General features: G+C 41.6%; 3 protein-coding genes across 3 annotated transcripts; 2 read left to right on the forward strand and 1 right to left on the reverse strand.

The window, feature by feature from the left end:
- The first annotated feature begins 26358 nt into the window (after positions 1-26358).
- LOC119655278 lies at positions 26359-27427 on the forward strand. The gene has a single exon (XM_038061097.1). It carries the CDS (start codon positions 26577-26579, stop codon positions 27108-27110), a length of 534 nt encoding a protein of 177 aa, XP_037917025.1. The 5' UTR covers positions 26359-26576; the 3' UTR covers positions 27111-27427.
- A 7374-nt stretch (positions 27428-34801) lies between these two features.
- On the forward strand, positions 34802-67208 carry LOC119654586 (ubiquitin-conjugating enzyme E2 R2). The gene is made up of 5 exons (XM_038060049.1): positions 34802-35583; positions 51656-51742; positions 51840-52072; positions 52160-52274; positions 65685-67208. Exons 1-5 carry the CDS (start codon positions 35410-35412, stop codon positions 65799-65801), a joined length of 726 nt encoding a protein of 241 aa, XP_037915977.1. The 5' UTR covers positions 34802-35409; the 3' UTR covers positions 65802-67208.
- Positions 67209-72154: 4946 nt separating this feature from the next.
- On the reverse strand, positions 72155-111313 carry LOC119646802 (flocculation protein FLO11-like). Its single transcript, XM_038047394.1, has 4 exons — positions 110877-111313; positions 76283-76350; positions 75734-76218; positions 72155-75558 (listed from the first exon to the last, which is right to left on the reverse strand). Exons 1-4 carry the CDS (start codon positions 110902-110904, stop codon positions 72387-72389), a joined length of 3753 nt encoding a protein of 1250 aa, XP_037903322.1. The 5' UTR covers positions 110905-111313; the 3' UTR covers positions 72155-72386.
- Positions 111314-127565: the final 16252 nt, after the last annotated feature.

Below are 127565 nucleotides of genomic sequence, written 5' to 3' on the forward strand. Positions count from 1 at the left end.
TCTTGACCACAAGTTCCAAGCACTTCGGCGATGCATAACGCCCAGTTGAACACTCTCTTTGCCATGTCTGGCCTGCTATCGACAAACAAGTAAGAAATTGCAAAAGTTGAGTGTACCTCCGAGCGTACCGGCTTATTTAGAAATGAATTTGTGTAAACACTGCACCAATGGGTCATTATTCATTTCTATTCTTGGACACTGATTAAGCACGCCTGGCTATGACAGTAGAGATAATGCACGCCAATATTACTGAGATATCGCGGCTACAATTTATTGCGAGCCATTTCTTATAAATCGGCTAAATTTGAAGATTACGACAAGTTAGTGTGGAATGACCTTTATACACATTGTGATGTCAACATGGTCTCCTTTTAACATTAAACGCATTGTTATGAGCCCCATTTTATACATTGTTTATTGTTTATTATCGAACACGGTGGAATCGGATGGTTTGCATTTAAATGATGAATATGCAGTTGGAATTCGCAGCGGTGAAGGCACACAGCGTGTTTTCAAGAGAATGTTATGTAACTCCTAGGAAAGGTTCCACGTATTAGGTGTACAGATGCTCACAAAATTGAAGGCACAAGTGGTCATTTATTGGCTTGGATCAAACTAAATTAAAACTTTTCGGCAAATCAAATAGTTTTTAGTTTTTCCAAAAGCAATATATTTCCTCTTAGTAACATAATATCATATAATAACAAGTCGGGAAACCGGAAGCTGGGCGCTTCAGGTATGAAAGGTTTTGTTTGCTTCTTGTGTGAGTATATTTGGGTGTGGAACTATCCCGTTTGTACGCAGCCCGTTAAGAATATGTATTTAGCATATCAGATTTAGTACTTCGGGTTGTAAATTTACACGGTAAAGACAACTTTGAGCTACTGTAACTTTGTTAGTAATAGTACGATTTTGATCAAACTTGGAGATAATATGCTTCATATTATATCTTATACTACTACCAACTTTTATAACTCTGAGGTAAACTTAAGGGGGGTTTTACTCAATTTTCCCAAAAATATTGTAATATACTATTATTAACTTAATTTGAACAGATATCGATATAAAGAGTATTTTGAGGCCTGGGCACCATATAGGGGCAGCTTCATGATTTTTTTCAGATTTTTTCGGTTGGGTAGTTTCTGAGAATGGGTCCGTTAAAGAAATCATCAATTTGCACCCCTTCCACTCCCCGCCTTTTCAGCAAATCTCAAAACTAAGACCGGCTGCGAAAAGTACTAATTGAGACCTTTCATTTAATACCCCACATGACTATATTTGGTGGAAAAAAAGTTTACACCCCCCTTTAACATGTATGGGGACCCCCCTTAATCTCAACGTAGAAGGACATCACTGACTGCATGTCTGGGGGTCCACAGTTCCCACCTTCCCACCAAATTTCGTGTCAATCGGTACAGCCGCTTCTGAGAAAGTGCCTGTGACAGACAGACAGACAGACTGGCAGACATTGAACCGATTTTAATAAGGTTTTGTTTTGCAAACAAAACCTTAAAAAACATCCATTTCATTTATATATACATATCTGTATATGATATAAGGACTAACAACAAAAAAAGGCAAAATATACAACACAAAATTGAAGGCACAAAGAAATTAAATCTGTAATATTTCAGTCTTGTTGTCCTTTTAGTACCTGGTTGGGTATCATCAAGCATCTATCACTGCTCGCAATCATCTGGGCATACTTTCGATTAACTTCTTAGTAGATATTTTGCCATCCTTGAAGGATTACGTTTTTTAACATATTTTTGTTAGTGATGGATACTCTGCGGATGACTTTTTTCAAAAATGACCATAAATGTTCAATTGGATTAAGATCCACTGAACCTGGGGAAGTTTTGAGTTGTTTCGGAGTGTCGTACACCAACGAGGGCTTAACGTTGTGCGCCGCACGCTTAGGATCGTTGTCTTGTTGGTACTAATATACGTCCTCAATTTAGATAGATTCAATTTGGCAGCATTAATGTTCAAATTGCCTTTTAATATATCTAAGTATTTACACTGGCGCATAATTCTATCGATAATTTCTAAATTTTCGACTCCATTAGCAGATATACACCCCCAAACGATAATTCCGCTGGCACTATGCTCTACTATTGCTGATAAATTTTCCCTGTTCAGGGCTGTATTTGCTTTTCTCTAAACTAAACTACATTTCCTTCCAAAATCGGGACTGTGGTTAACGGATTTTTTAGCAAATTCGAGTCTTTTCTTCCTATTAACTTTGGAAATGAATGGCTTTCTACGAGAAATACTTCCATTAAAGTCGTGATTCTGGAATGTTCTTCGTATCATCATCATCATCAACGGCGCAACAATCGGTATCCGGTCTAGGCCTGCCTTAATTAGAAACTCCAGACATCCCGGTTTTGCGCCGAGGTCCATCAATTCGATATCCCTAAAAGCTGTCTGGCGTCCTGACCTACGCCATCGCTCCATCTCAGGCAGGGTCTGCCTCGTCTTCTTTTTCTACCATAGATATTGCCCTTATAGACTTTCCAGGTGGGATCATCCTCATCCATACGGCTTGAATGACCCGCCCACCGCAACCTGTTGACCCGGATTTTATCCACAACCAGACGGTCCTAGTATCGCTCATAGATTTCGTCGTTATGTACGCTACGGAATCGTCCATCCTCATGTAGAAGGCCAAAAATTCTTCTGAGAATTCTTCTCTCGATCGCGGCCACGAGTTCGCAGTTTTTTTTTGGAGGAGATAGGAGAAATTTTCAACGGTCTCAAAGTTGTATTCTCCTATCTTTATTGTTTTCGTTTGAGCAGTGCGATCCGATGTTGTTCGTTCTTTCGGTTTTGGCGCTGATGTTGCCACCATGTAATGCGTCTTGCTTTCATTAATGTGCCCCCCACAATTTCGTGCCACTTGCTCGATCTGGATTAAGGCATTTTGTACATCTCAATATCGTTAGCGTAGGCCAGTAGTTAGGTGGACTTGAAGGGGATGGTGTATCTCGCATTTACGTCTGCATCGCAAATCACTTTCTCCAGGGCCAGGTTGAAGAGATCGCATGGTTGACCACCCCCTTGTCGTAGACCGTTGTTGATATTGAATGGTCTCGAGAGTGACCTGGCCTAGCACACTTCTCAGGGTCAACCTAGTCAGTCTTATCAATTTTTTGGGATACGAATTCTCTCATGGCCATGTACAGTTTCACCCTGACTATGCTGTCATAGGCCACTTTAAATTCGATGAAAAGATTGGTGATGCCATCAAAGAAGTCGCTCACCATTATGTTAGTTGATTGCACAATTCATTCCTTCACTACATATGCACCGCAGACACGATCTGATTCTGTCTCATAACATGAAGATTTTTGAACGCATTCTTGACAACCGTATTCGCGACATCGTTCAAATAACTGTGAATCAAGCGGGTTTTGTCAACAACTGTGGAATTATTGACGCAATACATGCTACACGGTTACTCCTGGAGAAACACCCTCTTTACATTGCATTTCTGGGTCTAAAAAAGGAGTTGGACCGTGTGCCACACGAACTCATCTGGTATGCTCTACGACAACTCCTAGTGCCATTCGTACGCTGGGTTAATTGCTTTGTTGTCGTGACTAGATATCGCATACCAGTCGAATCAGGTGTGAATAACTACCTGAGTGAAATCGGGATTAACATCTCGGACGAGCGCAATGCTGGCCACATTGCCTCCTGCAATGTACTGTAGTGTACTGTTACGGTCTTGAATGAAGTGATTTAATACACTTCGAGGCCATTATCCAATTGGATTGCTGTGCCAACAATTATTATATTAACGCTATCTGCCAATGGAGAACTGCGTTAGGGAATTGCTTCACGCGTTAGCGCAAGCTAGATGAACTGGTGTTCTACAATTAATGTTTTTGTGATCGACGTATCTACGAACGTCTCAAACTAAAATTTATCACAGTGTCGTTCGCCCTGTCGCCCTATATGGTTCCCAATGTCGGTCGACTATAAAAGACAATGACCGCGTCCCGCTGTAATGGAGACGAAGATGTGCAATTGCACTACTCTGCTCCCTATCACGTCCAAGTCCAAGCTTCTCTGCGCAACAGAAATCAGGGGTGCAGAGATTTCTGTTTTAATTTGGTGTATTCCGTGTTGATGCTGATTCTATTGTGTGGGTGATAGATTAGTCCGCTTAACGATTTCCGGAGTACGGAGGAGCACGGAGTAATCACAAATTGCAAATGACGTCGTTATGAATTAAAACTTTTATTCAAACAATCGAAAAAAATTCAAGAAAAGAAAGAATAACGGAAACACTTTTTGAACAACGCAAGCGATCCGTCGTCGTTTAAGGCTGGAGGAAGAAGAGAACGATCTGTCTCCATGTGGTTCTTTCTGCCCCCAACTCATGGCACACATTTCACCGCTAGTCCTCCACTCCCGTGGCGAGCTCTAAAAACTGGAGAGTTCCGCGCCATCTATTTGTTCGAATGCCGCGAATCCTGCCGCGCCACAAAGATGTTGGACTAGTGGCATAACACGCCTTGATCACATGCGAAACGAGGATATCCGCAATCGATTTGGGATTGCACGGATCATGAAAAAACTTCGAAAGAGGCGTTTTCGATGGTATGGTCATGCAATTCGCGCTAGCGTGAATTCATTCGCCAAGATTGGTGTGAACATCGAAGTCATTGGGAAAAGACCAAAGGCCTGATACGCTGGATAGTAATTTTAAAGCCTCGCGACTGCATCCAGATCAAGCAGATGACAGCACAAAATGGCGTAACCGATCGGGACGAGCCAATCCCGCTTGTGAATAAGGCAAAGGCTAAAGGAAAAGAAGCAATGATAAATCAATATTTTTGAAGGATATAAACCAATCCAAAGGATTGCCGTAAGTCTTAAGTGCAAATTTTTTTTCTGAATTAAGTAGTGCAGTAGAATTCTCAGTAAATATTCTTCATTCGGCACTAAACTGAACATGCTTGACATTATCAAAAAAAAGCTGTTTCTACTTCAGCGCCCTGACATGCACTAAATATCAGATTGGCTAGCAGAATTTCTTTATGGTGTTTTATCATTTTAAACTTTTTAAACATTTTAAACTACAGGCATTGTTCTGGTAAAGCCATCTCTTGGAAAACAGCGGGAACTCATTTGATTATTTCAATGTCTGGCTTTTTTGAAAGCTTGTATCTTTTGAATTATTGAATTATCTCCCACTGCTCGTTATATTTCAAGTTTCGAATCAGAGAATCAGCTCTTCCAATTTCTAATCACAGAAATGACTCAATAGAATAATATCAATGCAATTTCAGCTCCATTTTCTTAAACATTTTTTTACGAATAATTTTAGGAACTTGATAAGAAATATACAATTTGTTTTTATTTCATCATTAATTAATCAAACAAATGTTCGCTAAATGAAATTTCTTGTATTATGGGCCTACATATATATATGAGAAATAATTCAATAGCCTTCACCCTTGTTTTCACTTCAATTACTAATCTTCTATATTTTAAGATTACGCGAAAAGTAAATATACAACGAACTTAGATTGAGGTCTCGTTGAAAAGAGATAAGAAGTTTTGATTGCAGCTTGAATATGTATGCACATATGTTTGTTACATTACCACTGAATAAATAACATAAATACCTTGAAAATTCTTAACATTCTGATTAGCTTGAAAAAAAGCCCGATCTTTTTGCATGAAGAATGATTATTCCAGTAGATGAGAAATTCAGTGATCCACAATAATACTCTACGAGCCATATTCGTACTTGTATCATAGATGAAATTTATTTGAAACTGGCCAATAATGCATACGTTTCGAAAAGGTTTGAATTTACCAAAGCAGTTGTTGCCCCTGTTGACAGAAGCAATTTCAGTTCCCTTGCTAAAGGCTCTTTCAGTTATTTGAATGGTTTAAGTGCGCTATGGTGTGCTACTTCGATGGGACAACTGCCAAGACTGTTGCAGTTCTTAAGGGACAATGGAAGTAAAATTCACAAGTGTCTGTTTTAAGTTCCCTTGTCGGATTTCGCTGCTGTAGGAATGAATTTTTCACGGTTTACCACTGGTAGTAAATCTAGGCTGTCTAAAATTGGCAGTCGATAAGTAATATATCTACTCTTCGCAGTCACAAGAGGGGTATAGGTTGTACCCATTAAAGTCCATCTAGAATTGAACCTCGCCTGACTAGTTCGTTAATCTATTCATTCTGCTCCGTATTTCTTTGTCCAGAAACCCAGGGAAAAACCTTTGAGCGAACCGCCCAGACAGTTAAGTTTGCTCAGCACCGAATTGCCATCGATTCGAAGGTGTCAATGGCCGCTTAATTATGAAGGGAAATAGCTATGTTTCGCTTGTCATACGTCAACCGCCTAAAATACTCTGCATTCTAGCAGACGCCACGATTCCTATATTTCGTATGTTTCCGAGGAAAAATCCTGCTCCATTTTAGACCCATTTTTGAAACATACGGTGTCAAAACTGGTCTTCTCGCCCAAAGTCGCCTTAGTAGCAGGTCTAAATGTTGTTATGATTGTAATGTTTAGACGCCCATTATTCTGTCTGTATTTGTATGAAGGTGATTATAGGGGTGATTATAGGGGCTATGGCTATACGAATGCATAGCACTCAAAGATACTTAACATTGGATGGTCTTTGACCGTATCTCCTCGAACCATCTGAGGAGGACTCAAAATATGGGAGGTATTCGGTGACCATTTGCAATAGCTTCACCTTCACAATCTTCTAAACGTTCGGCAAGAATTTGCAACTAGCGAAATTAAGCCACCAGCTATACCAGCAAGTAACTTTTGGTCTGTAAAATTCCTTCTCCTGAAATCCATTACACTTGGTTGAAGTAGATTGTGTTTCCAACTGGTTTTTCAGGGATTTGCCTAACACGTAGCCTCGTACTTTTCACAAATTTGTTAAATTGTGTTCGCTCGCATTTCAGGTGAAATACCTACCTTTGACCAGTTCAAAGGTTTTCCAATTAGAAACTAATTCGAAGAATTTCTCCCAAAAACGCTTCCATTGAAAGTCAATTGTGTGTTCCCTATGTAGTTTACATAATTCGTTCGTTAAATGGAAAGTAAAAACATTGGATAACAATACTGTTAGGGGAAGGCGTACTGCATCTCAGAAGAACTTTTGTACTCCTTTTATTGGTTATAATATACCTATTTTTTTTTTTTATGGATGGAGGTGGAAATCTTAGAAAGACGCTGCTGCGCCAGGTTGCAGCAGTGTGTGGGATTCACACCCACTAAAACCACCCCCACTCTTCCGCCCCTCCCCGCGGGACCACCGTGAAGTATTACTTCGTGGGGGAGGCTCTGGTTCGCTATACCAGCTCGCCCATGACGCGTCTCCGTCGCGCCGCCTTCCGAGCTCGATCCAACTCCAGGAGTTTTGTCTGCACCACGGCTACTGCCTCATTTACCGCCATCCAGTTTTCCTTCGACTTCAACATCTCTTCCACCAGGTTGGAGGGCTCGATGTCCGCCCCTAAAATGCTGTTCAACCTCCTTTTCTGCTGCAGAAATCTGGGACAATGGAACATAACGTGCTCCGGGTCCTCGAGTGTAGCACCGCATTCAGGACAGTTGGGAGACTCGTCCAACTCGAGGCGATGCAAGTACTTCCTATAGCCACCGTGTCCCGTAAGGAACTGTGTCAGGTGGTAATTCAATTCTCCGTGCTTTCGGTTGACCCATTTCTCGATACACGGGATCAATGTATGGGTCCACCTGCCCTTGTCGGAGTTATCCCATCGTTGTTGCCACTTGCCACACAACTCTCTCCTGATGGCTTTTCGGAAATCCGCATTCATCTCGGCTGGATTTGCCTTCCATTTTTCGTAGAGCCAGTGTGCCTCGCTCGCTAGAAGATCTATAGGGATCATTCCTGCGATAACACACACTGCCTCCGTCGACGCCGTCCTAAATGCGCTGCACACCCTTAGCGCAATTGGCCGGTATGCCGAACATATCTTCCTCCGGTTGACAGCGTGGTTCAACGCTACCGCCCAGACAGGGGCCGCGTATAGCAGGATCGACCTCACCACTCCCGCGATGAGTAGCCTGCGACTATACTTCGGCCCTCCCACGTTAGGCATCATCCTTGCAAGGGATGAGCTGGCATTTGCTGCCTTCTCTCGCGCATAATCCAAGTGTCCCTTGAAACTCAACTTGGCATCGATCATCACCCCCAGGTATTTGACAACTGATTTTGAGACGACCTCACGATTACCAACCTGGATGGTAACCGTGTTGCTCTTCCTACGGTTGGTAATGAGGACCGCCTCCGTCTTTTCGTCCGCCAGGTCTAGCTTGACCATTCGTAACCATGACTTGATGGTATGAATGGCTTCATTTGCATAAAGCTCCACGTCCTCGGGATGCTCTGCAATTGCAACTACCGCCAAGTCGTCCGCAAAACCAATCAGCGTTGTCTCCTCCGGCACGCGAAGGCCAAGCACTCCGTCGTACATTATGTTCCACAGCAGCGGTCCCAATACAGAACCTTGAGGCACACCTGCTGTCACAATGTACTCCTTCGGCCGTCGTCCGTCTCGTACCAGAGAAGTCTGTCCGAAAAGTAACTCTCGATGAGCCGAGCCAAGTAGCTAGGAACACCCAGTTTGGCCAAAGCGCCCTTAATCCAGCCCCAGTTGGCTGAGTTAAAAACATTTTTGACGTCCAGCGTCACCAGAGCACAGCATTTGCCCATGGCCATTGCATTTCGAGCCAATTCCACGACCTTTGTAACTGCATCGACCGTAGAACGAGCTCGCCGAAACCCATATTGCCGCTCCGAAAGACCACCCGCAAGCTCGATGAACGGGAGCAGCCTGTTGTATATCACCCTCTCCAACATTTTCCCCATGGTGTCTAAGAGACAAATATGAAGAGGGCACGCCGGGTGGTTTTCGGGGCTTCGGTAGCAACACCAGCTTCTGCCTCTTCCACTGGGCGGGAAATACTCCTTCCGCCATGCACGATTCGAATGTGCTTGCGAACCACCTTGGTCTGGCCTTGACCGCCACCTTCAGAGCCCTGTTCGGAATTCCGTCCAATCCCGGGACCTTGCTGTCCCCAATACGTCTGCAGATTTCCCAAAGTTCCTCTTCGGTAACATCAGGGATCGAGAAGACGTCCTGCTGAGCTGCCAGCTGAGGTTCTCTTTCGTCCTGCTCCTGCTGCGGGAAAAGAGTTGTAATTATTTGCAACAAGAGCCGTGGGCATGTCACCTGAGGTGATTTTCGCCCGCGGATCTTCTTCATTACAACTTGGTAGGCTGTACCCCACGGATTCGTAGTAGCCTCCATGCAGAGCTTCTGGTAGCATTCCCGCTTGCTTCTCCGAATGGCCTTCTTAAGGTTGCTTCGCAGATCCCTGTATTCCTCCTCACGCTCCTGGTGCTCCGGCCTTCCCCTTGTCCTGTGGGAAAGTCTCCTCGCTCGGAGACAAGAAGATCTCAAGGCAGCGATCTCCGTGTTCCACCAGTAGTTTGGCCTCTTGCTGTGGTGCAAACGTTGTCGTGGCATCGTAGCGTCGCATGCTTCGGTTACACGCTGAGACAACTGTGTGACCCTTTCCACCGCTGTTCCATCCGGATCATGGGCTCCCTCCAATGCGGCCAGGAATGTCTCCTCGTCGGAACCGCCTTAGCCTTTCCACCTCCAGAGCGTCGTTGACTGCTTCCCCGGTTCCCAATGCGGAGGAAGATGGCCTGGTGGTCACTGTGGGTGTAGTGCTCACTCACTTGCCAAGCCATCTCCCTCACCAGTGAAGTGCTAAGAAATGTCAGGTCAACGATCGAACCCGACCCTCGTCCTCGAAAGGTGGGCACGCATCCAACGTTGGCCAGCACGATGTCCAGCTCCGCAAATGACTCCAACAGAATTTGACCTCTGGTGTTCGTCGATCGGCTTCCCCACTCCAGGGCCCACGCGTTGAAATCGCCCGCAATGATTTTAGGGCTGCGGTCTCTAGCGTCCAACACCAGACTGTCTAACATCTCCTCATATTGTGCTAAGGTTGCACTAGGAGGAGCGTAGCAGCTGTAAATATGGACACCGTTGACCTTCGTCCTTATAAAACCGGCTGCCGGGGGGCCATGACTTCCTGAATGGCCTGTCTTCCGCACGCCCAGATTGCGGCGTTGCCAGACGCATCCATCGCCCAAGTCGCACCGCCGTAGTTTCTGTACGGCTCGCAAATAACCGCGACATCGACATTCGACTCTCGAATGGTTTGCGAGAGCAGGTCCTGAGCTGCCTCACAGTGATTGAGATTGATTTGTATCAATCTCATTTGCCTGTGCGGTTCAGCTCCCTCCTATATACCGGACATCTGCTGCTTCCCGCAATATGCCGGCCGTCCACGCCCTCTTTCCCACTACATAACATACACCGTGGATCTCCGGTGCAATTTTTGATGAGGTGGCCCTCTTCCCCACACTTCCTGCAACTCCTCGACCTATCATGCTGGCTAGTGCATGCCGTCGCAAAATGGCCGAAATCGAGGCATCTGAAGCATCTCTTTAGAGATATTTGCTCCCTGAGCCTGCACACGACCCAACCTACTCTTACTTTGCCGCGGTAATCAACTTAATAGCTGATTCCGCCGGCAAACTAATAATAGCGGTCTGTGTGCCACCATATGCCTTCTTCATCTTTTTTATGGCACTCTGGTCTATATCGCCAAGGTTGAACTGCTGCTTTAGCGCAGTACAGATGTCCTCCCGTGAGGTGACTTTATCTAGGTCCTTGCATTCAACCACTATCTCCTGTTTCCGAGCTCTTACCTCAGCTTCCTCTCCAAGTACACTTTCCACCTTCCCGCGGAAGTTATCGGCCGACTTGTCGGCGGATTTACTTAACTCCAGCATCAGATCCCCTCTCTGTGTTCGCCTGATACGGCTCACACTATCCCCCAAATCCTTCAATTCCGGGTCTGACTTCACCTTTCGCCGGCTCCGCCTTCTTTGGTGAAGAGGCTTTTTTCTTCTTCGGGACTTGCTGTGGTCCAAGAGGCTCGCTGGTACCGTCTCTAGCCCGTTTTCCTGTCTTCCCGCCTGCTTTATCACGGGGGGGCGTCACCTGCGTTTCCCTTGTGACCTTGCCAACTGACGCTTGGGAATTCTTTTCTTCGAGTGCCTTGATATAAGACAATTTATTGCCTCTTATCAAGGCTCGAATATTTTGGTGGATATTCCGCCTCTCCTTGATGAACTCGCACAGTTCATTTATTCGTTCCCCGAGTGTAACGAACGTCATTCCGGTATGTTCCCGTTTGCTTTCGCGCCTTGCGGCACAAGGAATGATCTCGATTAAGGAACTATTCGTATTTCTTTCAGAGTCCCGCGACGAATCTCGACTACCAAAAAGAACCATTGTTCTCGGTGGTGATCTCCCAAGCTTCGAACTCCTCCTAAAAGGATCCGGTGTGGACCTAATTTCCACTCCACCATTATCTCTTGTAGCATTAGATGCCACAGTAGCCAAGTTTCCCACTACTGAGGCACTGCGGTCGTTGGATATCGACGGCCGGGAGCCCGCTTGCTCACTCCCAAAAACCGCCGGCACTGGGTTTCCGAAGCCCTGCACCGTAAAAAAACTACTTTTCTTCTCTTCCATATTTGGTTTAATTTCTGGGTGTCCTTCCCTTAGCCAATTTTTATCCACGGGTGGGCGTTTACTTCCCACCTACCCGGCCTGCGCATAAGCATGCCCATACATGCACATCTCCGGATGCGTGCATGTGCATGCCCATGTCACATTCGCCGAGCATTCCCTTATCCGCACGAAGGGACGCGCCTGATGGGAGATTTGGCAACTCCGCACAGGATAATATACAAATTAACTATATTGTTTGACATACAAGCCTTTAGTTAGTACATATATTCCTTATTGCAACTTAGCATCTAGTATTAAGTATTCTCCCAGGTGAATCAACCTATTTTGCACAAATGCCAGAGACTGTCCGAGAACATGCATGGAGGTTTCTTCACTCTCCGCACTGAATCTACACTAGACTATTCTATTCCTAGGTAGGTTCGCGCAGTATAGTTCCTCTTCATTTGTCTGGTCCATATAGCGACATCACTGCTCCTTTCCTGGCCAACTCGTCCACTGCTTTATTGCTTTCTAATCCATCTGGCCTAGAACCCAGAGTGTCCAGGCTTTATTGAACGAGCCGTGTTGAGTCTCTCAGGGAGTATGGGACATAAATGATTTAATAGCCGCTTGGCTGTCTGTTGGAATAGCAATGTTCTGCCCCTATAATTCCTTTCGAGGTTGAATGAGGCACATCTGTCTGTGGCGTATATTTCCGCCTGAAAGATGTTGGTGTGCTTCGTTTCATTGGACTAATGACCCCGGCGCCTGCTCACTCTGCTGTAAGGGATCCATCAGTGCACCAAGAAATCAGTTGCTGGTTTAGGCCATATGTCAATGCCACGCTCTTCTAGTTTGCCCTGTTGCTCCAACATGTTTCAAACTTTTTATCGCAGTGAAAACTTGTTATCATGTTATCCCTTGGAATCAGGAAGTCCGGATGCCGCCTGGAAAGGATATCAATTTTCCTTCGATTTAAACAGTTCCCCGTCTCACTGGTACTCCTGGACTTTCCGTGCAATTGACCTGCAAGTCATCATTACCTTTATGGCTTTCCGACATATATTTTCAGCATGTGCCTTCTAGACAAGTTTTTGATCTAGTGTCATCCCCAAATATTTGACTCTGGTTACTCGTTTCACCTCCACCCCATGTAATCTAATGGCTCTCAGATCAAGTTTGCACTAGTGAATGGTACTATATTGGCTTTGGCTGGATTGATGCGCACCTCGTTTTTCTTGCACCAGTTACTAGCGATTTGCAATTCGGTTTGGATTCTGCCGCATAGGGTATCATCATATTTGCACCTACAGATTAAGACAATATCATCAGCGTAACCCTGGACCTGTATTCCAGTGTTTGTTAGCTCTTCTAGGAGTTGATCAACTACCATGCTCTTCATTCATGGTGATAATACCCACCTAATAGAATTTATATCTGTCGGTACTTCCTACTCCCTAATATTCCGCCTAGACGAGGGTGTTTCCCACTCCCTTGCGAATTAGGGAATCTCTGTATGCGATGTGTTATCACACGTTCCTTCGATGTCCAAAAACGCACACGGTGCTATTTCCTATGTTTGTACGGTATCACCTACTACATTCATCAACTGATATAGGGTTATTTCGTTCGACTGACCAGGCCGGTAAGCGTGCTGACATGAATGTAGGAGATGGCACGTTAGAACGTTAGTTCGAATTTCATGCATTACCTGAATACAGGGCCTCTTCGCATTTAGTTGTTAAAATTTTCTAGTATAATCTTGATGTCATACCCGGGGTCAGTCTTCAATTGTCCGTTCCATTTCTTCGCACACGGAGTCTTCCGACTCTGTCTGTCTGTCACACACTTTTCTCCAAAACGGCTAAACCGATCCGAACGAAATTTGGTGGACAGATGGGAACTATGAAATCCCACGCATGCAGAGAGTGACACAAATTTAGCTGGAGTTTAAAGGGGGGCTCCCCATATATGCAAAGGGGGGGATTTAAAAGATTTTTTCACCGGAGATAATCGTGTAGAGTATCAAATGAAAGGCCTCAATTAGTTTTTCGCATTTAGCTACAGGAAGCCGTTAATGGAGGAATAACCTCGTAACGGAGCCAGCAATTTACGTGACAAACGCACGAAATTATGAACGGTCTGGAAAAAGCCGGCTTTGACTTTGGCAGCTACTATAAAATTGAAAATCAAATCAAGAAGTCAATCAGAAATCGCTCCTTTTCGGTAAAATACTTCGTCAATGAAAATATTGTGGATTTAAAGTTCAAATAAAAGTAATATTTATCTCAATAGCATTATTTGAGTTGTGCTTTCAACGCTTCATTTATTATGCGGCAAGATATTAATAAATAGTGATGTGCAAACTCGCGCCTTAGTGGCGTCATGCTCCCTGTATTTGAATCGTACCAACACGGAAGGCATACTCACGAGTTAGCTGACTTGGCCTGTGGTGGTTAACAGTTTGCCAAATTGATGAAAAATTATCAAAGAGCTGCAAAATTTCTTGTTGAATTGACCTCGCTGCGGGCTTTATCTGTAACTCTGAATGAAATTACCAAAACTACCAGTCGGAAAGTGAATGCCATCGAGAACGAGAACTGCTCCTACAAGACGCTGATGAAGCAGTTCATTAAGCACCCGTTAGTGAGTGCAACCCCTAAATTTAATCACTTACTGACAGACAATGCATCGCATGCCTGAAGTGAAAATTACAAAACATGTAAAGAAAGAGGTAGACATCTTCTCTAGAGTCACCAAGCGCTTCCAAACAATCCATCCTGATTTTAGGTATTGCCTCACAATCATCTATAATGTCAGACATTGTTCTGAGGCGATACATCTGAAAGATAGTAGTTATAATCACCAGCCAGGAAATGCAGTTCGAATCTTCCCTTTTTCGGAGTTAGGCAAACTGCTCGGCTTCAAACGCCACCGGGCAACCGCGTACCATCCGTAGTCCAATGAAATGTTTGAAATATGGCACAGAACGCTAAAGCCCGTTATAATGACAAAGATTACCATAAGTGGTCGTGCGGCCTGCCAATCGTTCTACTTGGCCTCCGGACAGCCAATCGCGAAGAATTTGCTGCAAGTACCGCGGAGTTGGTATACAATAGGTCGGACTTTAAGACCGCTTTTTTGGCCGACACGCCCAAGGATCTCAACTCCGGTACGCATGTCTCAACTAGGACGGACGCATCTCAGATGCCTCTGTAGCCCACTTATGAGGGCCCTTCGAGGTTCTCGAGCGATCGAGTTTATATCAGTAAAATTATTTTAGTTGTACCTTCTACGCTTATTCTATTATGGCGCTAAAAATTACAAGCTCTAACAATCCTGGGTTCACATCCGCCTCTGCATAGAGTTCCTGAAAGCATTCTTCTCTGTAATTGGTGCGCCACATGGAGAATTTTCTCCATGGGGGAGAGATCCCCTTACATATAAAAGTAGGTTAAATATTCTTTTCCCCAGATATAGCAGTGTGGGATAATGAAAAGTGTCGATTAGTACCTTTCAAAACAGTTGTAAAACAGGGGAAAGGGGTAGTTCGAAGGTGGTACCTGAAATTAAAAGCTCATTCTCAGAAATCACCCACCCGAAAAAAATCATAGTGGTGTTTTCATATGATATCTAGGCTTTATCGTCCACTCAAATATTCTTACTTAAAAAAAAGCCAAAAAGTCCTTCTTACTCGGAGGTTGGAACTTCCGGTTGCCAACTTGTTTTGCTTTTAGGGGCATATCATTTGCACATATCCAATTGATATCAACTAAAAAGTTACAAAGATGGTCAAAGGGTAGTATAGGTCCCAGGGCGAAACGTGGATTGGTGTCCACGATGGAGCATAAAACCTGGGAAACGCCTGCTGAAATAACACCAACAGCTCTACTACCAAACCCTACCTCCACCTCCACGTGGTGACCGCTGGGAGTTCTTTCTTAACGAAAAGCTGCAGACGGAGAAGGATAAAGGCGAGTCTCCCGCGCCTAAAAACGGGACAAATTGTACCAACTGGTCCTCCAGGTTGGGGGTAGGGTAGAGCTGACAACCCTAGACGGAAGACCGAAGTTACGAAACCACAACAAAAGCCTCGGGCTGGACGGATAACACAACAACGGACCCGGCAACGACAACGGAATAACGATTTGCGCATTTTCTCATGGCACGTGCGCTCCCTAACAGAGATGAAGCTGCTGAGCAGCTAGCCGATACCCTGTCCCAATATAGGGCTGATGTAACAGCGTTGCAAGAGATGCGATGGACAGGGACCGGTTTCCTGGAGAAGAGCCACTACACCATATATTATAGCCAGTAAACCATGTGCTCGGAGTAGGTTTCTTAGTCAGCCAAAAAATGAAACCTGCTGTTATCGGCTTTGAAAGCATAAGCGAACGGCTATGCACTCTGCGCTTGCGAGGCAAGTTTAGAAATATAAGCCTCATAAACGTTCACGCCCCTACAGAGGAGACTGCAGAGTCGGAGAAGGATACATTTTACGAGGCAGTAGAAAGAAACCTCGAAGCCTGTTCCAGATATGATATGAAAATCATGCTTGGGGATTTTAACAGCCAATTAGGGACGGAGCCCATATTCAGGCGATACGTTGTCTCCCATAGCTTACACGAAAATACAAATGATAACGGACTGCGGATTATTCAATTAGCAGTATCACACGAAATAGTTGTTGGAAGTACCTAGTTTGCGCGGAAAGCGGTCATACGTGGGCCTCTCGAGACGGGCCCACTTTGTTGTTGTTGATCGAACGCCGCCACCTTTCAACCTTGATGAATATCAGAATATATAGGGAATATAGACTCGGATCATTATCTCGTTGGCATGGTGCTCCGAGCTCGAATAACAACACCACCCAGAATCCCCTCTGACAATCAGGTGAGAGTTAACACTGAAGCCATCCACAACACAGCCCTCCGCAACACCTATAAGAGGGAAATGAATGCCGCAATAACTGCAGTGAACAGAGATCCTGGAGATGAAGCATCAACAAGTGATCTCCACAATTACCTGAAGAACGTTATCGTAAATACGGCCACAAACGGCCCAGCCGCAAAAAGAGTCGCATACCGAGTAATGTTGCATTCTCAAAGAACGTGAGCACGCGCGGAGACTTATCACGAACTTCGGTGAGCGGAGAAGCGACTTCACAGACGGAAAAAGGAAGCCTGGGAGGACCCACAGGTCTGTCAACTCGAAAAGGGAACAACCGCAGCAGGCGCGGAAGTTTTATCGCCAAGCCAGCAGGATGAAGCCTTACACACCTCGATGTTCATCCTGCCGAGACAAAGAGGGAAATCTGATCTCCGACAGAATGGGCATATTGGAGCGCTGGGCTGAGTATTTTGATGAGCTACTAAACAACTAGAATATCGACGAGGTTTAGGTCCCGCCAATCGAAGGCGACGGACAAATGCTGCCACAACCAACTAGAGAAGAAACAGTCCGTTCAATTCATCGGCTTGAAAACTAGAAGTCGCCAGGAGCCGATTGAATTACAGCCAAATTGGTTAAATATGGAGGCGACCATTACACCAAGTGGTTCATCAACTTGTGCTCAAGGTGTGGGACATCGAATCAATGCCAGACGACTGGCAAAGAGGCATTATCTGTTTCATATATAAAAAGTACATATCACACACTGCAACAATTATAGAGATATCACGTTGCTGAGTACCATCTATAAGATATTCTCCTCTAACTTGCCAGGCTGGATAGCCCCATACGCCCTGAACATCATTGGCCCATACCAAAGAGGCTTCACTCCAGACAAATCAGCAACAGATCAGATTTTCTCTCTACGGCAAGCGATGGAAAAACTGTTGGAATATGGACATCAGTTGTACCATCTCTTCATCGACTTTAAAGCCGCCTATGATAGCATATTGGTGGACTTCGGCGCACCGGGATGTCTGGAGTTCCTTATTAAGGCAGGCCTAGATCGCATACTGGTTGTTGCGCCGTTGATGATGATATGATAGCATAGCCAGGGTAAAACTGCACACGGCCATGAGAGAATTCGGTATCTCGACGAAATTGGTTAGACTGACTAGGCTGACTCTGACCAATGTGCGAGGCAGCAGGATCACTCTCAAGACCACTCGACATCAACAACGGTCTACGACGAGGGGATGCCCTATCATGCATTGTCTTTAACCTGGCACTCAAGAAAGTGATCCGAGGTGCTGAGGTAAATGCAAGAGGTGCGATCCTTGGCCGCGTTCGAGAGAAGAATCCTCGTAGGAATTTTTGCCCCCCTAAATGAGGATGGACGATTCAATAGCCCACATAACGACGAAATGAGCGATAGCATCACCGTCAAGTTGTGTATAAAATCCGACTCAATAGGTTACGGTGGGCGGGTCACTTAATCCGTGTGGATGAGGATGATTCAGCCCGGAATGTCTATAAGGGCTATATCTATGATAGATAAATAAGATGAGCCAGACCCTACTTAAGATGTAGTGATGGCGTAGATCAGGACGCCAGACAGCTTTTAGGGATATTGAATTGATAGACCTCGGCGCAAAACCGGGATGTCTGGAGTTCTGTATTATTGGATGATGATAATGAGTAGAATTGAAAGAGTCACAAAATAAAAGAAAAAAGATAAAAATTGAGACTTGGCAAAGTACTCCAAATGAAAATCAGAAGCGAACTACATAGAACTATTCATCAATAATTGGAGCCAAATTTGAATACAAAACAATATAAAATGTAATGACTAAATTGTTGCTGGAAATCTCTTGGAATATTTACTTGTTATTTATTATAACCCGAACTATATAAATGCCTAAAATGCCTAATAAGGGAGTCAATCAGTTTTTACTTTTACTGCCGGTAAGCGATTATGAATGTTTCTTCGTCGATTTCACCTTTTCATACAAATTTTACGTCATTTCTCCCTTGTCAGGGAAAACATTTGCAACGAGTTACGAAACAGCGAGAATCTGTTTTAAACTCTGAAAAGGTATTTTATTTTTAGACTATGTCTACTCAGCCCGAGCCCAGCTACGACGTGCCTACGTATAATGCATACACGTCACGTAACCACCTCATGCATATTACATTGAATTGGAATGGAAACAACTAGCCCAAAAAGGAAGTGCTCACTTTTACAGATCATAATAAACATGTCGATTAAAGCGCTACTATACGAGTAAGGTCAGGCTTTGAAATGTCGATCGCGAATGTACAGAAAAAATAAAAGAGTTTCCAGATTTTCCATTTTTCCGGCAAAATGGAAGAATGACGAAAGAGTTCAATTGACCAAAATGCCAGTTTTCTCAGACACCGCCAAATATGGGTCCTATTCATTGAGGTCATGACAATCTTACTTCCAGAATGGAAGAATAAAATGATCTCCATGATCTCGAACATGATCGCGAAAATTCAATAAGTTGGCGGATCACCACCTCTTTCTATTTGCCACAAGTCGATATTGGTTCTCTAGTTTATGTGTTCTGTTCTCATCAAGAACTTTGCTTGAGGTGGACACTTTATTATTTTTATTCCTTGAGAAAGAACGGATAAAGGAAGCTGCCCACAGCCACAGTGAACGTTGTCAATGCACCTTTGTAGAAGATAGTCTAAGGAACGGTTGAATCGGGAGAAGGAAGAGTGTTCAACAATTATACTTTTACAATAAAAACTTTTAAAAGTTAAATATTTTATTAAAAAAATTAAATTCATGAGACAAAAGCGAAATTGGTAATAACCACAGCTGTCAAAAGGAATTGCTTCATGCACCTTTCGGATAGGGACGAGGTAAGTGATATTGGTTTGTTGTTGTGTCCTTGTCGCCTATATGATTTTCGTGTGTGTGTATCTTCATCTTGTACCACCAGGAACCGAATGCATCGAAAAGATTGATCTTGGATGCATCTACTTAACATATTTCCTCCTCGCTTTCTAGGAGAATAAACATGGATCAATTGTCGAGAATGTTGCGCGCGACTGCTTCCACCCTGCTTCCCATAGAAGAAATTTGAAGTATCATTCACTCACTAACTTTATTACCATTAATCCGAATCCACTCTATGTTGTTATGACGGACGCTGCCACGTGCTCGCAAAAACTCGCAGCCATGTGCTCGTAACCACGTGAGCGTATACCCATGCACACCAGCTCTTATCCGCGAAATTTTGCTCGCGCAACTCCCGTCGCGGCCGAATGTGTGCAAGGCTTTTCCATCTCCATAAAATTTCTAAAAATGTGCTGGAAGTTGAATCTTCTGTGTATAGTATTCTCGATACCAATGCATTCGAATTGAATTGAAGTTTATTACTATATATAGGCTGCCAACCGGAAAATCGCCTAGAAGCTGGTTCGACAAAACTATAAACATTCAAATGCAAAAATCAAAGAAAGCTTTAATCGCAATTTGGGGAAAGTTGCAAAATTTGTGATGGTGGCGTTATGTTGATGTTCTTACCCATGCGACTACCGAGCAGCGAAAAAAAGAAGTGCCTCTATAACAAGTTTCTCGAAAATTAAACGCTGGTTAATTTTAAAGGTTATTAGGATGCCAGTCAATCGCTGTTATCCGAGCAGCCCACTACGACAATCTTTACAATAAACTGGACACTCGGGACCTGTACCGACATGTCAAAAGTCCAAGAAATTGGACATCCACTACTTCCGTAAGCATTACTCACAGAACAAATCCGCCTGTCAGCATAGAAGTCATACGAAACAGGGTAGCACATAGAGTTGATATGCCTTAGATGGCCTAGGAAGGCCATGTGCTCTCAGCCTGGTTATCAGCGGTTGACCTGCTATTAGGAGTTTCGTTAGCATTGTGGTTACATCCAAGCGGACATAGACCTTCGTGCCTCAAGCGTGGAGCTGCGTTTACAACTCGTATGGATGCTGAGCCACGCACTCATTGGTAACGTTGTTGGTTGTCATAGTCTGACTTTGATTGTGGTCACAAAGTTCATCTGTGTCTTAAGAAGCCCGTGGAGTTAGGCTGACATGCGAGTACTCGTTAGCACTAAAGTTGAACAGGTAATCAAGCGAATGAAACCGGGCATCTGATGACATTCTGGCGAAAGCGAGTTTAATCGCGTTATTGCATTGTCAAAGTCAGCAAAATGTTTAAATTATCATCCGATTTGGTTTTCAGCCCATCATACCATGCAAATTTTTAAACACATTTTGACAACCGCAATTCTTTACATCGCCATTACCGCAATTCTTTACATTGCACATTACCATTAACCAGACCAGATTCGTCAAAAACTCAAAAACGGAACTTATGGAGAAACACCGTGAAAGCATCGCCCTCCATTCATTGCATTCCCGAATCTAGAGAAGGCATTTGTCCATTATCTGATATGCCTTGCTACGATATTCAATGCCAGAGGAACCCATGTTTTGGGTTTATTACTTTACTGTTATCCAAAGAGTAAGGTTCGTGTACCAAACTCACTCCGTGTCTACGTCAGTCTTCATCAAAGAAACGCTCTCTCGTCACACTTTTTTGGCGTTACTATGGTCAATGCTTTTCTAGCGTATTAAAGCACAAACGGATCTAGTGCTGTTAATAGTCAGATAATATCCACTTCAGTACCACATCAGAAGAAACCACACTTCCTAGATATATAAATTGATCAAAGATTTCGATAATCTGCTCATTAATGCAGATAGGGAGAGTGCAATGACCCGTTAGACTGAGAGCCTCGGTTTTGTTGGTGTTGATTTTCAGTCCAACTCTACCCGCCCCTCTTTCCAAATCTCGAGTCATTTGGCCAAGATCCATGAGCCGGTGAGGGAGCAAACAGATGTCATCAGCGTAGTCAAAGTGTTTGCGGAAAGATGTCAATTCAATGAACTCCTCTACGTTCTCCGGACCATGCAGCATGAAGACTGTCATCGATAACAAAAAGAAATAATATTGGTAATGAAATGCGACCCTGCCGGAATCCCCCCTTTTACCTCAAAATCCTCTGAGATTTTACCTCGGTGCAGAGCGGAAATCAGTCTGCTCTCTGTTTTTTTAGATGTTCTTTGATGCATTCCTGGATTCTAGCTATTATCTTTGCGGCGGCTAAGAGCAAGCAGAAACCCCGAATTTCGTGATACTCAAAACAGATGCCCCTTCTTAGAATCTTAACAATCTCTGGAAAAGCTCCTAGATTTCCTAGATTTCCGTACGAGTAAACGCAGCAGATCTGCGGTAACTGCAGAGGTAGCGATTAATAACCATACATCCAATGCAGTGGTTTGTACCATGTGCTGGTGACCATCCGCACGAAGATCTTAATGCAAAGGATATGAAGATCTGAATCATACTACCGCGCAGGATCTTCTAAATAAATGGAGGCGCTTGGGAGCCAAACTACTAAGGCTGGTGCTCAATACTCAAGAAGGCATCATAATCTGCATATCCTGGGCTTCATTGCTATTTTATAGGATTACTCCAAGTCCACCATTTTTGCATAGCGGAGTTGATAATGCAAGCCTGTTCAAGACAGATGTTAAAAGTGCGTTTCACGAATACGCTGAAACGATATGTCTGCGTATTTTTCTTGCATGCTGACGGAGGCCGATCTCTTCGAATTGGTTAATGATTTACCAACCAAAGCTTTTCTGGTCGCTTTTAAAGGGAAGAGAGAGTTTTTCTCAAAAATGTATATGATAACGAAAATAACTTTCTGGAAGTGTAGAACCAGAAGGATTGGGAGATGCAACAGGCGATAACCATTTACACAAAAGATGGTGTTACCTAGCCATTTGTTTCCGTTGAAGCTCCACTATTTGGAGGATTATGGGAAGCTGTTGTGAAATCGACTAAACGACAACTAAAGCCCATGTTTGCTGAAGTGAAAATAAACCCGATGTTCCAAAAATTAACAACAATGTAGTGCCAGACTGAAGCACGTTTGAATTCGAGGCCTCTGGTTCCATTTCCAGTAATTCTGAGGATATTGAATCATTGACACCGGGGCACTTTTGATGCTGCAATCATTAATTGAATTACTGGAACTCAATAGATCACAGCAGAACTTTTACGAACGGTGGCAGCAACTCAAGGCGCTTTTCTGACATTCTAGAATAAGTAGTATCAGGAATATCTATACCACCTAAAATCCAGTGCCAGTGCATCAACGAAGCCTTAACCTTAAATTGGCATTTGGAACTTATTCGAGAAAGTGATACATCAGAAAAATGATGTCACTGTACGGTATCACAGGGCACAAAGGAAGTAATTCGGAATCATCAGTTTATGTTTCTTGCTGATCAAGTTTACGGATGAAACCAAAGGGCTACTTCCATCGAGAAAGTTGAGGCGCGCGGACCGAAAAAAGCGTAGTGTGAATATTTCCACCTCTATAGAAAATCACAGAGTGTTAAAAACATTTGTCCTAATGATTACAATGCTGAATGCGATGACCGAATAAAGTGTTTTACTCAACGAAAGCTACATATATTCGATTACATCTTACAAGTTAGGAGAATTCTCCAAAAAGTGAGCGAAGTATTGCACAAAGTGAGTTATTTGTCCTGGGAACCCTGAATTGCGGAAAGACAGGCCTGACGAATGGAACCTCGGCACCAAATTTTGTCTCTTCTTGTCCCGAGATGATTACCCTGACTCAGATACTCATTCACAGCTGAACCGACGTAAGAAAGATAAGGGAGTCTCACTAAGGCGATTTTACCCAGTGACTTAATCAAACAGAAGAATTCACATTTTTATGTTTCGTTAATTGAGAGGATTAACAATCAAGTATTTAGCCACCGTCGACGACTGGCTGCACCGATGCTAATTTCAGGGGCATGGTTTGAATTTATATGGCTGTTATTTACCCGTATAGCGGGGGTATAGCGCGTTAACTACACCTATATTACGTGCCATTACGTGCAGGTACCTGAAATGCACTTCAGCTCCCCTCACAACTTCCCCACCACTTCTTCAATTGTAATCGTATCAGGCCAGCGTACACCGATGATACGTCAGACACAGGTGGTTATGAACAGACATAGGTGAATTCAGTGACAATGGAGGAAATTTTCCTTGTGCCACTCCCATATAGCAGCAATAAAAGAGCGCTAGCATAGATCAGCCTCAATTTGATCCTGGCGCAATAACTGCATTTCTAAGTTTTAGACAAGGCAGCGCTGTTAATGTGCGGGGCAACATCCAGATATATAATGCGGATTTTCGATGATGTGCCCAATAATGCAGATAGAAAGGGGATGATGACGTCATACTGAAAACCTTGGTCTCGTTGGTGTTTATCCTCAGTCTGATACTACCTATCTCTCTTTGCAAATCTAGAGCCATTTCGCCAAGGTCTATGATCCGGAGAGAGAGAGCAAACAGATTTCATCGGCGTAGTCAGGATGTTCTCACATCAAAGATAGTAGTGAAGTAGTGACAAAATTCAACCCCGACGAACTTCGCTTTGAAATTAACTTCACCGGATATAATAACGTTAAGAAGCTGTTCAGCAGCTTGTCATCGTAGATGAAACGTCAACCGTTAATGTCCTTCAAAGGACCATCGAAAGTTTACAAGCACATGCAAGTTCTTTCGTTCATCGATCAGCTTCTACAACACCTCAGACAGCCAAACCTTATCCCGCCCTTCGGGACTTCGCCCTCGACCTACGTAGTACCCGATAAAAGAGCATTTCTGATGGCAGCCCAATGCTCATCGTTATTAACTTCGTGACCGCATATTGTCATCAAAGGGTGATGATGAGAACTTGAAAGTGGCGGTGGATAAATCACACATTAAAGAACAATTTCATTGCTGGCTACACTTGTAGTGTAATACACTATCCCAACGTGGCAAACAAGTGGGTGCCGACATGAGTTCATAGCGGGTTACTCAGTGTATTTCTTGTCCGATCAGCAATAACTCTTCCACTATCGAGCGACAACTGGATCATATAAGTTCATCATCATCATCATCATCATCAACGGCGCAACAAACGGTATCCTCTCTAGGCCTATTTGAATAAGGAACTCCAGACATCCCGGTTTTGCGCCAAGGTCCACCAATTCGACATCTCTAAAAGCTGTATGGCGTCCTGACCTACGCCATCGCTTCATCGTAGGCAGGGTCTGCCTCGTCTTCATCATAAGTTGTCGGTATTAAATTTGGGAGGTCCCAACCCTCCAACCCCTATTACATGTCTGACCAAGGTGTAGTCAGAGCCCACCTTGACATTCAGACCACCCATCACAACCAATGTCAACTTTAGAAACTCTTGAACTGCGTGCAATTGGTCGTAGAAAGCAACAAGCTTCCCATAAGGACACGTGGCAGAGCCTAAATACTGCTAAACATACCAAACTTTTCCTGTACGAACCTAACATGCATACTGCAAAGTTTACCCTGTCGGAAACCAGAAAGGTTGGCAGCAGTATTGAAGGCATTCTAACTAGTCATACACTATAGCTATACATAAGTTCCAAGTAGAAATTGTACAATATGATAGGTTTCGCTCCTGTAATGAGGAAGCGGAATCCGCGAAGCATTTTCTATGTCAATGCCTGCTTATTCACGCATCAGACATCAGATCTTTGATGCTGAATTTCCAGTTGCAACTGGTAGCATTAAATCCACTAACGGAAATACATAAATGAGTCCGCTAGATGGGGGAGTCGAGTAAAATGGGCCACCGCGGTCTGAGTGGGAACATCATTCAAAAAATCGACGAATGCCCTATGAAGAAGAGAAGCAAAAGAGAAAGGAACGTCACGGTTCAATACTCACTGGTGGCACATCGGGACTGGATGTCAGATAATATTCAAATCCACTGTGAATGAGAACCTGCGTCAAATAAGGGTTATAATCACCGGCAAGTGTAGTGCTGAGCAAATTGCCTCCTACAGTGTACCGTAGTCCTGCAGTGTATTATTACCGTCTAGAATGAAGTTGACTTGGTTTCCACATGCTCATGTTACTGCCTTACCGGTTTGATCCTTGGCACCGGCTTCGCTGCTATACTTGAAGATGCCCAGGGTCCTTAATACATATTGGTGTCAGCTCGCTCCTTCCATATAAACTAGATTGCCTAGATCCTACGCAACGCAACGTAATGGAATAGCGAAGATGGCCTTTCCATTAGTGAAAAGCAGATTCCCCTGTAACATTTTCCAAACCTCGAAATTTTCTTGGCTATCACAACAAGTTTTCAACATTCAAATGAGATAAGTATGACATTCAAATGTTGAGATTAGAAGAACGAGCATTGTCGACGCAATTGAAGCAGCTCCAGATTTAGTCTCCAATATTATTGGAAACCTGGAATAGCAGATGAAAAAGGAAATATGGGGTCATTTCAACACTTCAACTCAAAGCCGAGATGTCTTTTCAGATTAAAACTATACAATTCTTATATTCAGATCAGCCCAGGAGAGAACACTACAATCTCTTCTCATTTGAACGCTATAAATGTTAAATTAATTTGTCTATTTGCCAATAATGGATATGAAATTTCGAATCGAAAACCGAACGATGGTATATGAATCTCGCCCACTGCTAACTGGTATTGACTACATACAAAGAGGTAGCATCTGTTCATGCCTTGTCTCACTATATGGAAGTTGGTACTCGGCGAAAATTGGAGTTTGAGTCACCAAGCGTTCATTTGCTCGCCCGTCGTCATCATGTACTTTTGAGGTAAACTGGAGACGTAATGTAGGTGTTGTTTTCACGACCAAGATAGCCTCCTACTCGCTTTATCGAGCATTATAAATTTTTCTACTGTCTTATGATATGTTACAAAGAAGCCGACCCTATTCGTTTTCGATTTAGTTCTTTTGAAACTTTTGAATAGTCCAGTCATCGGAAATTTGTTTTGACTTCCGTTCTAAACATTGCTATTGCTTGTAGCTGGTTCCAAGTCGCGAATAGACTCTGAATTATTTGTTGATTATTTGTGAATCCTTTAAGTGAAATAACTCGCGTTATCCTTTCGGAAATGCCACGACGCAGCCGTGATGACGAGTACATCCCAATCAAAATCGAAGGATGGAATGGAAAGTTCGTGTACGATTCAACCCCCACAATGGCAACTAAGGCTCATCCCCGCAATCAGCAAGCCAGCAACACGAATGACTTCTACGGTTTCAACACTGAACCCATCGTCCTGCCACCAAAATGGGACGGCACATTCGTCCCCAATACTGGAGGAGGATCTCGCTATCGAACAGAGGATAGAAATCGATCGAACGACTCTCAGTTTTACGCATACAACACCGAACCTGAAGTTCTGCCACCAACATGGTCAGGAAAATTCGTCCAGGATCCAAATGACGTGAGAATCAAACCTGAAAGAAACCAGTCAGATGGTCAACACTATCACGGATATTCGAATGAACCAGAAGTTCTTCCTCCAGAATGGAACGGAAGATTCGAAGTTCACCCTAACGATATCCGCATCAAAGCTGAAAGGAACTTTTCTGATGCCCGCGATTACGCTGAGGCTAGTCGATTCAGACTTCGGGAGAATTAGATAATTGCTGGATTGGAATCTTAACTAAGTGAATTAAATTATTTATTACTAAATAGCAATCCTAAACCGCAATAGAATCTTGTTTATGACGTGGCTGTGTTTCTGTATGCGCAGTTAGAATAGTAAAAGTTGCTAAGTCATTAGCATCAAAAAATAGTAAAGCTGTTTATCTGGTTTTACACAGTTCTGCCTAATTGGGCGTTGAAATTACCATAAAATATGCTGAACATGCCACGTCAGTAGATCAGTTTGTACCTTAATCTGTTTTTGTTATTTTTGTAATTTATTCGAATAAAGAGAATTTTTGAATTCCTGAACGGTTGTTGCTCTATATGCGATATACTTTTTGGAGAGGTTTTACTATTTTTAGGTTTCATGCTGTGAATGCATTTCGGAGGATAATATCTATGAAGAAACAATTTCGTTGAGTTATAGACATACATGTTGAAAAATCTGTGTGCTTTCTCCCATTGGCCTGTTTTTCACGCATTCCGTCTCGATTTTCTGCTTAACCTTTAGAGTCCTTTTTCGACCCCGTTGAGAAAGCGATCTCATTATGTAGCACCACCAGTAAAAATAAAGAAGACTAACTGTGATCCTGACGACATGCTTTCCTGCCTGAAAATTCACTTTTTCGTTGAAAAATATATTGGAGCTCACGATTCGTGATCAAGAGTTGGTGAAAGTGAGTCGCTTATGAAGGTCACTTTCTAAGAAAGCACTCCGTTATAGCAACATAGAGTAAACATTACTGCTAATCGCTTACACTCGTTTGAGCGAATTAGGTGAATTTTTCAAATATTTCGAATGGAACTTCAGAAGCACACATTTGTATGTTGTTTCTTCCGACGCTATCGGTTAAGCTTAGATATCACAAACGTTGCTGCTTTAAGGCAACGCCTTACACCATAGCTTATTTGCAACCTCCTACTCCTTGTCCGGATGCACTGCAGACTTCAGAAATCAAGATTTTAATCTATATAACTCCTTCTTGATAATTTTTATAGTTTTGCGATCGAAATATAATTGTTTGCGACATTCCGTCAATACTTACAAGAGACCTATGATATGTAGACATGATCTTCAACTTCAGTTTCATTAGTTCCGTATATATCAGTTCAAAAAGCGGCAAGAGTATGAATTATATTGGTCTATTGGGCCAGATTTGTGACCTATCTATCCTCAAGCAACTTCCTCAAATACCTAGGCTCAAACCAGCTAAGGTTACCAACCTGATGGTTTCTATCAATATAACTCGTACCCTTGTCGGAGGGCAGAGGCGCGAGGCATCGTCTGGTAAAATTCCCTACCATCGAAACCGTCGGCTAACATAGGATTTTTCGAAGTATTGAGTATTCGCGTAAAGAAAAGGGCTGGCGCTTCCACTATAATACGGACTGTTCTGATTATGCTTTAGATTAAGTTTCGCAAGTATTCACTTGACCTCGTCGCGGTGGCCGCTAGAAGTCATCTTTGGATGGGCCAAGAGTGTGTACGGCCAGGTGGGGAGTAAGTTCATCCAACTGACGAGGATCTGTTTGCCTGCTTGTCATGTGTTAGGAGCAAGCGGATCTGGCGGAGGGATGAACCGAAGCAACAGCCCGATGATCGCCCTCTCTGAGTGAGGGAATAGCATATGTCGAGGGTCACGTGCTTGATCTTTGGTATGTGGGCCCTGAATACCTTGGGTCCCTTCAGTTTCAAGTCAGTCCCTTACTTTGGTGGCCCGGCTAATTACATGCAAGGATCTATTCTCCAGGGAGTTTCTTGGTTCGCATGTCTCTAAGACGCCTAGGAGAGCGTAAAGCTCAAGGTCATCTCATACGACGAGGTTAACAGGAGGTTAACGGTCGATCGCATCCAGTTGCCGAAGACCCGCACGAATAAAAAGAGGCTTGTTCAATCCTGCCTTCAAAACCCCAGGATTCCCTTACACGACCGAGCGGTTATTAAGGAGGCGGAACCACAGGTACACAGGATAATTTTTCTACTCCGCATAAACGAAGAGTGCCTGGAAAAGGCGGATTATAGATTGCAATTTGGAGTCAGGAACGCAAAGGAGAAGGTTTTCCATTCCCCAAAACCAGAAGATCCAGTCGACGCTGCCAACAAGCTGTTAGAGGAGATGAAGATCGACGTTGACGGAATTTTAAGATTCCTTTACGGTGAAAAAGATAAATTTGCAGAACTCAAAGTGCGCCTCAGCTAATTCCTGCAAAGAAGGTCAATTTGTTGATTGGCTGTGACAACAATGCAAAGTATACGCTTTGGGGCAACTCGGACATTAACCCAAGAGGTGATTCTCTTTAAAAAGGGGCAATAGCTCCCATTTCCCCCGCTACTAACTGACAATGGGATTTTTAGGGAAATCCTTCTCGGATCACAGTCAGATACTTTTCAGCCTAGATTTCAATGTAGAGAGAGGTCTCAGAGACCTCAGGAAGACTGGAGGAAATTTGATCAAGTTATCCAGAACTAACTCTCCGGTGCGCAAATTTGTAACATTGGCACGATAGATGAACTGAGGTCAAAGGTCGACACTCTGTCCAAGGAACATTGAAACTCGTCCTTTCTTAAAAACTCGAAGGTTCCTGGACAAAATCTTCTAGTGAAACCGATGCGCTGCTACTTCAAACGCACTTCCCCATCAGCGAGGACGGAGCCGATAAAATTGATTGGGCTATAAACAGCTTCCCCGAATATAAATCTCCGGGCCCAACTGTCATAATGCCCCAGTCATTCTAAAGAAAGAGCAGGAAAGGGTTCTGAGTGTAATTATGCGGTGTTTCTAGCGATTAATTATTTGAAATAATAAAACTTGTTTTTTATTATTCGCTAGTGTTGATATTTTTATTTTTGCAAATACATATATTTCGGGAACCACTTGTTCCCGTCATCAGTGCTAACAAGTCAGGAAAGGGTTGTGCCGTAGGTTGTTGAGATTTGCCGGAGCTACATCTCTTTCAGAATGCATGCGCGTGGTCTTCGTACCTAAAGCGGGCAGGCGCGACTATGAGTTCACGAAGGACTTGCGACCAATCAGCCTCACCACAGAAGAGGAGCAACTGGACGTCCTTGACCTAGACCTTCTAAGGTTCAAGCTGAAAAGCGAAACGCAAGGATGTGTCATGTCGGAGGAGGAGAACAATACTCCGGTATTGAAAACGCTGCATCTGCAGTAATTGTAAGAATAAGTTCCAAGGGTAACATTGGAATAGCGCTGGCTCAAGAGGAGGAGGAGGAAGCATGCAGGTAATTTGGGATTCCTCTTATGAAAAACCACGAGTTGGCATCATTCTCAAACACAACTTAATACATTTGTCTTTCAGAGACTCTAACTGGATACCTCGTGCCTGTCTAAATCTCACTGGAAGCCGGGAAAGAACTCGGAAGGCAGTCGTGGCATAAGGATGTTTTCAAGGAGGCGGCACCCGCATACCACGGGAATTATTCGTGAGACTGGTGAACTTCTGCGGTGGTCAAGGGACCAATCAGCTTTCTAAGAAAAGAAAAAGGACATAAAAAACATTATGCGAAGTTAAGTTGTAATTAAATTTGGAATGGATTTGTTAACTTCAGGTATCGGTTATACCTCAACTTTTGTTTCTGAGAAATTGAAATTATAAGTTTAATCATTGCATTGCATTGACCTAAGTTGATTGCGCTCTAACCTCCCCAGGAAAGTGTCAGTCCTTCCGTTTAAACTGGGTCTCCCCCTCCCCATTATGTTTAAAGCAGCAGGGGGTAAACAATTAGGTTGGGGTGAGCCGCCGCAGAGCCACTATGTAAACTGTAATCTGCCTCGAAACTTCACGTCTCTATTAGTTTATTCCGAATGGGTTTAGTTTTGTTGAGTCAAGGCACGTGATAAAATCTCTGTGTCCTGGCAGGGAGATAATATTTGAGAACCAAGAACCTCGGCCTTCATCTCGCGAACTGCTAGCATTCGGGTTTGCTCCAGAAGGTGCTGTCCGGTTCGCGCAGTTGGTGTTCACAACTGGCGAACTGGTTAGAGAAAAGAAAAATTTTCCGGTTTCACTATAGATTTATTATGGTTGTTTAAACCCAGGATAACCACAATAAATCTATAGTAAAACTGAAAACTTTTTCTTTCAAAAGTTTTACTCAAAACGAACTTTTCTTTTTTTTCAGCCGTTGTCCCGTTGACAAGCAGGGTCGGCTCGTCGTGATCGATTTCACCATTTAGCTCTATCGAATGCTTGATCTGGGTGCAATCTCGAGGCTTTCAAATCCCCATCCAGCGTATCAAGCCACCGTTGCTTAGGTCTGCCCTTTGGTCGTATACCATCGACGACGATGTTCAGACCAATCTTGGCAAGTGAATTCTCGTTTGCACGAATTGTGTGACCATACCATCGAAGATGCCTCTCTCGCAACTTTTCCACGATCGGTACAAACCCATAACGATCGCGGATATCCTCATTTCGGATGTGATCAAAACGTGTCACGCCACTAGTCCAACGTAACATCTTCGTCTCCATTACCGTAAGACGCCGTTCATTGTCTTTTATAATCGGCCAACACTCAGAACCATAGAGAGCGACAGGACGGACGCCATTGCGCTAAATTTTAGATTTGAGATGTTCGTTTATACGTCGATCACAAAGAACACCAGTTGTGGAACACCACTTCGTCCAGGTTATGTTAATATGTGAAGCAATTTCATAACTTAGTTCTCCATTGGCAGATAGCGTTGACCCGAGATATTCAAATCGCTCGGTTCTGAGCGGATCACTGCCGCTGACAGGGATTGTGTCTGTTTCATGGGGATCGGTCGTCAAAAATTCAATTTTGTTTAGATTCAATCTGAAACCGTGTTGCATGAGGGGATCATTCCATTTTTGGACAAGTTGCTCGAGATCATTTCTGCTTTTGGATGCTAGGAAAACATGATCTGCATAAAGCAGTGTGTAGGGCGCTGGACGTTGGATATCCCGTGTGACGGTGTCCATAACAAGAATAAAGGGAGGTGGTGAGAGGGGCTTCCTTGATGAACACCAACAAAGACACGAAGCGGTTTTGATACACCCGCCATACTTCGGACTTTACTTTTTGAATTGTGGTAGAGCAATTGAACTCAGCGCACGAGTTCTTCTAGCATTAAGTTTTGTCGTAAAACATACTAGATGAGTTCGTATGGCACCCGGTCAAACGCTTTTTCTAGATCCAGAAATGCAATGTAAAGGGGGCGACGTTTCTCACGGTGTTTCTCCATGAGTAACCACGCAGCGTGTATTACGTCAGTAGTGCCGCAGTTTTTGACAAATCCAGCTTGATTCACGGTTATTTTAGCGATTTTGCGAATACGGTTGTCAAGAATGCGCTTAAAAATCTTCATGGTATGGGAAAGTAACAGGATCGGACGGTAATTTGAACATTCTGCTGGACCACCTTTCTTTTTCCATATTGGAACAGTGGTACTTTCTTGCCAGTCAGATGGTGTTCTTCCTTCCTAAATAACCCGATTAAAGAAAAGCCACAGTGTACAACCACAGCTCTTCGCTTCCCAAAGCTCAGCTGCAATTTCCTCAGTTCCTGTGGCTTTCCCCGATTGCATTCCTTTTATTTATTTATTTATTTATTTATTTATTTATTTATTTATTTATTTAATGAGGACAATACACAGAAAGCAAATTTCTTATTACATATTGTCCTCAGAGGGAGGAGCAAGTAAATGGCATATTTTGCGCTTAAAGCTAGAGAGGGACATAGAGTCAAATGAACCAAGCTGTAGGGCATTGTAGGACCGGCAAAACCTCGGGATCGGAGAGTGAAAGTAAATCTCGAGCTAGGCGAAGGGCACATGAAAAATGTCCGCATTACGTGTGTCATGAGACGAGGCGATACGGAGAGTAATATCCGAGTTGGCAGAGCAGTCCATCAGACCTTTGCAGAGTTTGAAAAGAGTACACATATCAAGGAAAATACGGCGTTGCTGTAGGGAGGGGAGATTGAGGGTGCGGAGTCGTGACGTATAATCAACCCGTGGAAGGTTCTTTTTGTAAAAGAGGGTCCGGGTGAATTTGCGTTGTACAGCTTCAAGAGCGCGGCCGTCACGGATGCGGTAGGGGGACCAGACTACAGAGCAGTATTCAAGGATGTTTTTGACAAGGGAATTGAAGAGTGTTAAGGAGGGCTGGATTGAGGTAAAGTCGGACGATGAACGTAGGATAAAACCAGACATTTTGGAAGCTCTATTGATGATGTCAACGAAGTGGGAATTGAAACGAAGTTTATCGTCGAATATTACACCCAGGTCTTTTCATCGAGAAGTTGCCAGAAGGCTGCTTTCTCGGCAGAAATGGATAGCGCGATCAGCTGATATAATAGTGAGCTTCATCAGCCGATCATCAAATCGTTCGACTTCTTTAATGGCATCACGGAGACCCTCCGAGATGACAATGCCAACACCATATTCAATGCGTGGGTTACCAAAACAGAGAAGTTTGTAGCCATTTTTACCGCGTTTTGGCACCAGACCATCAGGTTTCTTGCAGAGCGCAGATATCAATGCGCCTTTTCCGAAAGGCTCTTGCGAGTTCCTCGGTCTTTCCAGTTACGGTACCAACAATTCGCATGCAGACACGTATTTGTTTTGTTCGTTGTGTTCGAACTAACTTGCTTACGTCCTGATGCCCTCCATGCGTCAAAAACCCTTGCCTATTTCTCGACAGGACGGACCGATCGACTGAGGTGGACGTCCTAGCATTTCTCCGAGGCTTGTGACTCAATCCGATCACCATATTTGTAACGACATTGTATGCATTTTCTTGGTCGGCCTGTCGCGGGGCCTGTCACCAAGAGAGATCGGGTAGGATTTAGTATAGTAGACTAACTGCAACTATACTCTATTTATCTCTTTCCCTGATCTCAGCATTTTATTTTTGTTTTGCTGAGGATAGTACAGAGTATGTTGCCTCAAACCCTCCTCCTTTACCTGGGCTCAGGACCAACATATTATGTTAATAGCATGGCGGAGTTTTGTTTTTTCTCCTCATTTATCTGCGCAATTTAAGTAAAGCTTACAAGGGTCGTGCTACCTTCCTCTGTGGGTAATCTGAAGCACCACAAAGTTCTTGCATTTTCCTCACCCATCCTCTGATACGCTGCGATGCCTCTCTACCATTTAAATTCATACTATCGATCCATTCTCTTTACCTAATCGGGCTTGGGACCTGCTACGGCAGATTATTACTATTATTGCTTGCTACCCGCCTTATGTTGGCCTTCCCATCCTATTCACTAATTAGAAAACAGACTACTCACTAGTTTTAAAGCTCAGTTTGTAGATGGATTGGCAACGAAAAGTACACAGGATTGTCTAATCCTCGTGTAGAAAAACACCAATAAGAACCCTTGTTTCGAACTATTCACTAAACTCGTTTATTAAATCTGACACTAAATAAAATTAGCTTCAAATAATTGGCAATCACATAATACAATTCGATTTTACGTCTCCATTCGTCGGTTTTTATTCGTATTTGAAGTGATTTCACTTTTGTCTTTCAAATAATTTAGTGGCTCCATCTTTTCCGTTTCCGGGCTGTACGTCAATTCCCAATTTAAACAATCGAACGCAGCCAACTGAGTTCCTCTTGTTGGACAACACGAATTGGTTTTTGCAAGGAGTTGGCAACACGGCATGCTCCACTTGACTGCTCCGAAGCTTTCAAAAACACAAAGAGCGAAGTCCGAACAGCTGTTTCATGGCGACTGCCAGTGTTTTGTGATGGTTGTCAACAATTTTCTTTCGAAAAAGGAAAAAAATTCGCTGCGCACTCAGAACTGCTTTTAGTATCATTCAAAATCGGCTCGATTTGTGTGTCGCTCGTTTCGCCCGTTGTTCATTGGATCCGGTCTGTGAAAATTCGTTCGTAATTTGAGCCTTGTGGGAAACAGTGAGAGAAAAAAAAACCAAAGTTTCGCCTTGTTATGAACAACGTCGAGTCGTCGCCGTCATCGTTGTCGTTGAGGTTTCTTGAACGCTCCGCCATTTTTGTGGCATTGTCAGTTTCGAACGAGTTTTGAGTCGTTGTCGTCGCAGTGGCCCCGTGAGTGAAAAATTTCTGAATTTTCCCCCGTGCCGCGAAACGTAGTGCAAGGAAAGAAAAAGGTGGAAGGTATCGCGTCCGTCCCTCGTTCCCAACGTTTGCTCGCCCGATTTCAGGTGAATTCTGTGCCAACGTCGTACGGTCCGTGCATAATATTCTCCTGTGGGACGTGCGTGCTGTATTTTGTGGTTCCGTAGTTCGAAGAAGTTGTGTTCGCCCGCGGGGAGATGTCAGCGCCCACCAGCTCAGCCGTGAGGGCTCTGGCCCTCGAGTACAAGAGCCTGCAGGAGGAGCCCGTCGAAGGATTTCGCGTGAAATTGCTCAACGAGGACAACTTGTTCGAATGGGAAGTGGCAATTTTCGGACCCCCCGACACGCTCTACCAAGGCGGATACTTCAAGGTAAGCGAGGCTGCACTGAGCAGACTCCGACTGGGACTCGGGGAAAGTCCGTTGTTTGTTTGGTTTGTAACGTTCAAGTCTGCCGTCCCGCGGCGAATACATGACGTCGTCACTGCAAGGCAGTGAAGGGTTGTGTGTCCTTCCGCGCGAGGACTTGCTCAGTTGTCCCCTGCCGTCGACCGCCACAGGTGCACGAGTGTCTGTCTCGTTGCAATGGCGAATGTCTCGCTATCTTGGCGCATCGAAAGGCCAAATTGGGGCGTTATGCGTTGCACGATCTCCCCCACGAGCTTCAAGCGCTGCGAAACTGCGTTTCGTCAGAGGCCATTCATTCGTTTTGCATAATTCAATGCCTTCTGGCCAATTTGGACGGCTGTCGTCGAATTCAGGTCACTTCGGCGCCGTGGTGTAGATTAGCAAAGGTTTACCACCGAAAATTCAAATTGCGAACAAACTGCATCGTTGTAGCGTTTTTGCTGCTCCAATGTCAAGTGTGGTGTCGAGTAGTTTGCAGACGTAGTTCCTTTTGTTTCGGGCTTTGTGTCGCATAAGCCCAGACCCTGAAACACATTGCGCTTCGCCTAAAGTAGAAGTGCAGGAAGTCGAGGAGTTTTTTTCATTGTTGATCTCACTGTGAGGTTACCGCGCTATCTTTGAATTCCAGTGTCGTTGCAGCCGAGGTGATAATTCGAAAGATTCGCAAATTATTCTGTGTATGTCAGAATTCACTTAGAACTCGAGGTCGTTGACTTGTTTCTGCTGCGAATTTACTTAGTCACAGTCGATGTTCAATTGTCTTTGACTTTGAGGCCCCCATTGACCGGAACAGGTGGGAAAAAACATTCACTGCCTGTGTTTGTTGATTCACCGCATTGCATCGCCTCTTGTCCCGCCCTCCGTGACGACGACTGACCGCCAATTGAAATTCAAGAACAATCTCTGAATGTTTTCCTACTATTTTTAACTTATCACGGGCACTGCTCTTGAGTGAGTCACGCGCCGCGCGGGGAATATCTTTATCTCGGACTTGATGAATTATAAAAAAGTGGAAACGTTTCCGTCAGTTTACCGAGAATTATCAGGTTTTCCACTGAAATGGGTTGAATAGGACTGGCCAAGGGGAGCAACTGGAAACGTGAAATGTTACGAAAATAATAATAGCAGACACAGACGTTGCCATTTGTGGCGTCTTCTGTAAATGCTTGAATCAAAGGAAGTTTCAAGTACTCATTCCAATCGTGAGAAGTTTCCTACTGGATGCTAACTTTTTTCGCTTATTTAGTATTAGAATCGCTGGTAATTTGCTCTTTCACTCCCTTTAAATTCCGGAATAATATTGGGCTGGCGCGACCTGCTCCTTGGCCGAGACAGCGGTGGTATCCACTCAATGGTCTCATAAAGTAGCACGGGTTAGTCCGAAATTGGGAAAACATAGTTCACAGGTAGAAAAGGCAAATTAGTAGATCTGTGAAATTGGGAAAGGCAGGGAGAAACTACCAGACGCCGAAATTTTACCCTCATCCTTATACCATGTCACCGCCAAACTGGAGAAAACGGTCCGCGCTATTCATTGACTAACAACACAAAGCAATTCATCAATTTTTCTCAAGGTTTGCGACAGCGAATCAATGCCTGATGACTGGCAGCGCGGCATTATTGTCGCTATATACAAATAAGTCGGGAAACAGGAAGCTAGACACTTCAGGCATAAAAGGGATGCTCTGATCACGTACTTTTTTGAGCCTGAACATTTAGAGCTGTACAAGACATTGATCTTGGCAATTCTCATGTATTCCTCGGGAACTTGGGTTCTTGTTAACTTTTAGCCGCGTTAGGGAAGAGAATTTTTCAAAGAGTAGCCTATATAAAGAAGAAATTTATGAGTGCCACGACGATCATTTGGTAGTAGATAAAATATGGGTGAGAATGATCCAACCCGGAAGAGGTATGGGGGCAATATCTATGAGAAAAAAAACCTTGGCGGATCCAATTGGACTATCACATCAACAATTATTATTGTTATTGCGATTAAGTAACCGAAATCGACGAATTGATCGGCTCTGCACTCACCTTGCCCGCCAGTCGTGACACCCCGATTACCACTTCTTCCAAAATTTGGAGGATTTCTTGCCAGGGAACATTCAATTCCGCAGAGGCTGTTAAAACGGTTCTTGAGTATTTCATCGATTCCATTAGGAAAGTAGAAACGTGTTGATGGTATTGATGATTACTTTCGCTAAAAATAAATATGACAAAAATTGATTGAATTCTAACTTTTTATTTATTTGTTTATTGCAAATGACCCTATATTTCTTGCTCAACGCCATTACACAATAGAACCTTACGTTAGGATGGGCCGACCTAGGACTGTGTACATCTAAAGGACCATAATCCGCAGAAGCTCTATTTCCTTGGGCGGTTCTTCTTGCTGGTGTGAAACATACATTTGAGGAAAGTTCCAATCTTTGTCCATTTAACCGCGGGAAGTGGAATTCGGATACCCTTCTTCCCCTTCGGCGAATTTTCCAACATTATCAACCACTCGCAATGTTGAATGCTTCCTCTATATTCAGGAAGATAGCTAAGGTCTGTAGCGTGTATTATAGCTGCGGTTCCTGTGAATTTGCCTACCTTATGTTGAGAGTTCGAGAATTGCGGTTGTACTTAAGTGACGGAGTTATTGCCGATCGCGGTTACGATATGAAAACCACGCGCGCAGGTTTCCTGGAGTCATGTATCGCCGGATGAAAAGCAGGTCCGATAAATCTCTACAAGCCACGTCACAAGCGTTTCTTGCTGTTTCTGGACCAGGTTCCCGAGATTTATATACAGAGAAATGATTTTTATCTCAGCTGATTTTATCCTCCTCTTTTACAGATTCGATATTTTTAAATAGCTGGGGCAACATAACCTCCAAGCAGGGTTGTGGCTTACAACTAGAGAGGAGCCCCGTCCGGACTAGCACCTCCAGGGTTGCACTAGACGATTTTGTTCGACTTTTTAAGGACTCGGTAAATTTATGGCTATAGGAGTGTGTTATTTACTCAGCAAATCTTAAAGATCGGGTGATTATTGTTATGAAGGAATCAGTCACTTGACCATAAAAATTCCGGTCTTTTCCTCCCACATACTCTCGCAGACGTCTTCCATCCAAATAAAAATGCTGATTAGCAGTCTGAGCAGGGGAATTAATTCTTGGTGCACAAATTCACAAACATGAAGTTCGGTCGAAATTAATCGATTATTTTTTGATCCTGGTTGAGAAGGCGTAGAACACATCTTTGTCTATCTCTTCTGAAATTCTGTCAATCGTGAAACGTTGATTTCTTGTTGTTTTTTTCATTATTTCTGTTGTTTCGTGATGATGAAAGGCGCCTATCAGTATGAGTATGCTCTTCAACACCCATCTGGCCACGTTTAAAGTGCCCAAACCGCTCGAGAACTTTTGTGCGGCTCAAAGCATCCTCGTTGCAAATCTTTTGAAGCATTTGGTAAGCTTCTGCTGCCGATTTTTTCAAGCAGGAGACAAAATTTCAAATACAGTGTTTTTGTATTTCGCATGATGAACACACACCACTGCGATCCAATGATAACCTTCAAACTGGTGCCGCGTCAGCAATTGTTTCGTGGAGGGTGTCTCCTTACTCTATCTAGCGACAGAACTTTCTACTGTATCTCGAATGACAGTGCGCTCTCAGTGCGTTTACTTTTGGATTCGCCTCGTAGGATGTTCGAACTATAAGCCCTCTTCTTCCTCCTATTAATCTCCTTCTGTATTTTAGTAAGACTAAGTACTGAGTATGAATCTGGTGTCATTGGACACCGATAAATTCAAAAAAGGAGATCTAGGAAACCTGTAACCAGAATTTTGATTGTGAGATTTAGCCTAAAGAGCATCTTGATAATTCAGTGCTTCGCATGTGGAGACACTGCAGATAAAGAGGGACGTTCTGTGAGGCTTTTTTCCTTCATTGGCGTGAAGTCACAAAACAAGTGAAAGTGGCATCAAAAGGAGGTGCCTGTGTCCTTTCGGGATCGGGATATAAGACATGTCTCGAGCCGCTGTAGGGATTTAATAATCATTCTTCTTCGCAAAAAAGTTCTTACATTGAAGAATGGATCAAATTGCTGCCAGAATATAATGGGAAAGTCTAACTTTTTTTTATTTAAAAAATTGATTAACAAACATGTTGCGTAGGTAGCCCTAGAGTACATCGTTTGATAGTCAGCCATCATTCTCCGATTAAAGTAGCTATACCCTGGTATGCCATCGCCGCAGTGACGAAAGCAAGTTTACTTAACGATTTGTAGTTTCTACGGAATATTCTTCCAGGCTAAGATGTTGCTAAAAATTTCCAGGACACATTAACTTCGCTTTGCTCTTGGAATATTTGAGTGTCCCTCTGGGGAATTTATTTTTGACATAGGTGATGACATAGATAGTTAATCAAAATAGCTTCCGAGTTTTTTTAAAATAATCCAGCTCGATAGTCCTTTCTCTCGGCCTTGTGTTTAGTAATATTTAGGTCTTGTTGTTGAGCTGTTCAAGGACCACAATGTTATTCCATTCCTCATCTAGGCAGCTGCCGCTGTTCTTTTTAAGACCAACCGCATATCCTCTCACAGGGAGAAACAGTACTGGCAGACTCTTTTTCGTGTTTCTGTTAGCAGGGCTTAATCGTAATATTTTATTACACAGTCTTACCATAGGTTCTGTCCCGCTACTAATTTATAGAAATCTTTAATAAACGTCAGGAAATTTTTATGATTTTTTGTGTCATTACTTACTAATCCAAAAATAAGAGAATTGTCCAAAATGTCCACCGTTTGCGTTTACATAATCCCTTAAAATTTCGGGTCTATCGTCAGCACGCTCTACTTCTAACAGGCTGCTGTCTCTACCGAATCGGCTTTTAATCCTTCGATATTCCGGTGATGTTCAGAGAAGGCATCCGTTCTAAAATATTCCACAATCCGTAGTCTAACGGATTAAGATTAGGACTACCTGAAGGCCAATCTTCAGTAGCGATAACGTTAGATAAATCGACTTTTAGGGATATCGAATTGGTGGACCTCGGCACAAAACCGGGATGTCTGGAGTTCTTTATTAAGGCAGGCCGAAACCGGATATCGGTTGTTGCGCCGTTGATGATGAAGTCGGCTTCCAGCCGCTTTATGTATTCCTGCCGAATCTTACTAAAATATCCACTGTTTTCATTCGAAAAAAAAATGTTATTTAATGGTTTTCTTTGTCGAAAACATCACTTCGGAAATTAGAAGCTCGACTTTTGATCACATGTCCACAAAAGTGCCACTGAGTCTTCACTCACACGACACTCCCCACCAAACCATCATGGAAATCGGAAGATGTCCTCGTTCCACTTTGGAATTTTATTCTTTAGCTTCCCAAGAGCTGTGTGCATATACACCCTATTATTTTAATGGTTAAATTTCTCTTCTACGATGAAAAGTTTTTCATTTGTGAAGAGAAATTGGTGGTAACTGCCATCCGTGTGTCGATGAAGTAACTGCTTTGCTTGGTAGTACAGTATTTCTTCGGTAAGCTCCGAGCTTAAGGTCATCTTTTATGATGCGCTTTATGGTTCGGTAAATATTTTTTTCGGTAAAAAAATGTTAGGCGATGATGGCTTTACGGTTTCTTACCAGGGCAGAGGCAAATTGTCAGACGTTGCCTTGGTCCGGTCCGGTATCAAGTTGATGCGGATTTAGGACCCCACAATTCTAGTCTAGTTAGAATTAGAAGTCTAGTTTAAATATGATTTGTGTTGAATAGTGTAGGATGGTAAGGAATTAATTCAGTAAGGAAAACACAGCGCATAAGTGCCACTCATAAACATTTTCTACACAATTGAAAAGTAGAAGCAGAGCTTATGACATCTCCACAGTTATACGGAGGATTCGTTGTACTTGTAACTCGTACAAATTTGCCGGTCCCTAGAGTTATTTTCTTTATTTTGCCCTCCTGATAACAGGTAAGCCTGATATTTCGTACCAAACCGTCAGTCCCTTGACCCCACGAAGATATATTGAGAAATGCCTATAGAAAGTGGGTTGAGGATTGAAAACACGCTGGTATATATATGTTACATTTAGGGGACTTTTATGAAAGTGGTAAAAATAAATCTTGCTGAATAAATGATTCACTTTCCGGTTTTTTTTTGACGAAATGTACAAGTTGTGGCAAAAGTAACCACTCGGTGTTCTTTTGCTGTAATTTATTTTAATGAACTTGTTTGCACTGATGAAGGGAACAAGTGGTTCCCGAAATATCGGGATTTGCAAGAATAAATACCCACATCAACGAAAAAGAAACAACAAGTTTTTATTACTTCGAAAATCTTTGGTTCTGCTTGTGAAATTTGTTTATTTAATCATTAGCTTTATTTCATTATGCCGAGAAAATGATATGAGCCAAGTGGCCGTCACCAGAGTTTTATGGCAGCCGTTAAATCGGGTGATCTGGCCGGTCAGTGCAAATGACCAAAACGAGAGATTAAGCGACCCGGAAATGCTTCCTTGAGAAGATTGGTCGTGGCTCGAGCAGAGTGCGCCGTTGCACCGTCTTGTTCGAACCACATGTTCTCCACTCTCAATTCATTCAGTTGAGGAAGAAAAATTCGGTAATCATGGCTTTGTAGCGCGCTGTCCACAGTCGTCGTTTGGCCCGCGGTGTTCTCAAAGAAAGATTACCTGACTTCTCCAGTGGGTATAATGGTTCTTCGTGGGTGAAACACGGTTTTTTTGTGCCCCAGAAACGATTATCTTGTTTATTCACGTAACCGTTAAGATGGAAATGAGCCTAATCGCTCATGATAATTTTCGATGAAAAATTGTCCTCCTCCTCGTTGAGATGGCTTGAACCTAGGTTAAACGCGTTTGGTGGTCAATAGCTAACAGCTGATGCACTGTCTGCACTTTGTGAGGGAATATCTTCAAATCTTCCACCAATATTCTGCTTAGGTACCGGCGGCTAATGCCCAATTGCGTGGCACGTCATCTGATCGATGCTCCGGGCCCCACTTCGACATCTTAGACAACAGCAGGATATTCTCTGCAGAACTGCTGCTCTGGGGCCGGCCAACTTTGAGAACATCTCGTGTTGGCCCAGTCTTTTCAAGGTGAGTGGCTAAACACCGCAGTGTTTGTCTAGTTGGTGTCGGACGGCTAGAAAATCTACGGCAAAATTCACGCTGCAAAAAAATGGAAACGATTATTCCGCGTCCTTGCGGAGTAAACCGATTCATGGTTTGTCGATTTGTATTCTACGTTTATTTACTTTACAAATGTCAAAACCGAATTGACATTTAGCGCCATTTGCAAAAACTATAGCGTTTTCTAACAGTGATTACTTTTCCCCCCTCCTTGAGAAGAAGAGTCGACAACAAAAAACTGAAGTTCATTCCAGCGTTGTGAGGTTTTTGTGAATTTCTTATGTAAGAATATTTGGGAAAATCAACGAAGGTAGGTCAGATCAAAAGTTAAGACATCGAGAACTTAGATAAATCAGTGACATTTCATCATTCGCCACAAGAAATTGGTAGTTTGGCCTATGCTCAATGAACCAATATGATGATAGGCGGGGTTTCAGCGACTGAAGTCTCAAAATCAATTATCCCTAAATCAATAGTGTGTTGGGCTTTTTAAAGACGCCTATATCTGTTGTCTTTTTGGTTGCTACAGTGTGTTTCCTATTCACCCCTTTATGGAGGACAGGGCTTACACACTGTTTATTAGTTGTTATTATTTTTTTCAATATTCTATTTTCAATGAGCTGCGCTTCAGTTGTTCCATCACCGTCATACGTAATGCTGTGCAAGTGATAAGCTTACATCAGTGGAAACGAACACAACACATCCATGGCGACCGGGATTCGAACCCGGAGCAACGAAATCGAGGGACTAAAGCTCTACCCCCTCAACCATCGCGCCTTCACGGTGGTTGATTGGGTGTTGCTACAGGCGGTCCATATTTAATTTTAATAACACTGTACAATGGCTTAATTTTCTACGCAGGTTTAATTGTGACCGATTATTCGAAGGCGTGACCAAAGTCACTGACATTCAAGATAAGGAAATAAGCGTCATCAAAATATCGAAGCAAAAACAGCCAACATTTTATGCCAAACACTTGAGTAAAGAAGCGCCACGAGAATTAAAAGAATACGCGCATAAGATTTGATCGAGCAAACACAATTATTGAATGAAATTAGGTTTATTTCTATTTGGATGGAGCTCGTTGTTTATGTTATTGTTGCCCCCACGTTTTAACGGCAATGATAGATGCTAGCAGCACATTTGAGTGTTTGTATGTACAACTTGGCCCCCAGCCGCTTGGAATACTTAATCTTCAGCTTTGTTTAATTACCAAGATTAAATGTGTCAATGATTCGTTTGAGATATCGGAAACCAAGGCCTAATTTGTAAATCGAGAATATATTCCATTCTTTAATTTTTAGATTTAAAGTTGAAGTACTTCCTGTAAGTGGATGGAATGGGGGCTAACAAATGCCAACTAATCTTCAGCTCAGCAAGCTTCATCAAGCTCATTGGATTCTATTGTGTTGCACTTTACTCCGACTGTACTTCCCCGAAAATGTTAATGCGGAAAATACGAGCGACGCAAAACACTTCGAAAATTTGTATCGCCACACGGCGCACGATATCTTTTGTATTATCAATGGACTATGCAATTATTGCCTTATTCATACTAAAAATGATCTCCGGGAATCTGGAAAGATTTATTTAATTTCCATTGAGGTAATATTCTGGGAAGAAAAAAAAAATATTGTGAGGAAAAAAAAAGCGCTTGATAAGTAGCTCCAGACAGTAAATTTAATTGTGGCGCGGAATTTGGTCCCAGTGCAACCAACAAAAAACAAGTGAAATTAAAATGTCACGAACTTTTTCGGTTTACTTTGTCGATGGGGAAAGTGGTGCATTTGAGAACATATGGCGAATTCTCCGACCCACTTTTATCTTTATGGCGAGGCAGAAGTGAATGCAAATTTGCTTCCTACAAATTATCATACGTAGAAATTTGAGATGTTGAAGTATTGTTTTGAGCTAGCTTATCTGCATTCATTTTTTTATGGCCAGAACAAACATTGGACCATTTGAAATGCAAGTAATGACTGCATTATATTACCGTCTTTGCATTTTTTTTAGACTGGTGATGATTGGGATGATATTGTAATATGTATGTATTATATCTGTCCCTTGCTGCTTAAATAGGATTGGTCAATGTTCACATGTCCTTTCCTTCACGTCACCAGCAAAGATGTCACGTGTCTTTTAATCCATTGCCTTGGACCGTTCCAGAGTCTGAAATTCAAAAAAAAATATCGCGCTACATCGAAACCTAAACACATGTAAAACTGAAAATGGGAAAAAAAATCTGGTCCAATCGTACAAGTGAAGCCGAAAAACTCGAGACCCGATTGCCGATTGCCGCGATCGATAGGGAAGATCTCAGAAGGGTCCTCAGTCGATGTCTCTTGCTTCAGATTTTCAGTGGGTGCCACCTGGAAGATGCCCTTTGTTGTTAATATGAGTTCTCTTAACATTTTCTCTATTTCATCCAAATAATCATCAAAATTTCTGCACCTTGAAATATATTAGCATATCCGCCGATTTTAAAAAAAGGTGTGACGCCACTGTTGAAACTGTCTTTTGAATTCAGGCGTGTAGTGGGCAATTCCCATAAACAATTTTAACCTCATTAAAATTCTTACTTGCATTTTTTCCCGTTACAGCGAGGTATCGGATAACAGCGCGGATATCACACTTGGTGGGAGATTGGCCGGGAATTTTTCGCAAGAGATGATTCTGGGTCAAGAGTTTCCAAGATAAACATACTAACCTCGAATAGATCTTGTTTTGACTACGAGCAATCGATTGTCGAAAAAACATATCCTGTGGCCGTGAGAGCCCCAGTACACTTTTTTCTAGACGTGTCTTGTACCAGTTCGGTTGAAAAGTTCATAGGCTGACGCATAGATGGCGCTGCTAGTATTAAATTCATATGATTTTTAGTTATCCCTACCTTTCAAGGGACACATGTATAAATTTGACAGCTGTCGGACTATTATTTTGTGCGATAGAGTATTTTGAGTGAAGTAACTTTTGTTAGATTGAAGAAAATGGACAAACCGAAATGGATAAAACCCATTTCAAAGCATGCAAAGACGCAATAGTCAGCTAACAAGACTATGGCATCAGTATTTTGTGACGCGTATAGTATAACATTCATCGTCTATCTTGACAAGGGAAAAATCATCAACAGGGACTATTACATAGCGTTCTTGCACCTTTTGAAAAATAATTGAAAAATCGTGTCACAAATCAGTGAAAGCCTTTGCATGAATTAGGTTTGGAATTCCGTATTCACCATTTTGTCCAGATCTGGCCACTAGCGACTTTTTGCTGTTCTCAGACTTCTAGAGAATGCTCACTGGAAAGAATTTTTGCGCCGCAATCGTCGAAACTGAGGCATATTTTGAGGCTAAAGACAAATCGTACTGTAAAAGCAGCAACTTTATCCTGAAGACTGGCTTGCATCGTGCAAGGAGTTTAGGCGTCATAGAAGGACTTATGTGCTTCCATGGGTACCTATGCTTTGCTCAAGGACAGTTAGATAAGGGGAAGTCTCTATTGGAACGAGCCTTGCTGAACGAAGAGCACCGTTGATAGATGGCAACTTAGCATTCTAATCCCTTTAATCAGATCCGATATATACACGTTTCGCAGCTAACAATGATTGATTTACTCTCCGCGGCATTTGCTTATGGGGGTTCAATGCGGTGTAAATATGTTAAATTCCATAAGGGGCGGGAAGTTCGTTGAAAATTGTCCCCCATCATAGATGCTTTTAATATTCCATCAACACGTTTACGGTAAACGGTTTATCGGCTCTACCAATGAAAACTATCAGATTAATATTCAAGCGTTGAAATATTCGGTCGGAGATAAGCATTTTATTCATTGGAGACCGAATTATTTTTTTTGGTGGGAAGTTTTGACGCCTTGTATGGTCCACCCCAACGGATGTTGTCCACACTAACCTGGAACCACAGCCGCAGTCTACTCAAGGTCTAACCAACCCTCCATGTGCATTTAAAAATTAAGCATGGTACGGACGATAATTTATGTTGTCAGCTCCTCTAGAATCCAAAGCTTCGAAGCCCGTTGTTCTTGCAACTCATCCCCTGAAGCATGTTTGGTTCCATTAGATACCAATCCATCGTAAACCGGTAGATAAGAGAGTTTGTTTAATTACTTATTAATGCGCTCAATTAATTGTAAATATTCCGCGGATCAAAAATGTAGCCAAGCGAGATCCACATCTGTGATATTCTAATTTCTCTTCAAAGAATCTCCTCTGGTCAAGATATGGGAAACAGAGGATGTGGTACAAGATGCTATGAAGCTTCAAAGATGATTCATTAAAGCTCAACATATTAAAGTATACTTTGTTTGCATGTTCTAATTAAAAATATCAATCTATTCATTCTGGTTACTGTAAAGCTCGAAATTAATTGATTCCTGCCACTATGCTTTACGATTGCATGTATATCGCGGGTCTTAAGCTGTTTTCTATCAAATTCAAAAAGGACTGCCAGTTTTCGCGGTGAATCCTTGCACATTATGTCCAATTTAGTGGGCTAATTTATATGTTTTATGAGGCGGTGCAAACCATTACTTTGCTTCTGCGATTTTATCGAAATTTTGGCTTATTCCCGAAGCTGACATAGTTAAATTTTTCGGTTACTCTGTCATTCAACAAAATATGGTATTGCCAAATATTAACTTTGTTTCGGTTTCTAATGAAAAGCTCTGAAAAGTATCTATTTAACTAAAAAAGTATTCAAAAAGGAAAAAAGTACTGAGATACTGATAAACTTCAAAAAGTACTAAATTTAGTACTTTAATCTTTGGTACTATAAAGAACTGCCGCATTGCGTCTTAAAGAAGTATTTCTTCTGGCGTCTTAAAGAAATACTTCTTTAAGACGCAATGCGTTATGTTATGTTATTGGTTATCGTATACTTACAAACTGTAGTATTTCTTTGTAGCCTATAACCGACGGAAACTTTATTATGTACCCTACTTCCAAAGGTTTCTACCGCGCATTTGGTATTAAGTATTCTCCCAGGTACCCCATCCTACTTTGTATAAGTATGATCTGGAGGCTCTTCGTGACAATATTTACAGAAAATTTTTAGCGCTTGGTTTAATATGAACACATAAGCTCCCTGGATTGTTCCATTCTTGTTAATTTCGCCCAATAGTTTCCTCAGCCGTTCAACTTCGTTGTTTAGCGTAGTTTTCATGCACCGACTTTACAGAATGCTTTATCGTAAGGAATCCGTCAGTGTACCAAGTAATCAGTTGCTCGTTTAAGCTGCACCATATGTCAATACCACGCTCTCCGAGTTTGCTCTTCTTATCGAAGAAACCTCGTTGATAATTTAAATCCCTTGATATCAGCAATTCGGGATGCCCCCAGAAAGAATGTCAATCTTCCTTAGATTTAGGCAGCTCCTCGCCTCACTGGTGCACCCGGACATTTGAAGATCGTCCGCCTTGCTTGCATTTGTATATGTAGATGTAGTAGAGTAAATCCCAGAAAGACCTCTAGGGATGTCATTGGGTATATTCTCACTGTCCCACTGATTCAAACGCAAGCCAGACTTGGAAGTTTGTGCGATTCCCTGGCTGTTGTGCTAAGTTCCGTTCTGTTTGCCGACATTACCGCCCCATAGGTAATCATTGGCCTTACTATTGTAGTGTATGTGCTGGATACAGCATTTTCGGGATGCATCCTCATTTTTCCCTTGCTATGAATCAGCAAGTTATCAGAACCCTTGAACGTTCCGTTCGAGCGATATCAGGCAAGAAAGATTTCGGGCGAATAGAATCTTTCTACGCCTATGGTATGTATCCCAAGGCTATGCTACCCCTTGTTATTCTTAGGAAAGGCCTTGAGATTCTGTCTTGGTATCTCTGTAGTAGCACTGGGAAAATGCCAACGGCTCGGGGTGATTTCAACGGTTTAAAATTTCCCCCTGCCGATCTTACTCTAGCTTCCGAGCATATCTCTTTCGCTAGTTTTCAATTCAGTTTTTCGCTCCTTTTATCCGTTGTTGGGATGTCAGGCAATATGCTATTGTTTTCCTCCTTGGGGTAGAACCCCAGGATATGAGTTCTGAGAAGCAAATGTGCCCTTTTCTCCTCATTTTCGGTATCTTCGGACAGACAGAAGACATTACCTTCTCTTTAGCTATAGGGTTGCATAACCCAGATGCTTCTGTGGTTCTATCTCTTCATAGAATTTCCTGAAATTGTTTCATCTTGCTTTTCTGATTTCGATGCTATATGCCATCAGTACCAGATGTACTTCTAATTAATTTCCGGTTTTTTTGTGAATAAAACATAATTCCAAGGGAACCGTAATAGTTATTACCACACCAGTAGAATTGACTGTCTTTGGAGGTGAACCACTCAATGAGCCATTTCCGCAAATTTTCGTAGGAGTCGAAGCACTTCTCAGAAAGTGCGTGGTGGTATGAGTGTTGAGAGGTGGTAATCCGATGGGACCAGGTCTGGTGAGTAAGCGGCATGGCTAAGCACCTCCCGCTTGAGTTTTCCCAGCGTGTCGCGAACGACTTTCGACTTATGCGATGGTGCGTTATCGTGGAGCAAAATCACCTTCTGTCTTTCTTGATATTCTGATTGGTTCTCCGCAATCGCTCGGCTCAAATCTTTCATTTGTTGTTTGTGGCGAACGGCGTTCACAGTTTCAACAGGTTTCAGCAGTTCAAAGTAGATCCGACCATAACGATTTGGTGGTGCCGTCGATGCTTCACCTGGACACCCACGATTTGTTGCGTTTAGGGTCCTTCAAGGAAATTCGTCACCCGTAACAATACGATGGAGAAAAGACTTTCTTTTGCACAGTTGATTCAGTGAAATACACGTCACTTTTCGGTTCTCCATTTGTCTCTCGATCAGTTCATGCGGCACCCACTTTCCACACTTCTGAATCTTTCCCATGGCTCGCAGACGTTTCGAAATTGCTTGCTGTTGAACTCCCAACGTACCTGCAAGCTGTCTTTGCGTTTGCGTGTTGTCTTCATCCAATAATGCTTGCAATTCGGCGTTATCAAACGATTTTCGCTTGCCGGAGCGTGCGGCGTCGTTCAGGTCGAAATCTCCATTTTTGAATTGTCGAAACCACGTTTCACATGTTCGAAGTGTGTATGCACGATCGCCATAAACTTCCACAAGTGGACAGTGGCTCTCGGACACTTTTTTGCCTTGATTGAACATGAAAAGTAATGCATGGCGCATATGCTTGAAATTCGGTACGTACGCCGACATTTTTGACGCGCAATAAAAATTTTGCTGGAGGAACTTTTTGGGGGAATATCAACACAGTTTAGAAACTCGACAAAAACTAAACAAAATGAGAGGTATGTGCGATCAACAGCGACACAAAACATAGAAAGCCATCTATCGAAAAAAACGGAAATTAATTAGAAGTACACCTGGTACCCTTTTGTATTTTCGACAATTCCCGGTTTGTTTCACCCGGTTCAAGTTCAAGTTTTCGTATCTGCTTTCTCGTACGTTCCTTGTTGACTTAACTGTCATAGCCGGACAGTCGGCCTCATATGCGTCAATGATGACGCTATTGAGATTTGCCACCACTCTTTTCAGCTCTATTTTGCTCCTGATGTCACTGTTTGCCTGTAGATGAGCAATGTTGTCAGGTGTCTTGTGTAGGAATCTCAGTCTGTTCTCCTGGGATTCCTTATTCTATCTACTTCCGAGTTGTCCTCAATGTCAAATTTGATCATCATAGAAGAAGGTTCATTTCACATCCTAAAATTTCGCGACCAGAGTGTTCCCAAGAGTTATGCCTATTACCACTTGCTTGATGTTGGTCATAAATGTTGACGTGTTCCCTACATTATACATTTCAAACTTATTACTAAGGATGGATTCTAGAAGGTGCTCACCTCTTCGATTGATGACGTTGCTTCCCCAGATCTCATGGCGGGTGTTGTACGTCATTCAATGGTGAAAAACTGTCAATGATGGCACCGATGATGTATCGACAACCGGGGGTGTAAATAAGTCTTGTGCGAATTCGAACTTCCGCAAAAAATCATCACTAATTTACAAATTTCTTGATAACGACGCGATGAATAGGAAGGTCGTCGATTTTGTCCGACACAGTGACAACCCCGTGGGCTGTCCCGAGGTCGACGGATAATCTATCCTGTTTGTATCGACCGTTGTTAATTATTCTTCGCTCAAACTCCGAAGCCTTCTCTGGCCGACTAGTATTACTGCGGCTTCAAAAAGAAAGTGTCCGTTTCCTATCAACTATAAGTGATAGGTTTAAATCTTGATCAAGCAAAGTTGAAGGATCGGATCGCTTTAATCCGGTAATTTGGGGAGTTGCTGTGGAAGACGCAACGTTCACTCAGTCACGTAAGACCGATAGAGAAATGATTGCAAGTGAGTTCTAGAACGTGTCATTCGGGGCATAGAGGCTTTGGAGTGTTCAGAAGCCTGAAACTGTAGCAGAGGGCTCGTGGATCCCCCAAACTGTATCGGCTATTCCATCAGACCAAATCATTTTGTTTGTGGGCTATTTTGTTTAGACCGAGTCAACGTCGTAAATGCGCAATAATCTTTAACGCTCCCGTTAACAAATATTAAGGAAGATATATCGAGCTCTAAAGTGTTTAATTTCTATGTTATTTATTCTGTTGTCAGAAGGATGGAACTTAATTTATATTTTTAAATCCTGAAAAGCAAAAGACTTAAATTCCTTCGTTTTGAATTACGTTAGGTCAAGTTCTGGGTTTTTGGCAGCGATTTTTACATGTTTTGCGTCTTATTCCATATTTTCTCTTTGTTTAACATACTCTTCGTTATTATGAGGTTAATTACCCTCCATTTGAGTAATAATAGAATTTTCATTTTCAGTTTTCAAGTTCCTCAGCAACCGGATACTAATTATGTTTTCTGTTTACTTTCAGGCCCATATGAAATTCCCTCCAGACTACCCATACTCACCTCCTTCGATTCGATTTTTGACAAAAGTGTGGCATCCAAATGTTTATGAGGTAAACAAATTTTATAAATATTTTATTATGAAACCGATTTAGACATGAGAAATCATCAGAAATAACTTTCCAACAAATCCATCCGATTTTAAAATAGAATGGCGATCTATGCATTTCAATACTTCATCCGCCGGTTGACGATCCGCAAAGCGGTGAATTGCCGTGTGAACGTTGGAATCCTACACAAAATGTTCGAACAATTTTGTTGTCTGTCATATCTTTGCTAAACGAACCAAACACATTTTCGCCAGCAAACGTTGATGCCTCCGTCATGTATAGAAGATGGAGAGATTCTCACGGCAAAGATAATGAATATCCAAATATTATTAGGTGAGTTAAATTGTTGTCTGGCAGATTGGATGCCATGGATTTTTGCGGTCTTTTGGTGGTTTTTTACTTAAATTTTACCGATTACAGGAAACAAGCATTGGCGGCAAAAGCAGAAGCCGAAAAAGAAGGAATCGTAGTACCCACAACGTTAGAAGACTATTGTATTAAGCCAAGTTTAAAATCGGCGAATCAAGAGCCACAGGTGAGTCTTTTCTTTCGGAGACTTTTCATTTTTTTTCAATTTAAAATTAAATGTTAATACCTCGAATTCATTATTTAATCGTACAAATTTTTATGAATTCAGTGTACTGTAAGATGTGCGGCTGCTCAGACATTGCGTATATATTAGCATACTAATGGCTCCGACTAAAGCGTTGAAGAAAGTTTTGCTTGGAAATTTGTATGTAAAAAAGTATTACATATTTGCAGGGCTCGTGTATGGGGAGTTTGAGTGAAAGTTTCTGAAGGAAGACATCAACATAGTTTAGATTTCCTATTGGTTATTTAGTGTTTATATATAACTACAATAGTACATACTATACTCTGTGATTTGATAAAATTCTCCGGAAGTTATAAAGAAATCAAGCTCTCAGTTGGAAACTATAGGAGACCTTTCGTATCAGCAATTCTCCCCTAATTTGACTGAATGAAACATTTCTGACTATATTTTCTTATGATTATGTTGGCTGGATGATAGTCTTTTCGCTATATAAGCAAAAATTAGTGATACACAATTGGTGGTGGTAGATTTCCTCAGTCATATACATTTGCATATGATTTCATTATCTCTCCGGTCAAATTGCTTAGTTATTCACAGAGTGCTTTGACTCATTAATGTATTTCCAATGGACTGAGTAATTGAGGCTATATTAAAGGTCAATGGTGATGATTTTATGAATAGCAGTCCATGGAGCAGTGCATATTGGCTCTCCACAATGGAATTGGAACCGTTGTGTTTGGCTTTTAATATAATTGGAATGTTTTACGTGGATAATAGAACAAGCACCCATAAAAATTAATTATTCTGACGACATGGCCTAGTCCAACAAAATTACAGAACACTGAATATTATTCCAGCTTTGCTGGATCTATAAAGTTTTTGGTCTTTTAATTTCAATGGGTGGATAGATACCTCTTAGATGTATTAGAATCCAGTAATTCTAGGATTTCTGATTACATTAGGAATTTATTATGTTCATTTTTAGAATGACATTTCAATCTCAATCAATAAAGGTAAACCATTTAGTGTACATGAAACCTATTAAAAGTTAAAATCGTTTGGGAGGATATAAGAAGGAGAAAGAAAGTTCATTAAATTACACAATATCTTTTTAACTAACGGGTGAATGCCTTAACAGATTTTTAACTATGAGCTTCATAAACTTTCACGACTCTAAAGAAGAAACTGCAGAGTAGGAGAATAATTCTTCCGATTCAGTGGAGCCAATCTCCTGCGCCAGATACGATATCCAAGCCAATATCGAGCCTGAATTCAGACGATACGCCCTCTCCAGGCGGGAACACTTTCAGTTAAATTGACCTAGTGCTAATCGAACGCCACCACTTCTCACCCTTCGTGAATATCACAACATATAAGGGGGTCAATAAAGACTGGGACAATTATCTCGTTGGTGGTGCTTGAGGCTCGAATAACAACAACCCCCAATCAGGTGAGAGTAATCACTGAAGTCATCGATAAGTCCTTCACAACATCTATAAAAGGGAAATGGATGCCGAATAACCGGAGTTAACAACAACATAAAATATCGACAAATAATCTTCACAACCACTTGAAGAACGTTATTCTTGGCACGCCTACAAACATATTTGGCATGATTAATAGAGCAGACTGGTTTGATGGAGATTGTAAACTAGTAGTCTCAAAGAACACGAGCACACGCGGAGGTTTATCATAAATTCCGTTGAGCGGAAAAATGACTTCACAGATAAAAAAAGGGAGCCTGGAAGAACCAACAGGTTTGTGCACTCGATAAGGACCAGGGGCAATCACACCAACCGTGGAAGTTTTACCAACAATTGAGCAAGATGAAGCCATATACCCCTAATATTTATCCTGGCGAGTCAAAGAGGGGAATCTGATTGTCGGCTGTATGGGCATATTGTAGCGATGCGTTGAGTACTTTGATGAATTGGTCAAACTGTTGGAATATAGCAATCAGTTTCGCCAGCTTTTCACAACTTCAAGGCCGCCTTTGTCAGCATAGTCAGAATAAAATTGTAGACGGCCGACATGAGAGAATTTGGAATTCAAACCAAATTGATAAAACGCTATGCTGACCATGACTAATCTGCGAGGCCAGATAAAAACAGTAAGATCACTCTCGACATTTTTCATCATCAACAGCAGTCGAACACAAAAGGATACTCTACCATACATCCTATGGAATTTGACCCTGGAAAAGTGATTCGTGATGCTGAAGTAAATGAAAGATACACCACCCTTTTCAAGCCCACTCAACTGCTGACCTATGCTGAGTTGCTGTAAAGATGGGAGAAAACCACTTTGAAACCGTTGATAATTTCTTCGATCTGGAGTCAAAAATCACATCCGATAACAGTTAAGACGATGAACGTTATTTGCAGTCAACTGAGCCTTTCTCAGCTCCCAAAGCTGTTCCGCTCGAAGCGTCTCATAATAGGCTCAAAGCTCTTACTATACAACGCAACGATCTTGGCAGTCTTCATGTTTTCTTCGGAAACTTGAGTTCTAAACAGGAAAAATTGCGAACTCTGGGTTGCGTTCGAGAGAAGAATCTTCCAAAGAATTGTTGACCCCTTATAAAAGAGTGGACAATGCCGTAGCCTATATGACGAAATTTATTAGCGGTTATGGCTAAAATCCGGCTCAATACGTTGCGGTGGGTGGGGTACTTAATACATAAGTCTATAAGGCAGCATATATGGTAGAAAAAGTAGACGTGACAGATCCTGCCTGAAATGGAGCGATAGTGTAGGTCCGGACATCAGACATACTAACGCAGGCCTAACCAAATATTTGTTGTTGCACCGTTGATGATGATAATAAAACATTATAACCTGATCTAACTTTTTAATATTTTGTTGGGTCTCCTTTTGCTACTATAATGGATGGATGGATGATTTTTTTCCAAAAATTGTGCTTTGCTTGTAGGGGACAACTTTGGACACTGCCTCTTTATCAGCTTCGAAACGTTCTCGATTAGGTTCATGTCAAGACTATTGCTTGATCAATCCCACAAAGGGGCATCTTCTTCATGGAAATATGCATTTCAAGACCGTGGTGTATGTCAAGGAGATCCATTTTGCATAGACAAGAATAGTTCAAAATTCGGAAATCTTCCTTTTAACTGTGGCAATCAATTTTGCAGGACTTCTTTGTGTTAGTCTTGTCTTGTTGTGCCTTTTATAATGTAGAGGCGTCCAATGCCTTTAATACTGATGACTGAACACATCATTATTTTGTTGGGGTATTTTGCGGCCTGGATAACACAGTCGGGACTAAGTTACTCCCTTTGGCGACGACGCGCAAATTTAGTTATTTTTGCTATTGGTATTGATGACATGGTGGTATAGCGCGTCAACCACAACTACACGCTATCGTACTCGGTCCACTGAAATAGGCTTCAATTCCTCCAAAGACAGCTCGGGACGCCCGCACTTCTGTCCTGCGTCCAAGTGCTCTTGGGAGGCCCACTCGTCGGCCATCTTGGGAGAAAGGGTTCCACTGCAGAGTGTAGTCAGCAATGGAATTGTTGCTCCTCCTTAATGTATGATCTATCTACTGCTACTTTCGATCACATCGCCCAAAGGTGACTGGTCTGTGCGCAAACCAAGTTCTTTTTTTTTTGAAATGTTATCAGGCCAACATATTCCGATGATATATCGAAGATAGGTGTCCACGAAGGCTTGAAGCTTTCGAGTGAAAGTTGGGATCATTTTCCATAGGATACTGCCATATAACAACACAGAAAGAACACTAGCACATGACAGTGTTAACTTAATCTTGGTGTTGAGGTGACTGTATTTCCAGATTCTAGACAAGGCTAACACTGCCAACGGGTCCAGTTTGGTGCCACCATCGGTAGAAAAGACGTTTCCTAGATGTACAAATTTGTCAAAGCCTTCGATGTTCTCCCCATAATACAGATAGGGAGAATGGGAGATTGGGGCTGCCTTCAGTTTGAACCTACTTACCTTTCTTTACAAATCTAGAGTCGTTTGGGCAACGTTCATGATTCAATGATCGAGCAAACAAGCCAGCTTGAAGAACATTTCCGATAACAAGAAGGAATAGTATCGGCTACAGAGTACAACCTTGCCGGATTCCGCTTGGAACTTCAAATGCCTTAGAGATTTTACCTCGATCCAGCACGTGAACCGGAAGCCTGACGCTTCAGGTGTATTTCTTCTATAGACATTTGAGTGGGCATTTATCCTATTAGTATATAGCACGTAAGAAATGCGTATATTATGTGAGAATATCCACATTCAGGTGATTTTGACATTCAAAGTCCTGAATTTTCAAAGAAGCGACAATTTTGACATATTATAACTTTGTTAGTAATAGTGCGATTTCGACCAAGCTTGGTAGGATCGTGCTCTATATTATACTCTGCATTGTTGTGTGATGTTAGAATGAACTTAAGGGGGGTTTTACCGCCAATTACTGAAAATGGTAGTAATAATTTAATTTGAACAGATACCGGTATGGACGGTATTTTGGAGCCTAGGCAACATATAGTGACAGCCTCCTGATTTGTGGTGAATTTGAGGTAATTTAGTCAGGGGGAGGAAAGAGAGAAAAAGTACATGAATTTAATTTTACTGCCTAACAATCATTCGTCTAAAATGGCAAAGTATTCCAAAGTCGTCATTCTGCCCGTAATCCTCTTGCACTGACCAATACCATTTCATTTCATTCATTCGCAATGCATCTGAGAGCGGCCGCCAAATTTTACAGTAGATGTAATATATCGAGCACTCAGTTGTTCACCCTTCTGTCTTCATGTCTACTGCTTTCTGTCAGAAATGAATCTATTAACTTTCGTTTTTTCCGACCCCATAACTTCTAATCCTCAATAGCATAATATAAGTCTCACTGTAAGAAGTGGCTTCTTCATCTTTGGATGACCTTTGAATCCGCTTTCTCTTGGAACATTTTACACTGTTATAGTAATAATAATCATTGGCACAACAATCCATATTGGATAAGAGCCTTGAAGCGTGTTAGAGCACTTCATGCAAGACCGTGATGGAACACTACAGTAGTACATTGCAGGGGGCATTATTACTATGATTTAACTCAGGTACTGATTCACTCGACTAGTATCCGACGTTAAATCACGATACAAATTCCACTGCCACCAGTGAGATTTAAACCGCAACCTTCGTACGACAGCCTTGTGCTCTAATCACTCAGCTATTCGGACACTTTGCAATGTTATAGTTGATAAAATTACTTTATCGTCGTTTTGCGAGCTTCTATTGACGGCTTTAGCATTATTTTGGACTCCAAGTGTTATTTGTCGGACGATTCGTCGTTTTATCGTCTTCAAAGACACGCTTTTTTGCTTGCTGAATTCTTCACTGTCAACTCTTCGCACTGCTGGCGGTATTTACTACCGTTACAATATTTTCAAGTTATTATGGGAAAACTGAAAGAATTGGTCGAGATACATCTGACAATGTGATCCAATAGAAATAACGTATGGCAGCAAAACAAAAGAAAAAATTGCAGTTGTATTAAAAGCTTAGAGAATAGACAAACATGTTTCGTTAGAATGCAAGCATGTCCATGCATGATTTCAGTAATCAAAATTGCGATCTATTGTTTGGGTCATTGTACTTTCGGTCCTCTGCTCGCCTTTTTTTCAGGTCCAGAGCAAGCAGCATAGTGAATGTATTTGAGGGAAGATGGCATGGTCCATTGAACTCCTCCATGTCCTTTATCTGAGGTAGGACGAAGAACATCGCCGATAATGATAAGAAGAGAATCGAGGGCAAGGTGTAATCCTACCAGACTCTGCTTGGGACTTCAAATTCCTCTGAAGTTTTACTTCGAAGCAGTAGATGCTAACTGAAGCTTCACGTATTTATTCCTAGCGTAACACGTGATGCTCTGAACTAACGTTCCCGCTAAGTTGTGCAAGCATAACGAAATTGAATCTTATAAAAGTAGTTCCTTTGTTTACTATAGTTCTTTTTAAATAAAACTATTAAAAAGGAAAAGTTTCCAGTTTAACTATAGATTTTGTTTAAGGATAGCAGACACGTGTTTCGGACACAACATGTGTCTGCTATTCTTAAATAAAATCTATAGTTAAACTGGAAACTTTTCCTTTTAATAATTTTACTTGAAAAAGCAATCAGCTTTCTTAAACTTAATGAAACACGGATCATGTCTGCTAACATATTCGGTATGGGGAGCCCTCAAACGTGCGCTAACTTTGGATTGAAAGCAAAGCCTTGAGGGTACACGAGGGGAATGTAAGATGGGACTAATATGGAAAACCTTTGATTGAATCTATGATTTACTTTTTGATTCTCGACTCTTGTAAAAACGTTGCAAGATTGCGCCAGATAGTTGAGCCTTGATTTTTATTTATTTTAGATGAAAACTGCTAATTTATCAGGTTTTTGTTACTCTTAAGAAAAAACATTCAGCTCAATCAGCAAACACATTTAGGATTGGTTTCCAAGCATAGGTGAACCCATTATTGACAATGTTAACTGGGTTTGATTTGTAAAGCTAAACAGAATACAATTGTGTAATGTACCCTATATGAAAAGGGGTGTTTTCCAAAATCTCTCACTGTTGATTAGTAGTGAACATTCTCAGGAGCCGTACAAAAAATAATTTTTTCTTATCCAATTGTTGCATTCTACACCCAGAAAATTTCAAAATTTGTAAGTTACTGGCTTATAATTTCCCATCTCATACTTTGAGTTCGACCAGAAGAAAAAATATACAGACAAATACAAACGCTCATGAACAAATCAGGTCGCGAATTCGAGGCACGGCCTATCATGTCGAATGGAAGATTGGCAATACTACGACTTCAATTCGAAATTCACAAACTGCATTATTATTTTTATTGTCAGCAAAAGAAATCTCTTCAAATATCTAAAACTGGAATGTCAATGAATCAGCTAAGATTAGGTAAATTTAATCCTAAGTAAACACTTCAACATAAAAGTATTATAACGAAAATCTCGTCATCCCGAAAGTCACTGACCTAAAATAAGGAGTTTCCAAAACCGTATCGAGGAGGAGCACAATTTTTAATTTTTGTTGTTACCATCTTCAGGAATCTCTCAAACGATTAGTAACGAATTTCAACCCGTATCACTATCGTTTAGTTTTCTTTCTTGTCATTCAAATCGGGGCCTCGGAGAGTAGTTTTGATTCTACTAGAAATCGTAAAAGCTACGAATATGTTCATATGATATTAAAATCTTACTAAATTAATTACCTGAGAACGGGCAAGCTTACACGTTAACCAATTCATTAAATATAGATAGTGACATTCTTTTGAGTTTTATATTGATTTGTACTGTGAAACCTTTTTCAATGGGTTGAATTAATATTTTCCTACCTGCTATAATGTGTCTTTACGAGTTAATTGGATTGGAATAATTCGTATTTAAGTCAATATTTGTATTCACAGATGGGTTGTCGTCATCATTCAGACAATTTAATGAAATCATTCCGTAATCGATATGGATTCATTTGAATAGGTGATGTTGTTTGTGTTTCTATGAAGGACTCAAATTATAGTTATTTTTGTGCAAAGGGATGGTCTTCACATTGGAGAGATAATAAATTATATTAAATACCCTATTTTGAGCTGATGGTTCCTTTGTAGTTTTCGAATTGAATATCCTGTGGAGAAGTGTTCCTTTTTCTATGTTTATTCATATTTTCTAGTTCAGTAGTTTTATATATCTGCACTTTAGTGGAATGAAGAATATACATTGTAACTAACTTAAGGCAAGCAAAACACATAATCTAATGTCTGAACTCCGAAAAATTTGAACTGACTCTTTGACCGAATCTCACGTTTTATAGTTGGCTTTTGATCATTTCCAACAATTGCCTCTATATATCAATTGACCTTTGAACGTATGTCTTTCCATTCTGAATGGTTCTGAGTGCTAGCCGACTACCAATGACAATAAACGTCAGTTACATCATTGGAATATCAACACCAAAAAAATGTAAGATTTGAAACTCTGCGGGGAAGTTTATAGCATCCATTTTCTGGGATGTACATTGAATCATCATGGTAGACAAAATCAAATTAATGGGGGCTGATTATAGACCAAGGCAAGAGGGTAAAATAGGCTCGTGATACACACATCAGATCAGAACACTGTGGGAAACCTTAATGTTTTGTAAAAAGCGTTACAAACTGTATTCTTAGTTCCAAACGCCAATCGAGAGTTGGACTGCTCGAACATCCACCTCATTTTCTAGATCTAGCCAGGATGGGGGAAAAGTATACCCTCTAAGCATTCAGACCGCAGTAGTCCATTGCTCTCAACGCGTCCGTCCATTGGAATTCGCTTATGTATCACAGGGTTTTCATTGGCGGATGTGATACGTCTCACTAGAGCTGGAGTATATTAGCACCAAAAATTGAATGCCTGTATCCATAGGCACCGTAGTAACTCACATAGGAAATGTTCTGTGAATTATTCAGAAAAATGAAAAATGAAAACGTATCATCTTGTAGAACATATACCCAGCTAGTGAATTGTGGCCAGTCAGAATATTCAAAATACTTCTGCTTGTCTTCCTGCTTTTCGACTCATAAACCCTGCAGTCTATTCGTTTGGTTCTAAGAGAAAAAGCTGTTTTAAGCTTTGTAGTTTGGTTATCGCTTGACTCATCACTGGTGCTGCTCTTCGGATCGCATATACTTCAGCCTGAAAGACCGTTGTATATTGTTTGGAGGGAGAAATTCCAGACTCTCGTTATTATCCGAAAGGTTGACCCTACTCAAGGAACCCCCCAGAACATCCTCCCACACATTCTTCTGAGTCTCCCCAGTTTTCACTACATTTGGGGGTAATTTTATACTTTCTTACCAAACAGATGTATGGGAATTCGAGAATCAGAAGACATTACAAGAACTGGATTCGTTTCCTCTAATATCTCTTCATATGTTCTTTTCCCGTCATCTGCTGTTTGTCCAAAGACCCAAACTAACCAGTCTATGAACTGGTCTCATTGCAGTGTTCTGAAAAGCTACATTGACTCAGAAAATCAATCACTTTTTTCGCTGTTTGTTACGGAAAACATAAAAATATTTCGATATTTGCTTAAAATGTTTAATTTATTCGAACTAAAAAGGTATAAATGCTAAACTTTTTCAGTACAAAGAAACAAAACCTTATTTAATTATCCAAAGTGATCAATTGTATTACCTATCCTTGCATCTAGTTCGACTTTTATTCTCCTCGGCATGCTAAAAACTAGGTTTTCACAGATTGCCGATGGTATTGCCTTCTGCATCCCCGACTTGCCTACGACCGACCATTTTAAAACAGTTCAGAGGAGAGGGGGGGGGGGGATTTGCTAAAAACCCATACCTGAGGCTATCAATCAAAGTTTTAGGGGGCGCACATATTCAAAATCTCCTTTAATGCCCATTAATACCGCATATTGATAGTTCAGAGCTGTATTCCCATCTTAGAAATGAAGGAATAAAGAGCACATTCACAAGACTTTCCACGCGCATGTTGACTTTCATTGAGCTGGTACAATCTTAACGCCTTCTCGTGTAGGTCACGTTTCACTGGGTTTATATGGTCTTCCTTAGATGATCCAGTTCGTCACAAAATACATATTTTTGCGGCCATTTGTAACATAACTGTATGTGAAGTATGTGTAATTACAAAATTAATGAAAGTTGTTCAATGTATGCACTTTAAGATGGTGATGACGTATACGAGTCGTACAGTCTGCAAGGATTCGCCAGTACATACCAGGTGAAAGTACAGCGACATAATCCGCTGAAAGTCGTCTCTGCTCTTGGCAGCTCTTCGGGGGCACAGCCTGTGTCTCGCTGGCGAATGTTAAGTGTGGAATTTACTCACACTACTTAGCAGTCGTGGACCTCAGATGGCGCAGGCGCCTATAACAAGACCCGATCGCAAGAGCTCCTTTGCCAGACGCGTGCAAATGTATATAAGCTTACGGCTGTTTACATGAGGTACTACTTCCCCATAAACATATTGACTGTTCGCATAATAATCTATTAAGAGTGCAAGGCCACTTGAGTTTTATTAAAGGCTACCCCGTCACGACAAAATAATTTCCAAGGAAAGCCCATAATATATAAATAATGAATGACATTTTTTTTAAAAGTAATATATACTATTTGAATGATCCTTTTAGATAAACGTGGAACATCTGCAAATTTCTGTTTTTCTAATTTAATTCAAGCTTGTGTTGGTCTGAAGATTTTCGAGCTATAATGCGCGAAATTTGGTTAGCTGCACACATAAATTTCAAAAAAGTAACGATAAAACGCCGGCAGCCAAAACCCGTCACAAATTATGTCGAAATTGCAACTTTTAACTAGAAAGCATCGAGTGCAGCAGATTTCGAGCGTGAATAGAACCATAAAATGGAAAGAACCTCTTCTCTTCTCACAAAGCTTTCAGATTGGCTAAGATGGAAAAGTGGTATAATATTATTTCAAAAGAGAAAAGAATTAATCTAGACAAAATCCGACCGACGTACCTGCTCTTGGGAGGATTTGCGTGCAAATGACTCCACAAGACTCAATCGTGTGTCGATCATGATATGGGGAGTAAACTCTTATTATGGAAAACTGTAGTTGCGTTTTATTATCATCATCAACCGAGCGGTCTAGGCCTTTTCTTAGTAAGGAGCTCCAGACACCCCGGTTTTGCGCTGAGGTCCACCAATTCGATATTCCTAAAAGCTGTCTGGCGTCCTGACTTATGCCATCGCTTCATCTCAGGCAGGATCTGCCTCGTCTTCTTTTTCTATCATAGATAGGCTTTCCGGGCCTCCTCCACACGAATTAGATGACCCGCCCACCGTAACCTGTTAAGCCGGATTTTATCCACAACGAGACGGTCCCATGACCTGTATTGATCGGTATCGCTCATAGATTTCGTCGTTATCTAGGCAACGAAATCGTCCATCCTCATGTAGGGAGCCAAAAATTCTTCAGACATAACCAAGAGTTCGCAATTTTTCTTGCTAAGAACTCAGATGTTCGAGGAATACGTAAGGACTGACAAGATTATATATAGTCTTGCACAGTAAGAGCTTTGGCTCTATGGTGAGACGTTTCGAGCGAAACAGTTTTTGTAAGCTGAAATAGGCTCTGTTGGCAGCCAAGAACCGTGCGCAGATTTCATCGCCATAGCTGTTATCGGTTGTGATTTTCGACCCTAGATAGGAAAAATTTTCAACGTTTTCAAAGTTGTAGTCTCCTATCTTTATTATTTTCGTTTGACCAGGAGCTGACGTTGCGACCATGTACTTCGTCTTGCCTTCATTAATGTGCGACCCGAGCTCTCGCATAGCCTGCTTGATCTAAATGAAGGTAGACTGTACATTTCGGGTTGTTATTCCCATAATATCAATATCGTCAGCCCAGGCCAGTAGCTGGGTGGACTTGAAAAGAATGGTGCCTCTTGCATTGACATTCGACTGTAATTCCATCTGCTCTTGGCGACGTTTGATTTTTAAACCGATGAATTGCACGAACTATTTCTTCTATACTTAGTGGTGGCAGTCCGTCGTCTTCAGTTGGCGGGACCTTCAAGTCGCTGATGGTCTACTCGGTAGTAGTTCATCACAGTACTCAACCCATCACTCCAATATGCCCGTTCTATCAGAAATCAGATTTCCCTCTTTGTCTTGGCAGGATGAGCATCGAGGTGTGTAAGGCTTCATCCTGCTGACTTGTTTTTAAAACTTGTGCGGCTGGTGCGGTTGCTCCTTGTATTTTTCGAGTTCACAGACCTGTTGGTTCTCTCAGTATTCCTTTTCCGTCTGTGAAGTCGCTTCTCCGTTCGCCTGAGTTTGTGGTAAGTCTCCGCGCGTCCCCGAGTCCTTTGAGAATGTAACAGTACTCGGTATGCGGCATTCTTTCGTTCTGTAGCTAGATAACATTCATCGTCGAACCAGCCATTGGGACTTTTTTGCGACTGGGGCGAAGTATGTCTGTGTCTTCAGGTGATTGTGATGATCATTTGTTGATGCTTCATCTCCAGGACATCTGTTAGCTGCGATTATTGCGGCATCCATTTCCCCCTTATAGGTGTTACGGAGGGCTGTGCTCTGGATGGCTTCAGGTGGGTGCGTTCAACACGTGTTGAATTTCGTTGAAAGTGGTCCCGTTTGGAGAGGCTCACGTTTGTTTTTGCACCGCATTCCACGCAAACCAGGTACTTCCAGCAACCATTTCCTGTAACACTTCTAATTGAATAATTAGATAATTAGATGTTATCATTGGTATCCTTATGTAAGGTATGGAGGGCCAACGTGTCGTGTGAATACGGGCTCCGTCCCTACTTATCTGTTAAAATCCCCAAGTATGATTTTGATATCATATCTGGACAGACTTGGAGGATCCGCTCAACTGCCTCGTAGAAGATATCCTTTTCCGATTCTGCAGTCTCCTCTGTAGTGGCATGAACGTTAATAAGCCTTATATTTTTAGATTTGCCTCCCAAACGTAGAGTGTAAACCTTTCGCTTATGTTTTCAAAGCCGATAATAGCAGGTTTCATTTTTTGGCTGATTAAGAAACCTACTCTGAGTACATGATTTACTATGGCCACTATAATATATGATGTAGTAGCTTTTCTCCAGAAAACTCCCTGTCCAACGCATCTTTTTCAACGCTGTTATATCAGCCCTATATTGGCACAGGGCAGCGGCTAGCTGATTGGCAGCTCGTTCTCTGTGCAGGGAGCGCACGTACCATGAGTAAATGCGCAAATCGTTGTTCCGTTTATGGCTTCGTAAGGTAGGGTTGTCAGCCCTCCCCAACCCCCAACCTAGAGGACCAGTTGGTACAATTTGTCCCGTTTTTAGGCGCGGGAGACTCGCCTTCATCCTTCTCAGTCTGCAGCTTTTGGTTAAGAAAGAGTTCTCACGTGGGGTGGAGGTAGAGTTTGGTAGTAGAGCTGTTGGTGTTGGTTCAGCAGGCGTTTCTCACATTTTATGCTCCCTCGTGGGTACCAATCCACGTTTCACCCTGGGACCTATAACATCCTTTGATCACGTGTTACTTCATACTAACGAAAAATTGGGTGCGTCTAAGCAAATTTCGCTCACTGTATAGGCTGTTATTCAAGTATAATGAATTCACTAAAATGTTTTGTGTTTTGCATTATTTTCTCCGTCATAAAGACTCTGTTTTCACAGTGCCGATCCTTTAGCAGGTGGTTACCATTAGTATATTATTCAGACCACAAAAATATTCAGCAGCTGCCAAAATATCTACCCAAAGTGCTATTTATTTTATTTTCAAATTTTGAACATCTGCTGAATTTTATTTGACAATGCAATGCACCCCAACATCTCAGATTTCTAAAATTGCATTTTCTTTTAATTACAGCTCGATATGACTGACTTTTATGATGATGATTACGATCTAGAAACAGAAGATGACGATCAGCAATCAGATGACTCGGATTATGTTGACGGCGACGATAGCGGAAACGGAGAAACGTGATGAACTGAAATGAACAAAGTAAAAGTAATATTATTGTATGAAAGATTTTTTTCTATTTATTACAAAAAGAATAAAACGCTAGATTTAAAAGAAAGAAAATTTAAGAAGTGATAAATCTAAGAACCTTTTAAATGTTTTGCGGTAGGTTTTCCTGATTATATTTTATAAAAAAAAATCTCCATAGAAAAGAAAATGAACCAAAAAAATACTTAAAATCCGTAAAATTTCCAAAAAAAATATTGAAAGAAATAATTTTTTCGTCGACCATTTCTCACGATATACGCAAATTACTGGTAAATTATTTTCACATTTATCATGAACATGAATTACAGCTGAAATGTTAATTATGAATAGAATTAATTAGAATATATTGAAGAAAACCGATCAATAAAGAGCAAAAAACGCATTGCACTTTATAAAAAACAAGCATAGGCCTCTTGAAAATTATGACGTGAGCTGGGTGTCGTTTCAAATTTACCACAATTCGGTATTAGTCCCAACGTGTTACGTCATTGGTTTAGTTTCGAACCATGCAAAAAAGAACAATTGTCGCAGTCAAACATTTTAACATACGAAGTGAATATATTATATTTTACTTAGAGTTACAGAGTCGTCAAAGATACGAGTCCATAGAGTTGATTGTCAACGCTCTTCTACATATGCAAGTTCGCTTTTGCATCGGGAAGAAGGTGATACGGATAATAGATCCCAACAAGATTCGGGAACAATGTGCTGGGACTCATATCTTTTACGGCGCTCCGGGTAAGCACTTTAAACCACAATGTAAATAAAGTACTTTTAATGTAATATAAATGACATGAGGAGGAGTTGAAGATATCACACATATGATAAAATGCAGCATAAACATTACCTACAATATCTTAGCGTTAGCTTTACTAGATTTATCGATCCACTGGATATATCGATTTGTGGCAAAATAGAAATTAAACAAAAAAGTGAGAGAAGAACTAAAATCCAAGAAGGAAAAACCGCTGTTAATACTGAAAATGAATCTTTCCAATAATTTTGCTCCTAATTTAAATCTTAACGAAAATCATTTGGTGCATGTTGTATTAGAAATCCATAATGAAATCATCATGTTAAGTAAGGAGATGTGTAACGAAATCCACGAACAGCCACTACTACGTATGACATTCGACTGTACATAAATTGTTTTGCTACAGCCGAAGTTTACTGCCAATATATTATTGTATCCGCTTTATAAGGAATATAGCAATAGAGTCTTGGTGAAGTACAGAATATAACACGAAACATTTGTGCAGTCACATTTGAGAAATTTTTCATTTGCTAAAGTAAATAGTTTGAATATGTAGTCCTAAGTTACTTTAGTCTCGATTGTCATCTTTATTTTGTTTAATATAATTAAGAGCGCTAATATTAGACAAATTTGGTGTATTATTTCAAATTTTTAAAATCCGTTTAGGAATTGAAGGTGTCCTAAGTCCACCTTCCGCTTAGTGGTGAACCAGACCAATTGCGTTGTTTTCAGTCCTTCTATGTGGAGCTAGACGGTTTGTAGTTTCACGGCAGTGAGACAAACAGCAACTCCGCTCGGAGCAGAAGGGAGGGAGCATCTGACGAGCTGAATCTGGCCTAGACAAAGAAGCAAGTCAGCCATTGGATTTTTTTGTGTAATGTGGATGTATGATTAACAAGTCGGGAAACCGAAAGCTTGACGCTTCAGGTATAAAAGGTCTTGTGTTTCCCTTTGTGAGGAGCATATCCCAGTTCTCCATTGACTGATAGCGTTGACTCGAGATATTTAAATTACTCAGTGCTGTCAGCTGCAGAACTGCGTAATGAAATTGTTTCACGCGTTAATGCGACCCGGATGAAGTGGCAGTCCACAACTGGTGCTCTTTGTGATCGACGTATCAGCGAACGTCTCAAATTGACCGCAATGTCGTCCGCCTGTCGCTCTCTATAGTTCTGAGTGTTGGCCGACTATAAAAGGCAATGAACGGCGTCTTGTGGTAATGGAGATGAAAATGTTGCATTGGACAGGTGGCGTGACACGTTTTGATTACACCCGAAATGAGGATATCCGCGATCGATATGGGGTTGCACTGATTGTGGAGAAATTCCGAAGAAGACTTCTTCGATGGTATGGTCACGTAATTCGCGTTAACGAGAATTCACTTACCAAGATTGCTCTGAACATCGAAGTCAATGGTTAGCGACCAAAAGGCCGGCCGAATCAACGATGGCTTGGTACGCTGGATGGGAATTTAAAAGCCTCGAAACTGCATCCAGATCAGGCATCTGATAAAATAAAATGACGAAACCGATCACGATGAGCTGACCCCGCTTGTGAACGGCACAAAGGTTGAAGAAAAAGAAGATGTGAGGAGCGACGAGTGCATGGCAGCTCGTGTCACATAGTCAAATAAATCAGTTTATGGAAAGCTCTGTATTGATAATAGTCAACCTCATACGCTTCAGACTCTGAATTTAATATTATTAGCAAACGCTAAGAATTTAACCTACAGCAGATAAAAACAAGTCGGGAAACCGGAAGCTAGACGCTTCAGGTATGAAAAGTTTTATGTATTTCTTTTATAAACAGATTTGAGTGCGCATTTGCCCCATTAGCATGTAGCACGTAAAATATGCATATATTACGGGAAAATAGCCACTTTCAAGTGATACTGACATTCATAGTCTTGAATTTGCAGATTAACGACAGTTTTGACCTAGTATAACTTTGTTAGTAATAGTGCGATTTTCACCAAATTTGGCAGGATGCTCTATACTGTAGCCTACATTGCTGCAAAATTCTGTAATTCTAGGGTAAACTAAAGGGGGGTTTTCCTGTCAATTACTGAAAATTATAGTAATGTACTATTATTAACTTTATTTGAACAGCTATCGGTATGGAGGGTATTTCGGAGCCTAGGCACCATATAGTGGCAGCCCCCTGATTTTTTTCAGATTTTTCGGTTGGGTAGTTTCTAAGAATGGGTTCGTTAAAACAATGACCACTTTCAATCCCCCACACTCCCCACATTTTCAACAAAAGTCAAAACTACAACCGGCTTCGAAAAGTACTAACCGAGACTTTTAATTTGATACCCCACATGATTATATTTGATGAAAAAAAAATTTACACCCCCCTTTTGGATGTATGGGGACCCCCCCTTAAATTCGTCGCAAAAGGATGTAACTCACTATATGCGTGAGCATTCACAGTTCCCACGCTTCTACCAAATTTGGTGTCAATCGCTATAACCGTCTCCGAGAAAAATGCGTGTGATGGACAGACAGACAGTAAACCGATGTTAATAAGGTTTTGTGTTTACACATTAGATTCTTCATGAATGGAATTTTAATATTTTATTCGAATGTCAATTATTCTCGTTAATTATGACGTCAGCATCCTATTTGCGGTAAATTTGCAGGAAATTGATAAGTTTGACACTAATAGTGGGATTTCCATAAAACTTGGCATGTGTATGCGAAATACGGTCCTCTATGCTGGTGCGAAATTGGTAGGCTTGGTGAATTTAAGGCGTCTTTTTCAGGAAATTTCTAAAAGTTGGTAATATACTATTAGTAAGTTTTTTAGAGCAGATATCGAAATGGGACGTATTTTAAGCCCTAGATTCCATCTAATCGCACAATTCTGATTTTTTTCGGATTTTTGGGTTGGATAGTTTCCGAAAATGAGTCCTGTCTCACTTTAAGTGCGTACATTTCGACTTTTTGCTCGCGCACTTTGAATTCACACCAAAACTAATGTCAGTTTCGGAAAGTGCTAATCGAGACCTTTCATTTGATATCCTACACGACTATATCCGGTGAATTTTTTTTAAAATCCCCCCTTTCCATGTACGGGGGGAACCTCCCTTTAAACTCCATCTGAATTTATGTCACTCGCTGTATGCGTGGGATTTCATAGTTCCCATCTATCCACCAAATTTCGTTCGGATCGGTTTAGCCGTTTTGGGGAAAAGTGTGTGTGATAGACAGTGAATCGATTTTAATAAGGTTTTGTTTTACATAAAACCTTTAAAAGGGTAGACTTAGTGGTAATGAAATGTACTCCTCACAAAATACGAAAGATCATTGTAATTGATACAAAAAGATGTGAACTTAGATTAAAAAGAAAAAAATTGTTCTAAGAGAAACATTTAAGTCCTTCCATTCCAACCAATTCTTCCGACGTTTCACTGAGTTGCCTGGGTATCATCAGGGAAAATGGGTAAAAAATGCAGGAATCTTTTGAAAAAAATGAAGCGCTGGCATTTCCAAAAATTTCAAAACAAAAAAAGGAATTCGTAAATACTAAATGAGAAAGGGACATGAACAATGTGATAGTGCTAGGAGCTGGAATAATTGCCGAAAAATGAATTAATCCTTTGAAAAGCATCTAACGTTAATATTGTGAATTACGAGAAAAGAGGCGCATTTCGTGATCTCTAATTTAGAAGAGAAAAGACCTGAAAATGGTATATAAGTAAAACGACTGGCGGTTTCGTCCAGGGCAGAGGCAACTCATCAGACGTTACCTCACCTGCCTGGGAGCGTAACTACAGGTGGTAGTCGCTTGTTTATATAATCTTAAACAACCGCTTTCGTTCAGACAAACTTTGATGTGAAATTTTTGTTTTTATTGAACAAGCATCTACTCAATGACAGACGGGACCAATTGGAAAGAAATTTTCTCCTACTTTTGTCAACTTTGGACCTATTTTTCTGGGCTAAACATCAAGTTTTCGGTTTCGACAAAAGTCGCCGAAAGGTGGAGGAACGTTTCGAAGATTTTGAACGGCGATATCTTTGTAAACTTTGAGCATTTGGAACAAAGAAGGGAAATACGCGATCACTAGTTTAGAGGAGAAAGAGACATGGAAAATGGTATATATATTGGAGGTCTAGAAGCTGGGAAAATCGTCCGAACATGGAGTAATCATTTGAAAAGCATTTAACGCTTCCTTAAATATTGAGAATTTGGAGAATCATAATCATCTAGAGTCTAGAATGTTTTCAAAAACTCTAAATGTCAACACTGCGTACATTTTGAGAATTCGGAGAATAATCGTATATGAGCTCGTAGGTCTAGAAGCTGCGAAAATCGCCCGACGATGGAGTCTTTTTTTTAAAACGTCGATATCTCCGTTAATATTAAGAATTTCGACGAAATGGGTGAAATTCACGATTAGTTGTTTAGACTGAAAAAAATGGAAATTAGCGTACATGCTGGGGGTCTAAGAGATGGAAAAGTTGCCGAAAGATGGAAAAATCTTTTGAAAAACCTGGCATGTCAATATCTCTAAGTTGAAATTAACGTCCATGTTTTTTTTACAGTTGGTATATAAGTTAAGAAAAAACTAGGTGTTTTTCCCCATCCTGTAAATATTTTTATTTTTCCCCCGCATACAATTGTTTCGGAGACCACGTGCCTCCTTCCTCAGTGCTAGTACCTAATCTAATTAGATTAGGTACTAGCACTGGAGAATTGTTGGGTCAAGTTGCAGACTAAGTACTTATCCGACCACCTTCATGTCTTGAAAAACTGCACCTTCTGTTTGTTCTACTATGGAGCTATGTTTAAATCAAGGGTGCCACATGAGGGAGTAGAAACAGAGCTTCATAGGCATGCTAAGAAGAAAGTAGGTATATTCCTTAGATGAATGAGGTGTTTTCCACATTATAAATCCCGACATTGTAAGCCCTCTGCGAGACTCGCACGGCTACAAGTATTGCATCACGATCATCGAATGGCGATTGATTGATTGGATTACGCGGTGGCCTGAGACCACCCCTCTGAAGGACATTGCAGCACAGTCATGTGCTGAGGCCCTGTCAAGGGTGGATTCCGCGTTTTCTTGCTCCAGTTGTAATAATCACAGACCATGGAATGTAGTTCGAATTTACTCTCATCTTTAAACTCGGAAATCTCCTATGTACCCTCGGATGCTGGAACGTTGGTATCGATTGCTAAAAGCGGCTATTATGGCATGCGACGACCGGTCCTGGTTCCAGGTCTTACCTTTCGTTTTGGCTGGCCTCCGTTCAGTTGCCGCAGAGAAACGGGACGGTCCTGGAGAAACTGGATTTCTGCGCTTGTTACGAGAAGCCGTTGTCAAATTGAAGTTGCCTAGGGACCTTGTAGTCTGGACTCACTTGTATCAGTTAAGCCTGGTAGGGAGGAAAACGATCGCTGAACCTAAGTATGCCTAGTTATTCTTGCGTGTGTAAAGAAGCCAGAGTATGGACTGCTGCTCTAAACAACAGTAAATACTGGAAATTCTGTTAAATTCCCCCTGGATCAAGCTACCAAAAATACTATGACATTACCTCTCGTTTCAAACAAATAAAGAAAATATAAATTACGTCTCTTACTAACTTTATTACAATACACATACAGTACATATATACAACAGTGTTTAGCCACACTTACTCCCTAAATACTCTGTTTTACTCATGCGTAAAAATAAATATTTTAAACCTATAAATAACGGAAATCTAACTAAACTCTCTACAGCTCATTTGGTATTAATTTTTTTCAACTATCAACAGGTGAACAATGACCTCTGCTTGTATTTTTACAGAGGCAACTTTCTACCTGGTTCGATTCGAGTTGGGTTTCACGTTTGGAAAGAAGGCCTCAATTGGAAGAATAGGGTCTTCGGTAGCCAAAGTAAAGTAGCCAGGTATCCTCCGCGAAATGCTAGCTTTATTGGGATTGTTGAACTTGAAAGAGCTACCAGACAGCGTCAACTGAGCAACACGCTCCGATTGCTCCGATGGAGACTGATTCAAGTCTGTTTTCTCACCTGAAGCAGGAGCAGATTGGTCTTCGTCCACTACTTCCGCTGATTGTCTGTTCCCATGATCAGTTTTACTGATTTTCATGATAGCACTTTCTGGCTTCGCTTCCGCTGTACTAGACACAGGGACAGGGTCAACTGCGATGTTATTTAGATCTTCAGGATTCATGTTTATTTGTTGCAACTCTGTAAGACTCTCTGTAGAAGAGGGTGGCACTCGAGATCTTTGGGTGTAACGATCACGGGACCATTGTCGGGCAGGTGGTCTTCGTTCTACTTCTTCTTCGGTTTCAGGAGATTCAGTAGTGGAGGTTGATTGTCGGAAGCGATTGTTGCCTGCGCGTCTGTAATTGCTCCCTCTTCGAGATGGTCGTGCAGTTGTTGTTGACGTACTTGATGCAGATGGAACCTCTGAATGTATACTTGGCTGTTGTTCATTGTCTCTGGTGTTGTCATCTACCTGGGAATCGTTCTCAGTGTCCGATGCTTGCTTTTCTGTCGTAGATCTCATTCGCAAAGAAGGAAGCAATCGTTTTCTGGTAGGGAACCTGAGCCTTGATCTTTGACTTGGCGTCGAAGATGAGACCGATGGTGATTCAGTAGTTGTTGTAGTCGTCGTTGAATGAGTCTTAATTCTATGCCTGTAGTCTTTCACACTGAACCTTGGTCGATCTTGTGAGCGGAATTTATTCACAGGTCGTAATCTGGTCACAGTTCTTGTACTTTCGGTTTCTGGCGTCGGAGCCAATGAAGAAGAAGCTTCAACCTCTACTGGTTCTTGACTAGGTGCTGTTTCTTGGTTCAATGTAGCTTCAGGTGTTGGTTTGACTTTGTACCTGTACCTTTGCCTGTGACTCAAATGTGGGTCTATATTTTCTGCGGGGATTGTAGTTTCAACAATCGGCTGTTTAGGCGTTTGATTCAAAATTACTTTTTCAGTAGTTAACTCTTGGATTTGAGGTACGGGAGACGAAACTGAGCTTAATTCTGTTGAAAGTTTAGTAGCTTCAGCAACGATTGGAACCACATTAATTTCTGGGACTGTGGTCTCTTCTGAAGGACTGAGGACCAGATTTGTAGTGTCTGGAATCTGTACCGTTGGATTGGTTTTGTCGTCGTTCGATAAAGCTGTGGTACTAGGGAATACATCCTGTTCCGGTGTGTCAATATCCTCTACTGTAGGCTGTGTGGTCTTTAATGACGGAGGATGGTATTCCAAGGACGTTGTGGTGTACAATTCCGTTGGCTGCCTATTGTGCATATTCGCTGAAATTGCATTGAATCTTGATTTCAGTGAATTCCTCTGAATAACACGCAAGGTGGGATCGGCAGGTGGTAAAGTACTACTAAGTTTTGCTGGAGTTCTTATTCGTGATCCTTGTCGGATTCGATTGAAGGGTCGATCGGTTGTTGAAACGGGTGCTGATGGTCTCTCACGCACTGTGTCCTGCTCAAGAGCTTGAATAGCTTCTTGCTCCTCTAGGTATTGTTCAGGTTTCTTAGATGTAGTGGGTCTAGTGGGTCTTCTCCTACGATTCTTACCCCTAGACCTAGTTCTAGATGGAAAAGGTTCTGCTGGTGACGCGGACGATGTCGATTCTGTTGATGCTGGTGAAACTGGGGGAAGAGGAATTGGTGTCGTCGTAGTTTTGTATTCTCCCATTTGCATTATCGTTCTCGGCGGATTTGTGGTGAACGCGTTCGGTTCTTCATTTATTATAACTTCGGGATTTTCTTGAATTTGCACTGAGCTTTGGAATCTGCTGGGGGGAGGAGTAGACTGTACTGGATTCTGGTGCAGTGGTCTTCCTGTTATAGCATCACTAATCGTAAAGTAAGTATGTTCTGAGCCAACCACATTTTTCTGTGGAATTGGTGGTGAATGCTCATTGGGTACTTGCCCAAAGTTTTGTATGTTATTTTTGACATCAAAGGAGTTTTGATGATGGAACTTGGTATTCGGGAAAGAATGTGTAGACGGCACGACTCCTGTTGGCTCAACTGTTAATGGCGTCTGTTCTGGAGCATTTGTTGGAAAAGCGACAATACTTGACACAGAAAAATTCAATGGAATAATTGTCGGTTTTCTCGGGATACTTTCATATTTGAATTTGTTTGCGTCTTGAAGGGGAGATATCACTGGAATGTTGTACTTGTTTAGAATATTGAGTGCATTGGCTTGCTCTTGCAACGAAATAGGCCGCTTGGTCGGAGCAAATGGTGTAGTTCTAAATGTAGAACTTTCCAGATGTATGTATGGTGGAGGCACCAAATTTTTGGAGTATTCGTCCTTCACAAAATGTTCTTTTTGTGGTGGTATGACATTATTGTAATTTAGCTTTTGTTGCTGTTGTACTTGTTGGAAGAATGGTGTAAGCACACTGGCTGGGATTGGTGGTAGAGTCTGAACTCTGAACTGGTTATGGTTATTTGTTTGGACAAAATTGCCTGAACTTGAAGTAGTGGAGCTCGCTGGACTGGGCGTCGAAGGAGCAGGCGTGCTTGAGGGCAAGGGACTTGATGTTGAAGATATAAACTCCTTTCCATCTGGCGTCCTACTAAATGTCAATTCGTAGCTCTGGCTTGGTGAAATTTTCACAGATGTTGATCCGAAGAAACTGGGGGTGCTACTCTCGAATCGTAGTGGTTGGTAAGGTTGGAAAGTTTGAATTTGTTGTGCAGGCTGTGAAATGATGGGACGTCCACTCTGACCGAATTGTTGAACGTTGCGGATATTGCTTCCAATTTCTGATGGTAAGAAAAGCGTTGGTTGTGGTTTTGGTTGCGACGGTTTCCCTCGTATCAAATGTGATGCCGGTCCGAAGTATGTTAGAGAGCCTACATTATCGCCAGGAAATGAGAATGATCCGACCGGTTTGTCCTTCATAGGTGCTGGTTGTTTATAGGCTAGTAGTGGTGAATGGCTGTGGAACTGAGGTGGTGGTGGTGTAAGAATAAGATCCCTGGAAAAAAAGTTAAAGTAGCAATTGACGAAATTATTCATAAAGAAATGCCTATGAGACTTCGCCAACTTTCAATCGGTTCTTAGGGCAATATTTTTTTTGGCTTATTTGGAACCATTTTCAAAATGAACTATGGAGTTGGCAAAAATCATGGCATAACATTGAGTTCAGATACTTGTATGACGGAGCTTCATGGAACAAAGTCACCATTGCGTCCTTCACCATCGTTGGCATCTGTTTAAATGCCGGAACTTGAGGATTCTTCACAAGAGTCGTCTGAATTCCATTGTAGAACTCTGGTTTTGTTATATATTCTGGTTTCAAATTGAACGCTGGCTTTCCAGTGATGTAGGCTGGTTTTAAGTAATTGTTGGGCACAACAGTCTGGGCTATGTTTGAAGCACTCGGGTGAATGTGTTGTCCATTCTCCTTTGGCAGTATGAAGTGGTGATGATGGTGGTGCGGCTGAGGAATGGGATCATATACTGGGAAGGGGTTTCTGTACTGAGTCACAGGTGGGTTTAATCCTTTGACTTGTTGCATCAGCGGTGCATTGTGTGGAGCAATGTGCGCCAGATGGAAATTATTTTGAGGATTCAGAGCACCAATTGTAATATAGTGCGGGCTAACCCCAAGTGTTTGCATGGGTTTCCATGGAGCCTGAAAGGATAATTTCGATTAAAATTACTTATTTATTTTTTGAAAGAATGGAAACTAATTTTACCCCCACATCTAGTATCCTGGCTGTTGGGTCCTCGTATGAACTACACTGATGTATGAGTGTGAAAATACCTATAAGAAAAAGAAAGATTCACATTAGACGCGTTTGATGTATTGATGTTGTGTTGGACGAAAGGTCGATTAAAATTGGTCGACGGAAGAGTAATCAAACAAGTGCTTAGGAATGGGGTGTTCATCTCTAGGATCATCACTTTGTCAAAAGATTCTAAGCAAAGCAACTCTCATAAGAAAGGGCGAAAGCGAAACCCTTGATAGAAAAAAACAATATTCGATGGCGCAAAAATCCAGTTTAAATCGTGTTAGAACACTTCATTTCAAGAACGTAAGGATGTACTAGGAGTAATTTGGTCAGCATTGCACTTTTCTGCGATTACTCATTGGGAAGTACCGTCCCCACGTACTTGAGGAGGCGATCAGACCCGAGTTTCAAAGAGGCTCATCTCAAGTGATTCTTGCCACACGGAAGCCTCAGCGTAGGTTATTTGGTACCATGGTAATCGGTGTGAGTCGGTTATTTACGATAAGCCTCCTTAAGGGAGCTTCATGGTAGTTGCGTTTGTGCCCATTTTGGGACGCCCCTTGGTTGCGGCAGAGATATTAGATAAGCATCACATCCTCTGGTATGAATGCTGAGTCAGCATTGGCGGAGCTCCGATTGTGGTCTTCAAGTCAAACCTTGTCCGATGAGGCCGTGGGATTATGCCTACAAGGCAAGTACTCACTTTAGACCCCCAGGACCTTCTTCCGGGATTATTACTTTAATTTGACGTATGTGCTCATTTACAGCTGAATCGACTAGTGTTTATCATCCAGTCCCGATACAAATCGCTTCACCACCAGTGAGATTTGGCCCGCGACTTTTCGTTGCTACAGTTTAATGCTCTAACCACTAAGCAATCCGAACATTTAGAACATAAAAACACGAAAACGCCTACTTTTAAGCTGGAAGAAACCAGTCAGAATCTGATAAAGGTTATCCAGATCTTGCAAGTAGAATTTGCGGCTGAAAATAAGTCATATAAGAATACAATAAAATGGTCTTTGTGAAGCTGTATTTAATAGATTTAGAGAAACTGATAGCGTCCCTGCATGGCATGTTACCAAAGCGTTAAATTAGTTTTCCGGTTTCTACCAGCTGCTGCTGCCATCCATTTGGCGATTTCTCCCTCTCTGTGTACCCGTCAGGGGACTAGGCAAAGATACGCATCATCTCATCACGCCAAAATTTCGATTGGCAGAATCAGCAATAGCATGGGCCGCCTCGTTTCGGCCAGTTCTAAATGCAGCGCAGCTCTCCAAACTAGCGCTCTACGAAGCAGTATACTAACACCTCCAGAACCAGAAACTAACTGTATAGCGTCGATGATTAATCTGGATCTACGGAAACCAAATTGTCAAAGCCCATCCTGCCCCAAACTTCTTGTAATCAATATTTCATAACTACGAGTATTGACACTGCGTCCAAGGATCTTTTCAGGCAGTTGCCTCAGCTGCCCTTCTGAGGGAATGATTCTTGAATAATTTTCCAAAGGAGGATGCGAACTTGATGCACGGAGTTATATGACCTTTAAACTTATCACCACAAATCTATAGGTACCTTCTCATGGGGTTATGTCCGCCTCTGTACAATGCTGTCTAAAACACTCTCTTACTTTACTAGTAGATAGATTGAGGCTTTAGTGAACTTCCTCGAATCTTTGTGGAAATTTAACGCTCCGTCATATGACGAATTATTTACTAGGCTGTCTTTGGTATGCTGTCTTTTCTCTCTCAGACCAAATGGTTCCTGCAGGCACTTAAGGCATATCGTAACCTAAAGCGGCCCCAACTAAAATTGGGTCTATAACCAAAATAACACTAGATTAACATATATATGTATATACAAATTCATATGCCGTGGACAATAAGATTATACATAGAAGATTTAACTCCCAGAGCATCCTTTGAAATTTTATGGCAACGAAAAAGTCTTGCACACGTTCGGCCGCGACGGGAATTGCGCAAGCGAAGTTATGCGCATGAGGGGTGGTGTTAGTGCCATGTATATGATGCAGTATATTGGTGTGCGCTCGAGTGGTTGCAGAGCTTTCTTAAAGATTCATTTTCGATTAGTGGTAATGGATCTTAATGGAATCAGTGAGTGAATGATGCTAACAAATTCCTCTATGGGAAGCTTGGTGGGAGCAAACACGCGCAACATTCTCGACAATAGATCCACGTTTGCTTTACTTGGAGGTAAGGAGGAAATAAGTACATGCATCCAAGATCAATCTTTTGTATGCATCCGTTTCCTGCTGGGATGATATGAAGGAGCACATACAAGAAAACTATCTAGACGACATTGACACACCAATACATTAACTACTCGGCCACTTACCTATTTTCTACCCCTATCTCAACCCGGAAGTTGCACAATCAGATTCCGTGCCCTTTGCGGTTGAAGTTGTTCCTCCCGTGTTTAGTCTTCTTGGCCGTGGAGCATATGACATCCACGTAGGCTTTTATTAACCAAAATACGTTTCAGTTCCATTATCAACATACTTAATGCGGTGCCTGTGGTAAGCCCATAACACAAAGGACAAATGCAACATTCATGACCGAAAGTGTGGATTCAAACCTGGGCCGCCGGTAAAACCTCATTTCTCGTTAGCTAATGCAAAGTTTACTAACTCAAAATTTTTCAGAAAACAACGCACCCTTCCATTCATAAGTGCATTCCCCTATTCCGTGGAGGTCAAACATGGCCTCATAGTCCGCCAATATGATACCTATGATAAACCCACTTTTGCCAACATGCAGCCCACTGCCAGTTACATCATACATCCCTATATGGTTTGGTTATCGATTATCTACCGCTTACGGGAGTTGGCATTGCCTAAAACTTCTAGGCTAGAATTGAGGATTGGGGCTAGTATGATCATATCATTTCATCAAGCTGTAATAGCTAAAGGGGTGAACAGCTGAAGACAATCAGTAGAGGTAGACTATAGTATGTTGGTGTGGTTATAATTTGCTGACGATACTCAAACGAACATGACTGGTATTCTCTTAACGATGAATGGAAAAGAGCCGGGTTTTCCAAAAGATAGCTCAGTTGCCAAACTTAAAAAAATGTTAACTGGAATTGAAGTTCTAAAGTGCATTGTTCCCCAATTTCGGGGATGCTATGAAGTGGTAGAATGGATCTCGTTCAAATTAATTAATTATAGTATTTATTAATAGTAATATCTGGATTGCTTAGTAGTTAGAGCAGCTGTCGCAATGGAAGGTCACGGTTTAAATCTCGCTGGTAGCGGAGAAGATTGCACCATGATTGGAAGTCGATTACTAGTCGATTCAGCTGTGAATAAGTAGCTGAATCAAATCAAGGTAATAATCACTGGCGAGCACAATGTAGACCACATTGCTTCCTAGTGTAGTGTTACGAATCCGAAATGAAGCGCTTTAACACTGTTGCACCAATGATTATTATCATAAATTTCGTAAACAGTTTATAGTTGATATTTCTAAAACGAATTAGCTTTTAACACTGAAGAGTGGGTTAGCTGTGTTCACTAAGAGCGGGTAGTTACACTTTCCTTAATTTATTGGAGAAGGAAATGTGACTAGCCCAAAAAGTCAAATATTTAGGTGGAGGTCAGTCTAAATTCATTGGTAAACATCAGGAGCTTTTGATGCCGGTGGGCCATTAAATTTGCAGATTTCGTTGCACTACTAAGAGAAGAATTTTATCGATGGGGTTTGTTATACTTTATGGTGGATATAGCGGGCTAGACCAGTTTAAAAAAGTACTAATAGAGCCCTTTCATCTCATACCCCTTATGACCATATTCTGAGGAAAATTCGCGCACTTTTTCACATTTATAGAGAGTTATCCCTAGGGTCTCACAGATCATATATTCTGACCGAATTTCTTGGCGCTCGGTGAAACCGTTTTCGATTAAATTGGATATAACAGATAGAACCTACCTCATGTTCCTACAGTATCAATATCAATTAGTAACTAGTTTAAATTATTATATTAGGCATATTATGATAACGTAGAGGCAATAAAAGGTGCCTTTATAGGAAAGTCAGTGGAGATAAAACCCAGGCCAAGCGATATAAGCTAAAAATCTTCTTTCTTGTCGATACTCGAAAAACTGTTTGAGAAACGCAGGAAGAATCACAATATTTGTTGCGAAGGCTTGCATAGTCCTGATGGATATAGCAGATGGAAGAATGTTCCCATGAACTCAAATAAAGCCAGTCGCTTGGAAATCATCAAAAGGAAAATGGTATTTGAACTCAAGATCCCTTCCTTTTTGGTAAACGGCTTCAACTATCAAACGAGGCCAAAAATGTGGGAGCGCTCCTGAACACGAAGTTAAATTGGGGTTAAAAGGGCAAGTGGGCACTTTTCACTATAAAGAAGACAGTGGTTGAAACATGGTTATTGTCGCCACACATGGCATCCTAGATATACCAAGTCATGTGTGTATGTACCGGAAAATTTCTGTTAATGCATGTGATGCTACCAGCCCCAATTGAAATACATCAGTACCAAAAATTTGACATCTGGTCTCATAGACTCCATCTTTTGAATATGTAACCCAGTTACTGAATAATGGACAACCAGAACATCCAAAATACTTCAGTACATCTTATTAGTTTTCGACAAGGCAAACTTATAAAATAAATTTGCTTGTTCTGACAACAAAACGTTTGGTGTATCTAGCAGTATTTTGATTCTACCACTTGTCCTTATGGAGTACCTGTCCCAATCTTCGATAGCAGTACTTGCCACTGGCACTGAACTCCTATTGCTGGCCCGGTCCCGGCAAGGATAAAATCGAACTCCTTTTTACTGGGCGTACGAGCTTCATTTCATTTAACGTATTGAATTTAACGTATTGATGATTACGATAAACGACTTTTATACTTCTGAACGATCTTTGAAAAGAAAAAAGACCTACTCAGTGCAACTTATTTATATATGGTTGCCCTTCACTCCTTGGTGGGGTATAGTGCGCCAACCATATCTACGCGCCATCGCTCGCAGTTAACTGCGATGTCCTTCAGCACCCTTCCCGAGACGCTCGTACTCATCCTCTACTGGTCTGCGCCAAGTGCCCTTGCGTCCTTGGTGCGACTCACTCGTCGGTCACCTTGGGGGAGCAGATTTCATTGTGTGGCGTACCCAGAAATGCAATTGCCGCGCTCCATAATGTGTAACCTATCCACTATCACTTCCGTCTTCTGATCACAGTGCGTGCGAATGCTAGGCCTGTGCGCCGACCAAATTCTTATGTTTGAGATAGTGTCACACCCGCGAGTTCTTCGATTATATGAAGCAAACATGTATTGGTGAACCCTCATCATCAACGCCGCAATAACCGGTATCCGGTCTAGGCCTGCTTTAATAAGGAACTCCAGACATCTCGGTTTTGCGTTGAGGTCCGCCAATTCGATATCCGTAAAAGCTGCCTGACGTCCTGACCTACGCCATTGTTCCATCTGAGGCAGGGTTTGCCTTGTCTTCTTTTTCTACCATAGATATTGCCCATATAGATTTTTCGGGTTGGATCTTCCTCATCCATACAGATTAAGTGACGTATTCGCCGTAACCTACTGAGCCGGTTTTTTTCCACAACCTGACCGTCATGGTATCGGTCAAAGATTTCTTCGTCATGTAAGGGACCAATAATTCTTCAGAGGATTCTTCTCTCGAACGCGGCTAAGATTTCGCAATTTGTCTTGCTAAAAACCCTGGCCTCCGAGGAATACATAAGAACTGGCAAGATCATTGTCTTGTGCAGTAAGAGCTTTGACCCTATGGTGAAAGGTTTTGAAAGAAACAGCTTTTGTAAGCTGAAATAGGCTCTGTTTACTGCCGACAACCGTACCCGGATTTCGTCGTCGTAGCTGAAGTCTCTTTGGTATGGGCCAATGACGTTCTGGGCGTATGGGGCTATCCAACCTAACAAGATAGAGGAGAACTTCTCATAGATGGTACTGAGCAACGTGATACCTCTATAATTGCCGCACTTTCTTTTTATGTATAGGACAGATAATGCCTCGTTGACGAATGCTTGTAGCTTTTGCGTAACAGTAGAGTTCACTTTCCATTTGCTACTCCCATATAAGCAACATCTCAACTTGATCTTAGTGTTGAGATAACTGCATTTCCAGATTTTTGGCAAGGCAGCAAAAGCGAATCCACCAGTTCCATGCCACCGTCGGCAGAAACAACGCTTCCTAGATACACAAATTGATCGATGCCTTCAATGCTCTGGTGAGTGCAACTTGATCGATGCAAATTGCGTTGTGTTTATCCCCCAATCATTCATCAATCAGGCCAGGCTGCCATTTCTAAGATCGCATATACTTCAGCCCAAAAAACCGTTGTATATTGTCCTGGGTCTTGGGCATTAGACTAACTTTATATAGATGTATGAGGATCGGGGGATCGGAAGGCATTACAACAACTGGATTCAATTTTTTTTCTTGCTCTATTTCTGCGACATGCGTTGTTTTCCCATACATCTAAATATTTCAGTCCATGAGCTACATTCATTTTAGTGCTGTGAATATCAGACTCCAAGCGTTACAAATCGAGTAGTATATCTACAATTGGGTCTTATGTAGGTCCGCCTACATAGCCCATAAGTTGTGGAAACTCATTTCATCTTCGCCACTAACATATGTGCATGTTTGTTCCAAAGAAGTTCTTATCTACGATAACCCCCAGATATGTTATTTCCTTTTTTTGGAAAGTTGAAGGGTTATTCCTCTCATGTTTGGAAGACAAAGACCTTCCAATTTCCTCCTTTTCGTAAATAATACCATTTTGACTTTATTTGAAAGTCCATGCTTGATGAATCAAATCAACATTGGCTTGAATATTTCCACACACCGTTCCGAGGTTTCCTTCACCCAATACAACCACTTCATCCTCATATGGTTGGATCGAGCATGGGTAGTTCTTGTAGTTCACCTAACAGTGAGTTCATCAGAATATTCCTCAGAAACGGAGATGACGTAACCCCTTGGAGGCAGCCTTTTGTTGCTTCTGTTTTCAGGTAGCGATCACTACCTGCTTTAGCGCACAGGTGGATTTTTAGGCATCATGAACCCCATGCTCTGTGGGGTCATCTTAAAGTTTTTGGAAGGGCGCACCGTTCAATGTTCACGAACGCCTCCACCGCCTTTCAGAGCTTATCCTGGAAACTAAGGAATGGAGAGCAGACTCACAAGAATTTCCACGGTATATTGTAAGTAAGCGTGTTTTCACTAAACGTGTACGATCTTAGCGTTTTCTCGCGAATGTGTTTCCAGAGATTTTAGTAAAAATTATATTAATGGGGTTGAAAAGTCATCCTTTCCGAGATTTGGTATGGGTACTACTCTTTAGTGTAATGTTTCTTTTTCACTCCTTAGTGGAGTATTGGACATCTACATAGTCTCATTGTTGATAATATTATTTATTCTCGTATATTTCAATGAGAGTGTGCTTCAGTTTCATTATCATCACACTTAATGCAGCGAGACAAACACAAGACAAACCAAGACACCTGTGACGACCGAGATTCGATTCCGGAGCAACGAGATTAAGAGGCTAACACTCTGCCCACTCAACAATCGCGCCGTACTCTTTAGTATGAATGAATGAACACTACTCTTTGGTATGAATACTATTCTAACCAATTACCAAGGGGTAAGTACGTAGTCAAGAGCCATGACCTGCCAAAAAGATACTTCCTAGAAGTCGGTCTAAGTGGTCCACCCCTTTAGTGTCTCAGGATAGATGCCATCCATACCAGGTGGAATTGTTCGAAGGATGGTATAGCAGCTCTTACTTTTTCATTGATAATCACCGCGTCCGCAATGTTTCAGTTTCTTTTGCACGTTATCTTCTTGAAAGATTTCTTCATTCTTATAGCTTTTGCAAGCGCGAAATAGAAATCGTTTGCTAGATTTTCTGATCTTTTTCATAGTTCTAGATTCCAAAACGGAATTATTTTAACGCATTTACCAAGTCTATTTAAAGTACACTAAAAGTGTACTATACAGAATTAAGCTTCTAACCCCAAAGAAGTCCTTAATCTTCCAGTGAACTGGATTTTATTACCAAGAAGTTAATTGAAGCTCGCCCAATCCGTTTTCTTCGGATTGCGTTTTTAGAAAATCGGTTCACCCAAAAAAGTGGTACTAAATTCGAAGTTATGGTGGTTTGGAAGTGAGACTTCGTCTAACATCCCTCTGTCTCTAATCAATTCTATCATCTTTGAAGTAAAATTTGTTAACTAAGTCACTTCATTTCTCCTCGACCCGGTGAGCTTAGAAGCTTACCCTTCATTCGTAGCCAAAGGAGCAATTCAAGTAATCAACTCAAATGGACTCCGCATACGCTACCAGATCCCTTAGTTGGTTATTTCTCATACCATCGTTTAAATAACCGTGAACCAGACTGGATTCTTCAAGAGCTATAGAACTATTGACGCAATACAAATTGGGTTGTTACCCATAAAGGAGCATCGTAAGAAGCGTCGGCCTCTCAACATTGCTTTTCCGGACCTAGCAAAGGCATTGGACACACAAATTTATCAGGTATGGTTTACGACAACACCCAGCGTCAGGAGATAAGAAGAGAGAGAGGGTAATATTCGAAGTACGGCAGGTTTACCAAAACCTCGTCGTGTTCCTGTCGGTGTTAATTAAGGAAGCGCCTTCTTATCACTCCTTTTTATTCTTGTTATGGACACTTTCACCCGGGACATTTAACGTTCAGCGCCCTAAAAGTTGCTCTATGCAGTTGATATTATCTTAGCATTTTATAACAACGCTGATCTCATGCAACTTATCAACAAATGAACCCTCTCCTTCACACTTATCAGGAAGAGCGAAAGAAAGGGAAGCTGACGTGGAAGCTACTGGTTTAACGCCGGTATGTGAAAATGAAGTTAGGCCGCCCGGAAATCGTGAACCTCAGAAGCCCCTAAGCCGGTGGCAGAAAAAGGCACTACGAAAGAAAGAGGACCACCTTGGGGCTGCACCACCATGAGCGGTTATATTCTGAAAATTCGGGAAGGAAGCGGAGTCTTCGGCAGGAGGTGGGGACAAAGTGGTAACCTCGGTGAGATTCACACTGGACGCAGTGATGAAATCAGCGAGAGAGATCATAACGAAGTCCTCCCATAACCATACCGACCCAAAAGCGGAGGAAGAGGACTTATGCACTAGTTGCAGCCCTATTTCCGACCGTAGCCATACGAGTTTCCTCCAAGGATGGCAAAGTACCAGAGGGGCAATTTACTAACCAATTTACCCGGACGAGCCCCCAGAGGATGTCGAGGAAGGATGGGAACCTCAGAGGCCGCGCCTCATACAAGATCTGAGGCGGAAGAGGCAATAATTGAGGCGGTGATCCGTCGTGGATCTTCCCCTCCTTGATCGCGGCACTCGGGTCCGGAGACTTACGGCTCCACGTGCGCGGTCGAGCCGTTTTTTTTTCTCTTTTCTAATTTCCAATTTTAGTTCGTGTTCTGTTTATCATTCGATAGGCCGTCGCGAAATCCTGATTAACGTGTATTTTAGAATCCGGTGCGGATCCACGCATCGGAATAGATGAGTAATGAAGCGCGAGGGATCAAAGCGCTCAAAGGACCCCCCCACATTCCCGAGCCTGGCTAGCACAGAGGCGTGCAAGAACGTGTCGACCGAGCACTTTGATGGAGCTTCAATCTTTGCGGAATGCAATCTTTGGGATAGCTCTGCCCTCTAGGTTGTTATGATCTCCAATATCCACTCGTATCATTACAAATGGCATCATCTCTATTTAGAGGTAAAGCAAGTTGCAGCATCTTGGTTGTGCTTTCCTAAAATGGAGCTGCACGCTGATCAAGGGACTACAGAGTAAATTCTGCCTGCTAGTAACTTCTCCTCCACCATTTATTGAACAGGCGGAAGAAAAGAAAGCCAGAGTCGTGAATGGAACTGACTTGATGCCAGTTTGTGTGATCGGATCTATGCAAACCGGACATCGCAAACCAGTGAACCAGTGAACCAGTTAAGTGGAAAACAGACGAATGCTCAGCTTGATGAGATGATACCATTCATGGGGACTACTGTGCCTCCACATTCACAGAGAAATCAAACATGAGACGGTATGATGTGAGGGAAACCTGGTCACACGTCGGCTGTGGCATACGCTTCTAACTGTTTTCCATTACACATTAGACTAAGCTTATGTCGAAAAACATAAAGATTGGTCAAATTAACCTCCAGCATACCAAAGCCTCATACTATCTGCTAGCAACGAGGCTGACAAAGTTGCAGAACTACCCCTATATTTTTCTGGTGCAAGAGCCATGGGTTTCAACTAATGGAATCTGTAACATTGGATCAGTAAAGGAGGCTAGGATCTTTTACGATAGAAAATCCACAAGATCCAGAGTTTGTGTCCTAATGTTTGAGGCAGTTCTGTTCCCAGGACCTAGTTACGTTCACTGTGCAACACCAGATTAATAGCAAAAGGGAAAATATCAAAGTTGTCTCTGCTTATTTACCCTAGGATTCTTTGTGTCCTCCACCGACGCAACAAGGGGATCTGGTAGCGTATGCAGAATCATCGAACTCTTAATAGATTGCGATGCGAATGCCAAACATATTTGTTGGGGCAGTAGCAAATGCAATCCCAGAGGTGAGAGGCTATTTGATTTCATCATTTCAGCAGGCGAACACGAACGCGTGATACTAAGGCGGAACCCCAGGAAAACGGATTGGACAAATATCAATGAATTTCTGTGCAATTCTCTAGGCAAATGAGGAGTCCTTTGGCGCTAGAAGATGAATCGGAAACTCTGAATCGCACACTTTTAGAGTGCTATGAAGAGGTATGTTCTATTTCTCAAGGCCAATGTGATAAAACGGTTCCATAGTGGAATCGAGAACCGCAAAAACTTAGGAAATCAACCAGGCGACTTCTGAACCGTGCTTTTAAAACCAATAAGAATGAAGACTGATTAAAACTCCAGAACACACAACCAGACTATAATAGACTCGTTAAGTGTTGGAAACCAGAGTCCTTTAGAACGTACTGAACTGGAAGACGAAAGAGAGACTTCAAGGCTATGAAGAATCCTTAAAAGGGAAGAGTCGGCCAAGTTGGGTCCTCTTAGAAAACTCAATGGCACTTTCACAGGCTCCAGATTGGAATCCGTACAGGCCCTCTTGGAAGTACACCATCTGGGAGAACTGGTGAGAGAAATGGAAAGAGGAGAGTTGCCGGTTTCTGTAACCCCTTGAGCACATAAGTGTTGGAAGGTGAATTGTAACACGGCGAAAGCGGTTGTTAGTAAGATAGGAGCTGCCATGCTGTCCTTTGAACACTTCAACGCACCTGGCATAGATGGAATTTATCCAGCAATGTTAAAGTAGGGTATTGGGCACTTTGACTGACTGCTAAGAATCATTTTTTTAGCAAGTCTTGTTTTCGGGTCCGTGCGTAGCTCTTGGCAGAAGGTTAGGGTAGTCATCATACTGAAGCCTGGGAAAGATGACTATTCAAATCTAAAGAACTTGAGACAGATCAGCTTCACATTAATATTTTTGAAGGTTTGGAGAGATGCATTCGCGGGAAGGCGCTTAGGTCGCACTCATTAAATAAAGAACGTGAAAAGTGTGAGACTGCTCTTCATTTTTTGGTTTCAAAGATAGAGGATGCAACTTTGAAGGGTGAATTCGCGATGGGGCTGTTCGAAGGGGCGTTTGACTGTGCGGTTTCCAAAATCTTTGTGATGCCGCCAGAGCACATGGTACGTGGATCTACGCTATAGTAATGCAGATCACAATATATGGTATCGACGATCATTCATTAAGTAGATCTATGCGATGCTAACGCAGAGATTGCTGTGTGCTGAAGCGGGTGTCGATCGGTACTTAACAGTTGAAAAAACGGAAGGTTGCCCTCAAGGAAGTGTGCTATCGTCACTTCTATGGAAGATGTTGATCGACTCACTACTATGGGAACAATACACGTTCTAGCTTATGCTGATGACGTGGATTTGTTTGCTGTTGATCGTGATCTCGGAATGGTGTGTCGAAATATAAAACGGGCATTGATTTGATTAAGAGTTAGTGTCTCAGAGATGGTATTTCAGTAAAACCAAATAAACCACGCTGGTATTATTCACAAAAAGGAGAAAACTGGATGTGCACTGCCTTCCAGGGGTAATGGGTACAACTCTTCAATTCTTCGATGAAGTGAAATGTCTGGGATTCACTCTAGATAAAAAGCTTCTCTGGAACAAATATGTTGAGTTAAAGTTGAAACGGGCTCACACAGCTTATGAGCTGTGCAGACGGGCCTTTGCCTCGGCTTGGGCCCCATGTGGTAATGTGAATATATGTTGCTATCATTAGGCCGATGTTCGCTTATGTATCCATAATGTGGTGGGTTAAGGTGAGAAAAAAGGTTTTCACTGTAAACCAGCAGCATTGCAAAGAAATGTGTGTCTGGGGATTAGCAATGCGATGAGCACGACATTCGGCGCTATAAATGAATTACTTAATTTGCAGCCCCTAAATATATTTATTCAAAGCACTGCAATCAAATCAGCTCATAGACTAATTCGATTAGATCTATGGGGAACTAACGAACGTAGGGGGCACAGAGCATTGAAAGAGTCACTGGGAGAACTGAATTCAGTTCTTACAATCGCTTCTGATTTTCTGATCCCCATACATCTATTTGTTAGAAGATATGAAGTTACTCTAAAACGTAGAGAGAACTGGTATCAAATACACGGAGGTCTTCTATACCGGTGGCTCAAAAACAGAACAGGGTTCTGGAGCCGGAGAGAGAAGTGGATTTTTACTTTGGAACAATATGTAATGGTTTTTCAAGCTGAAGAATATGCGATCTTAAAGGGTTTAAAGGCGGCAAACTGGGTGACTGATAAGCAGTTGAAGTGCATTGCAATCTGCAGCGATAACCATACTGCACCGAGGACATTGAGTAGTCCTTGATCACTTCGAAAATCGTTCAGGAATGCAGAGACCATTTGAACTCTCTTTCTAGATTCAATACGACGGAACAACTCTGGATATCTGGTCACTGTGGTGTGGAGAATGAAATGAAATGAATGAAATCTTGGTTGCCTTAGCAAAAGAGGGTTCAATCTCCCCATGCCGGGACTGGAACCAGCAATTGGGTTTAGTCTTGGTACGACTTAATTAAACATACATATTTTACAGAACGAGTATGTAGAAAGTTTAGTAATACATTTTAAAATACACATAGAAAACGCAGCTTAAATAATTTTATTGATATAAAGGAATAATTGGCTCAGTCGAATAATTTCACAACTTCAATAATTAGTTTAGTTTGTTTGAAATTACATGTCAAAACTTTTTTTTCTTAACTTCAATTATTATCTTTCTTATCTGACGTTTCTCGTCACCTACTCTGTTCTTCACTCTTGTAGCGAGGTCTGAACTGAGTGGAGCGCCGGTGACGTCATCTGTCCGCTAGTATTCGCGACATTCCAAATAAATTTCGAATGCGGCGAATCCTGCCGCGCCACATCAGTACCAGCTAAGGATGTTTTCATAAACTGGGAACAAGCTTCTCATAATGACAGATGAGAAAGCCTAAAAGCTGATAGATACACCAAACTTTTCCTGTCAGAAACGAGTATGCATACCGCACAATTTTCCTGTTGAAAAGCAGGAAGATTTGTAAAAGTATTGTAGATATTCTGGCTGGCAATAATTCACAAGGTGTACATATGTTCAGAATAGGACTTGTACAAGATGATACGGGTTCCTCCTGTAATGAGGATAATAAATATGTGTGTCAGGGAGAATCTACGGAGGATGTGCAGACGTGCTGAAATCTATATTTTGCGTGACGAACAGTCAACATTAAATCATTCTGGTAAGGCTGGATGGTTGCAGGTCACAAAGGTATTAACAAAAATGTAAGAGCGCATGAACTTGAAAGAGATCGACAACAAACACAATTTGTGGGGCAGAACATAGGCAAAGCAGTAGTTTACATACATTGTAAGCGGCGAGACAGAATCCCACATTATATTAGACTGGCTTGCACTTTCATGGTGGAAATATACCACCTGGGGCTCGATCAGTTATACTTAGTAGATTATCTCCTCATCTAACGAGTAAGATAGGACTTTCTATGTAAATGAATTTTGGAAACACATAAAATAAGCCAAGAGACTGCAGTGTGGGGCAACAAAACCCAATCCAACCCCAAGCATCCTCATCTATTCAATCAATAACTAGGAAATCACGTGACACTATTGTAGTGTATCCAGATACTCCTATGATCCACTCTCGGCTTGCATATTCCCAGCATATCGTATTTTTCGTCGCTCTAGTTGTTTAGAATTCTTAGTCACTTGCGGGCTAGCTAACAGGGACTACGTTTAACTTTTCTCTTCTCCGTTTGCAACTAGTTAGCGGCCTGCAATCTGAATCAGTGCATTGGCACGAAGATTAATCAATTCAATGCCAAGTCGATCCTTTTCTCGGCATTCCCAATGTTTAGCATACAGTCATTGACTCCCATGATATGAACTGTTGAAATTCAATGAAACTCTCGCTGCACATGTTGCATAAACATGCATTTATTTATGAAGGCTATTCATGTTATGATTTGATCCCATAGAAATTCCATGATCACCTTCGGCATATTATTCATTATACATATATCAATGGCAGGAAGCGGAAAATTGCTTCGAGTACTGCGGTATAACCACTACCCCCTGCAGTGACTAAACTGCAACCAGATTAATTTCATCTGATCCAAGTCGACAGGAGCAGGAGTGATTCAGAAATTTTCTTTAAATGGTTTTCTGCTAAACACATTATAGGAGTCAATTACACTTTGCACAATTATAATTTTCACTAGAAAGTGTACGTATTATTGCATATGAATTATTAATTTCATTCGATATGCAATTTCACTTTCATCCGACGACAGAATAGTGGATTGATTCCACATACGTATATATGTATGTGCAGCCTCGTAATTATGCAATGCGACCGCTGAAAGAGCGTTATTTGTATGGTTCAAGACTTGTTTACAGCTACTGAAATACGCTATTATCATTCAATATCGGATTATGACTTTGACTTTAATAGTTTCCTTGCGAAAATGCCTTCGCTGGAATGTTACAAAGTCCCAAGTGATCTGGATTACTTTTTTTCTCCAGTTGATTCCAGCAAGAAACAATTACTTAACAAAGTCGACGCTTGGAACTGTACTTAAATATGCAATCAGACTATGAATCAACACAAAAACGTCTTGGGGTAATAGATTTCAATGCTGCGCTGCAAAGATATTGGGGCCTATCACGCAATCTTCGCCCATATTGTGATCCGTTCTGAATACCACAGCCTCGCGAGGTTTCCCATTCGGTGAGCTTAAGACATGCAATTATTTGCGACCAGATTTTTCAATTTAGTCAACTCTTTATCCACTTTTTGGATAATTACTCAACGGCCGAGCTGCAATGGTCTTTCTTGGACGCCACTGTGATTATTATTGAATTCCGCAGGGTCTTGATTGAAAGCTGAGCACGATTTTTGAATTAAACCAATCAACTCTGAAATCATCTGAAGGACAAAGCGCATAAGTAAAAGCATTTGCAACATGATGGATTCATTTAGCCACAGCTGTATTAGCCATTGTTTTTATAATTGTTGCAGAAATGAAAGTAAGTTTAGAGAACTAGTTCGTCACTGGCCAAAGTAAATATACTTTGGATGATGAACGATAATGAAAGTGTTCCAAAAATGTGATGTCAATCACAATGGTGGCCTCTGCTTCAAGCCGAGTCATGCTGAGCGTGATGTGACTTCTGATTTGGATTTTAGTGACGCTTTTCACCTAGGTGCGTCGGAAAAAGTAAGGGCGTGAAATGAAATTCACCATGGCTTCCTCAGTGTACTCCGGAAATTGTGTATATTGTCTACATCACAGGCTACATTCTAGTAAACACGAATTAAATAGAAATGTTGGACTTCCCATGAACAATCAGAACAGTTAAATTAATTTTCCATTCAGAATACATTAGAGTTTGTGCTCCACAAATTATTGTGTGTAAAGATTTTGGACTCCCAAAAAGGTTAAAAGCTTATTGTGCCAATGCTTTAACGTCAGGCCCTCAGCACTGATATTTTTGCTAACTGTATTATATTTTATCAAGGTCATCATCCTTATTTCCTGATGTACACGTTCTAGCCGCGAACTACATTACAAATCCAGAGTTGCGTCCAGCCGGGCCAAGCATTGAGTAGGCATTAATTGATTTAGAATAGGGCGACTGGGAACATTAGGTGCTAGCTGGACTTCGATCGTATCATCATCAACGGCGCAACAACCGAAATCCGGTCTAGGTCGCTTTAATAAGGAACTCCAGACATCCGGGTTTTGCGCCGAGGTCCACCAGTTCGATATCCCTAAAAGCTGTCTGTCGTCCTGACCCCAGGCAAGGTCTGCCTCGTCTTCTTTTTCTACCATAGATATTGCCCTTATAGACTTTCCGGGTGGGATCATCCTCATCCATACGGATTAAGTCACCCGCCCACCGGAACCTATTGAGCCGGATTTTATCCACAATTTGACGGTCATGGTATCGCTCATAGATTTCGTCGTTATGTTGGCTACGGAATCGTCCACCTCATCTAATTCTTCGAGGGACTCTTCTCTCGAATGTCACCAAGAGTTCGCAATTTTTCTTGTTAAGAACCCAAGTTTCTGAGGAATACATGAGGACTGGCAAGACCATTATCCTGTACAGTAAGAGCTTTGACGCTATGGTGAGACGTTTCGAGCGAAACAGTTTCTGTAAGCTGGAATAGGCTCTGTTAGCTGCCAACAACCATGCGCGGATTTCATCATCGTAGCTGTTATCTATTGTGATTTTCGACCGTAGATAGGAGAAGTTATCAATGGTTTCAAAGTTGTATTCTCCTATTTTTATTCTTCCCGTTTGACCAGTGCGGTTTGATGTTGTTGGTTGGTTTTCGGTGCTGACGTTGCCACCATATATTTTGTCTTGCCTTCATTGATGTGCAGCCCAAGATCTCGCGCCGTTTCTCGATCTGGATGAAGGCAGTTTGTACGTTTCGGGTCGTTCTTCCCATGATGTCGATATCGTCAGAATAGGCCAGTAGTTGGGTGGACTTAAAGAAGATCGTACCTCTTGCATTTACCTGCATCACGGATCACTTTCTTTTCCAGGGCTAGGTTGAAGAGGACGCATGATAGGGCATCCCCTCGTCGTAGACCGTTGTTGATGTCGAATGGTTCTGAGAGTGATCCTGCTGCTTTTATCTGGCCTCGCACATTGGTCAGGGTCAGCCTAGTCAGTCTTATCAATTTCGTCGGGATACCAAATTCTCTCAAGGCGGTGTACAGTTTTACCCTGGCTATGCTATCATAGGCGGCTTTAAAGTCGATGAATAGATGGTGCCACTGTTGTCCATATTCCAACAGGTTTTCCACGGCTTGCCGCACAGAGAAAATCTGATCTGTTGCTGATTTGCCTGGAGTGAAGCCTCTTTGGTATGGGCCAATGATGTTCTGAGCGTATGGGGCTATTCGGCCTAGCAAGATAGTGGAGAATATCTTATAGATAGTACTCAGCAACGTGATACCTCTATAATTGCTGCACTGTGTGATTTCTCCCTTTTTATGTATGAGACAGATGCCTGAGAGGCTCTTTAGCAGTCGTGAGGCATTGATTCGCTGTCCCACACCTTGAATACAAGTTGAGGAACCACACCACAGCACACCACACATATTTAACCAATTCGGCTGTAATTCCATTGGCTCCTGGCGACTTATGATTTTTAAGCCGATGAATTGCACTGATTGTTTCTCATATACTTGGTGCTTTCAGTATTTGTCCATCGTCTTCAGTTGGCGGCACCTCCAACTCGCCGATGTTCTGGTTGTTCAGTAGTTCATGAAAGTACTCAACCCATCGCTCCAATATGCTCATCCTGTCGGAAATCAGATTTCCCTCTTTGTCTCGGCAAGATGAACATCGAGATGTGTAAGTCTTCATCCTGCTGACTTGTTGGTAAAATTTGCGCGCCTAGTGCGGTTGCTTCCTGTACTTTTCGAGTTCACATACCTGTTGGTTCTCCCAGGCTTCCTTTCTCCGTTCGACGGAGTTCGTGATAAGTCTCCGCACGTGCCCGCGTTCTTTGAGACACTTTGAAACATTACTCGGCATGCGACATTTTTCCGTTCCGTTACTGGCTTACATTCATCGACAAATCAGTCGTTCCGACTCTTTTTGTGCTGGGGCCAAGTATGTTTGTGGCCGTATTTATGATAACGTTTTTCCGGTGGTTGTGAAGATCATTTGTTGATGCTTCATTTCCAGAATCTCTGTTGACTGCGGATATTGCGGCATCCATCTCCCTCGTATAAGTGTTTTGGATAGTATGCAGCCGAAAAAAATAAAATAAAAACAATCTTCCAGTTCCTTAGAGCTCTGGTTAAGAAATTTGTTGTCTCTCTCTACCTGAATTGCTCCTTTAAGCCAAGTAACTTTCAAACGAAATCAGAAGTTATTAGGTGGATACGCTCAAAAATTATACTACCAAAGCTGAGTACTACTATGCATTATGATAACATCCTTCCCCTATATGTAATGTCATTATTGAATGAATTGCTTTTTTTTGATACTCCAGAGAAATAAGTGGTGGCTCTGGCGAGGATGCTAACGTCCTAAATAACGACATGGCAGAGGAGTTATCTGTGCCACCAGAGCAGGTGAGCTTCATGAATATCGACGGGAACAAATTGCAACATTGGCCACAAAAGTTAAATCCTTAGCGCCGAAGTTAAGAACAGTGAAGTCATCACTATACAACCAGATAGTTGCAATGCAACTGAATGTAGCCAAATCAGCGGTACCGAGAGCGCGGATTGACAATATAACAGAAAAACAATAGTAGCTAAGAAGAAGAAGGCCCATGTTGTGTGACGTCATAAGTCAAGAAAATTTAGTAGTGGAGGATATCAAAGTATCGAAGTTAATTTTGGCGATGAAATATCGAGAAGGACGATAAAATATTGTTCCGCATAAATAACTACCCAAAAATGAGGGATTCCGCAGAATATTTCACCAGCCCAAGGTTCGAATCCCACTCAGCGACCTGCCAAAAACGCATTGTCTTTCCCGCCTTATGAGAATTCATTGTTAGTTAATAAATGATAATTCTGAACTTTTTTTGAACGGGTATGTTAACTGGACGGGCAAAACTACTATTTCGGCGTACAAAAAACATGTAGTTATTTTCTAACGCTGGGAGTCTTTGGGATTCGATTTTCACAATTCTGTTCTGCAACATATATTTCTTTTCTGATAAAGATATGGGAATGTATTCTTCAGTATATTATGTAGAAGGATTTGAAGAAAAACCGTAGCTAAAGTAACCAACAAATGCAGGAATTGGAAATGCCGGAGATCAAGAATCTACTTTGAACGTTAGCAATTTGACAAATTCCACAAGAAATTACTGTGGTAAAGGCGGCGAAATTTTGAAATGCAAAATCACTTTAATTGAAATAATGAAATATAATATATATATAAATTGGTACAATTCACTGTTATCACTATATCTACTACTACGCCGGCAACTTCCAACCTCCTTGGTGGTTGAGACAGAAGAGACCAGCTTATTTCCATGCGGTCTTTTCTGTCCCAACCAACGGCACTTTCTTACCGCTAATCCTCCACTCCCGTGGCGAGTTCTAAAACGAGTGAAGAGTTCCGCGCCATCTACTTGTCCGCATTCGCAACATTCGAAATAAATTTCGAATGCTGCGGATCCTGCCGCGCCACAAGTCTATGATATTATTTTCGTTGAACGCCAAAAACCTGGGAAGGATTGGGTAAGTGCAGAAGTTCTGAACAGTTTGTACTAATCCCCTTCCCAAAGCTCAGCCTAAGTAAGCTAAAAAAGTGAAAGTTCCTGCGATAAAAACGGCGTTGTTCCTCATGGTATTTCTCCATGAGCAACTGCGCAGCGTGTATTACGTCAGTAGTTCTGCAGTTTTTGACGAACCTGGTTTGATTCACGGTTCTTTGAACAACTTCACGAATAAAGTTGGCAAGAATGTGTTGAAAAATCTTCATAGTATAGGATAGCAACCAGATCGGACGGTAATTTGAACATTCTGCCTTCTTTCCTTTTCCATATTGGAACTGTGATGCCTTTTTGCCAGTCAGATAGCATTCAATCTTGCTCAATAACCCGGTTGCAGATTTCACTGAGCCACAGTGGCCGGTGTCAGCTCTATGCTTTCCAGAGCTCAGATGCGATGTCGTCGTCTCGACTTCAGTGACTACTGTATATACAGACTAGACAAGGTAATATCATTATGTAACGTCAGATTACTGATGATGTCACTTGGACCGATATAATGGGTAGTGAAATTTAATGAACATCTTGTTTCTCTGGAACTAGTCTGGTTAAAGGAAAGGTATGAATTAAAATTTGAAAGTCTCAGAGATATTCTATTTCGAAATTCCAATTTGGTAAGATGCTATTGTTACAGCCATATCGGAAGAGTGGGTTCCACCGCATGGCACTAAAATTGTCGCCCCTCATTAATACGCCAAAAGTGGATCCAGTGTGACATCCAGTTCCATAGCCGGCAGAAACGACTGTCCCTAGATATGCAAACTGTTCAACCCCTTCAATGCTCTGCCCGTTAATGTAGATAGTTTTGAGTGTATTAATCTTCGAAACGACCCTACTTGCTTCTCTTTTCAAATCCAGAGCCATTTGGCTAAGGTCCATGACTCGATGACAGAGTAAACAGATGTCACCGGCGTAACCGATGTGTTTGAGGGGAGATTTCATGGCTCGTTGAAGTCTTCCACGTCTTCTGAACCAGGCATTATGGCGAGCGATACCGATAACAATAAGAAGTAATATCGGTGCTGACGAACTTTTTGGACCGCAAATTCCTCTGAGAATGCCTCTCCTTTGTAGAGTACGCCAGATATGTATATTCCCCGTTCACACTGTCGAAAGCTTACTCGAAATCAACGAAAAATAGGTGAGGTGAATATCAAGTTTTCGAAATGTTCTTTAGTGCGTTCTAGGATTATTTTGGTTGTTATTTTTGCGATGACACGAAACGTAGATACACGTGCAATTGTCGCATTCAACATGGATGTCCTTCTTTCAAATCTTAACGATCATCATCTTCTTCCACTCTCTGGGAAAGGTATCGAGTATGCAGGAATTTCGTATAAATGGAAGTAGCGAATCTGCAGAAACGGTAGTTGCAATGAGGAATAACTCTGTAGGAAAACCATCTAGCCCGACGATTTTACTCCATTTGAGTGCATTAATAGCAGAGATGATTTCTTTTCTATTTGGAGGAACAGTTGGAATCCGCATGTTACGATAACAAATTGACCATTAACGTTCTCCATAGCACTATGGAAAGATGTACGAGCAAATGCAAGTTCTTTCATGGTGCAATATTCGATTCTGAAATTATTGCGTCCTGTGGTAGTTTCTGTTTCCCTGACTTGCGCAATAACGAATTCCCTTCTGTCATGGTGTGCACTACGTTGAACTTGGACGGATTTGGCACGGGATCGGAGCCTGAGCGCATCACACTCGCTATTAAAAGAACCTTTACCTCCTTCCTTTCATCTATCTGTTTCCATGATATCACTCTGTGCTCGGACAATATACGGCCAATAATGATGCAATGGAAACTGCAGAGATCCACAAACCTCTCACCATTATTGCTACGGCCGCTGAGAGCGTATTTCACCATCACATCTGCGAGGAAGATGTTTTGAGAGTGCGTCTTGGTATTCAGATCATCCATCATAACTACAATGTCACGGTTAGAAAGCCTCCTCTGAACTGCATGTAATTGTTCATAGAAAGTATCCTTCTCCACTATACCTTAAATATCCGTTGGTGCATAACACTACATAATTGTGGTGCTCCTTGACCTAGACCGGGATATTGCACTGCAGTGCTCCTTACGGTAGCCGTCAGTAATAATCTGAAAGCAGATTCGCGCCTGCTACTACTTGCATTTCCAGAGTACAAAACCGTAGTGCCACAAGAGGGAGAGGAATACCCTCGAGAGCCCCACCTATTATTGAAATTCTCGCTCGAGTTAGAGATAGCGAGCATTCTATGGACCTTCGATGCCGTTGTTGGAAATGTGCGCATTTTTTAGAAACCAATCATAAATGGTTTTCGACACCCAGAGGTCGTAGCCTTGAAGGCAGTTCCTAATAAAGTTGTTGTTGACGTTTTGGTAGCAACAAAGTTTCGAAATTTGCAGGTTGTTGTCCATCAATTCCTATCATTTTTAGGGGCTTTTGCATTCTTAAACTCCACCCGCAGGGTTCACTATTACTATAAATGTATGGAGTTAAGGGGGGTCATCCCGTGTGTCGGGTTGGAGAAATCGATTTTTTTTTGCATGAATTGTATCTATATATAGTGGAGAATATGTGGGCAAAGGGATTTTCAGATATTCCGAGTCCTTGAGAAATTACAGGGTTAAACAGGTAAGGAGTTTGCAGCCGCGGCTAGAATACTCGATGAGAAAGAGCATCGAATCTTTTTTTACCTGTTAGTTTTTTACCTGAGCCTTATAAATTTGAACGCAGGTATAAATATAAAAATATAAAAAACCAATCAATTGTCTAAACTTATTTGTTGTTTGGAATAAAAAGGATAATCCAGTCTAGAGTGACCACTAAAAGGCGTTCAAGTTATACTCAGTTATATTTTGTTGTAAGTATTGTGCTGTTTGTGTGTTCAGTGATTTTTTTAAATGGATCGTACGAAGGGAGATCGCTTTAACGTTCAACGTCATGCTCGCACTAAAAAACGAGTATTTCATGGGAATCAATACTTATCAGAGAAGAAAAAGGACTTCGCATCAACATCAGCAATGAAACTTTTAGCAAGCATGAACATGGATGTTCCAATTGCGACAAGTTTTGTATATTGTATATTGGATTTTGCTGGAGTTTCCTTCGGTATTTCTGCGAATTTCTGCAAATAATAAAATATAGGTAGTAATTAAAAAGGAATGCGTAGGACATGTCGAGAAAAGAATGGGAACGCAGCTTAGAAATGCAAAGAAGAATCGCAAAGGCATTGGTGGAAAGGGGACTGGAAAACTTACTGATACGGTTATTAACGACCTCACTACATTTTTTGGGCTAGCTATTCGCCGACACGCAAATTCGATAGAAGGAGTGAAGCAAGAAATTTGGTCAACTTTCTTCCATAAATGTTCTACAGACGAAAATCCTCAGCATCAAAATTGTCCAGCAGGCGAGGACAGTTGGTGCAAATGGCGCAAAGCGGAAGCTAAAGGAGAACTGGATAGTTTCCACCACGAGAAGGCACCTTTGACAGAAGAAGTTCAAACAGTCATCAAACCAATCTACAAAGATTTGTTACGAGATGATCTCTTGAACAGATGTTTAGGAGCAGAGACCCAGGATAACAATGAGTCACTAAGTGCATTGATCTGGACTTTCGCTCTTAAACACCTTCATTCTGGGGCCAAGGTCGTAGAAATAGCCACTTTTCTGACTGTAATTATATTCAATGAAGGATTCAATTGTATTCTCAAAATCCTAGTGACAATGGGATGTCAAGTTGGTCACATATGTCAGGTTTATGTCGACCGCCGTAATGAAGCGCGAATTTGGCGGTCCGAACGACGGTCGACTGACCTCGCTAAAAGAGCCATAATTGAAACCGGAGAGCAACAATCGGCCTTACAAGACTTTTTTGAAGAAACGGAGGGTACTCTCTATAGACCAGGTATAGCAGATTAACGATGAGTTAAAATTTTACTATTGGTAATCACATTTAAATTTTCAAATGCGTTTTTCTCGAAACTGCATCTTGAAAATCGGCTGCCACCATAGCTCAAAATCTATCCAACCGAATTCTTTGAAATTTTCACGACTTCTTTAATACATATTTCTACGGTCCGCAAACTAGGATAATTGCAATCGGACGGGTAGTTTTTTTTTATTCATAAAAAAAGCCGTAAAAAAACACCAAAATTCAAAAAATTAAGTTTAAAAGCCCACCAAAAATTTGCCTTCTAATATTTTCTAATTATCCTAGTTTGCGAATATTGTCCACATTAAAATTCCACTTAGTTTTTTTTCCTCAGATGAACACAGCGCCCTCCAGCGTGGCAGCAGAAAAACACCTTTTTTTGGAGATGGGTGCATAAATTGACATGTATTCCAAAAACTAGCTAAGATATCAAGCTGAAAAATTTATCACATATACTAGAGATATCAATAAACATATGGTGAAATCACGTTTCTATCTTTATCCAGTCCTTCAAAATAATTTTTCAAAAAAAGGCAAAAAAAACGGCCTTCACACGGGATGACCCCCTTAAATGTTATAACACGCAACTTTTTACCTCACATGTCCAATAAGGCGAAAGCAAGCATAACGTCACTTTCATTGGATATAACATTATCCGGAATGACACGGGCTCTGCCTATTTAGAAAAGACATCATCGACAACCTGCTAACCTCTTTCACTGTGACGGCATTAGTTAGAACTCCGATCATAGGCAGAAACTGGTAATCTCTTATTTTGAGAATGATAGGGTCCTAAGTCCGCATCAACTTAATGCTGCACCGAACCAAATGGGAAGCAACTTACTCCCTCTCTTACTCTCTTGGTAAGAAACCGTAAAGCCGCCATCACTTGACATTTCTGGTAATCTCTGTCCACGACTTCCTCTCACAACTGCGAAACCAAGTACTCATTATAATAACATCCTTCGCTCACATTAATTGGAACAAATTAAGCCAGATTTACATAGGTCGAATGCTGAACCAGAAGAAGCTCGGTACTATCCACAATTTAGCGGACAAAGAAATCGACGAGGCTATCATTCTGACTACTGGTGCTTTCACGACTGCTGTTCGCAGAAATAATAAGCTGTTAAAAGTGATACTAAGGTCAAAAAGGCGGTTCTTTTTTGGATACAATTTAGGTTATTCAAACAAACACTTTCTTACGGAAATCAGGAGTTGGCCCTTGTAATTTAAAAGTAACAATTTTTTTTTCAAGAAGTATACCGATGGCCAAACTTAAAACCTTTTCGACATATATATAGCGCCGACATCAGCAGAGTAGCACAATCCGATTTGTTACGTTCCTAAAATCCTGTCAAATCGTGTGCTAAAACCTGATATCATTTTCCTTTTCCATATTCCTTGCCTAGTAAGGTTGAGCACAATAAATTGCAGTGTTGTCATTGGTAGTATCAGTTAGATAAGGTAAAGTAAAACTAATTATTTTAAGTTAATTAGCGCTTGTAGTGCGAACGCAGTTTGCTAAAATAGTATTTGTCCTGAAAATAAAATTATTATGATCTATGTATAACGCACATAAATTGTAGAGAAACTTGGGTAAGCGTAACGATAACGTAATAGCCATCCATTGAAATAAAGTTGAGCTAATTAATTAAATATAAATGGCCATGTTTAATAGTCAGATATTATTGGAAAATTAAGTCAAATTAAATCACTTCTGATAGCTTGAGGAATATTGCCTCAACTTAAAACGTTTTTGTTTGACTCACAACGCAACTTTTGACTCTAAGGAAACATTATTTGAATATCATTATTATTCAAAATACAAATACATGTGCATCATTTAAAAAATATTTAAAAAATAAAATCGTCAGTTGTTTGAAGACATTTAATTGATTGACCATTTCCCTGAAGCTATGCATGTCCCCCCAAGTTTAGTTTCTACTTTTAAAACACGTTATCCAGCAGAAGTTTTGTGGAAACCCTATTATTATTAATTTATAATAGGTCAATGTTGCCTCGTTCCTGGGCAATTATTGCACTCTAAAGCAGAAAATGTCAGGATCACATTGAGGTGAATAGTCGGAATATTCAATGTACATTGCGTCTATCTAAATTCGGACGACGTTGTACAAAATACATAAGTGTTCAGAAAGAGGGGTCAAAGGAGTTATATGTGTTTTTAAGGTTTATTACCTTATTAGAATCGAGTCGATGTCTGTCTGCCCGTCTGTCTGTCTGTCTGTCACAGCCGATTTATTCGGAAACGGCTGGACCGATTATCACGAAAATTGGTAAGAGTATGTGATCTGCCGTTCCCTTTACATGCAGCAACTGGCGCCACTTTGTGTTAAGTTTAAGGGGGGGCTCCCCATACATGTGAAAGGAGGCTGCAAATTTTCTTTTCACAGAATGTAGCCATGTGGGGTATCAAATGAAAGGTCTCAATTAGTACTTTTCAAAACTTCAATATTTGATATTGAGTGAAACATAGGGGAGTGAGGGCTCAAAATATGACCCCCAAAAAGTGTAACAGGTCTCGTTCTCAGAACCTATCCAACCGAAAAACCTGAGAAAAATCACAGTAGTGCATCTCTATTAAATCTAGGCTTCAAAATATATCCGGTTCCGCTATCTGCACAAATAAAGTTAATAATAGTATATTTTCACATTTCAGAAATTTACCTGGCACCCCCCTGACAGACCAGTTTGCTGTTGGAAGTACCACCCTTCCTACGTTCAAGTAACTGTTAAATACTCTCCTCCAGCGAACAAAAGTTCTGGATTTTTGCACTTAGTGGAAGGCAGCAAGAACCAATAAAAATGTTTGAAAGCCTTAAATTATGGTTTTGTGCCATTTAAACAGTGAATAGAAGCAAATGGAGATTCTACAATCTTTATGGAAGGCTGCCATGTCAAGAAATCTGCCGGTCGAAGCATCGCCGCTATTCCTTGGCCACGGAAGTCCTCTGATATTAACCCAATTGAAAATATTTGGAGTGTTTTAAAACAAATGGTTTATATAGGGTCAAAACCCTACGAAGGAAGTTTTAATACAAAGTATTCGCGAAGTATGGCTGGACAATCCACTTATCTCCTATTGAATTCGTCCACGCCCTTCGGACAAGGCAGCATGAAGAACGTCACTGATAACAAGAAGAAATAATATCGATGATAGGATGCAACCAGGGCGGACTCCGCTTTGGACCTTAAAATCCTCGGAGACCTCTGTACCGCATGTGAAATTTTGAGCCATCATATGTCGAAATTTTCGAATTCTTGTTCTTTTATGGTCCTCAATGGTTGTAGGTGCTAGCCGACTATTAATGACAATATGTAAACGGCGCCTTGAGGTAATGGAAACGAAGATGTTGCGTTAGATCAATGATGTAGCTCGCTATGATCATATATAAAATGAGTAGATCTGCAATCGATATGAGCTTGCACTCATGGTGAAAAAATTTGCGAAGGGGGCCTTTGAAAGGTATGGTCACGTAATTCCCACTGATGAGAACTCCCCTTATCAAGTCTACGATGGGCGAATAGGAGTTAGACTAACCGATCTCCCTACTGAATGACACAAAGGATTTTATTTTTTTCTCTGTATAGCGCTTCTGCTGTTTAGTTTGGATATTGTACGTCTTGGTTCACTCTTCCCATGATGTCGATATCGTCAGTAGTTAGGTGGCCTTAAAGAAGATGGTACCTCTCGTATTTACTTCAGCATCACGGATCACTTTTCCCAGGGCGAGGTTAAAAATTGTGCTTGAGACCGTTGTTGATGTTAAATGGTCTTCAGAGACATTCTGCTGCTTTTATCTGGCTTCGCACACTGGTCAGGGTCAGCCTAGTCAGTGTTATCAATTTCGTCCGGATACCGAATCCGCTCATCCGGCTATGCTATCATAGGCGGCCTTGAAGTCGATGGAAAGATGGTCCAACTGATGTCCATATTCCTGCAGTTTTTCCATCGCTTTCTGCAGAGGGAAAATGTGATCGGTTGCTGATTTGCCTGGAGTGAAGCCTTTGTGCTATGACCAATGATGTCCTGGGCGCACGGGTCAATCGGACCCAACTCCTCTTTGCAGGTATTGGTGGCATTGATTCACTATCCCACATCTTGAGCATAAGATGATGAACCGATTGGCCAATCAATTTAGCTGTCATTCCATCAGGCTTCTGGTTACTTATGAATTTTGAGTCGATGAATTGCAAAGGCCGTTTCTTCTACACTTGGTGGCGACTGTATTTTTCCGTCGTCTTCAGTTGGCGAGACCTTCAATTTGCCGTTGTTCTCGTTGTTGAGCGGTTCATTAAAATATTCAATCCATCATTTCAATATGAACATTCTGTCGGAAACCAGATTTTCCTCTTTGTCTCGGAAGGATGACTTCGTGGTGCATAATGCTTCATCCTGCTGACTTATTGGTAAAACTTGCGGTCCTGGTGCGGTTGCTCCTTGTACTTTTCACAAGTTCACAAACCTTTTGGTTTCCCTAGGTTTCCTTTTTCCGTCTGTGAAGTCGCCTTTCCGCTCGACAGAGTTCGTGATAAGTCTCCGCGTGAGGCTGCCTTCTTTGAGAATGCAACATTACTCAGTATGCGGTATTCTTCCGTTCCGTTCATCGTTGAACCAGCCGTTCTGATTTTTTTGGTGACTGGGGCCAGGTATGTTTGTGTCCGTATCAATGATGTCGTTCTTCACGTGATTATGAAGATCATTTGCCGATGCTTCATCTCCAGGACCTCAGTGAAGAGTTGGAATCCAAAATTCTGATGGAGTGCATTCTTCAATCACGATATTAAGGAGAACTAAACACCGTCTGTTTTGGAAGACAGGCGCTTCTTCACCTCTCACTTGCGGAGTAGCACTTCAGATTGAATGTCAGTTTCTCCTTCAATTTCAGGACACAAGACAGGAAAGTTGAAAAGCAACTTTCCGTATACTTGTCCTGTCCCCTTCGTTCCAATTTTTAAACGCTTATTTATGCGCTTCCTGTTAAAGAACCTCCAATTGTACAAGACAATAGTCTTGCCAATTCTTATGTATTCTTAGAAGCCTTTGGTTTCTAGCAAGAAAAATTTAGTAGCTCTTAGCCATGTCCAAGAAAATAATTTCCCGCAGAATTTTTGGCCCCCAAAAGGGGGTTTAGCCGATTCGGTGGTAAACATATATACCGAAGAAATCTATGAGGGATATTATGACCGTTTAACTGCTTTGTCAATATCTTTTTCAATGAGGCGCTGTTTCATTATTATCACACTTAATATTATGCGAACCCACAGCACGAATGTCAACATAAACGTACATGATGTTTCCAAGATTTGAATACTTGTTACGGAATCGAGGCGCAAAGCTTTAAGGGGGCTTTTCACAACCATTTTTTTTTACACTTTTTATTATTTATTAATATGGTAGAATGTAGTCGCAAGGATCATCCCCCACAGCTTTAAGTCGAAACTCGCAATAATGTTCGAATTTTTTTTTTTAGTGACGATATGTCACCCAATGTCAGACAAAACTCTAACAAAAGGACATAAAAGACGTTTTTCATATGAATCGTATTTGTGGCACCACGTTCTTTCAAGTACTCTTTGAGATTGCTCACCCATTTATTATTCAATTTACTTGATGTATTTCAACTTAACATTTGCATTCCGAAAGGTCCCAACATCTTCTAAAGCTTTGAATCCGCTTAGCTCGAAAACACGTTTTTCAAAACTTCTCCTGGTTTTTCTCAGGAAGCGCTCAGGAAGTCGTCAACATTTCGAATAATTTGGTTGGATAGATTTTGGGCTATGGTGGCAGCCGATTTTCAACATGCAGTTTCGAGAAAAACGCATTTAAAAAGTAGAATGCGATTTTTGGCCATAAAACCTTAACTGACCATTAATCTGCTATACCTAATCCATAAACTATAGGTTTCTTGAACCAACACATGTACAGCCTTGGCTTCAATTTTTGTCCTTTTAGCGAAGTCATTCGAACGTTATTCGGATCGATAAATACGAGCTTTATTACGGCAATCGACATAAATCTGGCATGTGACCCCTTTAAAGAGGTCATCCCGTGTGTCGGATCCGTGGAATCGAATTTTTTCTTTTGGCATCAATTGTATCTAGATATAGTGTAGAATATATGGGCAAAGTGATTTTTTAATATTCGGAGTCGTTCGGAAATTATAGTGTTAAACACGTGATAAGTCACATGCCAGATTTACGTCGATCGCCGTAATAAAGCGCGTATTCATCAGTCCGCATGATGTTCGAATGACTTCGCTAAAAGGACAAAAATTGAAGCCAAGGATGTATATGTGTTCTTTGAAGAAACATAAGGTTTATGAATTAGGTATAGCAGATTAATGGTCAGTTAAAGTTTTATGGCTAATAATCGCATTCTACTTTTTAAATCTGTGAAATTTTCAGGACTTATTCAGAACATATTTCTACGGTCCACAAACTAGGATAATTGGGATCCATTCAGTAGTTTTTTTTTATTCATTGAAGAAACCGTGGAAAAACACCAAAATTCACAAAAAAAGTTTAACACGCCACCAAAAATGTAGCTTTTAATATTTTTTAATAATCCTAGTTTGCGGGCTGTAGTTAACTCTGTACGTTAAAATGCCGTTTACTTTTTTTCTTTAAGATGACCACAGCGCCCTCTAGCGTGGCAGCAGAAAAAAAACCTTTTTTTGGAGATGGGTGTAAAAATTGTTCTGTATTTCAATAACCAACTATGCGATCGGATTGGGAATATGCACGCTCAAGATATTAATAAATCTACGTGAAAAATTCGTATTTGTACCTTTATCCAATTCTTAACAACAAAATTCTAAAAAAGGCCAAAAAAACTGCCTTCACACGGGATTAACCCCTTAATATTTTTTTATCGAAATAATGATAACGCTCGTTATTATGGCTGGAACTAGGATTTCGGAGATTCGTTAACATCAAGTCCTTTTTTTCGATCAATCAAAAAATTGGAAGCTGGGCGCTTCAGGTACGAAATGTTTTGTGAGGAACTTTCATAACGTGGCAGTTGCACTTGCATTATAACTTAAAATTTAACTGCTTTAGTAGCTATTATACAAATAATATTCTATCGATTATTGCTAATTCCTTATGCTTCACATTTGGAGTTCAACATTATTTGCAAATCTGAAGAAGTTTACCCAAAAAACATACACATAATAGGGCCCACCTAATAGCAGTAAAGGATAAAAGGGCTGGGGAGAAGCAACTTCTTCATATATGGAAGTTCAATATTTCACTCGAAAGTCAATTATTCTCGTTAATTATGACGTCAGCATCTTATTTGCATTGATAAGTTTGAACTGCTATCATTGGCCCTAATTGTCGGATTTCTCAGATATCGGAATGGAACATATTTTGAGGCCTAGATTTCATTTAAGCGTACCATCCTGATTTTTTTCGAATTTTTGGGTTGGGTATTTTCCGGAAAAGAGTGCTGTTTCACTTTAAGTGTGCATATTTTGACTCCTTAATCCTTAATTACATCCCCCATGCATGGATGGGAAGGTCCTCTTTAAACTCTACGTAAATTTATATCACTCGTTGTATGCGTGGGATTTCATAGTTCCCATATGTCCACCAAATTTCCTTCGGATCGGTTTAGCCGCTTTGGAGAAAAGTGCGTGTGACAGGCAGACAGACTGACATTGAATTGATTTTAATAAGGTTTTATTTTACAAAAACCCTTAAAAACGAATGTGTTTTTCAAATCTAATTTTTTAAAAGCATCCAAAATTATCTATTTTTAAACGGATCCCATTAGTTCTAGTTCGGGACATAATTAGATGTGTTCTAAGCAAAACTGCATTCACGCTTTCTGTTTCAGGTTCATTGATTGGCCAAAAACGCAGGAGAAGTTGGATCAAATTTAAAAAGGGCAACTTCAAATACTATCTTGTATACAACAACAGCAACAATCGGATACAGTTTTTTATTTCATTCTGTATCTTCAAAATAAAGAACGGCAAATCAATATGTTATCTTATTTCTGAAGAACCTTAATTTTAAAAACACTACCAATTGCGCCCTAAATATGAAAAGTAGGTGCCCTTAACCATCATGGTGTCATATTCCGATTAGATTCGAAAATATATATTCATTAAAGGGAAACAATGTTGTACTGACTGGTTGGCAAAGATATCTGACTATTACACAGAAGGCTTGGGCTCGATCCCCTTACCATATTTTTGATAACAGTTAAGGATGGCTAGAATGACTGCCTAGGCCAGCCAACTGTAATGACAAAATGTGATTGCAATGGTTTAAAAGGCCATCCGGAGTGGCCGGAGTCGACCAAGAGAGGAAATTCATCGTGAGAATCACGCCTCCCAATACATGTAAAGAAGGGGAAACGTCGATTGAGGATACGGTCCATCGTGGATCCTTCCTTTTCGATCGCGACTCTCGGGTCGGGGAGTTTAACTACTCCAAGCACGCGCTCGAGTTGATAATTCGTTAGGTCGCGCATTGCGTGGGAAATCGAAAGCCCTCCCCCCCTCCAGGCTGTCTAGCACATAGGGGCTGTCTAGAGCAGGTGTCGAAGGAGTACTTCGATGGAGCTTCAATATTTGCGGGTGAACCTTAGATCATCGCAATCAATTATTTATTGCATATATCGATATTTAGGGAGCTAGTTGTTTAGTGAATATATTTACATATATTTCGGAAGCCAGGTTCTTCCTTCCTTAGTGCTTACAATTAAGATTACAATCTTTTATACTGATGAATGGAGCAACTGGCTCCTGAAATATCGAAATCTGCAAAAATATTAGCGTTGTCCATAATTGAAGTACAATCTGCTCTTTTTATTCATATATTCAGGCGAGTCTACACGTCAACCTCGCCATTTTCCTTGAGGTTTTGAGCCCTGCCTTCGTGGCTGACCATGGTCAACTCGGGTACTCATTCCTGTCATCCCCTAGTATTCAGTTCAGTAAGAGTAGCACCCAACATTTATTAGGTTTGAACTATTATAATTGAATCTGCAAAAGACACCCTTTTCCGCCTTCCAACTGCACTTTAGCGTATCCGGTTAGATACGCATTAGTTTCTCAACTTTATTTTTGGCTAGGCTAAATAGGCCCTTCACTGCGATCAATGAACCAAGTCTCCCTATGTCTCATTCCAATGCCACCTAGCAGGATGCACAAGCGACGAACGCCTTCTACAGTTCACGAGTTAAAAGTTTGTTTCGCATAGAATCGTGCGGCGCATTTAACTGATTGACGTTACGACATATGTGATACAGATAACTTTTATGAAATTGACTACGACTATCTAGTAAAAGGATGCAAAGCACGTCTGTTTAACTACATTTTAGCGATACCTATCGACACCAATATCGCGTCTTGACAGCAGGTTTTTTTGGCACTCCATCCTTATCCACAGGCGGTGTTTTGCTATGGTTACGGACACCTGAACATCCATCATTTCTAAAAATCCGAAACACTCTCCAGCCCATCTGCATCATCCTGGCAGCCATAATTGTGGTCTTTACTACCTCGCTTACCCCACATCCTCGCAGTCCTCACTAGTCGGCCCAACTTGCGAATGTCACAGCCTTAAGGAAGCTGCTTTCAGAAATGATTGATAATGGAGCCATCTAGCGTTGGATTTTGATCGGGAAGTATTTAATGACGGTCGGTGCAAATGGGAATGGCTATCTGTATGCCTAACATTGAATGTCCGCAAGAATAAATTTGTAATTTGTAACAGGAGAGACATCGATTGAGGACCCGATTTGTTGTAGATCTTCTTTCTCGGTCGCGATATTCGGGCCACGAATTTTGCAGTTACACGCGACAATCGAGCCGTGTTCGTTTTCATAACTCCTCAGCTTGCTCTGCAGGTCCTGGTTTGGTCCAACCCACTGAATAGAAGACAGGCTCATTTTTTGTTAGTGACTGAATTGTCGAAAAGGACCCTCACATTTCCGAGCCTAGCTAGCACCGAGACGTGCAAATGCGTTTCGACAGGACACTTTAGTAAATTTGAAATAATTAAGACTTGCTTTTTTCTATTTCGGGAACCACTTGTTCCCTTCATCAGTGCTAACAAGACTTGATAGCTCTGCCCTCGCGGTTGATCACGGTCAACCAAACCCTTATTTCAAACCGTTCATTACAATTTCCTTAATCTGAACCTTTCGAAATTCGAATTGAATTGGGAAATATTTTCCTTGTGTAAAAACGCGTTTTAATATCTTGACTCCGTAATCTGGGTTTGCTGTTTACATCTCACTATTATTAAATAAATCTTTAATTAACAGAGCTGGTTCTTCCTAATCCAGTCAAATGCAAGGAATGGAAAAAGCGAGATTTTTGCAACTAGTTGCACGAATATCATCTAAGTAAGTACAAAGTACTTGTGTAATCTAGTTTGGTGGACGAGTTTATAGATACTTCGATGCTGCAACCACAATTTCAATTAATTTTACCAGTCCTTAACTGATGTTTAAAACGTTACGGAGTCATATTCGTATGGTATAAATTTAGTCTAATATAAAATGAACCCGTTGCATGTTTCCCAAGCCAACTTGCTTTATTTTCACTTTAGGACATAACGAGTGTCTTCACTTTTCCCAGCAAATATAAAATGACACTAAAAGACCAATAACAATTTCTTATTAGGTTTGTAACCAGTCGTGGACTTACCTAAAGTGTATAGTATCCACAGATGCATGTTGGAATCCTAATTTTAAATGTTTAATCCATTCAAAGTGTGATTGCAGTTTAAATTCCCAGAGGAAATCTAGTTTTCATCATAAAGTTAATAGTCTCACTCAAAACTTCTCAAATGACGCTAGTTATTTGCGCTTTTCCCAAATTAAAGAACTTCTTTAATCGTAAAAGTGTCGATCATTAAAAATTATTCCACTTCAAGTAACCCGAGTTACTATCATCCACTATCACTTAATTGTCACAACCTCACTATAAAGCCGAGGAAAGAATAGACCGTCTTGCAATGAACTTCTGCTGAACGAACTCTGCCCGGACTTACTATCACAACACGGCTTACCACCGAGTAGGCGTCTGTGGTCACTGCTGTCTTTCTGCAGTAACTTCTTTGACTTCAACCGATCGATCGTGGTGCTTGGATAACACTGACTGAAGCTAAAGACTGTTGAGCATTTTCTTCTTGGCTCGCATTTTCCTTGGGAGAAATTTTTCTTCTTGGCCTAATGAGTTTCTTAATAATTCAGTCTTGCTCGGTGCTGTCTCCGTCAGGGGGTTCGCCTAAGTGTATCGTTTAATGTATGCGAATATGCTATTGCTAACTACTTAATATGTTCAGATACACTTTGGTAACCAATTGAACTATTGGCAATGACTATCTGAATGAAGGCTTTATTAGATGGTGTTCATATGCATCACTTACATGGTATACATGTTCGAAATTCAAACTACTAATCTGCAGTTTCAGATAATAATTATAAAAAATAACCCATTAAAGTACGCTTTTTTAATTTAGTCAGTTATTTTTAGATATTAACTATATATTTATGCAAATGTAGCTTTCCTGGTTGGTGCACATTTGCTCAGCTCTGGTGCGGCGGAAGTGAGTGCAGGTCGTATTACCAATTTATGTAATAACATCTCATTTTCCACAGATAGGGCTATTTATTTACATGTTTGAAATGAATATGTTTCTCGCGATTTTCGTATTACTTTCCCTTGATGGTTCTGGAAAGTGAATATGGTATAATTGCCAGCGATGAAGTGTTTGATTAACTTGGCTGGATCAAATTGCTGTGACTATAGTGATATTCGACATTTCCTGAGGTAGATGATCTTTTATTGTCTCCTTCAATTTATTACCAGTTTTTTTATGAAATTGATTAGCCAGTTTCTTAGTAGTACTATGCTGGTCCAACGCCCAGGTAAAGGGGGAGGGTTTGTGGCAACATACTTAGTACAGTACAAAAAGTAAAGGTGGAAACCAACTCCACCGTACTGTATCTTAGCTGATCACACCCCTTCGTCATGGGGGTCTAATGCAATTCAGCCGGTTCTCCAGGTTGGAGGTTTGGAGCAATGGGCTTACAGTCCATTATCCACTAAAAAACAAAGCAAGATTGATACCACGACCACGTAACGAACGAATGATTACGATCTTTAATTTTGGAATGTAAGAACAATAAGCAAATCTGGTGGTGCCAAAAATTGGCACTTCGCATTAAAGCAGAGGTTTTTAATATATGTTTTGTCAACATACACGCCCGGACAGAAGAAAAAGATGACGAACACAAAAAGCACAACTTTACGATGACCTAAAAAAACTATACGAACCATTGCCTCCGTCCTGACGTCAAGATATTGTCCGGTGATTTCAAGCTATCATCAACGGCGTAACAATCGGTATCCGATCTAGGCCTGCCTTAATAAGGAACTCCAGACATCCCGGTTTTGCGCCGAGGTCCACCAATTCGATATTCCTAAAAGCTGTCTGGCGTCCTGACCTACGCCATCGCTCCATATCAGGTAGAATCTGCCTGTCTTCCTTTTCTACTATAGATATTACCCTTACAGACTTTCCGGGCTGAATCACCCTCATCCATACGGATTAAGTGACCCGCCCATCGCAACCTACTGAGCCGTATTTTATACACAACCTGGCGGTCATGGTATCGCTCATAGATTTTGTCGTTATGTAGGCTACAGAATTGTCCATCCTCATGTCGCGAGCCAAAATTCTTCGGAGGATTCTTCTCTCGACCGCGGCCAACAGTTCGTAATTCTTCTTGCTAAGAACCCAAGTTTCCGAGGAATACATGAGGACTGGCAAGATCATAGTCTTGTACAGTAAGAGCTTTGACCCTATGGGGAGACATTTCGAGTGGAACAGTTTTTGTAATCTGAAATAGGCTCTGTTGGCTGACAACAACCGTGCGCGGATTTCATCATCGTAGCTGTTATCGGTTGTAATTTTCGACCCTAGATAGGAGAAATTATCAATGGTCTCAAAGTTGTGTTCTCCTATCTTTATTCTTCCCATTGGACCAGTGCGGTTTGATGTTGTTGGTTGGTTGATTTTTGGTGCTGATGTTGCCACCATATACTTTGTCCTGCCTTCATGGATGTCGCGCCGCCTGCTTGACCTGGATGAAGGCAGTTTGTACATCTCGGGTGGTTCTTCCCATGATGTCGATATCGTCAGCATAGGCCAATAAATTGAAGTAATAAAAACTTGTTGTTTCTTTTTCGTTGGTGTAGGTATTTATTCTTGCAAAAACCGATATTTCGGGAACCACTTGCTCCCTTCATCAGTGCAAACAAGTTTGCTCATCTGTAGACATTAAGGTTCTATTTATACTATTCTAGTATAGATTTAGAATAGTACAAATAGAACCTTAATGTCTACAGATTAGCAAACTTGTTTGCACTGATGAAGGGAGCAAGTGGTTCCCGAAATATCGGTATTTGCAAGAATAAATACCTACACCAACGAAAAAGAAACAACAAGTTTTTACTACTTCAATTAATTAATCGTTGGAAACACCGCATAATTTCACTCTGATAGGCCAATAGTTGGGTGGACTTAAAGAGGATCGTACCTCTTGCATTTACCTCAGCATCACGGATCACTTTCTTCAGGGCCAGGTTACAGAATACGCATGAAAGGACATCCCCTTGTCGTAGACCGTTGTTGATGTCGAATGGTGTTGAGAGTGATCCTGTTGCTTTTATCTGGTCTCGCACATTGGTCAGGATCAGCCTAGTCAGTCTTATTATAATAGTTTCGTCGGGATACCGAATTCTTTCATGGCTGTGCACACTTTTACCCTGGCTATGCTATCATAGGCGGCTTTAAAGTCGATGAAAAGATGGTGCAACTGATGTCCATATCCCAACAGTTTTTCCATCGCTTGCCGCAGAAGGAAAATCTGATCTGTTGCTGATTTGCCTGGAGTAAAGCCTCTTTGGTATGGGCCAATTAAGTTCTGAGCGTATAAGGCGGTCTAGCAAAGTAGCGGAGAATATGTTATAGATGGTACTCAGCAACGGGATACCTCTATAATTGCTGAGGAGCATGCTACGACTCCGGCCACTACATAGTAAAAACCGTCGATAAGTACGGAATTTGAAAGAAACGAAGAATAAGAGCCAATCCGCTTCGAAAATTTTAAATTGGAAAACCAAAAAAAAAATGAAGTAATAGTGTAAGAGTACAAGGCAACATTGGAGGAAGGATTAAATCTTATTCTCCAAAATTCCACAGGGAAGTCTATAAATAGAACCTGGTATGACCTAAAATGTGCTATCAAAACAACAGGAGAGGAAGTGGTTGGATATGATTCCTGGTGCCAGAGAAATTATTGATTTGCTGATAAATGCGAGGAAGTGTTTGCCAAAAAAATTAGGTATATTGACAATAGAGCGTAGCACAAGGACGAAGAGGAAGCGAAATTCAGACCCGTAAGAAATGGGCTTCTTATTTAAAAGAATTCCTCAACCCCTTGCATACGACTCAATTACTAGAACCTACAATGATCGGACATAATGAAACCGTTAAAGGGCTAACTTTGGAAGAATTAGAGTCACCCATAGGTATAGATGACATTCCTGCTTAACTAATCAAATCGCGTGGTCTATGGAATATGAAAATTTTCGAGCAGATCACTAAATAACTCATAGACGAGCACTGTATTTCCAAGAACACTCTTCCTGAGTTCCAATCCGCCAACTGAACTAAACACTCGGTTGAGCACGCACTTCTTGTGCTCGAGAATGATATCCTTCTAGGTATCAATCGGAGGTTACCCACCATAGCCTGCCTCCTCGACCTAAGGAAAGCTTTCGACTCTATATGGCAATACGGGTTCGCGTATAAGCTTTCCGAAATCCTCAATTTCCGTCCGTACCTCTGTAAGCTAATTCTTAGCTTCCTAGATGAGCGGAAATCCTTGGTCAACATCCAAAAGCATCTTTCCTCGTCCTATACTTGCCCCGCCGGCATTCCTCAGGGTTCAGTCCTTTCTGCAACCCTTTTCTCCCTGTTCACCTCTGACATCCCCAAACCAACTCAACCGTCATGCCCTCAACTTCCTGGCCAAGTGCTAATCCCATCCCAATCCTCTTGTCTCCAAAGCCATGCAGATCGAGATCGTTGAAAATAGCCTTATTGGGACTCATCTATTTCCTCAGATGCTCTCACCCCTCCAATCACAAAACTGTCTTCTTGATTCCCAAGGTAGAGTAGTCTTCTACGCAGGCAATTTCTCCAACTCCCAATTTTTTAAATCTACCCATCATCTGCGCCCCTCCTAGCTTCTGTCTAGCATGTCACCCATCCTACCCCATTCCTTTTTTCCTCCCCGCCCCACCCATCCTTAGTGATAAATTAGGTTAGGCTTCCTTATATACCTTAGATTAAGTTTAACTATTAAGGTAGTCCGGATGTCCGGATAGCTGAGTGGTTAGAGCGCAAGGCTGTCGTACGGAAGGTCGCGGTTCAAATCTCACTGGTGGCAGTGGAATTTGTATCGTGATTTGACGTCGGACACCAGTCGACTCAGCTGTGAATGAGTACCTGAGTCAAATCAGGGTAATAATCTCGGTCGAGCGCAATGCTGACCACATTGCCTCCTAGTGTACCGTTACGGTCTTGAATGAAGTGCTCTAACACACTTCAAGGCCCTGATCCAACATGGATTGTTGCGCCAACGATTATTATTATTATTAAGGTAGTCTCTAAGTTAGTTATAAGTCTTTTTTAGAAAATAAAAAATTGTAGTTTTCGGGAAAAAACTGTTGTTTTTTGGATTGCCCTCATTTAAATCAAGAAAGGTGCGCTATAACATATTATAACTTTTGACGTCAATGTAATGTTTACTCCAATGTTACCGAAAGAAATTTACTGAATAAGGAGTCTATGACGGTCAAAGGGTAGTATAGGTCCCAGTGCGGAACGTGGATTGGTACACACAATGGAGCATAAAACCTGGTAAACGCCTGCTGAACCAACACCAACAGCTTTACTACCAACTCTGCGTTTGCAAGGCAAGTTTAGAAATATAAGCTTCATAAACGTTCACACCCCTACAGAGCAGACAGCAGAGTCGGGGAAAGATACCTTCTACGAGGCAGTTGAGCGGACCCTCGAAGCCTGTCCCAAGTATTACATCAAAATCATACTTGAAGATTTCAACAATCAAGTAGGGAACGAGCCCGTATTCTGGCGATACTTTGGCTCCCATAACTTACATAAGGATACAAATGATAACGGATTGCGCATTATCCAGTTAGCAGCATCACACGAAATGGTTGTTGGAAGTACCTGGTTTGCGCGGAAAGCGGTTCACAAACCTCTCTAGACGGGACCACTTTCAACCAAATTGACCACGTACTGATTAAACGCCGCCGCCTCTCAGTCTTGATGAATGTCAGATCATATAGGGGGACCAATATAGACTCGGACCACTATCTCGTTGGCATGGTGCTCCGAGCTTGAATTACGACACCACCTACAATCCCCTCTGACAATCAGGTGAGTGTGAATACTGAAGCCATCCACAAAACAGCCCTCTGCGACACCTATAAGAGGGAAATGGATGCCGCAATAACCGTGGTAAACAGAGGTCCTGGAGATGAAGCATCAACAAATTATCTTCACAACCACCTGAAGAAAGTTATCATTGATACGCCACAAACATACTTGGCCCCGCAAAAAATGTCGCAACGGCTGGTTCGACCCTGGGAGAACCAACAAGTCTGTGAACTAGAAAAGTATAAGGAGCAACTGCACCAGGCGCGCAAGTTTTCCAAGAAGTTAGCAGGATGAAGCCTTACACACCACGATGCTCATCCTGCCGAGACAAAGAGAGAAATCTGATTTCCGACAGAATGGTCATATTGGAGCGATGGGTTGAGTACTTTCATGAGCTTCTGAACAACCAGAACATTGGCGAGTTGGAAGTCCCGCCAACTGAAGACGATGGACAAATACTGGCACCACTAAGTATAGGAGAAGCAGTCCGTGAAATTCATCGGCTAAAAAATCACAAGCCGCCAGGAGCCAATGGAATTACAGCCGAATTAGTTAAATATGCAGACTACCAGTTACACCAAGTGGTTCATCAACTTGTGCTCAAGGTATGGGACAGTGAATCAATGCCTGACGATTGGCAACGAGACATTATCTGTCTCATACATAAAAATGGAGATATAGATAGATATGGGACACAGTGCAGCAATTATATAAGTATCACGTTGCTGAGTACCATCTAGAAGATATTCTCCACTATCTCGCTAGACCGGATAGCCCCATACGCTCAGAACATCATTGTCCCATACCAAAGAGGCTTCACTCCAGGAAAATTAGCCCCAGATCAGATTTTCTCTCTGCGCCAGGCGATGGAAAAACTGTTGGAATATGGACAAGAGTTGCACCATCTATTCATCGACTTTAAAGCCGCCTATGATAGCATAATCAGGGTAAAATTGTATACAGCCATGAGAGAATTCGGTATTTCGGCGAAATTGATAAGGCTGACAAGGCTGACCCTGACCAATGTGCGAGGCCAGATAAAAGCAGCAGGATCACTCTCAACACCATTCGACATCAACAACGGTCTACGACAAGGGGATGCCCTATCATTCGTCCTCTTTAATCTGGCTCTCGAGAAAGTGATCCGTGATGCTGAGGTAAATGCAAGAGGTGCGATCCTCTTCAAGTCCACCCAACTACTGACGATATCGACATAATGGGAAGAACCACCCGATGCGGACAAACTGCCTTCATCCAGATCGAGCAGGCGGTACGACATCAATGAAAGCAAGACAAAGTACCAAACAACAATATCAAACCGCACTGGTCAAACAGAAAAAAATTCATTTTTGAGACCGTTGATAATTTCTCCTATCTAGGGTCGAAAATCACAACCGATAACAACTACGATGAAGAAATCCGCGCACGGTTGTTGTCAGCCAACAGAGCCTATTTAAGCTTACAAAAACTTAATTGAAATAATAAAACTTGTTGTTTCTTTTTCGTTGGTGTGGATATTTATTCTTGCAAATACCGATATCTCGGGAACCACAAGGGAACAAGTGGTTCCCGAAATATCGGAATTTGCAAGAATAAATATCCACACCAACGAAAAAGAAACAACAAGTTTTATTATTTCAATTAATTAATCGTTGGAAACACCGCATAATTTCACTCAGATTACAAAAACTGTTCCGCTCGAAACGTTTCACCATATGTTCAAAGCTCTTACTGTACAGGACAATGATCTTGCCAGTCCTATTGTATTCCTCGGAGACTTGGGTTTTTAGCAAGAAGAATTGCGAACTCTTGGCCGCGTTCGAGAGAAGAATCCTTCGAAGAATTTTTGGCCCCCTACATGAGGATGGACGATTCCGTAGCCTACATAACGACGAAATCTATGAGCGATACCATGACCGTCTTGTTGTGGATAAAATCCGGCTCAACAGGTTGCGGTGGGCGGGTCACTTAATCCGTATGGATGAGGATGATCCAGCCCGGAAAGTCTATAAGGGCAGTATCTATGGTAGAAAAAGAAGACGAGGCAGACCCTGCCTGAGATAGAGCGATGGCGTAGGTCAGGACGCAAGTCAGCTTTTAGGGATATCGAATTGGTGGGATGTCTGGAGTTCCTTATTAAGGCAGGCCTAGACCGGATACCGGTTGTTGCGCCGTTGATGATGATGATGATGATGATAACGTAACATAACGAATTAATTTTGAGGAATTGAGCTCAACTGGAAGTGTGACTAAAAACAAACTGGCTCGTCCGGTTTATGAAGTTAGCCCTTTTTGAGAATAGGTAGTACTAGGGAAAGGCGTTCCTTAGAAACATTTGATGTCAGTTGATTCGATACATCATTCGCCTCTTCCAACTGTGAAATTCGAATAGCGATGTGAAACCTCAACCCCCACTGGCCTTAATACTTTACTTTTTCCAATGAATATCTTTTTAGATGTTTAATTTTCGTCCATTCATTATAAGTAGGGGATTCGTCGAATAGTTGATTCTACTCATAGTTGCACCTTATCTATTATTGATTCACTACTCACTCCAGTAACTTGCCTAAGAACTCGGGTTTCACAAGGGCAACAACCGGTATCCGGTCTAGGCCTGCCTTAATAAGGAACTTCAGTTATTCCGGTTTTGCGCCGAGGTCCACCAATTCAATATTCCTAAAAGCTGTCTGGCGTCAGCTTGAAGGTTCTGGTATCGCTCATAGATTTCGTGGTTATATAGGCTACGGAATCGTCCATCCTCATCTAGGGGGCCAAAAATTCTTCGGAGGACTCTTCGCTCGAATGTGGCGGTGAGTTCGCAATTTGTCCTGCTAAGAACTTAAGTCTCCGAAGAATTCATGAGGACTGTCAAGATCGTAGCCTTGCACAGTAACAGCTTTGACTCTATGGTGAGACGTGTGGAGCGGAACAGTTTAATTAAGTAATGAATTAATTTCATGCATTTCTTTAATTGCGAACTTGCTTGTTAAGTAATGTTTAACTATTGTCATCAATTCAGACTATAGCGTAAACGGACTATCTACACTATTCGCTTCTCCAAAAGTTTATTAGCATTTTTATTTATTTATTTATTTCGAATGTTAATTATTTTAGCGGTCGAAAGTGTAATATCTTCAAGCATCATTCACTGACACTCTACTGGTTACCACCAAAGCTCCAAATTGAACCACAACCGCTCATTGTTTAAGAAAGCAGAATTATAGTATCATTTAAATATGCATTACCCATCAATTACTTACACGGTTAAGTGACCGTAGCAACGGCAAAAACAATGCCGGTGGGGTACATGCATATGTACATCTTTGGTAGTTATTAGTTGTAGCGAAGCCAAGTGAGCAGTTAGTGTGATTTGTTAGTATTTTTATGGGGGAAACATAATGCGGTGCACTGTGGAGCATATCAATGTGGGGCTGATGAGCGCAGCTCCATTGTCTGCGCATATGGATTACTTGAGTAGCGTAATTGGTATTCATGCTGCCCATAGTGTTTTGATTAGTTAAAAAAGAATCTACATTGGCGAAGAGAAAACATTGAGCAGTTTTCATTCATCAATTCTTCAAAAAAAATGAAAGTTATCGCGAGACGGTGATACCAGGTGGTATCGCGAACCATCTGGCGGAGGGCAATGCAACGCTTTGGTGGTTTGCTTACTTCGCTGCACATCACAAAAGCATGATTGGAATAGAGTTCAAATGGGCAGAAATGACAATTAATTTATTGTTTACATTGGAGCCTGATGTAAGGCCATAAGCCCAGCGGAGATAGAGTGATAGTGAAACTAATTACCTGCGTTGACTTCAGCTCAACCTTTCAAACGACTTTTAGTCTTGGGGATGCATCAATAGCTTCGTTGATAGTTGACTATCCAAGTCCCTCGCGGGACGTAATAAATTAACGTAGTAAAATTTATGATATGATCTTCAGCCACAAGAAATCGAAACGTAATTGCTGTAGTCATTCAAGGGAGGGTAATTTAAGTTAATTATCTATACGCATTTGTTGATTAATAACGCAAGTTCCTATTCATCAAATTTGACACTGAACCCACAGTTACTATAGTTTCTTCGAATGACACCAGCAGGGATATGAATATGCAGGATGAAAATTGATCAAAATTGAAATGCTGACCTTTCGTTAACACTTTTTCTTTTCATCATCGTCAACGACGCAGCAACCGGTATCCGGTCTATTCCTGGTTTAATAAGGAACTCCAGACATCCCGAGGTTTTGCGCCGATATCCTTAAAAATTGTCTGGCGTCTTGACCTCATCCCAGGCAGGATTTGCCTCGTCTTCCATAGATATTGTCTTTATAGACTTTCCGGGCTGGATCATCCTTATCAATACAGATTAAGTGACCCGCCCACTGCAACCTGCTGAGCCAGATTTTATACACAACAGACGGTCGTGGTATCACTCATAGATTTCGTAGTTATGTAGGCTACGGAATCGCCCATCCTCATGTAGGGGGCCAAAAATTCTTCGGATGATTCTTCTCTCGAACGCGGCCAAGAGTTCACAATTTTTTCTATTAAGAACCCAGGTTTCCAAGGAAGACTTGAGGACTAGCAAGATCATAGTCTTATAGAGTAAGAGCTTTGACCCTATGCTAATACGCTTCGAGCGAGATAGTTTTTGTGAGCTGGAACAGGCTCTGTTGGCGGCCAAGAACCGTGCGCAGATTGCATCGTTATAGCTGTTATCCGTTGTGATTTTCGACCCTAGATAGAAGAAATTTTCAACGGTCTCAAAGTTGAAGTCTCCTATCCTTATTGTTTTCATATCAGAATCTAAAGACTGTAATAACTTATGGAGTTAGCGATGACGAAAAGACCACCATAGTTAACCGGAGTCGCCCTAGAAGGAGAGCTAATCCAAAAATATATAAAAAACTTGTTCAAATTTTTAATAGTTCATTGAGGGCGAGGAAGACTGCAATCCTCTCATCCCGACGAAAACCAAGTGGCCAAGGAAAACCTCCACGTGGTGGCACCGAAACACGTTATGGTTTGCTGGCTGCGATGCAGTAGCCGAATGCTCCAAAGACCTAATTAAGGCGATAACTCCGAATTTGTATATGGATTCATCTGAAGTGGCAATAGGTCACGGAACCTTACTAAGGGTATACTGATACCATGCAACCTGGAGGCGAACGGAAGCTCATAGGGGAGCGCATATAGAATTAAGACGGACCATCTAGGGGTTACTCCTCCAGCAAGAAAGGGGCACTGGTTCTAAATGTGATGGCAACTGCTACAGTAACCAGAGACGAGCAGTAGAATAAGCGACACAAATCCCTGCGTGTGAGTACTGAACAGAGCCCTTCCCTCACGGTGAAATCCAGCCCGAACATGTTCGTTAAGTTGTTCAAGGCGTGGTCATCTAAGAGGATATTTCTAGCAGCATAGAAATGGCAGAAGTTGGTACTACTGCCTAAGGTTGGCCAAATTCCTGCAGACCCGTATGCCTTTTATACATGACGGGGAAAATTTTAGAGTAGGTAGTATACAAACAACAGTTTGCTTGGTAAAGAACGCGATTCACTGAAAGGATGTCACCAGCAAAAATTGTATGGTGCTGCACCTGGACATTAGAAATGCCTTCAATTCGGAAATTCTTAACAATGATTGTTTCTCATAGTTACCTCGCTTTTATTGTCGACAGCTATTTACCGGAAACGAGGCTTCAATGTGACACCAATGCTGGACAACAGTACTGGGCCGACTATTGTAAAACACTATGTACGATTATGTACTTAATCTTACAGTTCCAGAGGAAGTAACGGCGGTACGCCACTCCGACAATATAACACTGGTTACCATCGCAAGGTATATCAAAAATACCCATGCGTAGCTGTTAAGGTTTGTCTAAAAACCTATGGAGTAATAGTTGTGGAGAAAAAAACTGAAGCTGTCCTCGCTATTAAGTGCCTTAAGAGAAATTATGCCCGCATTAAAATTGGAAATCAAACCATCACTTCCAAGTCTTGGAGTTGATATTAGATACGAAGCTCACGTACAGTATATTTGCACCTTCCCAACAAATTTGGTGTCAATTGGTACAACAGTTTCTGAGAAAAATGAGTGTGACAAATAGACAGATGGAGAGTCTTTTTAGCAAACAAACAAAGAAAGATATTCAATGCATGTTATGTAAAGATTCAGGTTTTGATGATAAGGGTCACGCGACCGGAAGCGGAAAATGCCCACCGTCTAGGAGGGGACTAAACGCAAAGAATAAGTGAGGTTTATTCAGATAAATTTCAACCATTGTAAGGCCGCAAACGATCTTTTGAGCTAGTCAGTCCAAGGGATCTATGTTACATAAACTGACGTTAGACGCAATTATACGATCCCCCATTATCATCGCGGGAGAGTTCAATCATGGTCTATCAAGCAGGGAAGCAGTTTCTAATAACAGGGGGCTGATATTGTTGGAAGCTTTTTCCTCGTTGGATATTGGTGTTCTCGAAAGTATCTACACCTTCCATAAAAGGAGGATAGGCTCGGTGGAAGACATTACTTTCTTAAGTAGTGCGGATGCCTTTACACGGGCCAGAACCCTTCTGTGGAATCGGAAACGGTTTCATGGCTATGAATCTAAGAAACGAAGAGAAACGGTTGAGGGAACTATATTGGGCGGGCCTACCAGGGATGGAGCAGTTCAGGGTGCTTATTGGGGGATACGAACCCATGCGCACAAAAGATTGCTTAAACCTCACCAAAAAGAACCTCCGAATCATAGTGGGAATTCACAATTCGCACAAAAGATTGCTTAAACCTCACCAAAAAGAACCTCCGAATCATAGTGGGAATTCTCACTGGCCATTGTCGGCTGAACTATCACCTAGGGAAGCTAGGGATATCTACGGACACTGCCTGCAGGTTCTGTGAGGAGGAGGACGAACCCTCTATGCACGTACTGGGACAGTGTCCGGCACTTGTGCAAAGTAGGTCGATACATCTGGGAGAACACTTAATACCAGATGCAAAGCTGAAACTTCTGGAAGTGGGGAACATACTAAAGTTCCTAACGGTTACAGGCCTGCTTGAGATACTATGATCAACAGGTACACTATAACCAGTAAAAGGGGCACAGTAGTTCTTCAAGGACGCGGTGCGACTTTCCCTGAACAGAATAATAATAATAAGCAGTGCGCTGATGAGGGACACTACCTGGAGAGTTAGTGAACACTACGCTCATAGCGACCATTAAGCAATACTGTTTAGTATAATGGAAAGCAGCAGCAAGGGACATCCGAGAGACATAAAATCTTGTCGGAAGAAGCAATGGAGTTGAAATATGTTTGGCATGCAAATGTTTGCTAAGATATTTAAGGGTAGTTCCACACCAACAACTACAGTGAGAAAAAAAATCTGAGCAAATTGTTATAACCGTGGTCCCAGCCTGTGATGCCCCTATCCCAAGGTACTGAAATAATGTTCGCAGATTACCGAAGCCGTTGTGGAATGACGAAATCAGACGACTGGGTGCCGTCTGCCTGCAAGCAAGAAGAAATTACCAACGCGCGAATGATGAGCAGGAAATTGTTCTGAAGGCGATTCGTAAAAGTAAACGGAATACCTTCAAAGAACTCTGCGAAGAGCGGTAATGGCTAAGTTGAAAGGAAGCAGGGTCCCACAAATCAAGTGCCCAGTTTTATTGCGAAGAATAGTAATCACTCTATTTCCACAGCAAAGCAAATGCACTATTTCTGTCGAAAGAGAGCATCTCCCAAACGATATCCAAAGTATAACAAAGGATGAGCTTACCATTGCCTGCGAAAAGGTAGGGACTAAGAAAGCACCCGAATCGGACGGAATACCGAACGTGGCTCTGAAGGCGGCGGTAAAAGGAAGACCGGAATGGTTTATTTCCACTTTTAATACCTGCTTGGAAAAGGGCATCTTTCCATCTCAGTGGAAAAGGCAGATGCTGGTGCTGCTAATAAAGAGTGGTAAACGGTCTGGTGAGCCATTGTTCTATTCCATTTGTTTGCTGGGCAATATCGGAAACTTGCTGGAACGCAACAGGGGGCATGTCTACATAACAAAACGGTTTTCGCGCTGACCGATCAACGGTGTATGCTATCAACGCAGTATTCAATTTGGCAGAGGAAGTAATATAGGAAGGGATAAGATGGCAGGGCGGTACCGAATACTGTACTATCATCACCCTTGAAGTGAGGAACGCTTTCAACTCAGCGCAATGGCAGCATATAGTACGCCAGATAAATGTGTCGACGTATATTCAGCTAATCATCAGGAATTATTTTGTGGATGGAAAGCTCCTCTATAACACTGACTTAAGCCCAGCTGAATATTTGGTAATCGGTGGAGTGCCTAAATGTTCGGAGTTCGAGCCCTACTCTGGAACGTGATGTATGATCGTGTACTGTGCATCAAACTCCCGCGACGACATCGCAATCATTGTAGTAGACAAACACCTGGATGGGTGTACTGTACTGGTCAGCAGTTTCAAACTGAAAGAAATTCTACGGTTTCGTGTGGAACAACAAATGGTAGAGTCTAAGCCTTTCATGAAATACCCCGGCGTTATGCTGGATCACCGATTAACCTTCAAGGAACACTCGAGGTACACAGGCGAGAAAGCAGGGAATGTTGTAGCTGCGTTAGCTCGCATGATGCCCAATATTGGAGAGCTCAGACCACCGAGGAGGCTATTGTTAGTCAGAGTGTGTTCATCTATTTTGTTGCAGGCAGCAGTTTCAATAAAAGCCCTTAATATTCAGTCGTTTAGGAGAAAATGATCTTCAGTATATAGGCTGAGCGCGTTAAGAGTCGCTAGCGCATTCTGAAAAACGTCAGACGAAGCAGCTTTCTTAGTCGCGGGGATGGTGCCTATTGATTTTTTGGCTGAAGAGATGCGAAGATTATACAAGTGGAAAGCATGCACTGACCATAATGTCGCAGATCGACGACGGGAATCAGTGTATGCCAGGCACGCTGGGATAATTCCCACAAGGGGAGATGGACGCACAAACTGATTCCAAATATGCAGCTTCGGATTATGCGCAAGGATGGAGATGTTCACTATCACTAAATTCAGTTTCTGACTAGGCATGGTGGATATAGTAGGTATTAACATCGCAGACATGACGATCCTCCCTACTGTACTGAATGTAACGGCGAATACGAGGATTCAAAGCACATACTTTCAGTGTGTCCAAGATTTACTAATGAGAGGGAACAGCTTACAAGTGGAGACGATCATTCAGCAAATACTCCAATCCCAAGGAGTATGGAATGCAGTTAATGGCAACTGAGCGATTTAAATATCTCGGGTCAATGTTATCAGCCAATCGATAACTGTCTAATGAAATTGCTTCATGTATTAACGCAACCTGGATGAAGTGGCATTCCACAACTGGTGTTCTTTGCGATCGACGTATCAACGAACGTCTCAAATCTAAAATTCACCACAATGTCATCCGTCCTGTCGGTCTCTATGGTTCTGAGTGTTGGTCGACTATAAAAGACAATGAACGACGTTGCGCGGTAATGGAGACGAAGATGTTGCGTTGGACTAGTGGTGTGACAAGTTTGGATAACATCCGAAATGAGGATATCCGTGATAGATATGGAGTTGCACTGATCGTGGAAAAACTGTGAGAGAGGCGTCTTCGATGGTATTGCCACGTGATTCGCGCTAACGAAAATTCACTTGCTAAGATTGATCTGAACATCGAAGTCGATGGTAAGCGACCAAAAGGCAGGCCGAAACAACGGTGGCTTGATACGCTGGATGGGGATTGAAAAGCCTCACGATTACATCAAGATCAGGCATTTGATAAAATAAAATGGTGTAACCGATGATGACGAGCCGACTCCGCTTGTGAAAGGGGCAAAGGCTGAAGAAAAATAAGATGTGAAGAGCGATGAGTGCATGACATTTCCACGTTACATAGTTAAAATTTTTATTGGCCTCTATTTTTTAGAAAGCGATTTAAATAAATCATCTGATCGAAAGCACTGCATCGATAATAGTCAACCTCATACGCTTCACACTCTGAGTTTAATATTATTAACAAATAGGAAGAACTTAACCTACAACAGATACAAGAAAGGGCTGGGAAGAACTAGACTCTTCATGAATGGAATTTTAATATTTCACTCGAATTTCAATTATTCTCGTTAATTATGACGTTAGCATCTTATTTGCATGGTTTAGGATGCGGCAAATTCTCAAGAAATTGATAAGTTTGAACTGCTATAAGTTTGACACTAATAGTTGGATTTTCATAAAACTTGGCATGCCTATGCACGATACTATTCTCTATGTCAGTGCAATTTAGTACTCCTAGGATGAACTTAAGGAGGGTTTTTCAGTCAAAAGTTGGTAATATATACTATTAGTAAGTTTATTTGAGCAGATATCAGAATGGGACATATTTTGAGGCCTAGATTTCATCTAAGCGCACCTTCCCGATTTTTTTCGGATTTTTGGGTTAGGCAATTTCCGAAAATGAGCCCTGTCTCACTTTACATTTACATTCTGACTCGCACAATTTGCGATTCAAGTCAAAACTAATATCAGACTCGGAAAGTACTAACAGAGACCTTTCATTAGATACAACACCCGATTATATTTGATGAACAAAAATTTTACATCCTCCCTTTACATGTATGGGGAGCTCCCCTTTAATAATAATAATAATCGTTGGTGCAACAATCCATGTTGAATCAGGGCCTTGAAGTGTGTTAGAGCACTTCATTCAAGACCGTAACGGTACACTAGGAGGCAATGTGGTCAGCATTGCGCTCGCCCGAGATTATTACCCTGATTTTGACTCAGGTACTCATTCACAGCTGAGTC

This window comes from Hermetia illucens, chromosome 1 (genome assembly GCF_905115235.1).
Source record: "Hermetia illucens chromosome 1, iHerIll2.2.curated.20191125, whole genome shotgun sequence".
Classification (NCBI taxonomy): Eukaryota; Metazoa; Arthropoda; class Insecta; order Diptera; family Stratiomyidae; genus Hermetia; species Hermetia illucens.

What these genes read in the sequence shown, in the direction of transcription:
- LOC119655278 (XM_038061097.1), top strand. Translation starts at nt 26,577, where the DNA reads ATGCCACGACGCAGCCGTGATGACGAGTACATCCCAATCAAAATCGAA.
- LOC119646802 (XM_038047394.1), bottom strand. Translation starts at nt 110,904, where the DNA reads ATGCATCTGTGGATACTATACACTTTAG. An exon ending in CCAGGATACTAGATGTGGGG is followed by an intron (nt 76,219 to 76,282) that starts GTAAAATTAGTT and finishes TTATCCTTTCAG; the next exon opens with GCTCCATGGAAACCCATGCA. An exon ending in CATGAAGCTCCGTCATACAA is followed by an intron (nt 75,559 to 75,733) that starts GTATCTGAACTC and finishes CTTTTTTTCCAG; the next exon opens with GGATCTTATTCTTACACCAC.
- LOC119654586 (XM_038060049.1), top strand. Translation starts at nt 35,410, where the DNA reads ATGTCAGCGCCCACCAGCTCAGCCGTGAGGGCTCTGGCCCTCGAGTAC. An exon ending in ACCAAGGCGGATACTTCAAG is followed by an intron (nt 35,584 to 51,655) that starts GTAAGCGAGGCT and finishes GTTTACTTTCAG; the next exon opens with GCCCATATGAAATTCCCTCC. An exon ending in GGCATCCAAATGTTTATGAG is followed by an intron (nt 51,743 to 51,839) that starts GTAAACAAATTT and finishes ATTTTAAAATAG; the next exon opens with AATGGCGATCTATGCATTTC.